General features: G+C 44.6%; 3 protein-coding genes across 3 annotated transcripts; 1 reads left to right on the top strand and 2 right to left on the bottom strand.

Annotated features, from left to right (window-relative positions):
- Positions 1 to 5505: 5505 nt before the first annotated feature.
- Positions 5506 to 37991, top strand: CHRNA5 (cholinergic receptor nicotinic alpha 5 subunit). Its single transcript, XM_063090016.1, has 6 exons — positions 5506 to 5611; positions 27247 to 27398; positions 31770 to 31814; positions 33186 to 33295; positions 34971 to 35015; positions 37967 to 37991. The coding sequence occupies exons 1-6, from the start codon at positions 5506 to 5508 to the stop codon at positions 37989 to 37991; spliced, it is 483 nt and encodes a 160-aa protein (XP_062946086.1).
- A 2985-nt stretch (positions 37992 to 40976) lies between these two features.
- Positions 40977 to 58582, bottom strand: CHRNA3 (cholinergic receptor nicotinic alpha 3 subunit). The gene is made up of 6 exons (XM_063090017.1): positions 58081 to 58582; positions 56174 to 56313; positions 56015 to 56059; positions 54669 to 54778; positions 45934 to 46945; positions 40977 to 41105 (listed from the first exon to the last, which is right to left on the bottom strand). Exons 1-6 carry the CDS (start codon positions 58580 to 58582, stop codon positions 40977 to 40979), a joined length of 1938 nt encoding a protein of 645 aa, XP_062946087.1.
- Positions 58583 to 62721: 4139 nt separating this feature from the next.
- On the bottom strand, positions 62722 to 78913 carry CHRNB4 (cholinergic receptor nicotinic beta 4 subunit). The gene is made up of 6 exons (XM_063091465.1): positions 78859 to 78913; positions 74172 to 74320; positions 68048 to 68092; positions 67850 to 67959; positions 66056 to 67049; positions 62722 to 62862 (listed from the first exon to the last, which is right to left on the bottom strand). The coding sequence occupies exons 1-6, from the start codon at positions 78911 to 78913 to the stop codon at positions 62722 to 62724; spliced, it is 1494 nt and encodes a 497-aa protein (XP_062947535.1).
- Positions 78914 to 144179: the final 65266 nt, after the last annotated feature.

The raw sequence follows: 144179 nt of genomic DNA on the forward strand, positions 1-144179 counted from the left end.
TTTTAACAAGAGCTGGTATTTGTTCAAGATGCATTATAATTCACTCTGTTTTGTAGGAGAATTGACATTTCCTTGCTAACTTGTGGTTTTCTATTGGTAATTGGGTCTGTGGCATTATGGTATACATATGCTATTATTAAATTCTATTGAGACAGCTCAGTCTTATATAGGTGATTTATATATTTGTGATATTTGATTTTATACACGATTTAGTCTAATAAAAAAATGGCCAATTAACTTTCTTTCTTAAAGCTCTTTATATTAAAATATGTTTGTACTTTTACATTTTGATTGAGGCCATGGAAATAGCCCTTGAAAGGGACCTTCTCTTTTTATATCATTCCTTTTGAAGAATTGAATTTTAATATCCTATCAATACTTGCTTTTTCCTTTTAATCTGTAAAAATACATTTAATTTCAGCAGTAAAATTGACAGCATCCATTTTTATCTTTAATTAACTTTTCAGTTTGGCTTTCATCTTAAAGGCTCACAGCGGAATTTATCACCAAGCCATAATGGAAGTGCTGAATGGAAGATTCAGAGAAGCTGCCTAGCTCTGAATTTAGCTCAGTTGACCCCATTATAAAAAAGAAAAGTCAACAACAACATTGATGTAAGAGACAACTCATTAGGCCACACCACTTGCAGATGACAATGTTTATTTTTGATTCCTGCTATTTATTTGGCTTCCTAATTCCCTTTTCATGCACTCTCTTTTAACTCCAAAGCACCAACTGCCCTTTGCTTGAGGGTTTGGTTTAAGTGGGAAACACATCAGAGAATAATTGCCACACAAATAATAACTGCTACCATATATTGAACACTCGGGCACAGTGCTAAGCTCTTTACAAACTTTATCTCCTGTGAGGCAGGTTTTATGGCCCCATTTTAAAGATTAGGAATGGGGTTTGAAGAGAGAGATTAAGTTTCATTTAGCAAATGGTTAAGTCTTTGAAGTCAGATCACCTGGGTTTGAATCTATGCCCACCATTTTCTTTTTTTTAAATTTATTTTTATGAATTAAAAAATTTTTTATTGAGTCAAAATTGATTATACATATTTTGGGGGTTCAATGTTGAGATATGTTGATCAAATCAATATTACTAGCATATATATTATTATAAATCATACTTATTCTTTATGCCCCTTGTCCAATCTCATCCCCCTCCCCCCCTCTGATTACCCTAGATTTTTTCTCTCCTTCTGAAAGAATAATGGATACTCTGTTGATTTGTTGCCCAGATGATCTGTCCAATGCTGAGAGGTGTGATCAGGTCCCCCAATATTATCATAGAGCAGATGCTTCTTCTGTCACTCTGGAATGGGCTTTGTGGAGAGAGACATCCTCTTCTTTTCTTTATCTCTGCTGGTGACTCTCTTTGTGCCAGTGCACTCCAATGGCTGGTGGGCCATCTGTGTGGTGGTTGTGGCATCTAGCTGCTTTTGTGGCAGCCACAGTTATTGTGGTTGCTGTGGTGGGCCACCCACATGGAGGTGATGTTTTTGGCATGCTCCTTGGTGCTGGTGGTGTGCCTGGTTGGGGGGGGTTCTGGTCTCTGGCTCCATGCCTCAGGTCCCCAGGTGGGCCCCAAGGCACTGGCGGTGTGCCTGGTTGCCTGCTCACCATTTTCTAATTCACTAGTTCTGAGAACTTGGGCAAACTAGTTAACATTCACCTATTCATCAACAAACATTTTGAGCGTCTACTGTGTGCCCAATATATCAGTGAATAAAACAGACACAGCCGCTGCCTGCCTGGAGCTAGTTATCTGTAGGGAGAATCAGACACACTACCGCACTAAAGAGGATGGAATCACAAATTGTAATCACAAATTACAAAGTATGGTGAAGGGAGGGAACGGGGCAGGGATAGCGAGTCACAGGCAGAGGGAGTGGAGAATTCAACTTAGAAAGGTTGGTTTGTCTCTCAAGAGGTGACAAATAAGCCCAGTGCTGAAGGAGGAGGAGTGAGGCAAGGCAGAGGAAGAGGACAGGAGGGAAGAATAGGCAGGCAGAGGGGACAGCATGTGTGGAGACCTTTGGGCAGGACTGGGCTGGGTGGGTCTAGGGACTGAAGGGACCGGTGTGGCTGGAATTTAGTGTGCAAAGGGGAGGGGCATGAGGTGGAGTTAGCGAGAGCAGTAGGGTCCTCTCTAAGAATCATGGCAAGGACTTGGGATTTGGTTTCTGTTTCAAGATGGTCACTCAGGCTGTCATCTGCAGAATGTTAGAGGCGGCAGTTGAGAGTCTGGGGCAGGAGTCTAAGCTAGATGAAATGGAAGAGTAGAGTAGTAGGAGTGGAGAGAAGTAGGATGTGGATTCAAGATAAATTCAAGATTAATAGGATTTAAGGTTGAATTATACTTGGTGGGTGAGGGAGAAACTAAGGATGACTTCTAGATTTTTAGCTTGAGTAATTAGCAGGATGGTGGTACCATTGACTGAGGTGGGACGACTCAGATAAAATGAGTCTAAAAGAGGATAAAATGGTTTGGGACATATTAAGTGACATGTCCAAGTGACAATGATGTCAATTACATAGGAGGATATACTGGAGCTGAGAGGTGAGATCAGCACCTGAGTACGAATCTGGTCACTGTCAGCATATGAATGGTATTGAAAGTTGGAGAAATGAATAAGATCACTGAGGGAGGGAGTATACAGAGACAAGAGAATAGGTCCAAGCCTGTGGAATTCCCCATGTGCAGAGCCCGGGTGGAAAGGGAGAAACCTGCCAAGAAAAGTGAGAAGGAGTTGGCCAAAACTAAACAAGGGTAATAAAAGTACTGTCCTTGTAATATTGCTTGAGATTAAATGAGCTAGTATATTAAGAAGCGCTTAACCTGTTACATTCCACATGACTTAGCAGGGTCCATGTGATAATTATGAAATTCTACTTTCTATGGCAAGGTACTAACTGGCTAGCAGGTACTATAAAGATAAGACATAGACTCTAGGCTGAGGAACTCATTATCTGGTAGAGGACATAAGATTTTTAGGGAAATAGACAAAAAGAAGGCAAATGGCATTTGAAGTGGAGCTTGAAGAATGGGTGGATTTGGATATTAAGAGAAGGGGAGGAGGAACAGGATGAGCGAAGACAGCAAAGTGTAATAAAAATCCCACCATCTTCAGAGGAAAATGTGGAGCCTGGGATGCAAAGACTGTATGACAGTCCCTTTGGTTAAGTCTCAGAAAGTTGGTAGACAGATGCTACTTTAGGGGAACTTTGTGGGTGGTGGCTGCAGCGACAGCAGCTGTTTTCATCGTCATTTAATCAGCTAGTGTCTCCTATCAGTGTGGAGATACCTCTTATCAGAATCAAGTGTGGCCACCACATCCAGCAACTATGAATAATTGGCATATCCTTCTAGGAAAAAATCCATCCAAAAAGATGCATACATTATACTCTATGATAATTTGCTTAGGTTTTAAAGTGCCCAATAAATTACACACCTTGCCTTTCACTTAAAAACAATGACAATAGTATTTTTTTGCAGATTATGTAAATAACTGTTGTTCTCATGGTTATTGATATAACACTCTGGGGAGGTCTAGGAGTTCCAATTATGCTTGCCCTGGCTGAGCTAACAACCATTTAATTCTAGTTTTGCCACTGACAGGTACTGTGACCTTCAGCAGTTATTCAACTCCTCTGTTTCAAATCCTTTAGCTGTAAAAGCAGAACAACACTTTAAAGTCATCCAAATACTGTTAGGATGGATTGCATAAGTGTCTGTAAGTTCCCTAAATTCTTCAGAGCAAAATATAAATTTGCGGGCCGGCCCCTTGGCGCACTCGGGAGAGTGCGGCGCTTGGGAGCGCAGTGGCGCTCCCGCCGCGGGTTCGGATCCTATATAGGAATGGCCGGTGCGCTCACTGGCTGAGCGCGGTGCGGGCGACACCAAGCCAAGGGTTGCGATCCCCTTACCGGTCACAAAAAGACAAAAAAAAAAAAAAAATATATATATATATATATATATATATATATATATATATATATATATATATATATATATATATATATATATATATATATAAATTTTCAGTGAAGGGGCAATAAGCACTGTTTTTACTGCTGTGTAGAAGTGTAATTAATGACTAACCTGATTATCATCTTATGCATCCTTTTTCTGTGGCCTTTAAGTCCTGCTTAAGCAGACTGATTTCACTGGATATTGTTTCTATTTTCCTGGTTGTACTTAGACTTAGGAAAAAAGTCTTAACTGAGATTTGCTGTTTAGATGCTTTGCTACTAGGTTTAGCTTTTAACAGATTTACGGAGTCTGGAGCTTGGAGTGGAATTTCTGCTCACAACGAGTCTTAGAGGTGTCAACTGCATAAAGCTTTCTGTGAAGAGTCAGCAGCACGCTCTGCCACTGAAGTTTAAAGAGAATTCGCCTGAATCTCTTCAGCCAACTGAAGCTTTCTAATCAATTATGAACAGAAGGGATGAAGTATAGGCTCTAGAGGGATCTGCGACCGGATGCCAGCAATCAGCTTCAATCTCCATCGGAGCTGCTAAGTGTCTGTGGCAGACGGAGTCACTAATATTTACAAATGTTAATTGATGGCAACACGGAGGGCACTGGCCACGTTTGAGGCAATCACATATCATTTCCGTGAATGGCGTGAATGCGTGTCAGAGCTGAACTTCCCAGTCCTCCAGTTTATCCGCCTCGTTTTAAGTACGAAGAAACAGGCCCAGAGAGGGAGGGTGACTTGCCCAGGATCGCCTCTCTGGTCCAGAATACAGATCTCCCGATGGGGGTCAATTGGACCCTACAACAGCCCCACGAGGCAGGCAGGCTGTGACTGGTGCCTTCCTGGTAAGGAAGAATGTAATGGGCAGTGGGGCCGAGTGGAGAGCACTGCAGCTTGGAACCATGAACAAGATCTCTCCCACCGTTATTTTGTCGCAGCGTCCCGCTGGTTTCTTTCGCAGCTCTGTTCACAGCTCGAATTACTTTACGTTTGCTGGTTTTCTGTGTGTTGGGAGCAGTCTGTCCGTCTGGTTCCCCTCTTGACGCTGAGCACAGAGCAGACATTAATTCATGGTTGTTATGCTAGGTAAGCAGTGACTTGGCCAAGGTCACCAGGTGGTTAGACGAGGGACCTTTCCCTTCCTGGGACGCTGCTCCAAGACTGCACCCCGCAAAAGTCCGGCTTGGAGGCGGGACCAGGGGGAGGGGCGGGGCCAGGTGTGGATAGGCGGGGCTAGAAACCAACGGGGCCGCACCAGAGGCGGAGCCGAGGAAACGACTGGGCGGAGCGGAGGCGGGGCGGAGCGGACGGGGCGGGGCCAGAGAGAAAGAGGCGGGGCTTGGGCGGGCTGGGAGCCTCGAGCATCGGAAGCCCGCCGAAAGACTCGAGGGCGAGGTTTCCCCGGCCGGCGCTGCGGAGCCGATCCGAGCGGCGCGTCCGCTGCGTCTGCCTTCCCTTCGCTCTGACCCACGCTCCGCGCTCCGTCCCCCAGGCGTCCGCCTTCCCGCGCGGGCCGGGCGATGGCGGCGCGGGGGTCCGGGCTCCGTCCGCTCCGCCTCCTCCTCCTGCTTCAGCTGGTCGCGGGCCCCTGGGGTCCCGCCGGCGCAGGGGGCGACGCGCCGGGAGGTGAGCCTGGGCGGCGGAGGGGTGGTCCGGGAGGTCTCTTCATGGAAATGCAGAGATAAGGCCACTTTGGCTTTCGCTGTGGTTGCAGGACCTGCATCACTGGAAACTGTTGGGTTGGCTTGGTATATACTTCCATACAACTTTTTCAGTAAAAAACGCCATCGTTATCTCGCAGGGCTTTCCTTTCGTGGCTTCAGCTGGGCTTCCTCTTTGGTGCTTATTCACGGGGTATGGAGACTCTCTGGGTTTACCGCACGGGACTGAGATTTGATCTTCTACCCCCTGTGCCTTTCTTCTCCTCCATCTCCCTCCCCCGCCCCCAAAGCATTTGAAAATATTTCCTTTCCCCGCAGATGAAATGTGTTTGTTGTAGAACGCTAGGCAGCGACTTTCCCTGGCTTCTGGGCTAATCTGTTTGCATCTTAAGTTCCTCACTGGCTCCTTTAGAGCATGGCTCTTTCCAGTCTACTGTCTTTCAAGGTGTGTTGAACCGGAACAGAAACAACAAAAGAAAATGCTTAATGCTTCTTCAAATTTCACGTGCTTTAGAACGTCTTAGTCTTTTCTCAATACTTTGAAGAAAAATACTACCATTTATGGAGCACCTGTGGTGTGATCTAAACAGAGAACGTAGGAATCCTTTAAGCAAGAGATGAAGTACAGGTTCATTACATCTGTGTTTCCGTTTGTATGAGCGAATTTCTTAAATAGAGGAAAACTAGTTTGGGTATAAGAAGAACTTGTTCTTGCCTTTCCTTCGTTAAGGTTTTTGAACTATGATTCCTGATTTCAGAAGTAATAATTTTGAAGACTAGAATTATTCATCGCAGGATGTATTGCTTATTGTAGACTGTAGAGAAATAAGGTGGATGGTGATTTAAACAAATTAAGAAAATCCTGGGCAGAGAGTTAAGTCTAACAGAAAGAAAGGAATGTGATTTTGGAGCGAGACAAATCTGGATTCAAATATGGCTCTGGAGTATCTAACTTGGACAAGCTTCTCACAGCTGGCTTCCTTCTTTGAAAAATGGAGATAATACTGCTTACCTCTCAGAGTCATTTACAGTATTAATATATAAAATGCCAGGCACAGTGACTGACACTCTAGAACGTGATAGTTCCCTACCCCTTTTGGTGAAACTGGAACTAAATCTGCTTTATCTGTTTTAATATCAAACATTGTAGCCAAGCATTAAATGGTGTACATAGCTGTCTCTGTTCATGCCTGGTGTTTAGTGTTATAACCACCGCTGATTACATCCTTCTTTCTACCTACCCCCACTGTACTTAATGAATATTGCTCTTATAATAGCCATCTCGTTGTATTACATTTATATGTTTTTTCTTTTTGTCCCATGTGAGCTCCTTAAGACATATGATTCCTATCCTGTTTATCTTTGTATTCTCAAGACCGAGCTTGTTGTAGGAGCAAAGTGAGTGTTTGTAGAATGAATGAATGGAGCATCTCTCTGGATATTAGTGTCCTCACCTGTGAGGTGAGAGGTCAGTAGAGGCTCCCCCTTCCAGCTGTAAAATTCTAAGATTCTGTGTGCTCTTAGTAAGTGATCATCTTGAAGAACAAAGTGACATCGAATAGATGATGTAATTGTACATTTGTTCCTAAATGTTAATATGATTTTGTGTACAACTGCCTTTGAAAGTGGGGTGGCTGAGAGTACTGTGTGGCATCAGAAGACCTGCCACTAACTGGCTGTGTTTCCTTGGGCATTATTACTTGACCTTGCTGATTATCTATTTCTTCCTCTAAAATGAGAAGGTATACCAGTCAGCTGCCAAAAATAAATAAATAAATAAAATGAGAAGGTGGTAGTAGATGTTTTTTAGGTCCTTTCAACTATAATTGCTTTTATGTTTACATTTTATTGTTTATATATTCATCTTAGATTCTAAATAATAACTGTTTCTTCTGGTTTTCTGTGAGCCACTATCTAGTCAGCCAGTAGCCATACCTATTTGGCTGATGGAAGGTCATGAAACTGTGGAAAATGGACCAGAAGGCAATTTTATGTATATTAAAATATAATTAACTAGTACATTAAGATAGTACAAGCCTTTTAAATTGACCTAACTGTGATTGGGACAATGATTTATGGAAATTAGATAGTCATTAGTCAGTTATATTTCTTAGCTGTGTGACATTTTTAAGGGTTGAAACTTTATTTTTAGTAAATGTGGTGGCTAAGTGCTTCATTCAGAGGAATATAAAATAACTCACAGAAAATTAGAGCTATGAAAGATTTTTTTTCTTACCTTTAGTCATTTTAATTAACATTTTTAGAAGCTAACAGAAATACACATATAGTGAGTGACTGTCAGCTCTGCTTTTATCTATGTGCATGTCTTTGGATAAACTTTTCACACCATTTAATTTGAAATTAAAAATTATTTTGTTTTCCTAGCAAATACTAAATGTGCTGTATGAGCTAGACTATGAGTACCTGGAAAGTAGGGTTTTATTAGTGTATTCCTTGATACATTGCAGATGTATCTGAGTTTATTAATGTAGCCTATCAGTGGAACTCTGAGAAGGTTTTCAGTCAGTTGTCAGAATAGTTGTTTTTCCCAACCTATAATCTACAAATTAGATCAAGCAAGTAATTTTTTATAATTAGGATATGAGTTTTTAGTTCAGTAATTTAAGTACAGAACATTTTTCTTTTAATAGCGTTATTTTTCTCCTCTAAATATTGGAATTAAATTCATTCGGATGATAGTTCAATATTAAATAAGCATGTCGACAATGAGAGTTAAGTATTGAAACAGTTTTTGAAAGAAGTTTAGAATTTGTTTCTCTAGAAATCTGCTCTCCAGTACAACATAGGTATAGTTTTATTATGACAACACGATATAAAAGATTATTATTAATTACCCTTTTCTGTTCTGTGATGAAGCTTTTTTTACTGTCGTTTTTGGTTTTTGGTGGCTGGCTGGTATGGGGATCCAAACCCTTGATTTTGGTGTTACAAGGCCACATTCTAACCAACTGAGCAAAACACCCAGCCTCTATGGTGAAACTTTAATTTAGATGTTTTCTTCCCATTTTATTGAAACATGATATTGTTTCTCCTACTCTGTTTAATTCAGTGACCTCATGCTCTTTTTCTAAAGTAGATTTATAGAATATAGCTTTTACTTAAAAATAGGACTTAAAAATCAATATTTGAATTCTGACAAGGACAGTATAAACTTTTGAGTTTTGTTTTTAGTTTTCTTTTGTTTTTAAACCATCAACAGTATATATGGAATTGGGCCAAACTCTTTTTCTTCTAGGTCAGAGTTTCTCAACCTCTGAAATTTTGTGCTGGATAATGCTTTGATATGGGGGTGGGGTGTGTCTTGTGCCTTGTGGGATGTTTAGCAGCATCCCTGGCCTCTGTCCTAGTTGTACCCACTGAAAAATGTCCCAGACATTGTCAGATGTACCCTGGAGGAGAAAATTGTTCCCCGTACACCCCACCCTTTTAGAATGGCTGCTCTAGGTCCTGTCGACCAAGGCTTCTCAAACTTTAATGTGCACAGGAATCCCCTGGAATGCAGAAGCTGATTCAGTAGGTCAGAGACAGAGCCTGAGATTCTGCATTTTTTTTTTTTTTTTTTTTTAAAGATGACCGGTAAGGGGATCTTAACCCTTGACTTGGTGTTGTCAGCACCACGCTCAGCCAGTGAGCGAACCAGCCATCCCTGTATGGGATCCAAACCCGGGGCCTTGGTGTTATCAGCACCGCACTCTCCCGAGTGAGCCACGGGTGGGCCCGAGATTCTGCATTTTTAACACGCTCCTGGAAGATGTGGATGTTGCTGGTCAGAGCACCACTCTTTAAGTAGCAAGCTTTATACCAAGTGGGTGAATTCTCAAGGGGATCCAATGGAAGTAATTATGCAAGTAGCGAATTTACAGTGATTTATAGCCCAAACAACATAAGTGAATAGAAAATAAACGAGCATTGTTCTGCTTTCCTAACAAAGCAGCTGCTTTCACTTTTCCATATTTCCTTCCAGTCCTTAGTATTCATTTATAATTGGATGCTCCCAAGAAGGAAATTTACTAGAGTCTCATCAAGGTCATACAGGCTATATAGTGAGCAACTGTTACATGCCATTAAGTGTTTTACTTCATAATACTGTAAATGTACTAGTCATAATTCATATTTATTGCTTGTTAAGAGATTTATGGTGCCAAATTAAGGTAGTGACTCTGCATTTATTTGAACTGATGATGCTCAAACTTTTTTTCTTTAAGTGTAAAGATCGTCTCTTCTCCTTGAGAACTATTGACTGGACCTAAATTTAACACTGCCTAAGGTCGTTTCCTTACTGCAAGTGTCCTGAGAGTCAGGGAAAGATGTTAAATTAAGTTTATTAAAGCATATCAATTACAGTGTAACTTTATCCTATAATTCTGTGATAAAAATCAATATAAAATATAATGAAAATCCTGGAGTGAGTGGAAAAAAAAATCCTCTGCATTTCATCTATAATAGTTAAAATAATGATTGGTAAGCAAACTTGTCACATTGAAAACGTTGGCTATAGTACACATTTCCCCTTATTTATAAGCGGTTGATTATGTTCACTGCTTTATCTTGCTATTGCTTAAAATAGCCCTCCTGGGACTGCTGTGAAGAGGATTTTTTAAAAAAGGAATGTAAGTCACTTTTCGTTAACTTAAAAAAAGATACAAGGAGACTTAGAGGGGAAGATTACTCCAGGAATGCCTTGGTTGTGAATAGGGGATATTTAATATGTATCACTCTTACAAACCATTTAAGATGCATTCTTATTTCATTCTTATGTCCGCCTGGGAAGAAGAAAAGGAGGGCTCTTGGCAGCACCTAGTAAAATTTAAAATGTGTATACCCTTGCCTCAGCAGTTCCACTTCTGAGAGTTAGTGCTGTAGAAATCTTTGCAAACTTATGGAAAATTGATGTGCAAGGCTATTTAATTATAGCATTTTTCCATTATAGCATTATTAGAAATAACAAAAACTGAAAAATATATAAATGCAAATCAATGGTAAAAGCTTAAAGTAGGATACACTCATAATGAAGACCCCTTTGAAGCTTGTGAAGAAAAGAGATGAAGATGGATAGATATCTACTGACATATAGTATTAAATGAAAAAAGCAAGTTTCAGAAATTAAAAAGAGGAAAAAATTTGTTCTTCATGTGTGTGTGTTCATACGTGTAATTAAAAATGTCTTCACAGCAAACTTAAAAATGGTTACCCTTGAAGGAAGGTGGAAGGGGAGATGGAGAAAGCGAATTCCTACCCTTTATGAGCTTTTGGGTTTGAATTTTGACAGTAATCATACTAGCTACTAATATTAGACCAGTGGGTTCTCAAAGCGGGGTGATTTTGCTCAAACTTTTATGCAAGTAGACATTTGGCAGTGTCTGAAGACATTTTTGGTTGACAAATGGAAGGAGATATCTAGTGGGTAGAAGCCAGGGATGTTGCTACAGTGCACAAGACTGCCCCCATAACCATGAATTAGCTCAAAATGTCAATAGTGCCAAGTTGAGAAATCCTGTGTTTGACTCCAGAGCTGCAGCCATGTTCAAATTTGCAGGTTGTCTACTGTCCAATATCAGCGGTGCCATTCTCATTGTGGGTATACTCTGCACAGCCATAGAATTACAATTGTGATATAATGAGGCTGAATAAATGTACAAGTTTGTACCCAGGAAGGCAGGCATCATGTCTTTGTTTTCTGCTCTACCCCCAACACCTGGCACCAAGGTTGGCACAGTAACCAGCTATTCAACATTTGTTGAATTAATTAATAAATTGAATTAGAAATCACATGTTAGGCTCTAGTATACCCAAATTGATCTATTGATGCTAAAGACAAAAAATTATACATGTTGTCTGTTAATTTTTATCTGCAGATTGGCAAAAGACAACTAATATCTACATTTACTTGCAGAACATGTTGGTTGACTTTTTCCCGAACCATTGCTTTTTGATAAGAAAATCGTGATTCTTTACGGAAAAGTGTCAGTAGAGGACACCATCAAGTGTTCCTAGAATTGGTTTTTTAAAATCCTTAGTTATCTTTTTGGCTACATCTTATATTTAATGGAGAAGACTTAAAAAAAATATTTTAAACTACTTAGACACTACCTGACATAATACGATAATATATTTTACTTCTTTTGATCCATACAACAGTGAGGCAGCTAAGCAGAGGTTATCCTTTCTATTAATGCTTTATAATGGAAAAATTAAAACATACACAAAAATGGTCCAGTATAATCAATCGAAGCATTCTTGCCATAGATGTTTAACAATTATTGACATTTTGCCAGCAGATATCCTTATTTTATATAGATGAGAAAATTGTGGCTTATGGAAGTTAACAGCTAATTACTGTTGCCAAGTATTCAAATTAAGGTTTTCAGCTTTGCAGTTCTGTGTCCTTTCCTTTTCACCATACTAAAATTAAGGAGCAAGGTTACATTTCTCTGCAAGTAAATGTGGCTTTCCTAAAAGACTTGACCATGAAATTTTAAAAATGTCATTCTCCCAGTTCTTCAATTTGATACAATTAATGATAACCAGAGTTAAAATTGAATTTGCAAAGCCAAATTGTTAACGATATTATATGCATTTATACCTTTTTTAGGTATTCAACTTAATTTTTTCTTGTACTTTGAACTACAGAAGAATTATCCCATTAATTTTTTTTGTTGTTGTTCTTATCCTATTTTTAGTGTGCTTCACTGCTTGGTTCCCTTCGTTTTTCTGAGATATGTGATTTACATACTATTAGTAGATTGATATTATAATTATTATTATTAGTTTTAAAGAATAGAGACTTGAGGAAAGCTTTCTATTGAACTGTCATTGCACTGTGTTAGGAGTGCCCAATACCACAGACACATTCTTCCTTTGTATTTTTGCAAGGTTCCATTGCCTAGGATTGTCTGGGGACAATATTTGTTGGGATATCAGGAAGCTTTAGGTAGAAATTAGTAGCCCTACAGGCACTGATTACTTTTATTGCAATATTTTTGTGTATTTGCCTAGTGAAGTCTATCAGTTACTATTATTTTACAGTCATTTGTGGAATAGTAAGAATTACCCTGTGTTGGCATTTATATGTACAGTTTTAGTTAATTTTCACAATAACCTTACAAGGTAGGTACTATTTTATACCTACTTCACAGATGAAGAAACTGATATGCAAAGAAGTTGAGTAACTTGCCTCTAGGTCACACAGTAAGCATGAGGGCCTGGATGGAACCCAACCTATTCCTGTTCACATCCCGAGTTCTTAACCAATCTGTATTGCCTCTCTTTATTTTCAAATCTGAGTAAGACAACGTCTTTAATTTCAAGAAGCTGAGTCTAGTGACTCATAATCCTTAAGAGCAAAGTTGTATAGCTCGTGTGACAGTTGCTTCACAACCAATGATAAAATACTGAATCGTAAGAGATAAATGGGAATTGGCAGATGGTACTGATTCCTCTGTTCATGTATTTATTCTTTCAACAAACTGAGCACCTACTATGTACCAATATGTTGTCAGGTGCTGGAGATATAATGATGAATGAAGCACAATATATGCTGCCATTAGTGTATACTGCAGTGGGGAAGATAGATGTTAATCAAATACACCACGATGGCATAATCACAGCCCAGGTAGGGAACATGGTTCTATGCAGAGGAGCCCAATAGAGACTTTGAGGTCAGAGAAGAGTTCTTGAGGAAGTGTTGCCTGAGTGGAGACTTAAGGAATAGTGTGAGATGCCCAGGTGAAGAAGGAGAGAGCATTTCAGACAGTGAAGAGGAGCACCTGCCTTGTAGAAGGAAACAGAGTGTTGTGTTTGAGAGGCTGAACTGTCAGTGTGGCTGGAGCAGAGAGCCACGGGGAGAGCCACACCAGAAGAGGATGGAGGGGACAGACTGGGTAGCACTTTGGCCTCAAGGATTTTGGTCTATCTTAAACAATGGAAAGCTGCAGAGGGTTTTAAGCAAGTGGGTAACATCAGATCTGTGTTTTGAAAAGATCACTTGGGTATCTGTGAAGAAAACTGATGGTGGTGGTGGTAAAGGGGACAAGGGGGTGCTGAGAAGATGGTTGGAGACACGTAACAGTGGCAGACTTGCTCCGGTCCTGCTGAGAGATGCGGATAGCTTGTGCTGGGACAGTGGCAGTGAGGGTAGTAAGAAATAGATGGATTTGAGAAATACTGAGGAGGTAAATTGAACACTTTCCTGATGGATTGGATATAGGGATGAGAAAATATTGTCAGAGATAACTCCCAGGTTTTTAGATTGTGGAACTGATGGAGCATTCTGGCAGAGGACCATTTTGGAGAAGATCATGAATTTGGTTTTATACAGGCTGAGTTTGTGGTGCTTTTAAGATGTCCTTATTTCATATAGATTAGAAAATTGCGAAGTGGAGTTTAACAGGTAATTATTGGTGCCAAGTATTCAAATTAAGGTTTTCAGGGTTTTTTGTGTCCTTTCCTGTTCACCATACTAAAAGTAAGGGGCAAGTTACATTTCGTTGAAAATAGATGTGGTTTTACTGAAAGACTTGAAAGCTAATTTTTTTTTTTTTTTTTTTTAGTGGCAAATGGAAATTCGGATTTGGACTGAGAGGAAAGGTCTGCATTGGAGACACAAATTCCCTAAAAACTATCTCTTTTTTCCTTAAACATATTTTCATTGCAGTACCTTTTGGGATTCTCTGTTATAGTGTAGAATATCTAGGATTTCCATTGCTGAGTGCAATTTTATAAGCCTCCTGAAAAATTTCTAAAAGTGATTGTTGGGTACCTTTTAAAATAAAAAAAATCCTTGCCAAAGAAAAGGCAAAATGTGCTCATGCCAGTAGTTTCTGAAAGATTCTGCTTGGTTGGTATTTCTGAAAGTGTGTCCTGAGAACTGAGTATCCCTGAAGTATATAACAGGGGGTCTGCATTGGAATAATTTTTTTGGCATCATTTTACAAACTTGAAATGTAAGATTAATTATGATTTTTTTTTCGGAAATCCCATTGCATTCTTAAGGAATGTGCATGTAATGATTTAATGTTAACTAACATGTTAATGAGATGGAGTTTAGCTAGGCTTCATAATTTGAGGGTTATTGTTGATATTAGCTAACTTCACTTGTTTTGTTGTTGCTCTTGTGTTGCATTATATATCATTTTATAAAAATGGGTCAGTGACTCAAAAATAGTGATAATAAGCAGTAATGTACAATTCAACATTTTGCCATAAATGTTGTACTCATACTTAGTATAAATCTGTAGATACTGAGACAAATTTATTTGAAAATATGATGGTTTCAGATATACTGCCCAAAAAGGAAAGTAAAACAATATCTGAAAATCAGATTTCACCGTCAGCAATCCATTCCTCAGTACCTCGGGAATTATTTTATTGTGAAGCTTTGTCAAATAATAGCACCCTCCAATTTCCTGTGTCATTTTCAAACAAAGGACAGTGGCCTCTCATGAACCAATAATTTTCTAGAATAAATATAAAATAACACTTTACAGTATAAAATTGATGAATTTTGTTGGTAAAGGTGAAGAGACCAAAATCAAAGGGACATCATTCAGAATAGAATGTATTCTACACAGCAAAAATGGGTTTAAGTCACACGGTTGCTAAAAAGCATATAAAACCAGGCACAGATTATTCTGCTTTAAGTGAAAGCAGAAGACACTATTAAAATGCTTTTATTAAATTGCCATTGTTGGATGTCACATGAAATTAATAGCACACGTGTGGAAGAGCTCTTACTACCACATGTGTTCTGGTATTTTGCTTCATGGTTAGGTGAGACTACTCATGCAAGAGCATGAATTGCCTTTTGGCTTGTGCCTGGCAGCATTTTATTTTTATCACTGAGAACTCCCTGTTATTGAAGAAGAAACTTAATTTTTGTGAGGGTTATTTTGTGGTCTCCGATAGAGACTGGAAAAAACATCCTGACCGCACCAACTACATGGGCAGCAGGGAAGGGCATTGCTGTGCAAGTAAGCGGTGTTGCACTGGAATGCCAGTCCGCTCGCTGTCATTCCTAGAGAACGGGTGGTGGGAACGGTGTGCTTCCTGATCTAGTTACTGAATGTAGAAAAGAGACCAAGATCCAAGAGACATCATTCAGAATAGCGTATATTCTATGCAGCAAAGATGGGTTCCAGGAAGGCTATTGCTGAGAAGCTTGTAAAACCAGGCACAAAGTATTCTGCTTGAAGAGAAAGCAGAAGAGAATGTTAAAATTCTTTTATCAAAATTGCCATTATTGGATGTCACTTGAGATTAACAGCATCATGGTTCAGTGTTGAAGGAGATAATAAAAAGTTGTGAATGAGATCAAGTCACGGGCACCAAGAGCGTCCTTCAGCCTGTTTTATGAAGTACTTTTAAATTTTTCTTTTGTATTTCAGCCTGTGGTATGGGCACCATGTGTACGGCTCTGCTTTTCCACGTTGAGATATCCCGTCTCTCAAGGGGAAAGTGCACACACCAGTTATTAAATTCATGGGGCGTGAGAGAAACGTGCCATTTGTATCAGTCTGTTTCTGTTGCTTATAACATAAATACCTGAAACTGGGTGATTTGTAAGGAAACAAAATTTATTGCTTACAGCTTTGGAGGCTGGGAAGTCCAAAGTCCAGGGAACACATCTGGCAATAGTGACCCAGGGGTCTCACATGGCAGAAATGGCAGAGCGGAGAAAGAGAAAGTCTCACATACTCTCCTTTTAAAGCCATCAGAACTGTACCCCTGACCACCACTATTAATCTATTCACTACAGCATGGTCCTACAATCTGATCACCTCTTTAAGCCTCCACCTTTTAATTACTGTAATAGGATTTCCAACCCTTAACTGTTACAGTGGGAATTAAGCTTCTTATATGTTATGTGAACTTTGGGAGACACAAATCAATCAATCCACGACATTCTGCCCCTGGCCCCCAAAGTTCATGTCCTTCTCACAGGTAAATATGTTCATTCCATCCCCAGTCTTAACTTGTTTCAACTTAAAAGTCCAAAGTTCAAAGTCCCATCTGTGAAATCAATACAAGTTATCTACTTCCAAGATACAATGGTGGGACAAACATAGGGTATGTATTCCCATTCAAAAAGGGAGAAATAGGCCTAAAGAAAGGGATAACAGGTCCCAAACAAGTTTGAAACCCAGCGGGGCAGGCATTAAAGCTCGAAGCTGGTGAATCATGTACCTTGACTCCATGTTCGATGTCCTCTGCATGCTAGTATGAGGGTTGGGTCCCCAAGTCTTTGGGCAGCTCCACTTCTATGGCTTTCCTGGTCTGAGGCCATGCTTCAGCTCTCACAGGCTGGCATTGCATAGTGGTACCTCCACAATTCTGGGGTCTCCATGGTGGTCCTGCTCCCATGGCTCCACTAGGCATGGACTTCATGGGGTTTTTCTGCTGCAACTCCCACCCCACATTTCCTCTTGGCATTGCTCTAGTGAAAACTTTATGTGGTGACTCTGCCCCTGCGACAGATGTCTTCCTGTGACTCCAGGCTTTCCCATACATCCTTTGAAATTGTCGGGGAGGCTCCCAAGCCTTCACAGCTCTGGCATTCCACAAGCCTACAAACTTACCATCTGGATGCCACCCAGGCTTCTGGCTTGTATTTTCCAAAGCTGTGGGTCCAGCTGCACCTGGGGCCAATTTAGCCATGGCTGGAGCAGCCAAAGCAGCTGAGGTGCTGATGTGGAGAGCAGCATACCAAGGTGGCCCTGGGCAGTGAGCCCATGGAGGACTCCTCAGGCCTGATTCTAGAGACCATTCTGTCTCCCCAGGCCTCTGGTCCTGTAATGGAAGACACAGCCTCCAAGATTTCTGAAATGCCTTCAAGGTCTTTTCTTCCTTCTCTTGGCAATCCCTTGTTTTTGCACTATTCTCCTTAACCAACAGTTGTACACCATTGAGTTGTCCTCCTAAAAATGCTTTCTGCTTCTCTACCACATGGCGAGGCTGCACACTTTCCCAATATTTAAGCACTGCTTCCCATTTAATTATAAATTCTGGCTTTATGTCAAGCCTTTGCCACCATAGCTCAGTGTAAGCGGTTACAAGTAGCCATGCAGCTTCCTGAATGCTTTGCTGCTTAGAAATTTCTTCCACCAAATATCCTGGGTAGATCCTTTAAGTTTCACATTTCATAATACTTTTGAGCATGAACAGAATGCAGCCAAGTTTCTTGCCAGTTAATAGCAAGGATGATCTTTGCCCGAGTTTCCAATAAGTCCCTTCTCATTTACATCTGAGACCTCATTAGAATGGTCTTTATAGTCCATATTTCTACGAGCATTCTGGTTGCTACCACATAACTAGTCTCTAAGATGTTCCAAACTTTCCCTCATCTTTTTATCTTCTTCTGAGTACTTCAAACTCCTCCTTAACACCCAGTTCCAGTGCTGCTTCCACATTTTCAGGTTTTTTTTTTTTTTTTTTTTTGACCAGTAAGGGGATTGCAACCCTCGGCACGGTGGTGCGTTATGCACCACGCTCAGCCAGTGAGCGCACTGGCCATCCCTATATAGCATCCGAATCCGTGGCCTCGGTGCTGCCAGCGCTGCACTCTCCCAAGTGAGCCACAGGGCCGGCCCCTCAAGTATTTATTTATTTATTTATTTTTTAAAATTTTATTTTGTCGATATACATTGTAGCTGATTATTGCTCCCCATCACCAAGACCTCCCTCCCTTTTCCCTCCCCCCTCCCCCCAACAATGTCCTTTCTGTTTGCTTGTCATATCAACTTCAAATAATTGTGGTTGTTATATCTTCTTCCCCCCCCCCCCCCCCCGGTTTGTGTGTGTGTGTGTGTGTGTGTGTGTGTGTGTGAATTTATATATTAATTTTTAGCTCCCACCAATAAGTGAGAACATGTGGTATTTCTCTTTCTGTGCCTGACTTGTTTCACTTAATATAATTCTCTCAAGGTCCATCCATGTTGTTGCAAATGGCAGTATTTCATTCGTTTTTATAGCTGAGTAGTATTCCATTGTGTAGATGTACCACATTTTCCGTATCCACTCATCCGATGATGGGCATTTGGGCTGGTTCCAACTCTTGGCTATTGTAAAGAGGGCTGCGATGAACATTGGGAAACAGGTATACCTTCGACTTGATGATTTCCATTCTTCTGGGTATATTCCCAACAGTGGGATAGCTGGGTCGTATGGTAGATCTATCTGCAATTGTTTGAGGAACCTCCATACCATTTTCCATAGAGGCTGCACCATTTTGCAGTCCCACCAACAATGTATGAGAGTTCCTTTTTCTCCGCAGCCTCGCCAGCATTTATCGTTCAGAGTCTTTTGGATTTTAGCCATCCTAACTGGGGTTAGATGGTATCTCAATGTGGTTTTGATCTGCATTTCCCGGATGCTGAGTGATGTTGAGCATTTTTTCATATGTCTGTTGGCCATTTGTATATCTTCCTTAGAGAAATGCCTATTTAGCTCTTTTGCCCATTTTTTAATTGGGTTGCTTGTTTTCTTCTTGTACAGTTGTTTGAGTTCCTTATATATTCTGGATATTAATCCTTTGTCAGATGTATATTTTGCAAATATTTTCTCCCACTTTGTTGGTTGTCTTTTAACTCTGTTAATTGTTTCTTTTGCTGTGCAGAAGCTTTTTAGTTTGATATAATCCCATTTGTTTATTTTTCCTTTGGTTGCCCGTGCTTTTGGGGTCGTATTCATGAAGTTTGTGCCCAGTCCTATTTCCTGAAGTGTTTCTCCTATGTTTTCTTTAAGAAGTTTTATTGTTTCAGGGTGTATATTTAAATCCTTAATCCATTTTGAGTTGATTTGAGTATACGGCGAGAGGTATGGATCAAGTTTCATTCTCCTGCATATGGATATCCAGTTGTCCCAGCACCATTTGCTGAAGAGGCAGTCCCTTCGCCACTGAATAGGCTTGATGCCTTTGTCAAAGATCAGCTGACAGTAAGTGTGTGGGTTGATTTCTGGATTCTCTATTCTATTCCATTGGTCAGTGTGTCTGTTTTTATGCCAGTACCATACTGTTTTGGTTATTATAGCTTTGTAGTATAGCTTAAAGTCAGGTAGTGTTATGCCTCCAGCTTTATTTTTTTTGCTCAGCATTGCTTTGGCTATGCATGGTCTTTTATTGTTCCATATAAATGTCTGGATAGTTTTTTCCATTTCTGAGAAAAATGTCTTTGGAATTTTGATGGGGATTGCATTGAATTTGTATATCACTTTGGGTAGTATGGACATTTTCACTATGTTGATTCTTCCAATCCAAGAGCATGGGATATCTTTCCATCTTCTTGTATCCTCTCTAATTTCTCTCAGCAGTGTTTTGTAGTTCTCATTATAGAGATTTTTCACCTCCTTGGTTAACTCAATTCCTAAGTATTTTATTTTTTTGGTGGCTATTGTCAATGGGCAGGCTTTCTTGATTTCTCTTTCTGCATGTTCACTATTGGAGAAAAGAAATGCTACTGATTTTTGAGTGTTGATTTTGTATCCTGCTACTGTGCTGAAATCATTTATCAATTCTAGCAGTTTTTTTGTAGAGGTTTTAGGCTGTTCGATATATAGGATCATGTCATCTGCAAACAGGGACAGTTTGACTTCATCTTTTCCAATCTGGATGCCCTTTATTTCCTTCTCTTCTCTGATTGCTCTGGCTAGTACTTCCAACACTATGTTGAATAGGAGTGGTGAGAGTGGGCATCCTTGTCTAGTTCCTGTTCTTAAAGGAAAAGCTTTCAGCTTTTCCCCATTCAGGATGATATTGGCTGTGGGTTTGGCATATATGGCTTTAATTATGTTGAGATACTTTCCCTCTGTACCTAACTTATAGAGGGTCTTTGTCATGAATGAGTGCTGAACTTTATCAAATGCTTTTTCAGCATCTATAGAGATGATCATATGGTCCTTGTGTTTGAGTTTATTAATATGGTGTATCACATTTATTGATTTGCGTATGTTGAACCAACCTTGCATCCCTGGGATGAATCCCACTTGATCGTGATGAATAATTTTTCGTATGTGTTGCTGTATTCTGTAGGCTAGTATTTTAGTGAGGATTTTTGCATCTATATTCATCAAGGATATCGGCCTGTAGTTTTCTTTTTTGGTTATATCTTTACCTGGTTTTGGTATCAGGATGATGTTTGCTTCATAGAATGAGTTTGGGAGATTTGCGTCCGTTTCAATCTTTTGGAATAGTTTGTAAAGAATCGGTGTCAATTCCTCTTTGAATGTTTGGTAAAATTCTGCTGTGAATCCATCTGGTCCTGGGCTTTTCTTTGTTGGGAGCCTTCTGATAACAGCTTCAATCTCCTTTATTGTTATTGGTCTGTTCAGATTTTCTACGTCTTCACGGTTCAGTTTTGGGAGCTTGTGTGTGTCCAGAAATTTATCCATTTCCTCCAGATTTTCAAATTTGTTGGCGTATAGTTGTTTATAGTAGTCTCGAATGATTCCTTGTATTTCAGATGAATCAGTTGTAATATCGCCTTTTTCATTTCTAATTTTTGTTATTTGAGTCTTCTCTCTTCTTTTTTTTGTTAGCCATGCTAATGGTTTGTCAATTTTATTTATCTTTTCAAAAAACCAACTTTTTGATTCGTTGATCTTTTGAATTGTTTTTTGGTTTTCAATTTCATTCAGTTCTGCTCTGATCTTAATGATTTCTTTCCTTCTGCTAACTTTAGGTTTGGATTGTTCTTGTTTTTCTAGTTCTTTAAGGTGAAGTGTTAGGTTGTTCACTTGCCATCTTTCTATTCTTCTGAAGTGAGCGTTTAATGCAATAAATTTTCCCCTCAATACTGCTTTTGCAGTATCCCACAGGTTTTGGTATGATGTATCATTGTTTTCATTAGTTTCAATAAATTTTTTGATTTCCTGCTTGATTTCTTCTTGGACCCATATGTCATTAAGTAGAATGCTGTTTAATTTCCATGTGTTTGTATAGTTTCCAGAGGTTCGTTTGTTATTAATTTCTAGTTTTAATCCATTGTGGTCTGAGAAGATACATGGGATAATTCCAATTTTTTTGAATTTATTGAGACTTGATTTGTGACCTAATATGTGATCTATCCTGGAGAATGATCCATGTGCTGATGAGAAGAATGAATATTCTGAGGTTGTTGGGTGGAATGTTCTGTAGATATCTGCCAATTCCAATTGGTCTAGAGTCTTGTTTAGATCTTGTGTTTCTCTACTGATTCTTTGCCTAGATGATCTGTCTAATATTGACAGTGGGGTGTTCAGGTCCCCTGCTATTATGGTATTAGTGTCTATTTCCTTCTTTAGGTCTAATAGAGTTTGTTTTATAAATCTGGCTGCTCCAACATTGGGTGCATACATATTTATGATTGTTATGTCTTCTTGATGGATCAGTCCTTTTATCATTAAGTAGTGTCCCTCATTGTCTCTTTTTATGGTTTTTAGTTTAAAGTCTATTTTGTCAGATATAAGAATAGCTACTCCAGCTCGTTTTTCTTTTCTGTTTGCATGGTAAATCTTTTTCCATCCTTTCACTCTTAGTCTGTGTGAATCTTTATGGGTGAGGTGGGTCTCTTGTAGACAGCATATAGTTGGGTCCTGCTTTTTGATCCAGTCAGCCAGTCTGTGTCTTTTGATTGGGGAATTTAAGCCTTTTACATTAAGAGTTATTATTGAAAGGTGTTGATTTATTCCTAGCATTTTATTGGTTGTTTGGTTGTCTTAAGTGTCTTTTGTTCCTTGCTTTCTGATTTACTGTTTGTTTTCTGTGTTTGTTGGTTCCTTAGGTTGTAGATAGTGTTTTTGTTAGCTTGTTTTCTCTTCATGAATGCCATTTTTATTATACTAGTGGGTTTAGATTTTTCTTGGGTTTTTATGGCAGTGGTAGTTATTTTTCAGGAACCAAACCCAGTACTCCCTTGAGGATTTCTTGTAAGGGTGGTCTTGTGGTAGTGAACTCCTGCAGTTTTTGTTTGTCTGAGAAATATACTATTTGCCCCTCATTTCGGAAGGATAGCCTTGCAGGGTAGAGTATTCTTGGCGGGCAATCTTTGTCTTTTAGTATTTTGAAAATATCATCCCATTCCTTTCTAGCTTTTAGGGTTTGTGATGAAAAGTCTGATGTTAACCTGATTGGGGCTCCCTTATAGGTGATTTGACGCTTCTCTCTTGCAGCTTTTAAGATTCTCTCTTTGTCTCTGAGTTTTGCCAATTTGACTATGACATGTCTTGGAGAAGGCCTTTTTGGGTTGAATACGTTTGGAGATCGTTGAGCTTCCTGGATCTGAAGATCTGTGATTTTTCCTATACCTGGGAAGTTTTCTGCCACTATTTTGTTGAATATGTTTTCAATGGAATCTCCATTTTCCTCCCCTTCTGGAATACCCATGACTCGGATATTTGATCGCTTATGGTTGTCTGATATCTCTCTCAGATTTTCTTCCATGTCCTTGATTCTTTTTTCTTTCTTTTTGTCTGCTTGTGTTATTTCAAACAGCCCATCTTCAAGTTCAGAGGTTCTCTCTTCAACTTCGACAAGCCTGCTGGTTAAACTCTCCGTTGTGTTTTTTATTTCGTTGAATAACTTCTTCAGTTCAGCAAGTTCTGCTACATTTTTTTTCAGGACATTGATTTCCTTGTACATTTCCTCTTTCAGATCCTGTATACTTTTCCTCATTTCATCATGATGTCTAGCTGAGTTTTCTTGTATCTCATTCAGTTTCTTTAGAATTATCACTCGAAATTCCTTGTCAGTCATTTCAAGGGCTTCTTGTTCTATAGGATCTAGAGTTTGAGATTTATTAACTTTTGGTGGTGTACTTTCTTGATTTTTTGTATTTCTGGTATCTTGTTTTTGGTGTTTATTCATTGTGGCCGGGGGTTTCACAGTCCACCGGTTTGAGACTAATGACTAACTAGGATGTTGCTGTGGTTGCCAATTTCGTATGGCTCCCTCCGTGACTGCTCAGTTGGCCTCTAGTGCCTTGTGTGTGTGGTCTTGGGCTTCTCCGGGGAGCCACCTTTCTTGTCAGCTTGGACTCTGCTGGGCTGGTGGGTCACGTACCACAGGGTGTGTGATCTCTGTTGAGCTTTCACTTCCTGTGCAGGACTTCTCCCTGTTCCGTGTGCTCTGGCCCAGGCTGTTAGATCGTGCAGTAGCGACCCCACCGGGTGTGTGGTTTTTGTCGAGTCTCCGCCTCCCTGGCCGCACGTCTCCCCACTCTGTGCGCACTGTGCTGGGCTGGGGCGTGTCTTCTGCACCCCTCGTCTAACAGCTGGGCCTTCAAGACCCTGCTCGGCACCGCCTTACCCAGGAAGTCTACCAGGTTTCTGCTGGGCACAGACGACCGGTCTCTCTGGGTGCCTTTGTAGCACTATGTAGATCTTTCTCGGGTCTTGTTCACCTTTGTATCCCCCCAGTATAAACCGAGTCTAGCGCCCACCTGCAGCCTGGTCTCCGGCAGGTTCAAGTGGACCTGGAAACTCTCCTACCACACTATTCCCAACCAGAAATTCGTTAGGCTTTTTTCCAAACTGGTGGCCGCACAGATGGTATCTGCCTCCCAGTAACAGGGAGTTTACCTGGGGCCGGAGTCCAGGGTATGGTGGAGTGACAGTCGGCCCGCCCGTACTTCCTTGCCCTCCTGAAACTGGCCCGGGACGCCCTCCGCCACCAGCCCCGCCAGAGAACCGCGGAGGGAGTGGGAGCCAAGGCCGGTCCGCAGGCTCCGGAAAGCCTGGCGCCAGGCCAGCAAGTGGGAGGGCTCAGTGATGGCCGAGCAGGGCGGAGCTGCCCGCACCTGGGAAAATGGAGGCAGCACCGGCGGTGAGTGGGCTGGTGGTGCAGGCGGGAGCCGCATGGGCATCCACCCCCCGAACAGAGCTGTGCCAGGGATCACTCACAGTGCTGTGCCAGGTCGGGCGCTCGCTCTGTCTCTGGTTTGTTGCCTTCCGTGTTCTCGGCCGCTGCCGCCTCCGGCTGTTCAGTCGCGGCGCGGCTCGGGCGCTCCCAGGAATCTTCTTTAGTGCCGGCCTGAAACCTCGAATCCTGAATAGGGCAGCTGGCCGCCTTCAGCGCGGCCCCGGCCTCCGGGATCCTGGCTGCATCCACAGCAGCCCTGGCGCCGTGTTCCCTGTTTCGAGACTCACTTTTGCAGCTAAGAAACAGTTCTTTTCCTGCTCCACACTTTAAAGCTGTTGTCTGTAAATGAGGCAGCCTCTCCTGCCGGGGGCAAAGTGGCGGTCACCCCCCACGACCGGTCAGCAGCAGCAGTCCTCCCTTAAGAGATGGCGAGAGGAAGTTCATTCGTTTTTATAGCTGAGTAGTATTCCATTGTGTAGATGTACCACATTTTCCGTATCCACTCATCTGATGATGGGCATTTGGGCTGGTTCCAACTCTTGGCTATTATAAAGAGTGCTGCAATAAACATTGGGGAACAGGTATACCTTCGACTTGATGATTTCCATTCCTCTGGGTATATTCCCAACAGTGGGATGGCTGGGTCGTATGGTATATCTATCTGCAATTGTCTGAGGAATCAAGTATTTTTTAAAAGCAACACCTCACTTCCCTGGTACCAATTTTCTATATTGGTCTGTTTCTGTTGCTTATAACAAAATACTTGAAACTGGGTAATTTATAAAGAAACAATATTTATTGCTTATAGTTTCAGAGGCTGGGAAGTCCAAAGTCCAAGAAACACGTCTAGTGAGGGTCTTCTTTAGCAGTGACTTTCCAGCAATGCAGGGGTCTCACATGGTGAGAAATGTGGCAGGAGCAGAGAGAAACTCTCATGAGCTCTCCTTTTAAAGCCCTCAGAACCACACCCCTGACCACCATTATTATCAACCCACAACACCATTAAACCCAACTTTTCTGATTTCAAATGTCCTCAAGTAGCATAGCTCATTAATATATCTTGAATAGCCAGAACTGATCATTTAAGTGAGAAAATAGGATAATTTTTTGTTTTGAGAATAAGATATCAGTATGAAAAGATAATATTTTAAAAATATGAATGCCCCTTTTATGTTGTTCCTGACATATCCTTTACCCTTTGGCCCATCTTGGTACCTGCTCAAGCTTGGTAATTCTGTGCTCATACTTCAGGGAAGAGATGTAATGTGATAGCAGAAAGTGGAGAGAAGGAGTTCATTTTTGCCTTTTTGAGTTTCAAGAACCTGGGCTATTATGGGGAACAGAATGGGCAATGGAACTGCTAGACTGTTTACCAAAGCAGCTATAGCATTTCACATTCCCACCAGCAATACCTGAGCGTCCCAGTTTCTCCATGTCCTCACCAACACTTTTGATTTTTTAAACAACCTTAAATTTTTGGTATTTCAGAGACTATAAAATCCTTAAAGTAGGATTTAAAGAGGAAAAACGTTTCAATAATGCTATTTTAACTTGAAGCTCTAGTATTTATGGCTTTTAAACATTAAGACTGACTCTCCAGTGTATAATCTTTTAATTGAATCTAGATACCTCCAATTCTGTGCATTTCAACATGAGGAGACTTTTATGGGAGGCATGACACAAACTCTGCAGTATTTATGAATTAAACCAAGTATCTTAAACTGCTCAGGGCAGCAGGACATCAGCCCTTAAGGAGTAGGCTGCTCTATTAATGAAGAAATAGACAGTGAAAGAGAATCAGGGAATGGGTTTCCTCCAGCTAGAGTAACCAGATACTCTTTAATAGCTCCATATAGAAAACACGGTCGATTGTAATAAAAAGAGATTTTGTGAAAATGCTAATTTTCTGTCAAACTATTGCTTTTAAGTTAGAGAAGGACCTTCACTAGGTACTATAATCCCTATGTGTGTACTTGCTGATGAATAACCCAGTGACATTTTTGTTTCAAGGAACTGTTTTTTCTTCATAAAATCATTAGTCTTGAGTAAATGTCATGCTTGAATTTATACATTTCATATTTCCTTAAGTGACCCCAGTCTAGACAACACCAAAACCTCTCATTTCTTCAGAGATGCTTATTTAAGCCCTGTAGAAGTATAAATGTAACTGTGATCCACAAATCTAACCAGTCTTTGGCCATGGTATCTAAAACTTTTTAAATTTTGTCTCCCCCCTCTTTAAGACTTAGGCCCTAAAGTAGTTCTATACAAATGTGTAGTAAACAAAGATATGACAAAGGTAAATAATTCATTCAATATTTATATACTTGTGTATTAAAATTATGCAAATTAAAGCAAGATTATTTTACATTTACAGCTGATAAATGAACTTTCTTCAGTGTATCTGTTTACTAGGTTTGGAATTTTATGACAAGCAACGCCCCCAGTCTTTGCAATGTAAAGCCTTTTGTTACTTAGATTTTAAATCACTCTGTATTGAGTACTGATTGTTAAGAAACTCAGCATATTTCCATAGTGAGTAATCTGATTTAACTAAGAATTTTATCTGAACCAGAATGTTCCTTATTTGATCAGAAATATTTGTATTAATATTTCATTTTAGAAGCTGTATTAATAATAGCCCAAATTATAGTTTGGTTCATTATAATCAATAATGCTGCACTTCTGTTTTAAAGTATAGGTATTTGGTGGGAGAGTAGCCAATAACTAACTTTTAAAAATTTGTTATACAGGATTGTCTGAACCATCCTTTGTTGCAAAACATGAAGATAGTTTGTTTAAGGATTTATTTCAAGACTACGAAAGATGGGTTCGTCCTGTGGAACACCTGAATGACAAAATAAAAATAAAGTTTGGCCTTGCAATATCTCAATTAGTGGACGTGGTAGGTGTGCATATTGTTACATACTCAGCTTCACGCAGGTCTAGTGAGAGCTATCGTGTGCCCAGGCCCTGTGTCAGGCACCGAGGATTGCAAGGGTAAATGAGACACAATCCTTGTCCTCAAGGAACTCACCAGGGAAAAATAATTATTATGCCACAGACATAGTAATACACCGTGTTTATATAATTTTATATAATTGTATGGTTTAGAAATTGTTTTATCTCATTTGGTAATTACAGTAAGTCTATTTATCAATTCAAATAGATTAAAACATCTTATATTGAAGTTTCTCCTTAAGTGTGTTAAAAATATGATCAAAAAGGTTAAGAAAAAGTCCAAGAAGAGAGTCATAGATTCTTAGGACCAAAAAGTATCTCAACAGATCATTGTCTCAGTATCACACTTAAAACATTTCAGAGATTTTTTTTCATGGGACATTTACCAGGGAAAGTAAGTTCCCTTGATAACCTGTTCTTATTATTAAGAGAGCCTATCTATTTAAACTCAAAAACTCATGCTAATTTTTCAATTAGTTTCTTTTTGTTCCAATTATGTCAATCAATAATTATTTCCCTGCTGTGTTCCCAGAACAATCAAGTATTTATATATAAATATATTTTAAATAACATTTATAGGTGTGCCTTTATGTTCTGACTAGAGAAGCAGTGCATGATTTTTGTAGAGAATTTGGAAAGTGCAAAAAAATAAAAATTGGCTGTAATTCTACCACCCAGAGATGGCTAAATGTTAATAATTTGTTATATTTCTTGCCAGTTTTTTTTGTGTGTATGTTACAAAATTGTAATCATATTTTAGATATAATTTTGATTACTGCTTTTTTCCCTACTCTTACATAATGAATATTTTCCTGTGTCATTATGTAATCTTCAAATATAATTTTAATTGCTACATGATATTCCATTTATAATTTATTTAAACATTCTCCTATTGTTGGCAGAAGCTCATTCTCAGTTTTTCATATTATAACTGACAGTGACAAATTCGTACACAAATGTCTGGCTTTCTCCTTTCCTTAAGAAAGGCAAATTAATGAATCAAAGGATATACATTTTTAAAAGTCTGTTGATATATGTCCCCTAATTGCTTCCAGAAAGGTCAGTGAATATATATGGACTGTGTGCTCAGCCCTTTGCTAGGCAATATGGGGAGATTTTAAATATAAATAAGAATAGGAGAGAAGAAAGTAAGTTAAATGGGGCTTGCTCTCAAAGATATTTCTAGTTGAGGCTATTGGCACATAAATGGTACAGAACATTATAGCACTAAATTGTGATGCCATAAAGAGCTGAGAATTTAGATTTTGGTGACTGAGATTATCAAAGAAGGAGGGATAGAGAAGGTGGCACTTGAGCTGGCTTAATAGGAAGTGTAGGGTTTGACGTGGCAGAGGAAAAAATACTAAGAAGGAACAGTATAACTGCAGGTACGTAAGTGATACTGAGCCTATTTGTAGCACCATTTAGATCAGAAGATTAGTGTTGGAAGCCCTGCTACTTAGGAATGAATGGTCTGACCGCCATGGAGGCAAGGTGGAATCCTGCCTTTGCTCCTGCCATTTCTTCTACTTGGAGAGCTTTCCTACTGGCACAGCCATTTATTCTTCAAGGCTAAATTCTTTTATCAGACCCTTTGTGAAATCTTTGCAGACTCCCTAGACAGTGTCTCCTCTGGACAGACTTTTGTACTTTAACACAGTGCCCATTACACGGACTGGTACTCACGTGCTCTGATGTCACATCTGCAGAGCAGGGTGAGCTTTATTCCTTGCGTCTGCCCCAGAGCCTTGCATGGTGTCTGACACAAGAGATGCTGAACGGGTGAGAGATCTGATAGGCCACAGACTTGGTAAAAGCAGTACTTTGGGAAGATCAGTAAAACAGCCAGATACATGGTTTTGTGGAGAGAGACTAGAAGCTTGAGAGGCAAGTTGGAAGATCACATAGAAAGAGGAACAGGACTTGATCACTGAGTGTGGAGGGAGGGGTCAACTTTCAAAGCCTAGATGATTAGAATGGAAGAGTGACAGAAGTTGGAAAGAAAAAATTAGTGGTTATGGGAGTAGGGCAGAGAAGGTGATTAGTTTGATTGTGAATTGAGATGTTCATTCCAAAGAAAATGTTCACTAGCCCTTGGGAAGTCCAGACTAGCCCGGAGGTGAGAGATGAGGCCAAAGACGTCAAGTTGGAATTGCTGGCCTGAGGGTGGGTGTGGAAAACTTAGAATTGATGAGTTTTTAAAGCTGGCAGGGAAAGCAAGAGGCTGATCCTTGAGGAACATTCGTAGAAAGTGGTAGAAGGAAGGGTTAGCCAAGCTGAGAAGTTGAAGAAGTGTTGCTTCTCAAGAGAAGAGCCCAGAAAATGTAATGTCAGTGACAATGGGGGAAAGAGGACTGGAGTCAGGGAAGATGAGGGGCCAAGGGCCCTGGAGATTGAGAATAGGAAATTCACTAAATTTCTTCTAAACTGTTCTATGCTCCTTTTATCGCTAACATCTTTCCCCCTCAACCCTGTAATCATGTTCGGTGGCTCTTCCTTGACCTCTCCTCAGATTCCTAGTTTATTTCCTACACATTCTGCACTCTTTTTTAAAATCTCAGTGTTGGCTTGTTTGGATTTAATTGTTATAATCAGGTTAAAAAAAAAAAACAGTATTATTCTAAAACTTTTCTGCTGTACTTCTGTATAGATAACCTTTCTACATTTATTGTGGTTTCCTTCTGGGCGTCCCACATTTGTCCTCACCCAGTTTTATTTTTGTTGCATCCCCCGTTGTGCTGAGGACATCATAGATGCTTGGGAGATAGTTGAAATCAAGTGATTAATGGGGAACCACCACATCTTTGGGGCCAATTGCAAACTTATGGATTGTCCTTTTATCTGTGTTACTGTTGGAGATACTAAGAATTGACTGGGTCCTAACTCACAGAGAAAAATTTATGTGTGTTCACATTTTTCTAGAGGAAGTTTCCATGATTTTCATTAGATTCTCAAAAATGACCTACTGTCACATACCATCATTGGTACATGTTTACCAGAACTTTCCTAATTGTTAATGCCTCTGTTTAGAACTTTTGCCTAATATGCATATTCTGATACAGGGATCAACAGTTATTCTGAATGGTGTGTGACTGTGGTGTGGAACTGGTGGCGTAAGGTTTAGATTTAGGAGATTTGAGTTTTAAAATCAATTTGACTACTAATTGGTGGTGTGATTTTAGGCAAGTTGCCTCACTGGGCCAGTTTCTATATCTGCAGAATGAAGAGATTACAGTAGATAAAATCTCTAGGGCCTTTCCAACTCTAGTGTTTTAATCAAAGAAAATTGCTCTTTGGGATTGCAGTGTGAGAGGGATGGCCATGCTGTATTCCCCAGCATTCCTTCCCATGGAGGGACCTCATAGAACTGCCTTTGCCCCTAGTGATGGACTTCCTCCTGGTCTCCTCCTTTCTCCTGGGTCATTCACCCATTGTTGGGATGGGATAGGGAATGGGTAACCTCCAGTTACCTGAGGTATTTACACCCCTGTCATTTCCCCCCAACTGCCTCATACTTCTGTGGGTCTCTGGGCTTAGCATTGTGTCCTACACATAGTATTTGTGGTTGGTGATTACGATGATCTTTTACTGGTTCAGTTGACTCCAAATTTCAGTAAAAATTTAATGGAAGAAATGTCACTTTAATTAGGTCTTGAAAATTCAGTAAAAGACTGGCATAGCAAAGATATGACAGCAGGAAGGTATAACTGTCAAGTACCAAGGACTCCTGGTTCTCTAGAAAAGTGGAACTTAAAAGCTTTAGGAAATTGGCATTCAATATTTTTCTCTAAAAAACAGACCTGCAGGGAGATTCAGATTCTTGCCTCAGCAGAGGTAAATGACTACAAGGGATAGTGCCTCAGGAATGCACAGAAATACTGTGTTTCGCTGATTCTGAAATGCACACTTCTCCACATTTGAGCACCTCTGAAATCAAGATGTGTCATAATTAATAGCAGCTTGCACTTCATTGGCGGCTTTTCTTTTCCCTTAATGCTAAGCACATGAAATAATCCTGTGCTTATATCTTGCATTGCATCTTAAATTTGAGGAAATACAGTAGTTGAGACTGTGAACGCTAAATCTAAAAATGCCAATGGTATGCTTTAGGGTAGCTTATCTGAAATACAGAGTATGTTGAAAGGAATAATGTGAAATGAAGCTAGAAAAAAGATCTTTCCTAGAGAACTGGATTGATGAACACCATGTTGGTACTAAACGGAGAGGAGTGTTTGTATAAAAATGTGAAGATTCTTATTTAAATATTTATTGTTTCTGTAATTGAAATAACCTTATTTAAATTTTTATATTACAGGATGAGAAAAATCAGTTAATGACAACAAATGTCTGGTTGAAACAGGTATGTACAAGAGTCAAACAGGCACCCAACCAGTGGAGTGGCACCACTGTTTTTGTTACGGGGCTTGTAGCACAAAGGGCCATGAGTATGTGGTCTTGGTGTATTGGCAGCACGCAGAAAGATGAGGGTAGATGGAGTTCTTGTATTCATTTAGTTAATATTTTTTGAGTGCCAACTATGTGCCAGATACTGTTCTGGGCGCTGGGGAATCAGACAAAGATCTCTGCCCTCCAGGAACTTCATTCTAGTGGTGGGGAGGGCGGGGAAGGAGGGGGAGATAAACAAGTAAGTTGTTTAGTGCCTTAGAGGCTGATAAGCTTGGAGAAGAACACATTGGGAAAGAGGTTAGGGACTCTTGGGGACTACTTATAAATAGGATGGTCAGAGAAAATGTCACTGAGAAGGTACTGTTTGAACAAAGACCTGGGGGAGAGGGAGCAAGTCATGTGGATATTTAGGGAGAAGTGTTCCAGGCAGAGGGACCTGCACGTGCAAAGGCTCCGAGGCTGCGGTGTGCCTAGTGTGTGTGAGGAGCAGCAAGGAGGTCAGTGTGGCTAGAGGTAAGCGAGGGGAGGGGAGCAGGAGATGGGGTCACATACACAACAGGAGTAGTGCCTCACAGGCCACCGCAACACTTGTGGCTTTTGCTCTGAGTGAGATGGGAATGGGCAAGAAAGTAATAAACTATTCTTGTGTATATAGTCCCTTTTTAAAGGATCTTTTTTTCTGGGCCACCATACATATGTCCTCAGCTGCTGTTAAATGCTTGCCTTTGTTTGCTCTTCATCATCCCTAATTATTATACCTACTACCCATTCGCTAACCCCAAACTCCTAAAGGCATGTATGCTTTGCTTGGGGTACAACTCTTAATACAATGACAGAATTGTTACTGCATGGAGGTTGAACAAGGTGTTTAAATATGTGGAATGTGTAATAAATCCAACTCCCCTTTGCATGGACCAGCCCAGCCAAATCAGGTGACAATACACGTGGCAAAGGATGTTTCCCTTGGTGCTCATGGCTTCAGGTCCTGGCTGTGGTCAGTGGTGGGAGCAGAGGTGCTGAGCAGAGCCATGAATGCCTCCAGCTCTGGTCTTCAGCCATATCTCACAAGGACGAGCCACCGCACGAGGGGACAGGGTTATGCTCTAGTGTTCGCTCTGGTCTTCAGCCATATCGCACAAGGACGAGCCACCGCACGAGGGGACAGGGTTATGCTCTAGTGTTCGTAAGAAAGACATGGAGGTGAGTTTTCTCTATTGGAGGTAGAGATGATTTCTTATGTAAAATTTCTGGGTTTGACAAAGAGTATAGTTTTCACTGTTTTCAACTATTTATTGAAATTGAGGCAGATTTCTTTGTTTTACAGGAATGGATAGATGTAAAATTAAAATGGAACCCTGACGACTATGGTGGAATAAAAGTTATACGTGTCCCTTCAGACTCTCTCTGGACCCCAGACATTGTTTTGTTTGACAAGTAAGTTATATTCTAAATATCATTTTATATTCTCAAAAGAAAACACTTGTATCATTATCAGGCACTAGCAGTTTTTTCTCCCTTTTGAAAATTGTTTAGCTATAATGACACGATCTTACATTCTTTTGTTTCATGAACCTGCAAATAGGTTCTGTGGATCCCTTCTCTTTCTTGGTGGTGGTGTTTTCTGATCGTAAAAATGTTCTCTGATTTCTAAAATTTGTAAAAGACTTGGGAAGTACAGAAAGGTGTAAGGAAGTAGGGAAATCACCTATAGTCGATCCCATTATCCCATCACTTAGAGACAACCACTGGTATTAGCTTACACATATAGTGAACTTACTATGTGCCTGGCAATGTGCTAAGTGCCTTACATGCTTTAGTTCAGTCGGTTCTCACAGTGACCTCATGTGCTGGGTAAGATGACATCTATTTTTACAGATAAGGAAACGGAGGCCAAGGGTGGTTAGATCTTGTCCAAGATCACACAGCTCACATGTGGTAGGGTAGGGGTTCACACCAAGCCAGCCTAATAATATCTCCATTTACCCTTTTATTTGCTGGACTGCATATTTGGCAGACATCTGGATTTTTTTTTTTTTTTTTGGTGTGTTTCTTAAATAGTTGAGGTCATATTTTATGTTCAAATGTATAATTTTAATTTTGTTTTAGTACTATATTGTCATTTTCCCACGATGAGGAATGTTGGGTTAATTCTTAACTCATCTTTATAGTCATCCTACCTAGATGTGCTTTGAGGATTTTTTTTTTCTTTTTTTAAACTTGGGGGAGGGAGAGGATAATTCTGGGTACCAGTTCATGTTTTCCTAGAACCACCTGAGGGCAAGTCTGGGAGTCTGTGCTTATCATAAAGCACTTTGTCTTAACTGCAAGAAAGCATTTGGCATGAGAACAGAGCAAACGCCACACAAAGGTATCTTTAATCTTTTGAAACCTTTTACCTCCATGCTCTCAACACATAAGGGGTAAAGAAAGCTTGTAAGGTAACATGATGCAGCTTCCTGGAGCATCATTTTACTCTCAGTAGTTGAAAACATTTTTATATTAAACATGGATATATTACAGAGTATTGTGCAAAAGTCACGTGAAGTTGAAGATAAAGAGCAATATTTCAAAGAAATCTTTTGTTGGTGGTGCAGCTTCCTGCTTGACCTCTCTATATGGGGGGAGTTTGCTTGACGGGAGAAGTTGAGAGGCACTGCCATCTTTCATGGCCACACCCAGCTTGGTGCCAAAGTTCTTTTCCTACCAAAGTAGCAAGTGGCCAGTATTTGTGATGGAGGAGGAAGAATGCTGTGTGGGAAGTTTAGGAATGTGGATTCAGGTTCTGGGTCTGTGCATGCCCACTGTATAAATAGCCTGATTCTGTTTTGTGTGTAAAGTGAGGCCTTTCCAACCACTAAAATCTCGGGGTTTTGCATAATATAGATTTGTCAGTCCTGGAGTAGATGGGAAAGAAAGGGGTTCCATTCCAGTAAAGTTAGATATTTAAGGAAGATGTCCCTAGAGCAGGGTCCCCTATGTGTAGCAAGTATATCTGTAGTAATTTAACAATTATTTCATGCTGTCAGTTATAAGCTTTCTTTTATATGTAAAATGCATACTTGGGCTGTTTAATTTCTGCATCATTACTGTCTGTGTGTGTGTATTTTAGTGCCGATGGTCGATTTGAAGGGACCAGTACGAAAGCAGTCGTCAGGTACAATGGTACCATCACCTGGACCCCACCGGCAAACTACAAAAGTTCCTGTACCATAGACGTCACATTTTTCCCATTTGATCTTCAAAACTGTTCCATGAAATTTGGTTCTTGGACTTATGATGGGTCCCAGGTTGACATAATTCTAGAGGACCAAGATGTAGACAAGAGAGACTTTTTTGATAATGGAGAATGGGAAATCGTGAGTGCAACGGGGAGCAAGGGAAATAGAACTGACAGCTGTTGCTGGTATCCTTATGTCACGTACTCGTTTGTAATTAAGCGTCTGCCCCTCTTTTATACCTTGTTCCTTATTATACCCTGTATTGGGCTCTCGCTTTTAACTGTACTTGTCTTCTATCTTCCTTCAAACGAAGGTGAAAAGATTTGTCTGTGCACTTCCGTACTTGTATCTTTGACTGTCTTCCTTCTGGTTATTGAAGAGATCATACCCTCCTCTTCAAAAGTCATACCGCTGATCGGAGAGTACCTGGTGTTCACCATGATCTTTGTAACACTGTCCATTATGGTCACTGTCTTTGCTATCAACATTCATCATCGTTCTTCCTCCACGCATGACGCGATGGCACCGTGGGTCCGTAAGGTATTTCTTCACAAGCTTCCCAAACTGCTTTGCATGAGAAGTCACGCAGACAGGTACTTCACCCAGAAAGAGGAAACCGAGAGTGGTGGTGGACCAAAACCTTCTAGAAACACATTGGAGGCTGCGCTTGATTCCATTCGCTACATTACAAGACACATCATGAAGGAGAATGATGTCCGTGAGGTCTGTGACATGTTGTATGTACAAATGCAGATCTGTGTCAATTCTAAGTCCAAAAGGAGCCTCAATGACTTTGGCACAGTAAACAGCATGATACTTAAGACTAAGCATGGATTGAGGGCCGGAATTGTTGACACACTTTTCTATGAAAGATCTTTACTAAAATCTGTTTTAGTTAAAACACCTGCAAAACGGGGCATCTGGACAAATCTCTCCTCTCCGTTTCCCCCATCAGCATCTTGGATGACTCCAAAGGAAATTTAGTGTTATGCATTCTAAGGAATAGTAATCCTGTTATATGTTTTTTGGCTCTGACATGATTAACTGTTTTAATTTTATCCTCAGTAACTTGGTTTCTGAATTCTGTGGTAATCTGCAGGCAGAACTGAATTATAATTTATCAAACATTTTATTTTGTAAAGAATGAGCCTAATGTAGGTTTTATAAATATAGCCAAAGCATTTTTCTAGAATAAATCTTTTTGTTGTTTATTTATAAGAGAATGTTAGAGAAATTAAAGGAAGTAAGGTATTCTTACTCTTATTATACATTGAAGTGTTCACATGAAGCTTAGTAATAGGGCTTAGTATGCTTAATTTACTCAAAAACAAAAAGTTGCTTAAAACTTTATTATAGAAAAATAACTCTTACTAGCTCCTTATTGAAGGTTAATATTTAAATGCAAGAATTGACCACGAATACATTTTATTAATGTGATCATACTGCCCTGGGTTTTCTTTCGAAACATAAAATTTCAATCTTGTCACTGCTCTTCTCTATTTTTATTGTGCAATATTTTTAAACCTATAACTATAGTAATATTTTCATAATTGAATTTACTTTAAATGGTCCCATTAAAATTATGTGAATTCTAATTTTTAAAGCTTAAGTGAAAATTTTCCCACAGATATGGGAAGCAGACCGAATGAATCTGATAAAATAAGAGCCTTTCCCCAAAAAGGGACATTTGACGTATACTTTTTAAAAACTTTTAATGCTTATGGATTTGTAAAATTTCTATTTTGCAGTAGGATAATTAAGTGAGTTTATAACATCTGAAGCTATCAATGGTGTCTCAAAAAATACATACATTTGTTAGATTATGATTTAGACTGAGATAGAATTTAATAAATGTCCACAAATTATTGTAGGAGTCAGGGCTTGTACTACTAGGACCAGGAAGTGGGTTTCATTTTCAGGGGAAAACTGAGAAGCAGAGAAGTAGTAGAGTATTTACAATACCCTAAATTCAAAATTATCCCACAACTTGGGGCACAGCTCCTGTAGAGGACCCCGTGTTCCACAGAGGCTCCAGGAGTGAGGGAAGCCTCTGGTCAGAGAACTGGCCTTGTAGAAAGGGAAGCCCTGGTGCTCAGTGGCTGGGCCCAGCCTGCCCTCTCCTTGTGGTAATCTCAGCCTGCTCCTGGCTCAAGCTGGCTCCAAGGTTAGCAGTTCTGTCCTCGTGAGTTTAGATTAAAACGGTCCCTAGGAAATCCAAAAGTAAATAAAGTAGGTGAGGAGAGGGAGAGAAGATTAACAGCTTTCTAATGTGTATTACTCTGAACCAACTTTTAATTTGGCATGAAATTAACCTCAGGCTAGAGTCTTAAAAAACTAAAATAAATAAGTGAACACTACTGGGCAAGAATAAGGAACAGAAATTATATAGTAAGAATAAAGTTTTTTAGTTTATTGTAAAATGTCCAAGTAGTATATATTTTTTTTTTTTTGTCGTTTTTTCGTGACCGGCACTCAGCCAGTGAGTGCACCAGTCAGTCCTATATAGGATCCGAACCCGCGGCGGGAGCGTCGCCGCGCTGCCAGCGCAGCACTCTACCAAGTGCGCCACAGGCTCGGCCCCAAGTAGTATATTTTAATTTTTATTAAAATATACTTAACTAAACTACTTGTAATATATTACAAGTTGACGTGTAAATGAACAAATTTTGTAATGTCTTTTAAAGCTTGAGGAGGCTATATTTGTAAGACCATCAAGGTAGTATCTGTCCCTGAACTGAGTACGGGATCACCTGCTGTATGGAGGCAGCAGTGGGAGGCAGAAACTGATTTGGCCTCTAACTCACTGTATTACATCTTAAAATATGTATACAATTTAAAATCATGTATTTAATGTGTTTGTATTTTTTTTTTTTTTTTTTTGTAACAGGTTGTTGAAGATTGGAAATTCATAGCCCAGGTGCTTGATCGGATATTTCTGTGGAGTTTTCTTCTGGTTTCAATTGTTGGATCTCTTGGGCTTTTTGCTCCTGTTATTTATAAATGGGCAAATATAATAGTACCAGTTCATATTGGAAATGCAAATAACTGAAACTTTCCAAGGGGTTGAAGTATGAATTGTGTTACCAAACACACATATATCTTGTGGTACCTATAAAATTAGGCAAATGTAAATTGCGTTTAAAATTTGATGCTAGTCTTAACAGATTAACAATTGCTAACATTGGTTTATCTTAATAGATCGTCCATTAGAACAGCTGCCTGCATAACTGAAGTAATAACTGATGGAATAACATTTAATCTTCTAAAAAGAGTAGCAAAATATTATCCAAAATGTACCAGTGAAAATCTAATGTTTGTATCTTGGCAAATAATACTAAATTCATAATCAACAGTGAAGTTAATCAGTTCATCTTTTGATGAACTTAACTGTTGTGCTGGAAAATTCCAATTGTATTTGAAGACTGATTTTTAAAGCTTTCTCTGCATTTGGTAAAGGTATATGCAGGTACTTCAAAAAATTCATGGAAAGATTTGTATTATCTTTTAATTCTATTTTTCCACGAGCTTTTTGAAGTACCTTCATACATTTAAAATTCTTTCTGTCCTGTATTCACTGAATAACAGCTAATCTTTAGTTTAATATTATACTGCTATATAAAATAAGCTGACAACTTGATATAACTTATGTGATCCTGCTTTTCTATAGTGAACGTTTTTAATAAATGATAAATGGGAATTGAGAACTCCTTTAAGGCTTACTTTATTCTTTAGATGCTTAAGCTGAATAATTATTATAGTAACTATTTTTATAGCTTACTTTCCATTGTAAAATCACAAATAGACAATTTTGGTGAACATGCAGTAGCGATCCTTAACATCAGTTTCAATCACCTTGTCCACATTTCCCACAATTAGTAGAACCATTTTCCACATAAATTGTGGTAGCATCTCTTTATCTCTGATCTTAGAATAGTCTACTACAATTATATAAATCCTATTTTAAAAAGTGTATGTCTAAATCATTCTGTGAGAAAACCATCTTCCAAGATTAAAGATGGTTTTCTAATTTGGCATAAGCACCTGTAAATGTTCAATTTTCTCTTTTATTCCAGCAATTACAACAATAGAATCTTGGAGTTGTAAAGGCCTTTAGATGCAATCTAATCTTAGCCTATTACTAGTACACTATATATTATTCAATACAGCAGAATGTATCACAGATGAAACAGTTAAATTTCATCTCTAAATGTCCCTGATTCAGCTCTGACCAGGAAGAAAACACCAACAGAAACCTTGTATTCGATTTAAAACTCTTAGCTATTGAGACAACAAATGCTTTCTTTATTTATAGTAAGTAACCCATCTAAGTTCAATTTGCATTTTACTGTAGGCAGGTGTTTAATGCCATTTAATGAGTGAAAGTCTGCTTTGATGAATTTAAATTGCCTGTTAGCTATCTTAACTTGTACATACCCGATACCTCTTATATCCTCGTTATAGTTAAGATTTTTATATATAAATAAATTTTATAGAACTTTTCCTTTTGGCTTATTGAAACATGAATCACAGTGGGCTAAAATTTTGTCAGTTTTATTTTTGCATAGGAAAAACACGACTAGTGAGAAGATTCAAACAGTTTGTGAGTCATCATCTCTGTCAGTGATTATTCAGATTATGAAGTGTAGCGTGAGATGCTCTCTTAATGACAATTACTAGGCACTGATAAAAAAAATAATTTGTCTAAAGCAGTGCTTCTCACCCAGGGGCAATTTTGCCCCTGAGGGGACATTTAACAATGTTTGGAGACATTTTTGGTTGTCACAACAGGCAAGGAAGGTGTGTCATTGTCATCTAGTAGGTGGAGGCCAGGGTGCTGCTAAAGATCCTATAATATATAGTATACACACACACACCCCCACCCCAACATATATTTATCCAGCCCAAAATGCCAATAGCGCTAAGCCTGAGAAACCCTGTTCTAAAGGTTCATGCCATGGTTTGAATGTTTGTGTTCTCTCAAAATTCTTATGTTGAAACCTAACCCCCAATGTGATAGTGTTAGAAGGTGGGGCCTTTGGGAGATGATCAGATGAGAAAGGCAGAGCCTTTATAAATGGGATTAGTGTCCTTATAAAAGAGACCCCAGAGAGCTAGCTAGCCCCTTCAGCCTATGAGGACATAGCTAGAAGGCACCCTGTATGAGGAAGAGGGCTGTCACCAGACACCAAATCTACTTGTGCCTTGATCTTGAACCTCCTAACCTACACATTTGTGAGAAATTTCTATTGTTTATAAACCACCAAGTTTATGGCATTTTGTTATAGCAGCCCAAACAGACCAAGTCCATTAACAGTGAATGTGTAACTAGGCATCATCTTTCACGGTACAATAATTGAGAACTGTACAAGATAAACAGTTGAGGCCCTCTGAAGTGGAAGTGTGGCCCTTTGACTCCTGAAAAAAAGTAAATAAGAAATGCGCACTAAGACATGGTGGTGGTAGTGGGGTATTGTTGAAATAGTATAAAATGTCAAGGAGATTATGGGCTAAGAAACACCATTGGGAGATCTGTGGTAATATTGAACTGAATGGACTTTCATATTTCTGTACAGCAAATTTTTCTATTCAGTTATAGCTCAACCACTAAAAGAAGGGGAACGGTTCTACACGTTCCATAGCACAGCATACTATTTACTGTAGGAGAATTATATTATGACATTACCTTACCAAAAAGGCTAGTTAAATGTTCACTTATCCATTACAAATATTCTTGGCATTTTTCTTGCATGATTCCTTTTTTGACAAAAAAACCACAACAACTGGCAAGTAAATACACATTGAAATGCCAAAAACAAAGCTGATAGCTGATAGCTTGGTAACAGAACGATTGTCACTATCAAGAAACAAGTCCCTCAGGCAAACACACAGTTTTGTGCTTAGGCATCATCCCTGGCCATGAGGGGTTGCAGAAACAATCCTGCTGTCCCTAAAATGCACACCAGGATGAAAACCCACAGAAAAATACGATCAATCACCATGGCGACATACTTCCAATCGTCTTGAATCTGAAAAACAAAAATGAAAAGCATGAAGGGAAAGGCAAATTGAATGCATTATCAATATTCTAATAAATATGGTGCAGTAGTAGAAGCAGCTGATTTGTCTCCAATATGCAAGACAACTTTTTTTTTTTTTGTAATTGATGTAGTCCAAGGAAATCTACCTTTCTCAAGTTTCTCTTTATGCAGTACAGATACAGGTATAAAATATTTGTCATGTTAACTACTGCAAATCAGAAATTTCTTAATGTATACCTAACTTTTTTTTCTAAATCAAATTATGATTTTATAAAGTTAGTAAAACCAGTTACTTGACTTATGTCTCCATAGAAGAATTCTGGGCCTTTGTTAGAATGGCTAATACAATCCTACATCATTTACCATTGTTTCAAAGAACTAGTTCTGATCCAGTTTTAGATACTAATTTCCTCCTGACACATCTCTTCCAAAAATGAAATAAGCCCATCAGGGCAAGCCCATCATCGCTCGCTCCCTCCCACCACCCCCTCCACAATGCCCAACTGACCAAATGTCATCTTCAGTTGTAAGGCCAAAGTATCACGGAATACTGTACAGTTGTAGGACAGGCCAAACATCAGAAATAATTGCTGACAATAAAAGATGGAAGAGCGAGCAAGACTGATCGTATATAATATAACTTCAATTTAGTCTTGAAATAGGAAAAAGAATTGTATGGTGATTATACTTCTAGACAATTCAGAAAGCAAAGAAACCATAATTGAGTTGAGAAAGAAAGAACCCATGAATCAACTGATTTTGAAGCAATAATCACATAATAAAGAGGCAGCATGTAATTGAGTAATTTAATTAAGTGCACTGAAATGGGGCTGGGAGACAAGGATTTTATTTCACCAGTATGAGCTTCAGTAGATGTGTCCTCTTGGTGACACTAAAAGTCATAGATGAATTATAATGCCGTATTTGCCACAGGTTATCTGAACTCCTAAGACTAGTTTGTAAATACCATAGTTTGTAAATATACCATAGATGGTGTGATTCCTATCCACCCCCTACCGGCTAAACCTCCTAAGCCTCTAGGAGCTGGGGGTTTGGGGGGGTGAGGGGCAGTAAGCAGAGACTTGGAGACAAACTTTAATTATAGTCCGAGCTCTGCTCCTTTTTAGTTATGAGAATCTGGGTAAATTACATGACTGCCCCTAGCCTCAGTTTCCTCATCTGTAAAATGGAGAACAGTAATGGAGAATCTTTAAAATAAGAACAGTATCTATCTCAGAGATTGTTTCAGTAGAATCCTTAATGAAAACTACCTATTGATATTAATACAGATTTTTACAAAATGACATATAAATCTCCCTATAACAACAAATCACATGGTTTAGCCTACTGAAGAAAGATGGGACTTGGGTCTTACACATGAATGCAAATAGTGCTGCAAAAAGAGCTCGGTAGATATGAATTTTATATCTAACTCAAAGTCTTTAAAGCACAATGATATTAGCTATTCTCCGGAAACTTTGGAACTAATGATGAGTCATGGGGAGGCAAAATGATGAATTAGTCCAAGCCTGGCTTCCTTGCCCAGCCAAACCCTGGAGATGGCCAGGAGCGAGAGGAGTGTGTGACTGTGCTTTAAAGACTCTTGGAAACCTGGTGGCCTGACAGTGTGTACATGGGGTAGGGGATGGCAGTTCTGGTCAAGGGGGGGTCTTGGTGGCAGGGACGGCCGAGGAAGGCTTGGGGTGGTGCTCTTGTCTCCCCCACCACTTTGCCTCTTCAGCCTGCCCACTCACAGCCAGAGATACAGGTTTGGGGGCAATTTGTGAGCAAAGAAGACCCCGGCTGAAGGGAACGGGAAAGGACAGAAGGTGCCCACTGACTGGTGCAGCCCGAGGCTTCCCTCGACCCCTTCCCACGTCAAGGGCTGAACAATTTCAGTCCAGCAGAAGGGACTTGGAGGGGATTGGAGCCAGGTGGGAGGTAGAAAGATGTCCCTTGAGAGACAAGGTCACCTGGAGGGGAGGCAGCACCTTTCAAGGGTGATCTAGCTCAGTCTGGCCATGTGGCCCCTCAGCCTTGTGGAGCCTGGGTTTTGGCCCTTTCCCCAAACACAATTAAGCAAGGATGGCTGACATCCCCAGGAAAAAGTGAGTTTACAGGCCCAGAATACACCAACTTAGCTATGAAAGAAGATTCATGGAGCAGACAGGTCAAGCATTTAAAATAAACATGATATCTTCAGATAAGAGACTACTGGAAATGTGAGGTAGAAACAAGCAGTTTTATGGAAGAACCGAGTGGAAATAACAGATATAAAATATTGAAATGTTGAGTTAAAGAACTCAAGAGATGGGATAACTGGCAAGGTAGATACAGCCCAGGAAAGAAGCAGTGAGATGGGAGGTGAGACTGAGGAGCTCTCCCAGGGGGCGGCGGGAAGGAAGGAAGGGTGGGGGTGTACAGGAGAAGCTGAGATGGGGGGCTGTGCACAGACATGTGCAGGTCTGTACAACAGGAGCTCAGGGAAGGAATCTTTATAGAAGTCATAAGCTTGAATCTCCCAGAATTAAGGAAAGATGGGAACCTCAGAAAGAAATGGTTTGTCAGAATGCCAAACAGGTTAGGAGAGACCACAACCTAGACACTTGTGTATGATGTCACTAGATTTCTCTACAAATAGAAATTTCAAATCATTTCTAAACAGAATCGATTACTCACAAAGGAACAACATTCAGATTAAAACTCTAGCAATAATGGGCCCACGTTCCCACCTGGTAACACATGACCAGAAGTGAACAATGGCTGCCCCGAGATAGATCCTATGTCACTAGTTTGCCAAAGACCCTACTCCCTACTGCTACGGTCAGACCATTTCACTAATTTACCCATCTTATATTTGTTTCTGACCTCCCTTTCAATAATTCTTTTTTACATGTCTGTCTCCATGTCTTAGACACCTTGTATGGTGTCTAGTAAATAAGTTTTACTCTAACACCTTGTACAGTGTCTAGCAAATGATTTTTGGAATAAAGGCAATTTCTAATAGCCTGACAAAGGCTAGAGTATGGGATCTTGATTTTAACTAAAGTCAATGCTAACTTAAAAGCAATGATTATTTTAAAAGCGGGTAAAGAAGTAGAGGAGTCTGCAAATGTTATCAGTGTTAGATAATTAAGAGATTTTCACTGATCATTTACTTAGTGTCTAACAATTGCTTCAACTGAATTTAAAGGAGTGCTTGACTTTTTGGCTAACTTACTGGGATCAGCTGGAGGTTTTGCATTGTTAGAGTCCCAAGATGTGCTCAGATTGCTCAGATGAGTGGGGGTGAGGGGAAGAGGGCAGCTGTGGCTGTCTCCCTCCTGTCTCATCTACTTTGGCATGCCATTCACTGCTGAATAAAAGAGGCTCCAGACATTCTTCAGCAACGTTAATTATCTACAGTGCATCAGGAGCTGAAATTATCTGGTAATTAGCTCTTAGCCACTAAACAACTTAAGGCAGAGCTGTTTAATTTTAAAGCAGAGCTTATAAAATTACTGAGTGTGATCCGGGTAACCTTGGGGGTATAAAGAGGGTCATACCAGACACATAACATTATTTAGTATAAAAGTCTCCTATTCTTAGTACTTGATATTAGTTCTAGCATAAGATTTTCAAAGAAAATAGAACTAAGTTCACTCAATTTAAAAAAAAAAAGAGCAAAAGAATGTGAAGAGATATTCCACAAAGGAAGATATCCAAATGGCCAATAAGCATATGAAAAAGAGCCCTAATAACTACTCAACAGGGAAATGCTAATTAAAACAGCAGTGAGATACCACTTCACACATGTTGGAAACCTTACAGCATCCACTAAAGTTAAAAATAAAGCTCTGAGGGTGGCGGGTTAGCTCAGATGGTTAGAGCATGGTGCTGATAACATCAAGGTCCAGGGTCCAATGATCCAGCAATTCCACTCCTACATAAAGATCCAACAGAAATGAGCGTATACATTCGCTGAAAGACATGAGCAAGAATGTTTATAGCAGTTTTATTCATACCAGTCCCAAACTGGAAATAACCAAATGTCCAACAATTGTGAAATAAACAGAAGGCAGTAGAGTCATGTTGTGAAATATTACACACCAATAATAAAGAAACAGAAACAAGGATAAACCTCAAAGACATTATGTTCAATGAAAGAATCAGACATGAAACAAAGTTTATACTATGCAATTCCATTTATATGAAGTTCAAGAATGGGTAAAACTAATTGATGTAAAGGAACTCAGGACAGTGGTTACTGAGGGGGAAGAGAGACCATGACTGGGAAGGAGCATTGGGGAACTTTCTGAGGCACTGGAAATATTCCGTATCTTTGTCTGGATCATTATTACATGGGTGTATACATAGTGTAAAAATTCATCAAGCTGTACACTTAGGTGTGCACTTTACTCCATGTAAGTTATACCTCAATGAGAAGACACACACATACACACAATTATGAAGTAAAAATAAAAATGTAACCTCAGCTGATCAAGACTAACTTGGAGACAATCTGGCCTCATGGCTTTTTCCAGCTTATCCCTTAATCCACTCTCTTGGCATCATGTGCTTTAATAGCCTAGAACACTGGCAGCCCAGTGGCTAACTTCAGGGCACCATACGCTCACCAGCTTTATTATCCCATTTTACAGATGAGCAAACAGACCCAGAGAGGTGAGGTAACATATCCAAAGACATACAACTGGTCTGAACACACGCTGCCGACTCCAGAGTCTAATTTCTCACCCCTGACTCTGTGCTAGTCCCACAAGGAACCTTTAAATGTTTGCTGAATGAGTGACCAACGTAATAACAAGCATATCCTTACCTCTTTGGCTTCATTTTGTGCTTTCATATTTTCAGCAATATACTTGACACTTTGGATCGCTTCTTTGACTTCTGGTGACAAAGCAGAGAGAGACAGCACAGCATCAACGGATTCAGAACTGGAGCTTCTCGTGAGGTTGGCACTGAAATTTGAGATTTTTATCCTGCGGTGGTGGCAATAACCACACATCCCATCCTGGCAGGGGTAGCCTTCCTTGCAGCCTTTGGACTCTACACGGCTGAAGCAATTCAGACTTGAGAGCTCAGCACCGTAGGAGGGCCTTGGCTTCTGAGGGTTTCCCTCATTGCTTGCCGGCCTGGTCATGAACATGACCCGAGGGAGCAAGTTCAAGAATATGGTCTTTACCCACATGGGCATCGTGTGGGTGGTCGGGGTTCTGTAGTGCACGTTGAGCACAAAGACGGTGATGACGATGGACAAGGTCACGAAGATCATGGTGAAAAGGAGGTACTCGCCAATCAAGGGGATGACGAGCGAGGTGGATGGGATGGTCTCGGTGATCACCAGGAGAAACACGGTCAAAGACAGGAGGACAGAAATGCAGAGGGTCACCTTCTCGCCGCAGTCGGAGGGCAGGTAGAAGACGAGCACGGTGAGGAAGGAGATGAGCAGGCAGGGGATGATGAGGTTGATGGTGTAGAACAAGGGCAGGCGCCGGATGTACAGTGAGTACGTGATGTCCGGGTAGATCTCCTCACAGCAGTTGTACTTGATGTCATGTTTGTAGCCAGGGGCTTTGATGATGGCCCACTCGCCACTCTCCCAGTAGTCCTTGAGGTTCATGGAGGAGCCGATCAGGACCAGGTCGATTTTCGCTTTGTCGTAGGACCAGGAACCAAACTTCATGGTGCAGTTTTGGTAATCAAACGGGAAGTAGGTCACATCGATTTTGCACGAGCTCTTAAAGATGGCTGGAGGGATCCAAGTCACTTCCCCTGTGTACTTGAGTAAGGCTTTAGTCTTGTCGTCCACCTGGAAATCCCCAACAGCACTGCAAAGACAAAGAAGAGGCGTGGCAACACATGGTCATTACCGCATAGTCACTTAGTCCAGCTTCTCACACTGCCAGCAGGTAAATGGCAAGTAATGATTTGTAAAACTGCAGAATTTGAGAGTTAAAAGGGCCATCAAAGGTCACCTGGCTCACTGCCCCATTTGCCAAGGGGGATCCTGAAGCCCAGACCCCCTTCTCCCCCCAAAAACCTGACATACTCATCACCCCTTGGGGCACGTCACTTGTTTATTCCACAACATACAACTCCCAACTTGGTGTTTACAGACACACTCCCAAATGCCAGAAAAGGATTTTCCCCGCTTTAATTTTCTAAAGAAATGGGATCCAGGTTGCCATCCTGGAGCCAGGTGTTTAGGCAGCCTTTGGGTACATTTGCCACCTGCCGTCCCACGGTTTGGAACTTGTTAAAGTTTCTTCATGCAGTTTCCACCGGGTACCCAATGTGTGTGCGACACCAGCTATGGAGCTGGAAGGCGCTGCACAGACCACCCGTGGGAGCCACTCCCATTATACTGGGCCTTATCGGATGGGTTTGTTTTCAGACCCTACCTCTGGATCTGGATTCCACCATTCCCCACACTCCCTGTTCTTCCCAGCATTGGTTTACAAGGAATAATCCTGTTTTCTGATTCCTTGTCTTAAAAATTCAGCGTAATAGGTTCCTTCACTTTCTGTTTCCCTATCTGTCCCCATTTTCTCCTCATGTTTCTTCTCCCTTCTTTTTAGCTAGTGTAACCTGACTTTCTTTTTGCACAGATACTCAGAATTGTCATATTGATTTGTTGAACAGAAGATCTGCTGATGACAAACTCAATACCCTGTTGAGTCTTGCATTTGACATTCCACATGCAGTGGCCAGAAGAGGTCACCTGAGAGGTCGTCCGACTGGTCCTAATAACATCCCTGCCCAATGAAGGCTCTTGATACTTCTTTGGATCAGCCCTACTGGGTTCCTTAGCATTCTGCATTTGAAGGTTTTCGTGTCCTTCAAAAGGGGACAACTACCATACACCCCTCTGCCTTGTACCAGAAGAGCTGAAAAACAATTACAAAACCCAAACATTTAGGGATATTCTTGTGCTGCTGTTACAGGTTGAGTATCCCTTATCCTAAATGTTTGGGATCAGAAGTATTACAGATTTTGGATTTTTTCAGATTTTGGAATACTTGTAGAAATGTAACCAGTTTAGCATCCCTAATCTGGAAACCTAAAAAAAGTGTGAAATGTTCCAAAGAGCATTTCCTTTAAGCATCATGTCAGTGCTCAAAAAGTTTTAGATTTTGGAGAATCTCAGATTTCGGATTTTCAGATTAGGGATGCTCAACCTATACTGGGTAGGAACCTGTGAAAACAGAAGGGGAACGTCCCAGTGCATGTCTTTCCTCCTTGCTAGCCTCTGGCCCTCCCATTCCCATGTACCTCCATTAAGCAGGACAATCCTAACACATGAAGGCTCAATGCCAAAGCCACTACCCACTTTTATTCCAGTTGGCTAGTTTTCCCCAAAGATGCCCTGCTGAGTTTATACATACTTAGCCCCTACTTCACTCCTACTGTGCCCTGAATTCCCCACAAGATTATTCCCAGTGCCTGGCTCTGGAAAGGGAGAGGTACGAGGGGTGGGGTGAGGGGAGGGATCCACATAGCCCCCAAGTGGACTCAGCCCATGTTCAGCACCTGAGGAGCCCCTGGGAGGGCTCAGCTAAGCAGAAGGTTGAAAAGACCCTTGAGAAGACGGAGGCCTTGAACAAAGTTCCTTACGGCATCCCGAATGAACAAAATGTCAGAGCAGAAAGGAACGTTCAGAGCCCAGCGTCTAGTTCAGGGGTTGGCAAACTGTCACCCAGGGGCCTGCCTCTTTTTCCGTCAATAAACTTTTATTGGAACACAGCCACTCCCATCTGTTGCCTAGTGACTACTGCTACTCCTGAGCTACTAGGGCAGAGCTGAATAGCTGCGAAAGACTCTGACCCACAAAGTCTAAAATGTTTTACCACCTGGTCCTTTACAGAAAAAGTTTGCCAACCCCTGCTCCAGTCCAATCCCTTCATTTTACTGAAGAGAAAATTGAGGATCAGAAGACAGGAATGATTTGCTCAAGGTTGCGTAGAAAGTTTGTGGCAGAGCATTGACCATTTGGAACGGGGGTCCCCAAGTGAGGAGTCACAGAATGTGTGTGTGCACAAAGGACAGGCACCACAGATAAACTTACCTTGGTTGCAGCGCTCATTTCTGCTCGTTTCCAGGTATCCTGGTCACTGAGGCTGCTGCCCACCGAACCCCCTGGCTGTGTCTGCCCAGATCAGAAGGCTTGTTTGCTTTTTGGGGCAGTTTCAACAGTCATGTCTCTGCCACCAAGAGACAGAGAACACAAAGATCCAGCTGGGGACTGAGGCCTGGCACAGCACCAGCCACCTAGAGGGCACTGAGTAAATATTTGTTGACCAAATGAATGACCAAAAAATATATGAAGATCTCACCCCCAGAGGGAGCCCAAGAGATGGCCAGCAGCAAGGACAGCAGAGGTGGGAAGGATCGGAGCCAACTTACTGCCAAACCAAGTGAACTGATTAAAAAAAAGAAAAGGCAGGGTGGGCACAAACGATTAGCTGAAGTATCACTTTAATACAAGGGGTGATTAAGAACGTAAGCGGCCCACCCTGGAGTCCTGAGAGTCGGGGGGCTGTAGGCCTGAGCCCCGCCCCTGCCGCCACACATCCAGGCCAGCAATAGGGCCAGCCCTGACACCCAGGGGTCCTGAGACCGGGGTAGGCCCACCCTGCCTACACCCACAACCAGATCCTAGAATGTACTTATTAACCAGGTGTGTTTCTTTTGGGGTATGCTCATGTCTTTAACCAAATTTCTGCTTGGATTTTTCTAATTCATTTTTTAGAGTTCTTTTTGCAATAAGGATGTTAATCTTTGTTTTTTTTTTTTAAAGTAGAGAGTAGAGTAATGGATACCAGAGGCTGGAGTGCGGGGTACGGGGGAAGACTAGGGGTGAACTAAGGGGAACAAAACTGTGCTATCTACCCTAAGTGAATCATTGAATACATCAGGATATGCATGTATTGAATTAACACACTGTACCCCACAAAATAAATATAAATAAAATTGAATTATAAAAAACAAAAACAAACAAAACAAATACCAAAAAAAAAAAAAAAATGTCAGCAGGTGAGGGTGGTGAGTGGTCTGAGAAAAATCACAATGGTGTAGGTTTTTTAAATCACTCCAAATTGCTGCAGAAAAAGAGGGCAACTAGGATTGCAAAAGAACAAACCTACTGCCCATATCGTCAACAAAGTTAGGTTACAACATGGTGTCCCATGAACCTCAGACTATGAGAGCATGCTGTCAGAGAGCCACACTACCAGGAGCTGTGGGACTGTGCAGGATTAGCTGCTGGGCGGAGGTAGCCGAGGGAAGAGAAAGGAGAGTTTCCTGTTCTAAAAGCTCCAGACAAAGAAATCTCCAAGAAGTGGCTACCTCTCAAAAAAGAGGACCCCACTGTTCATTGAGTCCCCAGCAAGGAGAATGCTGAAACACAGAGGGGCGCCACAGAATTCAATTTGTGGGTGAGAACAAAAAAAGACCATGGGAATCCACTTAGGGTCTGCAGAGAAGTCAGTCTGGGCTGGGCAGGCCCTCAAGGATCTCAGAAATACCTTCCCAAAGTCCCTTCCAGAATGACAGAGATGCACTCAGAGGAAAAGCTGCTCGTGGGTAGGATCCAAACTGAACAGGGTAGGAAAATGTGGATGAGAAGAGAAAGAAGGTTCAGAAACAAGAGAAGTCATGTCCAGAGGTGGCAGCTCTTAGACTGGAGGTGGCTGCACATAGAGGCCAGGCTTCTGTCACATCAAGGTAACTGTATGAGGAGGGAACTCTCAAGCAGGTGAAACAGACCTACCTATCCACTCCCATCCCCTCCAGAGGCTTGTCCTAAAGGTAGAGCAAAGGCCATCTATTTAAACAAAAGTAACAGAACCCCATATGAATCATATTGTAAGAAAAATATAAAAATGAGTAACTCAATAACACACAAGCAGACAAGGGCACACCACAAAAATCAGAGCCACAAAAGCAATGAAACTGGTGATATTACAAATTCAGCTAAAAGAAACTAAGAAATCTTTAGAATGGTGAAAGAGCAGCATAAATCAGAAATAGAAAAATAATTTTGCTAAACAACAGGAAGATTATAAAGAACGGACAGAATTTAGGAAAGAATTAGGAAAAAGGAAATTTTAGAAATAAAGACTAAACTAGAAGAAACATAAGAACAAGCAGACACCATGGAAAGCACAGCAATGGAAACAGAAGACAGACAGGAGAAAAAAATTCTTTTAAATCAAACAGAAACAACAACAACAAAAAGAATTTGAGAGAACGTAATACATAGAGAATATAGACAAAGAAGTTCCAATGTATGTAAAAATGAAGTTCCTGTAGACAAGATCAAAGCAATGGAACAGAACAAATCTTAAAAACTATAATTAAAAAAAAAAACTATCTTGGATTAAAAGGTTTATTATGTACACAGTGCTTAGTAAAACAACTAAAGACAAAGCAAAAAATCCTTTGAGTAGCCAAGCACAAAGAACAATTCACTTATAAGTAAGATCCCAATTTGCCCAGGACAGTCCTGGTATATTTATTAATAGTGTCCCCATTCTCTCTCTTTTTTTTTTTTTTTTTTTTTTTTAAAAGATGACCGGTAAGGGGATCTTAACCCTTCACTTGGTGTTGTCAGCACCACACTCTCCAAAGTGAGCTAACCGGCCATCCGTATATGGGATCCGAACCCGGGGCCTTGGTGTTATCAGCACCGCACTCTACCGAGTGAGCCACGGGCCGGCCCTCCCCATTCTCTCTCTAAAGTCACCTATTTTATAAGAAAAAGAAAATTAGACTGACATCAGATATTGACAGTAGCACTTCCTACCAGAAGATAGTGAGGCAACATTTTTAAGATTTCCATGAAAGAAAAAAAGGAGCCAAGGATTTTACATCCAGCCAAGTGACCTAAAAGTAGTCTTTAAAAAGGCTACAATGAGTTATGAACTTGCGAGAACTTAGGCTATCTTGTGTCCGTGAAAACCGTGAGGATTCCATTAGAGAATGAACTTCAGAAAACAAAATATCATAGGAGTAATTTTGGTATAAGAAGAAAAAAAGGTGTTTCTAGTATGTTAAAATGAAGAGAAACCCTCAACAGAAGGCCAAACCTGGGAAATTTAAGTTCTAATGAGGAGAGAGGAGATGAATCAAATGATTTTCTCTAAATGTTATTTTCAGCTTCAGATTCCATGGAAATTCCTTCCGATATTTGCTCCTCTCTACATCCAATCTGAAGCATTTGGCTATCTCTCATTATTGTTAAAATCATACGTCCTAAAGCACTCCAGCTGCTCACCCAAAACTGCCAGCAAGAAAACAGCTATAAAACCCAAAACATAAGATTAAAAATTTTGCCCATTTTCTTAATTCTAGCTTAGCACAAATTCTCTACAAATTCTGCCCAATTCCCTAAGAGCCTTTGGACCATGAGATTTCTATGACAGCTCACAGGGAAAAGAAAAAATTCTGCAAACCGGTTGAGTTTATCTTGTGTCACAGTTCTTTAAGACCCGTTTACAAATATAAATGCATGGAAGAAACATTTATGAATGCTGTTTTTCCTTGGGAAAACAATAAAACACAGACTGTCTTTGGAGTGATTAAAGACCCCCTTTTGTTTTTGCCAGGGACCAGAAAGTGGGATTCAGCAAAATACATAGCTTCTCCAGTCCTGATACTAATCATAAAACCAACAGTACTAATACTAACAGTAAAACCTATTAGTTTGTACTAATATGGCATAAAACCTAAACACAGAATGCTTTTATTCCTTAAAATCATATTAGATTAATTCTATATGAAGTGTTTTAGTGAAAATGTTTCATGGTTAAAACATAACTCTAGAGATAAAGCACAGCTGCAGAAATGATACTTTTCAATATCTGGAGAACAAAGTAGTACATACTGTAAACTATCAGTTAAAATTTATGTTGGCCTAATAAAAGTGCTTAAATGTGGAAAGTGTTAGTTTTGTCTGGGCTCAGGAAAGAGAGATGGGTTTTAGAGGCACCACAATGGCAGGATCAGACTGGCAGAGGAAAAGCCTTTGAAAGACAGAAAGAGGAGAAACTTCCTGAAATTGGCAAGAAGATGTGCATCTGGGTCCAGAGGAGCCTCAAAGTGGCCCACTGTGAGAGACTGGCCTGCGAGCAGCTTTCTGGACAGCAGGAACCATCCACTTCCCTCTCCAGTCCTAGACTCGCCCTTCTCAAGTACAACTGGGATGCAGAGATCCAGATTGGCTGGGATCACAGGGCCGGAAAGCTCGCCTACTCTGCATGTGTGAATTCTGCTTCACTTACTGGGAGGCCATCAATCCTTTCTGCAAGGCTCAGAGTCTTTTCCCAATGGGAGAAGGCTTGGAGGGGACACTCGTGCAGCAGGGTAACTGCCTGATGGCAGGTTTGCAGGTTTGCTGCTGGGGAGAATGAAGAGGTCTGAGGACAGAGGCAGAGATGGGCTATAGTGCCCAGCTTAGCCCCCGATCACAGCATCAGCCTCCTGCATTCACTGCTCACAGTGGCACCAAAGCCACAATGGACTGCTGAGACCACCCCAGGCCTGCCTCTGCCACGTGCCCACTGAATGAAGTCATCTGTCTACTCTGGGCCTCATTTCTAGTCTGTGAAATGTCCAGGATGGGCTGGATCAGTGGTCCTCAAAGTAGGCTCCCTATCACAGCCCCCAGGACACCTTTGGGAAAACACACATTCCTGGGCCCACCCCACACCCATGGACTCAGTGTTTCTGTGGGGTAGGACCTGGGGACAGGCACAGAGATTTTTTTAGATAATATAATAAATATTAACTTTATTTTTGTTTGATGTTTGGTGGCTGGCTGGTCAAACACAGGGGTCGAACCCTGGACCTTGGTGTCATCAGCACCATGCTCTAACCAACTGAGGTAAAAGACAGTGAGGAACAAAGAAAATATTTTAAATGCAGACACCTGTATTTTTAAAAAGCTCCTTAGAAACTGTGCCAGTCAGCAGGCTGGGAACCCTGGGGTTATGTGACCCAGGCTCACCCAGCTTTGACTTTCTCCAACACCCTCATTCTCTTTCAAAGAAGAGGGTGAGGCAGGAGCCATGAACTCCCATTCCTGTCTGTTGGCACAGAGCTGGCAAAAGATGCTACATTCACAGCCCTCCCCTGCATCTCGCACTGCCCCTACCACACACTGGGGCTGGTCCCCTGATCCTTCCAGCCTTATGTCACAGTCCAGCCAATGAGGTCATTTCAGCTGCCTACAACATACTCTCCTGCCTCCCTGGGCCCTCTCCTGCTCTGTCTCCCCTTTTCCACATTCTATACAACCTTCAAGACCCAATTCATCTGCCACTTCTTCCCTGAAGCTCTTCCTGATGCCCCTCCTCCACCCAAACGGCCCCTTTGAAGCCACGCTGCTCTCTGTGGTTCACTGGCATCTCTAGTACTTGGTATGCAGTAGGAACTCAATAAATACGTGCAGAGGGAAAAAGCGTGAGGAAGGCCAGTCTGCAAGAGCAGTGGGCCGAGGACCCAGAGCCCAGGCTGACGGCCCTGAGGGGTGTGGGCCCCTCAGCAGCTTACTTGTTATACAGCACAATGTCTGGCTTCCAGATCTTCTGCGCAGGCACACGCATGAACTCTGCCCCGTCATAGTGAGAGGGGTCCCACTTCAGCTTGTAGTCATTCCAGATCTGGAGAGAAGAGGGAGGGAGGGAAAAGGAGACAGCAAAAAGACCAGCCTGGTTTTACTCTGCTTGACACCACCCATCCTGGTGACTCCCCACCCTGCTGTGTGTCACTGAGCCACCTCCATGCTGCAAACCCTGCTGGCCCAATTTCTCCCTCGGGTGCAGTGCAGGAGAACACCAGGCTGAGTCTGCAGGCCACCTCCTGCCTCTAGAGGAGCTGCTTTCTCCGTGACTGTGGGGGAGCCCAGCCCCTCATCAATCAAATGGGGACCATTAGTGCTTTCTCTGATGGCTTCTAGTGCCAGGTCCAGCCTCCTGGATTTCGAGCACCAGTCCAGGTCCATGTCTTAAGCTGCTATTTACATCCCACGAAATGGCTCTCCAGGTGCTTTTCCAGGCAAGACCCCCACCAATCCCCAATAAGAGGGTGCTCTCCAATTACATACAGAAGCCTCTTCCACCTCAAAGTTAAGCAGGGCCAGCCTCTGAGAGGTCCTGGGGGAAGAAGCCATCCTGTATTCCATTGAGGCTAAGAAGTGTTTGGGCACAGAGGCTGGGAGGTCTGAGTTCTGAGCACTGAAGGGGAGAGGGGTGAGGCTGTAGCCACAGAGGGAGTGAGTGCTATCGATGAGCACTAGGTGGGGCACTGTGCCTGTCTGGTTTTCCAGCCCCCTGGGGATAAAGGCTGTGTAAGCTGAGAGCTCAGCTGGGCAGGATGGCAGAAGGGTCACCACCAGGCCAATGGGCTATTATGTCTCAGCAGATCTGGACAAAGCCTCCCTGGGGAGGACAAGTGGAAGCCAATTTCATCAGCATCAACCCGAACAAGAAAATTCAGACTCCCTACTCTCACCCTACCATTAACAACAACAGCATCTCATTTTGACTTAAGGATAGGTTTTTGGCAAGAGGAATGGAAGGAGATGGTTTCAGGAACCACCCAAGAGTTGGGGGCGAGGGCTCCAGTCCCCATTCTGTTGTGTGACCATGGAGAAGGTCTCTCTCTCCAGGCTGCAGTATATCCATCTGTGACTCAAGGCGCTGAGCCCTGCAGTCCTTCCAGGGGGACTCTAGAGCAGTGCATGTGACCCCAAGCCCCAGAAAAGACAGACCAGCCAGTGGACCTCAGTCTGTATCCAGAGGAGTGAAGCACCATCTTTGGGCTATTTTTGGTTCATTGACAGCAAATAAAGCAGTCACCACCAGGGTGCAGCAGTGCTTAGGGCCTGAGTCACTCACTTGCTTGAGCCAGAGGTTTGTCTCTATGATCTGGTTTACTTCATCCTGCAAAGAGAGATTAAAATAGACAGGTGAATTACAAAAACAAGGCTGGTTCTGGGAAAGGCTTCTGCAGAAGTCCCATACCCAATGGCCATGGCTCATGGCTCCATCACTCACCACCTTCACAAGCTGAGACATGGACACCTCAAACTGGATGATGACTGGGTCGGACACATTGGCCACAGGCCGGATGATTTCATTGTAATCTTCAAACAGATGCTCAAATAGACGGTGCTCGGCCTCCGAGGTGCTGGCCACTGAGGGAAGCAGTCCTGTTAGCCCCAGGGGAAGTCGGTCCTAATCCCCCCTACCTGGGACATAATCCACCTATATCCTCCCCTCCACCTGCTAGGGTCACTCTGTGGAACCCAGACTTTCAGGCTAGTCCTGCCCCCTCGAGTTACAGAGTGGGAAACTGAGTCTCAAGAAGGAAAGGGATTCTACCAGGTCACATACATTCAGTGAGAAGCAGAGTGGGGACAAGCCTGGGCACTAAAGTTGGACAGATCCAGTGCAAATCCTGACAAACCACTTGTGAACTGTGTGAGCTTAGGCGAGTAGCTTAACCTCTCTGAACCTCAGTTGCTTTGTATGCCAAAATAAAGATTATAAATGTACCTGCTTCAAGAGCTGTTATGAGTGAAGTGCTCAACTCAGTGCTGGCATGTGGTAAAAACTATTAGCTACCCTTACCTGTATTGTTACTACCAGGCAGGGATGTGGTGGACATGCAGTCTGCCTAGACAGCCACCCACTACTTTCATGATGGCAAGATGACCAGTCCACCCCCAGGGCCAGGGCCATCCAGGCAGAGACATTCTGCCTCCCAGCCTGCGGGAGACTGAAGCCCAGGTCTGGGGTTCCCCTTCACCCCACCCAGAGCCCTGTAAGGGTTCGGCCACCAGCCTTCTTAGAAGCCAAGGCACCCACATGGTTGCCATGATCTCACAGTGTGACCCATGTTGCTGCTGATGCTGTCTTCAAATCCTGATCGAAGACCCTTACCTCACTGCAACCCTTGGGCAGCCCCCTTTGTTCATGAGCCACACCCCAGCCCAGGTGAGGCATCTTGGGTCAGCTGTCTGCTGCTGCCCACTTACACATCTGGGAACAATTTGGGGAGAGGGGTGTGGAAATCTTTGGGATAGTATGACCCCACTTCTTCAGGTCTTGGAATGGGATTCTGCCTGCTCCCCCTGTCCCCTTCCCCAGATCCAAAGAAGGGGCCACAGGCAGGAGCCCGTTGAGAGTGTAAGGCTCTCGGAGTAGGGGATGCCAGAAACAGCGCTCTGAGTGCAGAGCCGCAACGCGTTTTCCCAACAGACTATCGGCCCGGGGTCACAAGGACAGCTCCGCCGAGTCCCCCGTCCCTCGGTATTTACCAGCCCTCCCAGACTACCCAAAGAGCCTCTGGCAGCGGGGTCAGTGCCGGCTTCTCCCCTACGGGCTCCTCCAGACACGGGGCGGCAGGCGGGGAGGCGCGCTCCCGGGTTGAGGGTCTCAAACACAGTCAGGGGCGAGGGGACCAGGACGGGGAGGAGAGGCTGGCGCGCCCGCTCCAGTTCCAGATCCGAAACGACTCCCCCCTCCCTCAGGGGGCCTTGGACAAGTCTTGACCCTCTCTGGTCACAGTTGTCCCATCTATACGTAAAACGAGGAGATGGGCGGGATGCAGACGGTGCAAGGGGAGGCCTGGGCGCGCCAGTCCCGCAACCAGTGCGCCGGGCCGGGCGGGGACTCGAATCCGTCTCTCCCGCGCCCAGGACGAAAGGGCCGGGTCTGGGCACCCTCCCCCTCCCCCGCGCCCCCCGCCACGCTCCCAGTGACTCTCAGGGAGGGGCGAGCCGGAGGGGAAGGAAAGGCACCCCCAGCCCAGCTCGCCGCCGGCCCGGAGCGAGTCCACGCGGGCTCCGGGGCTCCGGCAACTGCGCCCCCAGCCCCCGCGCCCCTTCTCTCGGCTTCCCGCGCTGTGCTCCCGGCGGCGGCCCCTTCGGACCCGGCGTCCCCACTCGGGGCGCCTGTACCTGGCAGCAGCAGCGGCAGCAACAGCAACAGCAGTGGCCGCGACGGCGGCGCCCGGGGCGGCAAGAGCGGGTGGGCGTCCATGGCCGGTGTCCCGGCTGGTGCAGACCCCGCGCGGACGGGGCGGGCGCGGCCGGCGCGGCGACAGCCTCTTCCCGAGGCTCCCTGCGCAGACCGCGGACTCGTAGCCGGGCGCGCGCGGGGACACGCGGGGCTCCTCCCGGCGGCGCCGCCGTGGGGTTCCCGGAGCGCTCGGACGCGGCAACCCCCCTCCGGGAAGCGTCGGGAGCCTCGGGCGTGGGCGGGGCGAGCGCGGGAGGGCGCCGCGCCTACGGGAAAGGGCTCCCGAATCCCTCGTGCCGGCTGCCCCGTGTGTAGCCGCACGGACGGCCCGGCGCCCGGCCAGACCGGAGCAGGTCCTGTCACAGCCACCAGGAAGAGGGGACGAATCTCTGTCCCTGGCTTCCGGGGCGTGTGCAGCTCCCGCAGCGGGTTGGGGGCCATTAGGCTACATAGTCGCTGTAGAAGAGGCTCCAACACACCGTCAAAACGAGACCTCTAATATTTGACGCTCTTAAGTATTTATTTGTTGGATATTTTAGGTATGATATTGGCATTTAAAAAAATCCTTATGCTTGGGGGGGTGGAGTCCCTAGAAACAGTGGTGGCCACGGATTGATAATTGTCGAGGCTTGGTAGCTGGAGGTTTGTTGTACTAGTCTGTCTACTTTAGAGTATGTTTGAAATGCTGCTTAATAAAAAGTAAAACAAAAGAAAAATAAAACAATTTAAAATGAGGCTTCGAAATGGCCCCTGCGGAACCCCTCTGCCCGCCTCCATCGGCAACCCTAGGTGCCCCGGGAACGTGCAGTGACCAGGCGGGAAACCCGAGGGCTCCTTGGCCTCTCTGACCACCCAACAGGGATGAGGGAGCATCTGGAGGCTTCCTCGATGTCCCTTTATCACAGGAGGAAGGAGTTTTGTGATAAACTCTCCTCTGGACATTCAGTAAGTGGTGAGTCGCCTTTACCCATATTAAAACCAAACTAAAGGAGACATTTTGCAGGACCCAGAAAATGTAAGAATTGGGACCCACCTCTCAGGCCCCCAATTAAAATATTCTCACTCGTCTGGCAAAAAGTCATTCATTGGGAATATATTGCCAATCACATATTCAGCAAAGGACTTGTATCCACAACACATAAAGAACGCTCAAAACTCCATAGTAAGTACAGATGGATATAAGGAATCTTACTGGACTGATGCAGATGTTCTAAAACTGGATTATGGTGATCAGCTTACTAAAACTCACTGAATTGTACACTTCAAATGGGTGGATTTTATGGTATGTAAATTATACCTCAATAAAGTTGTTTTTAAAATACTCAACGGTAAGAAAACTAACAACCTAATTTTTAAAATGAGCAAAAGAGACACTTCATCAAAGAGTATATACAGAAGACAAAAAAGCACATAAAAAGATGTTCAACATCTCTAGCCTTAGGGAAATACAAATTTAAACCAGGATGATATACCACTTCGCATCCACTAAGATGGCTAAAATAAAAAATGCTGTCAACTGGACCTCCCATGCTTTGTTAGCAGGATTGCAAAATGGTACGGCCACTCCAGCAAACACTTTGACAGTTTCTTGTAAAGTTAAACACACACTTACCGTATAACCCAGCAATCACACTCCTTAGTATTTATCTAGAGAAATGAAAACTTTTGTTTACACACGATCCTATACATGAATGTTTATAGCAGCACTCTTCATAATTGCTGCAAACTAGAAACAGCCTAAATGTGCTTCAACATACATACAATAGAATACAGGAGAACTTCAACATGCATACAATAGAATACAAGAGGACAAAAAGATTGTGGAAAAGTAAAATTAAAAGATTAAAAAATAAATAAATAAACTTTATTTCTTGACCTAAACCCATCAAGTTCAAGAGGATTTTGTAAGTGATGATACCAGCCATTTAGTACATCCCTAAAGAACTGAGGGTCCTGGGAACTTAACCACATCAGTGCAGGCTTTTTTACATTATTAACTGAAGAAAAATGAGTGCCCTTTGAAGATTTTTTAAGATTAAGAAATAAAGTCAGAAGGAGCCAAATCAGGACTGTAATGTGGATGCCTAACGATTTCCCATAGAAACTCGCAAAATTGCCCGGTTGATGAGAGGAATGAGCAGGAGCATTGCCGTGGTGGAGAAAGACTGTCTGGTGAAGCTTTCCTGGCGTTTTTCTGCTAAAGCTTTGGCTAACTTTCTCAAAAGATTCTGATAAGTAGACGTTATCTTTCTTTGGCCTTTCAGAAAGTCAACAGCAAAATGCCTTGAGCATCCCAAAAAACTGTTGCCATGACCTTTGCTCTTGACCGGTCCTCTTTTGCTTTGACTGGACCACTTCCACCTGTTAGTAGTCATGACTTTGACGGTGCTTTGACTTCAGGATCATACTGGTAAAGGCATGTTTCATCTCCTGCTATAATTTTTTGAAGAAATACTTCAGGATCTTGATCCCATTTGTTGAAAATTTCCATTGAAAGCTCTGCTCCTGTCTGCAGCTGACCGGGTCACAGCAGCTTTGGCACCCATCAAGCGGGAAAGTTCACTCTACTGTAGCTTTTCAGTCAGAATTGTGTAAGCTGAACCAATTGAGATGTTTGTGGTGTGGGCTATTGTTTCTGCTGCTAATCTTCAGTCCTCTTCAATTAGGGCATGAACAAGATTCATTTTTCCTTGCAAATTGATGTGGATGGTCTGCTGCTGAGGGGCACATCTTCAACATTCTCTTGTCCCTTCTTAAAACTAGTTATCCATTTGTAAACTGCTGATCTTTTTGAAGCATTGTGTCCATGAACTTTCCAAAAAGCATCATGATTTCACCATTTTTCCACCCAAGCTTCACCATAAACTGATGTTTGTTCTTGCTTCAATTTTAGCAGAATTCATGTTGCTCTGATAGGAGCTCTTTTCAAACCGATGTCTTATCCTTCTCAGTGCTCAAACTAGTTTCTGTTCAGACGTTGTAACAAATTAGTATGATTTTATTGTGGTGCAAAAAAAATTTTAAATCCACGCATAGTTTTTTCATAAGATACATTTTTCCATTAACTTTTCAAAAACCCCTGTACTGCTCAGCAATACAAAGGAGCATACTATTGATACCCTCAACAGCTTGGATGAATTATGCTGAAGGAAAGAAGCCAGTCTCCAAAGGTTATATACTGTGTGATTCCATTTAAATGACATTCCTGAAAAGACTGATATGGTGATGGAGAAAAGATAAGTGGTTTCCAGGATCTAGGAGTGGAGGGAGGTGGGACTATAAAGGAATTGCAGGAGGGAGTTGTTTTGGGTGATGGATCTCTCCTGTATCTTGATTGTGGTGGTTATGCAAATCTATACGTGTGTTAAAATTCATAGGGCTGGCCAGTCAGCTCAGTTGGTTAGAGTGTGGTGTTATAGCACCAACGTCAAGAGTTTGGATCTCTGTACCAGCCAGCTGCCAAAAAAAGAAAAAAAAAAAATTTATAGACCTACAAATTAAAGTCAATTTTATCATATGATAATTTAAAAATAGAATTTTTTAAAAAGTCCTCCTCCATTCCACAAATATTCTGAGTGCCCACTATGTGCCAGGCACTGTGCAAAAGAAAGTATGTGGAAAGAACCAATCAGAACATTTGTGCATCTGTGAGGGTGACAGACCCGAACCCAGCCATGATAAGCAAGCAGAAAGTGACCAGGGCTGTGGAGTCATGCCTTTCAGGTGGGGGAACCAGAGACGGCTGCTTAGAGGAAGGGGCATCTGAGCTTGAAGGAGGAATAGGAGCCATTCTTTCATTCAACACACATTTATTGAGCACCTACTGTGTGCCGAGCTCTGTCCTAGGTCCTGGGGATACTGTGGCAGACATGAAAAACCAAGACCCTGCTCTCATGGAGCTCACACTCTAGTGGGTGAGATGTGATGATAAACGTGTCACCAAATGAGAACCGCGGGGACAGAGGAGTGCTGGAGGAAGGTGGCAGCGTAACACAGTCAGTCATGGGGGATGCTGCTTTAGCGTGGTGATAAGGGAAGGCCTCTCGGAGAAGGTGACATTGTAGCAAAGGATGGATTGGAGCAGAGCCCTGATGGATGCGGCCATGGGAGGAGCTTGGGAAGCACTGAGGGAAGATGATTCAGGTGAAAGTTACAGCAAATAGAGAGGCTCTGAGCTGGAAAGGATCTTGAAGGGTGAGAGGGACTGGACAGGGACAAGTGGAGGGAGATGGGGGTGGGGAGGTAGGCTGGGATACCGGCAAGATGCCTGGCACGCAGTACTTGTTGCTAGAATGCTCGTCTTTATTCCCAGTGCCTGGTGCAGGGAAAGAAGACAGGGCAAAGCCCCCCACCCCATGGGGTTTCCTGGGGTTCCTCCAAGACATTCAGAAAGGACAGTCCAGGATCCCCATCTTTGCCCTCCCATGGCCATGACAGGTTTGATAAGATTGACAGCTGACGGTCACCTCTATTTAGGGCCTCATCAGCCACAACCCAGAAGGAAACAGCAAACTGCCCACCTGGCCACTCACATCATCTCCCCCTGACAACCCTGGGGGCCCTCGGGCATGCTGGGCAGCCTAGGGCGCCTCGGAAGGTGTGTGGGTCTGGAAGAGGGGGGGTAGGAAGAGCCCCACGGTGCCCAGGACGCATACAAACACGAACACCCACAGGAACAGCCGGTCGACCACCATGGCCACGTACTTCCAGTCCTCAATGACCTGCAGGCAGACACAGGGGCTGGTTACAGGCGCCAAGCACTGGGGTCCCTCCTTCCCCCAAGTCTGGCCCTCACCATCTGGCCAGGGACCCCACAGGTTTGGAACCACATTGTGGGGTGGCACACTCTGAGTCCAAGGCTCTTCTCTCAGTTGGGCCACTCTTATCTCTCTGTGTCCTCCAACTCCACCCCTACCTGTCCCCATGGCACTGCAGGGCCACTGGGAATGTGCGCTGTACAGAAAAGTTAGGAACGTGAGGGGGCATTAATACCACATATTGATTTGAAATCCAGATCTGGTTATACATAAAGGGGGATGAAGCCTGAGGACTGCAAAGCCCCTTTCTCTCATTTTCACCCCAAACTCTCTGCTTGAGCTGGTCCTGCCTAATGGAAGATTTGGGGCCCACCTTGCTCAGTGGGGGCAGGGTAATGCAGAACACCTGGAAATCCTGCTGTTTAATTTACTCAATTCTGTTCACAGCAGTATCTGCTATTTCCCATGTTTAAGACCTAACCTCCTTCTGCCGCACCATCTGGGTCTCTCTCCCTCTGCATCTCTGGTCTTCTCAGACCTGGGTGTGGGGTTGGTAGAAACTAGGCTGGCCTCCACAGGTGCCACCACAGATCTGCCTGCCTCCTTTGCACTAGGGGAGATGCCCAGAGAGAGGCCCATTTGCCCAGCACCCTGGGCTCCCTCCCGCCTGCCCAAGTTCACACCCCTGGCCTGTCTGGCTCACGCTGAATACTTTCCCAGGCAGAGAGGGGCCAGAGGAGGACTCAGCAGAGGCTCTGGAGTTGGAAATGCAGGCAGCAGCGGGCAAGCTGACATCAGTGACCCAATTTGTCAGGGCCCCGTCAATGGTGTGTGCCTACCCCCCAGGATAATCCTGTGTCAAGCCGGCCCCCACACCCCCAACCAAACACAACTGGCACCTGTGCCTAAGACACCGCAGGCACAGCATTGCTCTTCACACGGAGAGCTCCTCAGCTTTCTCTCAGCCTTCTTGGGCTTCTTTTTGACAGCCCTAATTTCAAATGGCTTTTTTTTTTTTTTTTGGTGTGTGTGTGCTTCTTCCACTCTTTTTATATTTTTGTGCTATTTATAGTGACCAGTTAATCACTGGGGAGGGAGAAAGTACTGAAGATGAGAAACACGGCATGGTCTGGCTTAGGAGTAGGCATGCTCCAGAAGGGAAGAAAGCCTCTCTTCTCCAACTACACATGAAAAAGTCAATCAGTCAATAAGTCCACCATGTGCTTAGTGCAGGGCAAGGCACAGGGAAGGGCAAGAGACATTAAGGATATCAGAAAGCCCCTGGGTAGTCAGTGGACCTCTCTGATCCTCCCTTTCCCCATTGTAAAATGGGAGCTCTAGCAAAAGCCCCTACACAGGGTTCCTGGAAGGGTTAGCAGCAATGTGTGTCAGCCCCTGGCAGAGCGCTTGATGTGTGGTTGGGGCTTAGTGAACACTGGTGATTCTAATAACAGTGGGTCCTGCCTGGCTCCTTCCCAAGAGGCTTGTAATTAATTGAGCTAGAAATAGCAGGAGGACCATGAGTGCCAAGGGAGTGGTGAGGACTTTAGAGGAGATGGAGTCCAGGGTGGGTGGCAGCATAGCCAGGGCTACAGGAGACCAATGCTTCCCAACCCAAAATGTGCACACGAACCATCAGGATCTGGTTAAAAATGCAAGTTCCTTAGAAATCCTGGCTCAGTTGAAATGGTGTCCCCGAAGCTGTATTTTGAAAAGGTGCCAAGGTGGTTTCCATTTAGCCAGCAGGGCTCCAGGCTGCACATTAATGTTTGAGAGTCAGTGAATTAGGTGATGCTGAGCTACTGAATGGTTTTAAAATCAACAATAGCATGATCAAATTAATTTTACAGAAAACGAAATCTGATAGTCCTATAGAACTGTGCTTCTCAAACACGAATGTGACTAGGAATCTCCTTGGGATCTGGTTAAAATGCAGGTTCTAAGTCAGGAGGACTGGAGTAGAGCCTAAGACTGAAAATCTGACCAGCTCCAGGTGATGCCAATGCTGCTGACCGAAGGACCACACTCGGGGTATAGAAGGGTATAGAAGGAGATCTCCCATCCTATACTCCGTTTGTTAGCAATTCTCCTCTTTCCTCAGCATAGCGTAATTTCGGGACTTTTCCAGCCTGCTTTTTTCTCTCCTTGCACTAATGGAATGCCAGTGCTTTCCCTTGAGAATGCAGCTGGTGAAAAGGAATTGCAGAAAGATAAAAATGAGATGTCCTATTTTTTTTCCATGCAGCTGCAAAGGTGGGGGGTACCATGGGCTCAGAGAATCTGATCTGATAAGGTATTGAAATGAGAACATTCACAAGGGTATGAAACTTGTTTTCCTGTCCAGTACGGAAATGTGTGTGAAAGTTTGTGACTGTTACCATCACATTCCGTGTTCAATTATAAAATTACCCTTAGAAGTGTCATTTGAGGAGTCTTTTGAGACACCCAAACTCTAGCATTCATCGCTTTGTCCTGTGAATGTAAACTTACCTCTTTTTAAAACTTACCCTCTTTTTAAAATATCTGTGATCCCAGAGTCATTTTCCAGCCCATTGAAGCCTCCCACTTGCGTTTCCTCTCTTCTTTTGCCCCAGGGCTTTCTCCAGCACCAAGGGTGCTTGCTCTGGAAAGCTGGAATAACCCAGAAGTGCAGGACAGCTAATGTCCTGGAACTTCACTCAACCTACTCGGGGTGGGAGCTTGTGGGTCAATACCCAGGCTCTCTCCAGGGAGGCGATTCTGAGGCCTGTTCCCATGGGTCCCCAGAAGTTCTCTAACAGGACTGAGCCCGTGGTGCCCCCAGCAGAATCCTCATTAATATCCTATTCTGGCTTTCCTCCTTTCCCCAACTAGCTTTCCCTTCTTCCTCACTGTGCGTCCCAGGATCACCTCTCAAAAAAAACTACCTGCACCCAAGTCCCCATCTCAAGATCTGCTTTTGAGGAACCCAAAACAAACAAAAAAAGATCACCAGTACTTCCTTCTTCTCCCCCAATGCATGAAGCTATGATAAAACTCATTTCATTTTTGGATTCCTTATTAAAATAAAGAATTTGAGAGTCCTTGTCTCATGAATTAACTGGGAAGTGGGAAACCGGTGATATTATCTGAGCCCCTTCCTTTGGGCAGGTGGGCAGGGACTGGGCAAGCTACTTACGCTCTGGTCTTCATTGTCACTCCTCATGTGCTGGGCAATGAAGCTGACACCCTCTAGCGCCTCTTGCACAGTCTGCCGGAACCTCCCAGAGGACCTCAGCCGGAAATCCCGGGGGACACCTGCCGAGTCAGAGCCAGCTGGAGACTTGGGAGCCGCAGAGGCAGGGTTCACAAAGTACATGGAGTTCCCGTAGAGGTTGGAGGGGCTGGCAGGGCCCACGGCAGAGGTGGCGGCAGTGGCCTCTGCCTTGGTCAGGCACGACTGGCTGGGCTGGGGTGCCCTGCCTGGGCTGCTGTCAGGGCCAGGGCGCGTCATGAAGAGGAAGGTGGGCAGCTTGTGCAGGAAGCAGCGTTTGACCCAGGGCGCCATGGTGTGGGTGCTGGGTGAGCGGTGGTGCACGTTGAGCACACAGACGCTGGTGACGATGGAGAAGGTAACCAGCACCATGGTGAACATGAGGTATTTGCCAATGAGTGGCACATCGAGGGAGGTGGGCGGCACAATCTTGGAGATGAGCAGCAGGAAGACTGTGAGCGCCAGCAGCACGGAGATGCACAGGGTCATCTTCTCGCCACAGTCGGAGGGCAGGTAGAAGACGAGGATGGCCAGGGAGGTGATGAGCACGCAGGGGATGATGAGGTTGATGGTGTAGAAGAGCGGCTTGCGCTTGATGATGAAGTCGTAAGTCACGTCCACGTAGCGAGGGTCCAGTGGGTTCACCGTCCTTCGCCCTGGGAGGGCTACTATGTCCCACTCGCCACTGGGAGTAAAGTCATCCATGCTGGCCATGGGAGACTTGAGGACCATGTCAATCTCCGTGTGGTCGTAGGTCCAGGAGCGGAACTTGAGGGTGCAGTTCTGCTGGTCGAAGGGAAAGTGCTTCACCTCGATCTTGCAGGCGCTCTTGTAGATGGCAGGGGGCAGCCACAGGATGCTGCCATTGGAGCGGACCACCACGTTGGTGTAGACAGACACCTCATAGGTCCCATCGGCACTGGGGTCCGGGCAGGGCATGGAGGAGAACATCATGAAACCCACAGACATGAAACCCGGCCCATTCTCAGAACTCACCAAAGAGCCCTTCAGGATTATTTCCTACTAATTACCCTGCCGACCCCCCATGTGCTCACTGAAAGGGGCTGCTTTTCTCGGCAACTGTGTGGTGGAGAGAGCCCTACCATAAAGCATTCTGAAGGCTTCACATGGAATAGCTCATTTAAGCCTCATGATAGTCCAATGAGGTAGGTTTTATTATTATCCCCATTTTACAGATGGGAAAGCCAACGCTCAGAGTAGTTAAATTTCTTCAAGGTCAGAAAACTAGTCAGCAGTACAGCTGAGATTTGAACTCAGGTCTGTCAGTCCCTAGACCATATACTCTTAATCATTTCCTGCTACTGCTGGTATGGTTACAACCCAGGAAGGCTATCCTTATTTCCTCCATCTACCTAAGATATCTTTGTATAGTATGTCAGTGGTACTAACACCCAACACTGACAAAGCAGCTGAGGTTCAAAAACACAGTATGGAAGACAGAAAGAGCACTGGACTGTAAAGGATCAGGATGCTGCCCTGGTCCTCACTGTGCCTGTGTGAGTTAGACAAGGCCCTTCTCTTTCTGGGCCTCCGACTCCCCACACGGAACTGAGGGTACTGGCTCTGCTTGTATTCCTCTTCCAGTCTGATAGCCTGGAAGGCTGAGTGACACACAGAGGGGCCTAGGGTTGCACTTGAGGCTGGGCCTGCTGCCCTGGCCTGGCTCTCACCAGCCATCGGCCAACCCCAGCCACTCACTTATTGTAAAGCACGATGTCAGGCAACCAGATGCGCTTTGCAGGGATCCTCAGGATGTTCACACCCTCGTAGCGGGAGCTGTTCCAGGCCAGGCGGTAGTCAGTCCATTCCTGAGCAGACAGGCAAGGCCCCATCACTTGTAGGTCCATTGCCACCAAAGGGCAGCCCTAGAGGCTGGGGACCCTCCAGGGCACTTACCTGTTTCAGCCAGACATTGGTGGTCATGATCTGTTCTCGCTCATTCTGGGGAGGGAAACAGGGCTATCAGTTCACTGTGAAGGAGCAGCCCTCACCAATGGATCACACTTGATCACGCAAAAGGCTCTGAGCTCTAGGCACATGTGACCAACTGGTGCCCCAACATCTCTTGGATGGGTATTTCACACGCAGCATGTCTGAAATAAAGCTCATGATCTTCCCCCAAACCTGGTCCTCCTTTGGCATCACTGTCTCAGTGAATGGCACCCCTAACCATCCAGCTCCATGAGCCAGAAACCTGGGTGGGAGTTGTCTCTGACATCTTGCTGTCTGATCCATATAAGTTCTATAGATTATGTCTCTTACATGAGTCTCAAATTTGTCTGCTTCTCTCCATCTCCATCTTCTCTCCATCATCTGTTGCCTGGACTATTACAATAGCCTCCTAACTGGTCTTTGTGACCTGCCCTGGCCTGCCTGGCAGCCAGGGTGATCCTTTTAAAATCTCAACTCCTTAGACTATGTCACTCTGTTCAAATCCTCCACTGCCTCCCCATCTTATCCAAAGTAAAAGCCAAATTCTGCCCAGGGCCTATAAGACCCTAAGGATCTGCCCCAAACCCCACCCCATTAGCTCTATAACCTCATATCCCAGCACTCTCCTGTTTGCTCGTTCCCTTTCAGCTGCACTTGTCTCTTTGCTCATATCTTTGCACATTCTATTCCCTTTTCCTGGAAATCCATACAGATGACTTCCTCACTTTCTTCAGGTATCAGAAATGTCACCCCATCAGAAACGTTTTCCCCAACCTTCCTATATAAAATAGCACCTCTGTCGCTCTTGCTCTCTCTCACTCTGCCTTATTTTTCTTATTACACTTATCACCACTGGACACTGTCTGTCTATGTATTGTCTGCCACCTCCTACTAGAATCTAAGAGGCTTGAGGAAAGGAGCCACCTAGAAGAGTATGTGAGACATCTCAGATACTCAATAAATATTTTCTGAATGAATACATATATTCTACCATAATAATCCAGGCCACCGTCATCCACTTTTCCCCTGGACCACTGTAAGACCCTCCTAACTGCTCTATGTCCATTCTGAACACCCCCCCCACACACACACTCATCTCTTTTTCCTGTGCAGCCAGAATGAACTTTCCAAAGTACCTGTCATTCCCCCACCCCCAATCTTATCCCTGTTTAGGTCACTTCTGTGGCTTTTTCACATGTGCAATAAAAATCCAACCCCTTCACAGGGTCTATAGGGCCTTGCAACTTTCTCAGCCTCATTTCACCTCCCTGTGCCCTTTTATTCTGTGCTCCAGGCTCCCTGGCCTTCTTTACTTCTCTGAATGTGTTTTGTGCTCTCAGTCTGCACCATTTCTCCTGCCTCCTCTTCAATATAGTTTGCAGTTTCCTGATCTCAGCTTGGGAGTCACGTCCTCCAGGAACATTTCTTGAACCTTCAATTAGGTAAGCATACTGGAAGGATAAGGTTCAGCTGCCAGTAATAGAGAGCCAGAGCCACACAAGCTTAAATAAAGAAGGATTTGTGTCTCACTCATGTAACAGTTTCGACATATATGGTGGTTTTTCTCTACAAAGTCCTCAGGTACCCAGGTTCCTTCCAGCTTTCTTCTCTACCACACCTAGAGTGTGGCTATCATCTCCATGGTCCAAGATGACTGCTGGAGCTTCAACCGTAACATCCACATTCCAGGCTGTTGGGGGTTGGGGGTAAGGAGAAGGAAGCATGCCAATCGTCTCATTTTGATTAGAGCATTTAGAGCATTTGCATTTAATGTAGTTATTGATCTATTTGAGTTTAAACTTACCATCTGTTTTCTTTTTATGCCCTTTTCTCTCTTTTCTTGACTTGTTTTAGATTATTTTATTATTCCATTTCTCCTCACATTAATATGACTCTTAGCAATGACCCTAGAGATTATAATATACATACTTGACTTTTAGGATCTAACATAAATTATTTTACCACTTCAAGAACAAGGCAAGGATTTTAGAACATTTCAACTCTATCTACCCCCTCCTGACTTTTGAGCTATTATTGTCATGTATGTAATTCTACATATTGATATAGTTAAAAGCTTGGAAGATATTTGTGTTTTATAGTGTCAATATCAATTTAAGTTAACCCATATATTAACCCTTTCTTTGGGGCTTCATTCTTTCTCACATATTTATATGTTTCCATCTGGGATCATTTTCCTTATGGTTAAAGAACACCTTCACTATTTCCTTTAATGTTGCATCTTCTAGTGTTAAATTCTCTCTCTCTCTCTTTCTGTCTAAAAACACCTTTATTTCAACTTCATTTTTGAAGGATATCTTCAGAATCCTTGTCTAATTCTAGGAATGCAGTTTTTTCCTGTAACGGTTTTAAAATGTCATTCAATTTTCTGGCTTCCAATTTCAGCTTTTAGTATTATTGTTGCTCTTGTCTTTTTTTTCTTTTCTTTTTCTGGATACTTTTAAGATTTTTTTCTTTCTATTTGGTTGTCAGTAGTTTGAGTGTGATGTACCTGGGTGTGGTTTTCTTTGTATTTATCGCTCACGGGGTTCACAGAGACTCTTGAATCTGTAGCCTAATGTCTTTGGTCAGTTTTGGAAAATTCTTAGCCAGTATCAGTTCAAAAATTATCTCCATTCCTTCTAAGACTCTAAATACACATGTTAGACCTTTTCTTTTTTTTAAAAAAATAATATACCATACTATTTTCTTTCCTGCATTTTTCATACTTTTTTTCCTCTCTGTGGCTTATATAGATGTTTTCTATTGACCTCTCTTCTAGTTCATTAATCTTCTCTTCTGCTATGACCAATCTGCTATTAGACCCATCCAATGAATTTTTTTCCAATGAGTTTTAAATTAAAGTTTTTGTATGTTTTTATTCTAGAATTTAACTTTGATTCTTTTTTTATAATTACCAGTTCTCTGGAGAAATTCTCCATCATTATAATTTCCTTGAACATATTAATAGTAGTTATTTTCTTTTTAAGAAAATTTGTTTATTTTAAATTGTGGTAAAATACACTTAACATAAAATTTATCATCTTAATCTCAGTTATTTTAAAGTCTATGTCTGATGACTCCAATATGTGGATCACCTGTGTGTCTGTTTCTGTTGTCTTCTTTTGTCTCTTGGTTTTTTCTCATTTTGTTTTGTCTTATGGCATGTCTAGTACATTTTACCTTTTTTTTTTATTGGTCTCCAGAGAGTATTTACTTTGGCTTTCTGTCAGGCAGTTAGAGTAGGGGCAGATCACCTTAATGTAGTTTGAGACTAGATTAAGCTAGGACTAGATCTGAGCTGGTTCAAAATAGGTTTTACTTTTTATGAGGGGGCTGATCTATTTTTTATTCATTTTCACTCCTGGAGGGACCCGCACTCCCACTATGTGTCATTTCAGTCCTGTGAGAGTGCCAACTCTTCAGTGAGGCTCCCAGTCTCTCAGCTACCAGTTTGTGCTCAGTTTCTTAGCCTCTTGGCTCTCTGCTATTTACCAGTAGTCATTGTGGGGAAAAGCACCACAGACTTCCAGGGTCACATCCTAGATCCTGGTCACTCAAGTCCTGGCTGAGATCTCCAATTACCTTCAGATTTTTTTCTTTTTTTGATGCTTTTGTCCAGTTTTTCTAATTGTTCTTGTGGATGGGTTAATCTGCAACAAGCTACTTTGCCATTATCAGAAGTAGAAAACGTTTATCTGTCTTAAAGACATTTTTTTTAAGTTGAGGTATAATTTACATACAGTGAAATGCAAAGATCTTCAGTGTACAGTTTCATCTGTTTTAACAAATGCATTACCTATGTAACCCACCTCCTTCCAAGATATAGGACATTTCTATCATCCAGAAAGTTCTCTTGTACCTTAGTCCTGTCCTTCATTCTCCTTTATTCCCCCAGCAGCTGCTGAATGTGCCTAGGACATTGGTGCGGGACCCTGGTGCTCCCTCCCCACAAAAAAAATAGCTGCTTTGAAAGGCCCACTTGTTTTACCCTGCACAAACTCTTTGCCTGCTCCTTAGAAACTTCCATCTTTAAACTGGTTGTGCCTAATCCTCCCTCCTCAAAAAACAAATACCCCCCCCCAAAAAAAAGAAAGAAAGAAAAATAGAAGGATCTCCCCCCATCTCCAATCTAATATTTGCTTTATACACAAGCTTTCAAGAATACCACAGCTCATGGTTGTACTCGCAGGGGTAGAGGCTGGAGGCTGTGTCCCCTCCTCCTTCTGGTAGTCTCTATCACCCCATAGGGACCATGGAGCAGATCTGGTAGGGGCAACCTGAGCCTAGAAGCATGGCCAGAGCCACTTGCCTGTTCAACCTCACCAGGGTGGCTGCTCACAGCAGCAGCTGGGTTCACTTCACTAAGCGAAATGCCCTTGGCTGGACAATAACACTCAGACAACAGCCTGGGCAAGGCCTGCGTAGAATCCCGCAGAAGGGTGAGGGACAGAGGCTTCCTGTGCTTCCTCCTAGGCAAGGGAGCCAGCCATTAACCTGGCCAAAGCCTCTGGAGGCTGTAGATTTGAGGGCCTGGATTGTGGGGGTCAATTGTGCTAGAGAGAGGCTAGGGGTTAAGAAGGCAGCCACCTGACCAGAGGAGGTTCATCCCCCGTGGTTTCTTCTTCCCCATGGCTGGACACAACACCCTGCACTCTCCCTATGTGAACACTCCCCTCAGAACTGCTTCCAGGAGCAGGGCTCTAAGCCTTTGGGTGGAGACTCAGGAAGGTTTACCATGATCCCTCAGACACCTCCAACTTAGAGACAGCAGAGGGGAGACGGGAAGTTCACCTCAGCCTTCCTCAGTGTCCCCCACCCCTGCCCCACAGCTCTGTATCAAGACCTGACAATCCCACCTGTGAATGCTGCAATCTATTCCTCCCATCCATACCTGCAGCAAGCACCCTCACTTGTTCAGACCCTCACCCACCTGGCTCAACAGGGGTTGCAACTGCCTCTGGTCCTGCCCCTACACCTGGGCCTCTGTACCCATCAGTTCCCCAAACCTGGTTCCCATTTTTCCCAACAAGTAGCGGGTATGTGAGGTCAGCTGTTGAGCAGGCTAGGGGGCATGATAGTGTGGGGCTAAGAGGACAAGGAGGAGAAGCTTTTAGTTATGTAGGAGAACTAGCTGAGCAGAGCCTATAGCAGGTCTGTTGGCTACCTACCCAATGGTCATCCCTCCCCAAGCCCCTTTCTTCTTTTTAAACAAAAACCATGGATTCATTAGATATTTGATACTCATGAACTTCATGGGCCCTCTCCAGCCTCTTTGCCATGTATTGATAAATATAAACCAACTTTGGTAATTCCATTCCTCTGGCCCATGATCAATTAAGGCTTGGGCATGAGTTATAGCCCTGACCAATGAGATGTAAGGGATTGCCTAGAGAACAGGTCTCTGATAACATTTTCCTTCTGCTCAAAAAAGAACCCCCACAAAAGATTTGCCATTTCCTGTAACAGACACTGTCATGTGCGAGTTTTATGTTTAGAGCTATGGCTGCCATCTTATGACCATGAGGGACAAACAAGAGAGTCTTGACTTTATTGACAACAACCTGGAGTGCTGAAGTTGAATTACTGAGCTAACCAACCCTGAAACTATTGGCCTCCTCTCTTGTTCTATGGTATAACACGTGTCCTTATTGTTTTAGCCACTCTTAGTTGGATGTTCTGTTACTTGAAGCCAAGGCATTTAAATCAATAGCAAGATCATGGATTTTCAGGTGGCTCCAAACTGTGGAGCTAGGGTGCACAAAGTGGGCAGGACATCCCAGGCAAAGAGGACAGCATGTGCAAAGGCACAGACAGCAATTTTGAAATGAAAGAATCATAACATACAGGCAAGGTCAGGGCACTCAAAGTTTAAGCAAATTCCTTAATTTATGGAGATGGAAAAGGATCAGATGAACAATCTGGGACCTTGCCCAGAGATCTGGCAATACCAGAAGTCAAACTCAAGTCTCCTGACTCCCATCTCTGCACACGGAATAGCCACTCCTTTTCCCAAGACCTGGCGGGAGCACTGAAAACCCACCCTGCCTCTTCTCCTGAGCCTTGAGCCGCAGCTGCCCTCTGCACCTACCACACTGATGAGCTGGGCCAGGGAGAGCTGCAGCTGAATGGAGATGAGCTGCAAGGAGCTGGTGGCTGGGCGGATCAGGTTGTTGTAGCGGGTTTTGTTCAGAAGGTCGTCCATCAGCTTCTCCTCGGCATTGGCCACACGGCCGTCCCCTGGGAAAACTCACAGTCAGACCTGCTGGGCTATCATCCAGCTGACCCCCACTGCAGCTGATGTCAATGAAGGGGACAGCTGCGAGAACCAGGGAGCACAAGTGCCCTCAGGGCCAGCTGAAGCAGTTAAGGTGCTGGCAGGCCTGCCTCTCCTTGGGGACTTCAAATTAAACACATCCAAGACAGAGCTCAGCTCTCTCCTCCCATGCCGTACCTTTTCCTCCTCCTGTTCCCTCTAGGAATGAATGATATCTCACGCTCTAGATATCTAGTCCAAAAACTGGTCTATTCCTGACTCTTCCCTTGGTTCATCCAAGTGGCCAGCCAGTCCTGTATATTCTACTTTCCAAGTCTCTCAGTCTGTCCTCCCATCTCCACTGCTACAGCTATGGCCCTAGCTCACCACCCCTGCCCTGGGCTATTCCAGTAGCTTCCTTGCTGGTCTCCCCAATCCCCACTCTGCCCCTGCCATCCTTGTATTTAATACAGTGTCAGAGTGGTCTTCCTACAGCGAACTGGATTGGGACCCTTCCCTGCCCACAACCTCTCAGAGCGGTAGGCAGAGTGAAAAGCCAAACATTTTGTTTTGGCATTCAATGCCCTTTGTTCCTGGCACTGGCTTCTCTTCTTCAACCTGATTTTCTCCCCCTTCTCCACCTCTACCCCAGACATGCTTTATTCTGGCCATACCCTACTGCTTGCCTTTCCTCATGTGGCCTTCACTGTCTCACTTCTTGGTCTTTGAGCATGATCTTTTGTCTGCCAGGATTGCCCCCAGCCTACCAGCCATCAAATACCTGAGTGTCTATCTGTGCCAGGCACTGGGCTATGTGCTGGGAATAATGGCAAGAAAACTAGAAATGGTTCCTGCCATCAGAGAGCTTACAGTGCAGGAGAGGAGCACTATTACTCAAATGTAGGTTTTGTGTGCAGGCCTGGGTGCACAATGGTGCTTTCCCTAAGAAGAAAACAGGACTGAGATGGGGGGCATGTTTTCTGGGTTCAGACTTAGACCTACAGAGCATGAGGTCCCCTTGAAATGCTGAATGGAGGCTCCAGCTGGCAATTGGCTCCTGGCCTGGAGCTTAAAGGAGAGGTTTGGCTCAGAGCCACATTCAAGACCCAGCTCAGATGTAGCCTTCTTGTAGGGAGCCTAAGCCAGCCGCCCTGAGCTCCCACAGCCCCAGATCTGCCTCTCTTCACACCCTAGATCTCTTGCCTAGTGGTATTTAGGTCTTTGTCTTGTCTCCCACACATGACTGGGAGTGACTTAAGCTTGTGCACTCTGGTGTTTTCAGGGAGAATGTCACCTATAGGCGGGGGTTGGGGACTCCTTGGAAAGAGGAAGACTATCAGAGGAGGGTCAAAGACACTTGAGCAGGACAGCCCAGGAGCAGAAAAACATGAGAGTGGGCACAGGAAACAGTGTTGGGGCAGGTGAGCAGGTGGGAGGATAAGGAACGATGGAGGCCAAGGAGGTGGGGTGGGCATGCTGACCAGGGGCTGCCTGGCTCACTAGGCACAGGAGGAGTCTGACTGCATCCTCTTCCAAAGAGCCAGTTCACTGCATCTTACCAAAGCCCTTTCTTTTTGGGAGGGGCCAGAGAGCCCAGAGCATGGATTGCCCAATTGAGCAGGTCTGAGGTAAACTCTTGAGTGGGTGCTGGGCTGGACACGCAGCCACAGGGAGCAGCCGCCACCCTGCCTACTCTATGCACTTTCCAACTCGCTGCCTATCTGGAGCAGATGCAATATTTAGTGCCTTGTGAAAGATGCTCCCAGCGCACCTGCTGCCTGCTGCCCCTCCCCCAGACTGCCTGGGGCTCTCCAGAGGGGGGTCCTGTGGATGCTTGGCCTAGATTCTGAGCCCTGCCTCTCGTACCCTTGACCCCCTCTCCCAGAGGCCAGCTGCTTGAATACCCTGGAAGCCAGTCTGTAGCCCCAGGCTATAACTGGGTCCCTCCCACAGCCCTCCTTTAGTGGACCTATTGGGGCTGACCTCTCATTTCACAGAGAGGGGTGTGACTTGCCCAGGCCCATCTGGCAGTTCTGAGGCAGCTCTAGGGTCTGGATCTGTAGCTCCCAGCCCCCAACCCTGCAGTACTGGGGGAGGCTGGATTCCATATCTCTGCAGTCCCAGGAGGCTGGTCCAACTGGGTTCCCAAGGGTCCAGGACAGCTCTGCAGGCTGTGGGAGCTCATATTCCAGCCCTAAGTCCATCCAATGGACCCAGGTTAATCACCTCTGGGTCTGTCCTGCCTCGAAGGCATTCAGCTGACCCCGAAGGACCCTTCCCCATCTTGAGAACCACCTATGGGCTCCAGCGTTACAGGTTCCCAGTACCTTAGACCATTGGCCCAATCTTCTATTTCTCAGCTGGGGAAACAGACCAAAGAGGGGAAGGAATTTACTCAAGCCAGGTCTAGGGGCCTCTTTCAGACAGAGGCTTCCCCTGATCCCTGAGCCTTCTTCAGTGCCCTCATTAACTTTCCCACAAGGAGATTGCCCCTGCAGAGACACAACTGGTGTTGTCCAGAGCGGAGGGTGTGCCCATACCTGCGCCTGTGTTTGCATTTGTGAGTTGGGTATGTGCATGTGTGGGCTGAGGGCCGCTGTGGACTGGAATGCATCCCCCTGCCCCAAGGCTGGGGTTGGGGGGCAGAACAACACATATTTAGGCTTTCCAATCTGCTGCTTAATGCCTGTGAGGCCTGCTGGGTTCAAAAGACAAGAGACAAGCCTTTCATCCCCAGCTGACAGTGGTGGCCCAGACTATGTGGACGCTTCTGGGGCACTGTTGGGGGGTCACATCCCAGCCCATGGGCTCACAGTTAAACAGAGAGGCCACCACTAGGGGTCAGTCATGATCCAACGATTCTGATGAGGAGTGGGCCCCATCAGCGTCTGTCCAGGGTCTTGCCTTCAGAGGCCTTTTCTGGAAGAACTGCTACCCCACAGAAAGGGGTCAATCTGAGAGGAAGCCATAGCTGAAATTCTAAACTGTGTGTGTGTCCAGTTTGAAAAAGCATATCCAATCTAAAAATCTATATTGGAAAAATGGAAAGATATACCATTGTTTTGGAATACAAAATATAGAAAGTATACAGTCAACAGAATCTTCATAGCACATGGGCATCAGAAAGGCAGAGTGATTTTCAACTGGGAGTGTGTGTCCTAACTGAGGAAGGAACACAAGATTTGTGTTTATTAAAAGGCAACTATGGATTCTTTTTTAAAGTTGAGACTTTATCTTTCACAAAGAGCTCACCACATTCTATCAGTGCTTCCAAATACGTGTATGAATCACCTGGATGCTTGTAGTGCAGATTTCCAGGCTTCATCTCCAGAAAATGCAATCCTGGGAGCCTGGGGAGGTGGGGGCAGGATTCTGTACTGGGTGATGCAGGCTGCCCCAGGACCAAACTTAAGAAACAGTGCAACTGGCCCCCACACATCTGAGTCCCCAAGTACTTAGGCAGGGCATATCATCTCCATAGAAAAGGTGGGGAAACGAGGCCCAGAGAAGGGAAAGAAATGGCATGCGGTCACCCAGCAGGTGGTGGCAGAGCCGTGATATACACATCGTGTGTGGACACCATCTTTAATGAGAGCTCCACTTCCCTATCAGAACCTTCTATGTCCCCCCCACCTCTACCTCCAGCACCCCCTGTGGTCAGTCTCTGTCCAAGAAAGGCATAGCCCTGTTCTTCTAGGCTGACTGGGGCTGAGAGGACAAGCTTGAGCCAGAGTGTAGGAGTTAAAAGGGTCCTTGGAACTCAGGTGGGGAGACTGAGGCCCAGAGAAGGCAATCCTTACCACATCTGAACTCTGCCTGGAGAAGGGCTGATTGGGTCTCTTCGACCAAGCTGGCTGTCCAGGCCTGCCAACCCCCAGCTGTGGGTGATCAGAGGTAGGTGCCATAAAATGTTTCCTGAGAGATCCGCCCCAAAGTGCAAAACATTCCAGGCTGGCGAGGTGGGCAAGCCCCTTCCCCTCTCAGCTGAGTTTCCCCATCTCTACTATGAGAGCGATGTTGGAGGAGACCTCTCTCTAAGACTGAGCAGCAGATTTGCTCCCAGGTATCTACACCGCCCCTCCCGGGTTGCCGGCTGCGCTGCGCTCACTCTTCAACAAAGTCACCTCGCAGGCGAGGAAGGAGCCTCGGCCCTGTCGGGACCGGGAGTCGGTGCGTCCCAGCCTCCCTTGGCGCCGGGGCTGAGAGGAGCTGCCTGCAGAACCGGTGCCACCCAGCCCGGCTGCGCAGCCCAAAGGCGCTCTCCACGGAGGGGGGCCCTGGCCTGCGCAGCAGCAAGAGGGGAGAGGCGCCCTCGCCCCAAACCTCGCAGACCCACCCACCCAGGCCCGCCCCCGTTGCCTCGACGAGTGGTCTCAGCCCTGCCCACGCCCCCATCTGGCCGGGACAACCTGGAGCCACACCCCCGGCGCGGGACACCCTCCCTTCCCTCCCACCTGTGGCCAGTCCAGCCCCGCTCGGCCCGATCGAAGAGCCCCTCCCTCCTTCCCCGAAAAGAACTTACCACGTCCGCAAAGGGCGACCAGGGAGAAGAGGACCAGGGGGTGTGCGCTCCTCATGGCGGGCGGGGGCCAGGGTGGCAGCCGCCGCGAGCTCGGCTGTCGGATGACCCGGCCACTGGCGAGCCACGAGCAGGCGAGTAAGCGCTGGTCCCGGTCCCTGAGGTCTGACGGCGCGGTGACGGCGGGCACTAGGACCCCGCGGAAAGCCCGCCGAGCCCCGCGTGGGCAGAGCTGTGAGCCCCGCCCACTCGGGATGGGGCGGGGCCGGCTGTTCCGGATGGGTGACCGAGGCTCGTGGCCAGGTGGCTGGGCTTGGTACTTTTTGACCTACTTCGGCTCCCAGCCTTCTTCGAGGGAGGCCGGCGGGACAGCACCTGCACCCTTTGTACAGTTGGGGAGACTGAGGCCTCGAGAGCGGCAGACGCTTGCGCGGGATCCCTCTACTGTTCGGGGAAGTGGATGTGTCCAGCGGGGAGGTCCCTGGCGCTTGCCTGCTCTCACCCTGAACTCAAGACTCGGGAGGCTTTTCGGAAAACAAATGCTCTCAAGTTCATACCCCTGGGGTTTTGCTGAAAGAAAGAACACTGCAGAGAGTGAGCCAGCGGGCAGGGAGTCTGCTATCTGCAGACGCTTAAGAAAAGTGTATGGAATTTAGAGGGTGAAATAGCTCAGCGTCCCCTTACCCAACCTGGGGACTGGAGCAGGGAGCAGAATTAAAGGGAGAGGGCTGGGCAGAGTGGGCTTGCTGCCTCCTTCCCCTGGAGCCTTACAACCTGCGCCGACCCGAGAAATTCGGGTGAGGCAAGGAAAGAAGCGCGCCCCTCCCCCAGTCAGGGGGTCCTTGATAAGGTTTGGAATCAGTTCCACTCCCTTCGCCATTAGGGGACATCACAGGACAGGTGTCAGCGCCAGGGCAGCCCCATCTCTGGAACTGGCCGGAACTGGTGCCTCAATCCGGGATCCAAAAGGGCATCAGGCAGTTTCCTGTAGCCCATGGCGCTCCCTTTCCCTCTCCCTCCAGACGCCCATTTCCTCCCCAGTTTGGGCCCAACAGGCAAATCCGGAGGAAGGAGGCGGGCAGCGCAAGGTCTAGGGGAGTGATCACCTAAAAAGGGCGGCTTTGATACCTCTCCACGATTCAGCTTGCTTTCGTATTGCTTCCCCCGATGTCTTTTTGCTGTAATCTGACATGTTAACATAGGATCTTCAAACAAACAAACAAACAAAAACTGTTGAAATGGAGCTAATTTCCCCTTCGGGGTGGTTTGGAGAATTTAGGTTTGAGTGCATTCTCTCTTCTGCAAACTGCAGCAAGAATAGGTGAGATATATGAAGTAAATAAAAAAAACATAGATGGGCTGAAAAATAAGAGAATCACCTTCATGAACCAAACACAGAAAAGAAATGCAAAAGTGGTTGGAAACTGAAGCCTGGGGCTTGCTGGGCTTTGGAAGCCAAAGGCAGTGGCAGGTCCTTTGGGATAAAGGGGGACAAAAAGACTCTTGGCTAGAAGCTGGGATCTTGAACCCCAATCCTTGAAAGGATGCTAGGAAAGAAAGCCTCCTGCTGATCGGGGGCTGTAGTCCTGGCTTTATAGGATGTGAATTGTCTCCAATATACCCCAGGAGAGGAGCTTGAAAATGCCATAAAACCTGGAGGCAATTGCAAAACTGTGAGTCAGAGGAGCAAAGGGGGAAGGTAGGAAGAGAGAGAATATAGCGTCCATTCAAAATAGCCAACGCCTGTGCCAGAAAGCAAAGGAAGTGCTCAGAGAATGGAGGGGACATGTCAAAGGACACAGAAGCTAACTTAAAGGGGGGTCCACTGACCAAATCTGGGACAACTTGAGCAGCATTAAAATGATAGTGACGAATTATAACTCACTGAGTAAAATAAGAAATTATGAACCTATATTGAAGTAAACAATTGAAAGTTTGATGAGAAATGGGATGCTTACATAGTTTTAAAGTGCCTCCCCACAAAATACTTGTTAATTATATGGGGGAAAAGTGTTAACTTTACCGAGAAGAAGCCTGGTGGCAGACACCCCCTGTGGTAGATTGAATAATGCCACCCAAAGATGTCCACATCCTAATCCCAGAACCTGTGGGTGTTATTTTATATAGCAAAAACGATTTTGCAGGTGGGATTAAGTTAAGGATTTGGGGATGGGAAGACTGTCCTGGATTATCTGGGTGGGCCCACTGTAGTCATAGGAGTCCTCATAAGAAGGAGGCAGGAGATCAGAGGGGAGGATGAGATGTGGAGAGGCAAGCAGAGATGGGAGCGATGCAGCTACCAGCCAAGGGATGCCAAGGTAGCCTCTAGAAGCTGGAAGAGACGAGGGGATTCTCTCCTGGAACCTCCAAAAGGATCCAGCCCTGCCAATACCTTGATTTTAGCCATATAGGACCAATTTTAAACTTTTGACCTCTAGACTGTATGAGAAAAAAATTAAGTTTTTTTTAAAGCCACTACTTTTGTGGTAATTTATTGTAGCAGAAATAGAATACTAATCTACCACTTTAACCAAGTGATCAAAAAATTAACATTACCAGAAATGGGGTAAATCAAAATTGTGTACCACCTGCTAGGACACAATGGGAAGAACACAGAATCACTTCTCCAATATCCTGCTGAAGATGTATAACTTGAATCTAGTCATGAGGATACATCAGGCAAACCCAGATAAAGAAACGTTCTACAAATAACTGGTTATCTTCAAAAGTGTCAAGGTTATGAAAGTCAGTGAAAGACTGTTTCAGATGGAAGGAGACTAAAGAGATCTCACAACTAAATGCGACATGATTCTGAAATGGATCCTTTTGCTGTACAGGACACTACTGGGACACCTGGCAAAACTTGAGTTGGGCCTGAGGATTAGATGTATCGAGATTAATTTCCTGATATTGATGTCTATATTTTGTCCATATAGGAGAATATCCTTGTTTGTAGGTAATGCACACTAAAGTATTCAGAGGTGATGGGGGCATATCATGTTGGAAATGTATGTCCAAATGCTGCAGGGGGAAACTTGTACTTGTATGGTACAAGTTTCTATGGTACTTGTAACTTTTTTGTAAATTGGAGATTTTAAAGAAAGCAAAACGAGTCTACAACCCAAGATTTGAAAACATATGAAGCAATCGATAGTCAATAAAATAATCAACAAATTCACTCCAGAAAAATAAATTTTTATGGAAATCTGACAAATATTTTTTTAAATAATAGAAAAAGAGGAAAATGGATCCAATTATTTATTCAGGATAGTATAATTTTGATACCACATTGGAGCAAGGATATGCAAGAAAAGTACACTATAGACCAATCTGAATCATGGGTCTTTATCACAGGGAGGTGGCACAGAGCAGTGGTCAGTACATGGCCTCTGGAGCCAGGCCATCTGAATTTGCATTCTGGTGCCACTATTTATCTTCTCTGTGACCTTGGGGAAGTGACTTGACTTCTGTGTGCCTTAATTTTCTCATATATAAAAGAGGAAAATAACCTTTACAATAAGCCTTCTAGGATAAAATGAAATAATTCATGGAAAGCACCTTAATAGTGCCTAGACCATAGAAAATCTAACAAATGTTAGATATTGTTAGCTATTATGAACATAATTTCCAAAATTCTAAATAAAATAATACCAAGTTGAATATAGCAGTTTCCGCAAAATAATAATAATAATAATAATAATAATGCATCATGGCAAGTAGGTTCCAGTTCAACAATACAAGAATAAGCAAACATCATTTACTAATGTAATATACTTCCTTAACAAATGAAATACTCATTCAGTGCAAACTATTAGAAAACTACTTCCTTAAACTAAGAAACCTGTAGTAATGATCATACTTAATGGTAAAACTTTAGAAGCAATTTCCATCAAAGTCAGGAATTAGACCCGGATGCCTTCTATCACTATTTCTATTCAACATTGTACTGAGGTCCTAGGCAATGAGTTAGTTTAAACCATATGAAATTGCCAATTTTTAGGTCACACCCTGTTCAATATCAGCAATTTATATGATTCAACCTATAACAGACAGAAATAGAAGAAATAAAATTTAGAAATTAGAAAGGAAAAATACCCATATTTGTGTACATATGATTGCCTATGTAGAAAATCCAAGAGAATACACAGATAAATTATTAGGACTAGTAAGAAAGTTAGCAAGATTGGCACAGAAAGAGAAATACCACATGTTCTCACTTATTGGTGGGAGCTAAAAATTAATATATAAATTCACACACACACACACACAAAACGGGGGGGGGGGAGAAGATATAACAACCACAATTACTTGAAGTTGATACGACAAGCAAACAGAAAGGACGTTGTTGGAGGGGGGGGAGGGAGAAGGGAGGGAGGTTTTGGTGATGGGGAGCAATAATCAGCCACAATGTATATCGACAAAATAAAATTTAAAAAAAAAAAAAAAAAAGAAAGAAAGCAAGATTGCTGAATTTAAGATCAACTTTAAAAAAACTGTTAGTTTTCCTATACCTCAGTAATAACAAATTATAAAATGTAATAGAAAAAGATCCTATTCATAACAGCAACAAAACCTGAGAATATGTCTAACAAAAATACACGAGACCTTTCATAAAGAATATTGCTATGGTCTGAACATGTCCCCTAAAATTCATGTGTTGAAACTTAATCACCAATGTGATAGTATTAAGAGGTGGGACCTTTAGGAAGTGATTAACTCATGAGGGCAGAGCCTTCATAGATGGTATTAACACCTTATAAAAGGGCTTGGTGGGGTGAGTCGGTTTCTTCTGTCCTTTCCATCAGGTGAGGACACAGTGTTTGTTCCCTTTAGAGGAAGCAGCATTCAAGGTGCCACCTAGAAAGTAGAGATAGGGCCCTTACCAGACACCAAACCTACTGGTGCCTTGATTGTGGACTTCCCAGACTCCAGATCTATGAGAAAATAAATTTCTGTTGTTTATAAATTACTTAGTTTCAGGTGTTTTGTTATAGCTGCACAAACATACTAAAACAAATATAAAAATTACTTCAGGGATTTACAAGAAGAACTGACTAAATGGAAATATATACCATATATTATTATAAATGGGAGGGCTCAATATCATAAACATAACACTTCTCATCAAATTAAGCTATAAATTCCATGCAATTCCCACACAAATCCCAATAGAATTATTCATGGAATTAGACAGGCTGATCCTAAAATTCATGTAGAAGTCAAGGGGCCCAGAACAGTATATAGCACACATGGCTGGTGTCCTGCCCATTTGGCATCACCAACCCCATACATGCCTCCAAGAGCAGCCTCAGTGTATTCATCACGCCTTTTTATTCAGTACTTTTTTTTTCTTTTTTGGCAGCTGGCTGTTATAGGGTTCTGAACCCATGACCTTGGTGTTATAAAGCTGCACTCTAACCAACTGAGCTAACTGGCCAGGCTTTATTCAGTATTTTCTGATGTTTTGACATCTGAGGCCTTGCTGATCCTGGAGAGACTGTCCCTTCCGGGCTAGCCGGTTCCTGGAGATAGTAAAGGACTTGCCTGCAAGTGTACCTTTCATATGCAAACCAACCAATCCAAAGTGCACACCCCCTAACTACCTCCTTTATCTAGCTCTTACACCCTAAGCCACTGCCCATCTACCCTAATCACCCCAGGGCCATGCATAAGACAATTAGGGACAGCCACTATGCCCCAGAGCCCTAGGTAATCCTAAATTTGCTTACACTGTCTTGCCTTGCTTTTCCCTTGAAACCCACAATAAAAGCCCTTGCCCATATTCCCCTGAGCTCCTTCTACCACCTGACCAAACCTGGTGCTTCCCCATGTAGCCCTTTATGGCATGCCCTGCCTCCTGCTTCTAGGCACCTCTGAGTATAAAAAACTTCTTCCTTCATGACAGTCATTTCCATGTCTGTGTCTCATCATATCTGATTAAGGCAAATCCTGAGTGCATTTTAAAGCAGCCAGTGAGAAATGGGAGTTGGTGGATAAATATCCAAGCTTCCTCGCCCCTCAGTTGGAATAACTCTGAAGTGCCCAATGAGACTGAGCTCTGGTTACCCTTTGTGGTCACCTGCTCATTAATGCACCCTCAATCAGATTTCTTTCCTTCCTTTCTCACTTCGACTCTCCCAGCTGTGCTTCCTAGGATCACCTCTTAAAGAAAATTCTTACACCCAAATACTTGTCTTGGGTTCTGCTTCTAGGGAACCCAAATGAATATACATTTTTAAAGGAGAAGAATGACATAGGAGGTGGTGAGTAATATAATGCCATAGAAATTAAGACATTGAAGTGTTGTCGAGGAGATGAGAAAAGGAAGCACTGGAAGAGAATGGGAGCCCAGCAAGACATCCATGACACATAGAAACGTGAAATAAGACAGAGGTAGCCTTATATATCTTTGTGGAAAGGATGGACTATTCTACAAAGGCTGTTAGGACAATTGATTATCCATATGAAAAGTAAATACAATTAGATCCCTAGTTCACATCATTCCAAAAATAAAATCCAGGTTGACTAAAGATCTAGTTGTGAAAAGCAAAAATTTAAAAACCTTTTGAAGGAAATACAGGAGGATATCATTATGACTGGGGCCATATCTTAGGTCAGGGCGGTATAACTGAGTACTATAGACTGGGTGCTTAAACAACAAACATTTATTTCTCATAGTTCTGGAGGCTGGAAGTCTGAGCAGCATGGTTGGCTCTTAGTGAGGGCCCTCCTCCTGGTTCACAGAGGGCTGTTGTATCTTCACGTGGTGAAGAGCAAAGAAAGAGAGGAAGCAACCTCTTATAGAAGTGATGTCAGGGGTAGGGTCCAGGGGGTCTGATGTCAGCCTCAACCCACCCCGTCCTCTTACCAGGTTCTTGAATACACCACAGGAAAGAATTCAAGGGCAGAGTCACAGTAGAAAGTGAGAAATAGTTTAATAAAACAGATAAGAAATACAGGTTCCAAAGAGAGAGTGTGGCCTAGCTCCAGAGACTGAGCAGGGCCCACAGCAAGTTTAACACAAAAGCAAGAAATACATACTTAAAGCTCAGTACAGAGTGCAGGCTGGCTCAAGAGAATGGGCAGCTGTTTGCTGAAAGTAAGTTTTATACAAAAAGAAAGAAATACACGTAACACAGGCAGAGTATGGGCTGCTCCAGGAGAGTGAGCAACAGCCCTACCTTCTCCTGGGATTCAGCTTTTATAGTTTTGCTATCTAATGAATATTCAAGTAAGGGGATGGTTCTCCATTATGTAACAGTCTTGCACATGCTCACTTGGTCTCTTCTTGGAGGATGTTTATTGGTCAAATCCTGTCACATGCACCAGACATATTCAAGAATGTTCTGTGCTCTCTAGCACCTCTGGTGGAAGGTCATTCAGCAACCAGGGTTATATAACCCTTCTCTACAGAGCATGACCAGCCACTGGATTTCCATAAGCCCCTTGTGGTCTCATTTTTCCATCGCTGTTGCTGAAAATAGGTCTAACTGGCAACGGTAACTTTCGTCTAGGGGAGGACCAGAAGGAGGGGTCTGAAACCTCGGGGAATGGCTTGTCACCAGAGGTGTGTCCTGTAACCTAAGCCCAGGACAGGGCTGAGCACCTCCTATATCAGAAGGGCTCCACCCTCATGACCTAATCACCTTCCAAAGACCCCGTCTCCTAATGTCATCACCTTGGAGGTTAGGATTTCTTTTTTTTTTTTTTTGTCTTTTTCGTGACCAGCACTCAGCCAGTGAGCGCACCGGCCATTCCTATAGAGGATCCGAACCCGCGGCGGGAGCGTCGCTGCACTCCCAGGGCCACACTCTCCCGAATGTGCCACGGGCTCGGCCCAGAGGTTAGGATTTCAACATATGAATTTGGTGTGTAGGGGGGTTGTGGGGACATTCAGTCCATAAGAGGTAGAAAGTAATTTCTTAAACAAAATACTAAACACATAAGCTCAAAAGAAAAATGATAGATTTGACTTCACTGAACTATTTAAATTATTCAACCAAACATACCACAAACTAAATTTAAAGAGAAACCATAGATTGGGAGAAGATATTTGCAGTTCATGTAATCAACAAAGGATTCATATCCAGAATATTTAAGGAATTCCTGTAAGACATTAATATTTTTGAAAGTCAACCAACCAAAAAGAAAAGTGAGCAAATGACACGAACGTGTAACCTATACAAAAGGAAACTTGAATGACCTGCAAATGCAGGAAAAGATGTTTAATCTCAACAGCAACAAAGGGAATACAAATAGAAATGACTGTAAGATACTAGTTCATATTATTTCGAAAACCCTGTAATAGCAAGTGCTAGCAAGGAAGTGGAACAACAGGGATGCTCAGAAACTGCTGCTGGGGATGAAAATTGGCACTAGCAGTTTGGAGAGAACCTTGGCACTGTGCCGTGGAGTCAAAGATGCTTGTGTCCAATGCTCAGCCCTTCCACTTCTTTATGTGTACATAGAGGGACTCACACATTTACACAATGATGCTCATAGCTGTGTAGCTGTGTAGTAGTGAAAAATTGGAAACAACTGTGTCCATCAACAGGCACATGGAGGAATGAATTGCAGAATATTCACACAATAGAATATGACTGAGAGCAGGGGCCGGCAAACTATGGCCCATCCGCCAAATCTGGCCCATGGCCTGTTTTCGTACAACCCAGAAGCTACAAACAATGGTTTCTACATTATTAAAGAGCTATAAAAACAATGACAACAACAACAACAAAAGACAAAGAATATGCAACAGAGACCACACGTGGCCTGCAAAGCATAAAATATTTACCATCTGGCTTTTTAAACAAAAAGTTTGCTGACATGATCTACAGTCATGCGTATTAATGTAAATAAATCTTTTTTAAAAAATAGTGTTAAGCAAAAAAAGTGAGTTTTGAATATGTACAAATCACATACAATATATTACATATATGGACATATACATATGAGCTAACATTTAAAAATGTATTTAAAGATACCCTCATAAGTAGCAGAACTATAAAAATATCAAAGGAGTGATAAACTCTCAATTCAGAGTAGTGGTTACATCTGGAGACAGGAAGAGGAAAGAGGTTCTGGGGGGTTTATTTTTATCTAAAATGCTTTATTTCATAAAATAAGAAAAGAAGATCTTAAGCAAATAGGACTAAACATAAGTTCTGATAACACTCAGTAGTGGTACCCAGGTGTCTGTCAGATGATTTCCTACAGATTTATGTATGTTTGAATATTTTGTAGTAAAAAATATTTTTTTTAAAAAGGAGCAGCTTTTGGTGAGCGTGCCCAGGAGCACGAGGACTGTGGAGGTGGGTGGGCCCTTCCCTGCTGTGTGCTGGTCCCTCAGCTGGCCTGGCCCAGCTGAGCAGTTGTCCAAAGGCTACACAGACCCACTGAATGTGGCTCGGGGCTCTGGCCACGACTGCTGTGTGCTCTTTGTGCAGTCGCTTTGGCAGTGGGTGAGTCTGGCTGGCTCAGCAGCAGCGGTGCTTGCTGGAGAGGACCCAGGAGTGGCCTGTGATCTACCACAACCTACTGCAGGAATCAGGGCCCGACTTCTCCATCTGTGAGTGAGGCAGTGGATCTCATGGTCTCCAAGGACTCATCCAGCGCTGTGTTCCTGGGTCCAGGCTTGGTCTGGATGCCTATGGCAGATGCACTGGGCTCCAGCCTCTCTAATCAAGGTAATTGGGGCTCAGCAGAAGTCAGTCTCCAAATTGCTGGCTTTTCACCTCCATCCTGAACTAACTTTCTCTGGTTTCCCTACCAGTGCTGGTGCCCCTTGAGGAGGAGCCCCAGAGAGGAAGAGTTGGCCAAAAGAGCAACTTAACATGAGATTTGGAAGCAGAAGTGAAGAGGCAGCCATCCTTGTCCGAGGGCTGCCATGATCATATGCCACGACATATATAGCGGCACCAGTGTTTTCCAGCTTGTGCCCACTCTTTTCTGTGTTCAGCTCTTCTCCTCAACTGCTGACTCACGCTGGCTCCAGACTCACCAGCAGGCACATGGTGGCGGACCCACAGATGTGGGAGCTCCAGGGAGGCACAGCTGTCCAGAGACCCCTCCAGGAGCTTGCCCTTGGCGGTCCCACTTAGGCAGTTGGATATGTTTCTCAGATTGGCCGATTGGTGACCCCATCTCTGATCCTCTAGCTCCCTTCCCGCACCTCCACTTCCCAGCCCCTCCAACAACTGTGTGAGGTCTATCTAATTTGCATAATAAATCCCTTAGCCCATAACTCAGGTGGTTTGCGTCTTCCCTGGCTGAACCCTGACACTTCCTTCTAGGTGAGTTTCATGGCAAGTGCTCTGCTGGGCCCTGGGAATGTGAATGAAAGAGGATCCTACCTGCCCTGGTACTTCACTCTGTCCCTCAGCAGCTCCAGAGTGAGACTTGCTTCATTCTGCCTCCTGGCAGAATTGTTTGTTAAAAAGGTCATGTCTGCCCCCCACTAGTCTGAAAGGGCTCTAGGGACAGAGCAGGGTCTTTGATCCGCATCTCTTAGGACACATGGAGAGGAAGCCACAATGTACCAGGCACCTACCAGGTGCTAGATACTTCATTAAATCTCATGTTATCCTCGTAAGAAGTTACTGCCCTCGCCTTACGGTGGAGAAAACTCACCAGGAGAGAGGTCAGTAGAGCTGGGGCTTGAACCCAGGACTACTAAGCACCAAAGCTCATAGCCCATTCACTTGCCCACTTGCACACAGCTAGGGCAGAAGACGTAGCAGCGATTTCTGTCCAAAACTGGCCTCTGTTGAGTCCATGGCGCTTGCTCCTGGCCCTGTGGCTCTCTGCTCCTCCCCTTCTCCTTCCTGCACCTGCTCCTCTCGCTCCTTGGCACAGTTGGGCTCACTAACTGCTCATTGGCCTCTGGGGCACACAGCAGCTGAGGCCGCACGGCCGGCAGCATTGGAGGTTCTGTTGGTGGGGGCTGGAGGTGGCTCTGCAGCTGGGGCTCAGGGACGGGGTCAGGGCTGACTCAGACCCTAGACCTGAGGAGTGCAGCCACACAACCTGAGGGGCTTGACCCAACAAACAGCTGGTCCCCACCCCTCAGGCCGGCCTCACCCTGAGCATTTACCAGTCCTCACCATCTGGGGTAGTGCCACCCCGTGCCTGCTGCTAGCCTAACACCTCATCTGGCCTCAGAGAATCCTCCCCTGTCACACAGCAGGTTGGAGCATTTTCTCCATGATCCTTCCAGCCCCAGACTCTGTGGTTTTCCCTCTGCAGGTGGTAGTTAAGGCTGTGAGGTAGAGAGATGAGGGTTCCCATCCTGGCTCTGTCACTTTGGAGCCAGGTGACTTTGGACTGGTTGCTTTCTCCTTTTCCTCATCCATAGGGCTGTCCTGATGATTGAACAAGACAATGTGGGTAAAGCTTGTAGCCAGTGATTTGGCACTAGTGCTCAGAAGTGATGGGAGCATTGGGAGCAGTTGTTGTGGTCGGGGGTAGGGGAGGCACAGAATTTTTGGTTTGATTGACTCAGGCTCAAATCCAAGTTTGACCACTTAGCAGCTGTGATGGGCAAGTTACCTCACCTTTCTGAGCATTGGTTTTTCCATCAGTAATAAAAAGGTGGTAATTGCACTACCCTACCCTGCCCCCATAGGGTTGGTCTGAGGCTTAAGTGGGATAATGAATGTGAAAGGCTCTGCAGATAGCACATTACCCTTTTTTCTCCTGTCTCCTTTATAGCAGGTGGGCATTCAGTAGGTGCTAAATAGTCCCACGATCCTTTTACAGTGCAATCCTGACCATTGCCGCTTCAGTCACCAAGGGTCATAACTAACAACGTGGACTTGTGCCTGAGAGTTCTGAGGCAGACAGGAAATTAAGCTTTTCCAAGCCCTGGCTTTAAGTCTAAAGTGTCCACCCTACCTTGTCCTGAATTACCTCCTTCACACTTCCTGCTGGTCAGAGGCATCTGGGCTTTCAGGACTCACCTCCACGAAGCCTGCCGTGATTCCTCCCATTCTTTATGGTCTCAGCTCTTGAAGGTCCTTCTTATTCAGTATTTTATTTGGCATGTCTTGCCCCACCAGCTCTCCAGGTGTCCCTTGGCATCCAGGGAAATCCTGGAAGTTCCAGTGGAAAAGCAGAGCTGGGTGTCTCTGAGGCCTCTGTTGTCCCTCCTGATGCTGAGACTCTAGCCAGATCCTGTTTTTCCAACAGTGCTATGAGCAGGGCAGCAGGGCAGGCCAGGTACTGGGCGTTTTTCTTCCCCTGTGTGACCATGACCACTGTGGAGATGCTCAGGTCTCCCAACTACAAGGAGGGCAGTTAGCTGCCTGCTTCCAGCAGCTAGCATCTCCAGGCTTCCTCTCAGCTTTTAAGTAGAGGCCACACTCTTCCCAGGCAGCCCCAGTCAATGACTGAGCTAAGCAATGACTGAGTATGACAATGACTGACCATTTTTGCCCAACCCAGGACTCCAGAGCCCCCGATGGGTTAGTCAAGACCTTGTCAGATCTGCATGGCAGTCTAAGATTTCCCCTGACCAATCCAGCTTCCTCCCCCTCTAATCTTATTTTATCTTACCCCTTCCCCCAAACCCTCTTTCATTCCTAACTGCTTCTCAGCTTCTTCTGTCCAGAGGACTCCACATCTCTAGCACAGTGCTGTGAAGAAATGGGCTAAAAGGGGCTCCAGGATGAGATGCTGTGTAGAGGAAGCCTGGAGGCTTTAGAGACTCCACAATCTCATGGACTAAAAAGGGACCCGAAAACCTGTCTACTCCAATTTCCCCTTTCACTTGTTCATGTAGCATGGAGACCCACCTCTGTGCCAGGCCTGTAGGCAAATGGTCAGGCTCCCTCAGGGGGTTCGGAATCTTGCCAAGGATTTGATGTAAATGATAACTGTTCATGTGTGCCCAGGTGTCCCTGGGTTGTCTGACTCGCACCCAGGTGTCCTGGGTTATTGGACTTAAGTATAAAGGACAAGTGGCTCTGACCCACAGTGCCCCCTGTCCCCAGGGATGCCCTGGGGTGGGGGTGGGGCATGGGGAGGTGGTGGTGGTAGTGGTGGTGGTGGTGGTGGCGGCGGCGGCAGCTGCTGCAGGCTTTTGCTGCAAGCTGTTGCTGCCAGGGTCCCCGAGACACTCCAGGAGGCCACCGCCGCTGCTGCTGGAGGCTGCTGTAAGCTGCTGCTGCTGCTCCTAAGGAAGAGGAGGACTGAGCTCACATTGGAATGAACCTGTCAACTCTGTCAATGGCTCCTGGGATCTTTCCCAATTACCTAGCTCACAAACTGCACATGAGGGGGTCTGTGACCCAGTCTGTACAATGGGCTTGAAGGATCTGAGCCCTAGCCCGACACAGGCCCTATGCTTGGATGGATGAAGCCAGGATCCCTGCTCTGGGTGGACTTGTGGGGGAGAGATAAGTAGACTAATGCTCTGTGCCAGGGTTTTGGCACACTGCTAAGGAAGCCTAATTCTCTAAGGGAATTGGGGTAACGTTACCAGGTGCTCAGCTTAAGGGGCTGATGATATTAAAATCTGCCCTGGCAGGGCCTGATTTCCTTTTGTTTCCTTCGTCAGAAGCCCTTACAATGGAGACACCTTAAATAGTAACAGTGACAGCAAAGAACATTTATTCACTGCTTCCCATCTGCTGGGCACTATGCATCAGGTAAAGCCTTGATTAGAAGAGACTGTGTACCTTAGTCATAGTCAGGTTTTGGGGTTTACAATCTACCACTTACCAGCTATGTGACCTTTAGACAAGCTCCTTAACCTCTCTGTGCCTCATTTTTCACCTAAGTAGGAAAATCTAGAATATCTTCCTTACATTTGCTATGAAAAATAAGCAAGATAATACTTATGAAATAGTGATAGGGTCCAACACATAATGAGTACTTAGTAAATATCAGCAAGTTTATTATTCTTATTATCTCAAAGACCTATGAAGAGTATTAACTATCTTTATATATTTTTTTTTCAGGTGTAGAAACTGAAGCTAAGAGAGATTTAAACACTATCTAAGGTAAATCAGCTAACAGAAATAGGCATGGGGATGTTGAATTCAGGCAGGCTGATTCTGGAGTTCAGGCTCAACCCCTAGACAGACTGTCTTTAGCTATATCACTCATCTAAGGGCCTGGTGAAAAGCTTTTTTTGAAAGAAATGTTTTATTGAGATATAATATACATACAGGAAAATTCACAAAAAATAAATGTTCAGCTCAATGAATTTTCGCAAGCTAAGCACACCTGTGTAACCAGCACCCAGCTCAAGACACAGAACATTGCAAGCACCCCAAAAGACCCCTGTACCCCCTCCTAGTCACCACCTCCCAAATGGAGCCACTATTTTGGCTTCTAATGCTACAGATTAGTTGCACCTGTGTTTAAAATATTTTTTTCAACTTTATGGAGGTAAAATTGAAGTACAATACAATGCAAATATTTAAAATGTACAATTTGATCGGTTTTGATGTTTGTATACACTCATGACACCAAAATTCAGAGAGCAAACGTGTCCGTAATCCCCAAAAGTTTCCTTGTGGCCCTTTGTAATTCATCATTTCCTCCTTCCCTGTCCCAGGCAACCACTGATCTGCTTTCTGTCTGTACAGTTTACAATTTCTAGAATTTTATATAAATGGAATTATACAGTACATATTTCTTTTTCATCTTATTTTTTCTTTGCCTCAGTACAGTGATTTTAAGATTCATCCTTGTTGTTGCATTTCTCATTAGTTCTCTTTCTTTTGATGCTGAATAGTATTCCATTGGGTAGCTACATCACAGTTTACCGACTTAATGGGAATTTGGGTTGTTTCCAATCTTCCATTATTACAAATAAAGCTGTGAATTCCCATGAATAAGCATTTGTATTGAAATATGTTTTTGTTTCTCTTGGGTATATATCCATGAATGAAATGGGTAGGTCATATGGTAGGTGTAGGTTTAATTTTTTTAAGAGACTTCCAAATGGTTTTCCTAAGTGGTTGTATTATTTTACGTTCCCACCAACAGTGTTTGAGCATTTCAGTTGTTCCACCTCCTCACCAGCACTTGGTATGGTCAGCTTTGGAAAATGTTAGCCATTCTAGCGGATGTGTAGTTGTATCTCACTGTAGTTGTAATTTGCATTTCCCAGAAGACTAGGGATATTGAGCATTTTTCATGTGCTTATTGGCCATTCATGTATCTTCTCCTCTGGAGTGTCTATTCCAATCTTTTGTCCATTTTCCTACTAGGTTGTATATCTTCTTGAGTCATAAGAGTTCTTTATATGTCCTAGATACAAGTCCTTTGTCTGATATATATGTTACAAATATTTTCTTCAAGAATGTGGCTTGTCTTTTCATTTTCTTCATGGTGACTTTCAAAAAGCAACTGTTTTTTATTTTGATGACATCCAATTTATTAATTTTTCTTTTCTTTTTATTTTGTGTTGAAACATTGATTGTACGTATTTGTGGGGTACAGAGTTGAATATTAATACATGTATACAGTGTGTGATGATCAAATCAGGGTAATTAACATATTCATCATTATAAAACTTAATCATTTCTTTGTGATTAGGACATTTGATCTCCTCTCTTCTAGCCAATTGATAACATGCAGTAAATTGTTAATTATAGATGCCTAGCTTGTCTGTACACCCATAGAACTTATTTTTCCTATCTTGCTGTTTTGTGTCTGTTAACTAACCTCTCAATACGTCCCCTCCCCTATTAAATTTTTCCTTTATAGATGCCTATTCCCATAATGCTGGAAGGGTTTTAATAAAGCTTCATGAGACTCTATGCCAGAGCACATTCTTTCTCCTGTGTTACCCTGGGACCTCACTGAGACCACAACTATAAGCAGGAAGAGGGTGTGGCACTTCTGACTTGGGGGACACTTCTGATTTGGGGGACACATATATCATTATTCCTAGCAGTAACTGCCTCTGGTTTATTCCTATATCACTTGTGCCTTCACTCAGTTCTGAAATGCAGAAGACACTCAATAAACATTTAAAGGAATGAATAAATAATTGAATGAATGAAACAACCCCATGGTCTAAGTACTGTTACTCCCTTTTTTTATAAATGAGGCAACCAAGGCTCAGAGACTGCCCAATTAGGAAGCAGCAACATTGGGGTGCAAACTCAGTCATCTTGGTTCCCAGACCAATGATTCCTCTACTGCATCAAGAAAGTTGTGGCAATGAAGTACAGATTTTATTCCATTTTCCTTCCAATTAATGGTTCTTATGTGCTTCCTGCATGCCAGGAGGAATCAAGATCAGATGAAGCTGTTAATGTCCTTTTGAGAGTACAATCAACCACAAGATCTGAGGGGAGAAAAAAGCCTTTCTCCAAGGGCCATGACCTGAATCAATTCTTGGTCATCTAAAGCAGTGGCCCCCAAATAAAGATTCCCAGGACCCTCCTTTGGAAATTCTAATTCATCCATTTGAAGGTGAAGCCTGGGGATCTATATTTTAACCACCACTTTGGGCTGGTCTGGTGCACAACAGGAACAGTCCAACAGGAAAGCTCCAGACAGATCCTCATTAGGAAGGAGAGTAAGCCTGTCTTTATTCCTTCATTTGCAAACATTTATTGAGCACTTACTATGTCCCAGTCACTGTTCTAAGTCCTAGGGATACAGAGTGAACAAAACAAAGTCCTTATTCTCATTTATTCTATGGGTGGTGGGGGTGCAACAGGGGAGGACAGTGACCAAGTAAAGAAATGATGTACAGGACAACCTCTGATGGTGGGGTGGTTCTGAAGGAAACAGGACACAGTGACGTGATACAGAGTGGTAGGGAAGGGGACTCCCACTCTCTGAGGAGGTGACATTTGAGCTAGGGCCCAAATTACCAGAGGGAGTCAGCTAGATAAAGATCTGGGGGCAGAGTATTCCAGGCAGAGGGAAGAGGGGATGGCAAAGTTCGATGGAGGACAGACTTAGCACATGCAGCTGGCGGAGTGTGGCCAAGGGGGAGAACAGTCATAAATGTGGTTAGACAGAGAGATTGAGGCAGAGACCCCATCACCGAAGGTCTTGGAATCCAGCAAAAGGCTCAGATGTTCTTCCATAGGGTTTTAAGTGGGGGAGTGACGTGACATGACTGTTTTAACTGGCTTGCTCTGGCTGCTGCATGAAGATGAGAGTCTAGGGGTCCAAAGTGGAACCAGGGGACCCATTAGGAGGCTCAGAGGAACCTAAGCTAGAGATGATGGGTGGTAAAGGGGGAGACGGAGAGGAATAGACAAGTTAGAAATGCAGCTGACAGGAGGCTTTGTGGAGGGTTGGACGTTGCAGGTGTGGTGGTGCAGGGTGGTGGGGATGAGGACAGGGAGGAACCGAGGATGACTCCTGGGTTTGGTCTTGAATAACTGGGTATGTGATAAACCACTTACTGCAGTGGGAGAACTGGGGAGTGTACTGGATTGGGTAGTGTCCCCCAAATTCATGTCCACTGACAAACACTCTCTTCTTGACCAAACTTCAGACAGGCTTCTCTGGGACCTCTTGTCAACTAGGCCTTGACTTTGACCTGTAAAAACTGGAGATTCTCAGTGCAAATGGTTTTGTCTATTCCCCATCCCCCCACACTCTAAAAGACTTTTTTTTTTTTACACAACTTCCTGCTAAAACACTAAAGACCTGAACAAACACTAATACAGTTTCTAATAGCTCAAGGCCACATTCCCAGGATGACCCTAGGCCCCCTTAAACGGTCTGCCTGAGAGAGCTAAAGGCTGCCAGGAGATTTACTGTTTCTTCCATCCAAAAGCTGGTCATAGACACACAGGACCCCGGACCACCGCCACCCCTTAGAGCAGTTACTTTAAAAAGCTTGCAGTTGTAAATCCTTTCTCTTCCCCCTTTGAGATGAAGATCTTCCACCACCCAGAACTGTCTCCTGAAGGACCTGTAAGCCTCTCTCTGAAATGCAAACATTCAGGGGGATAACTCTCAGAGGGCACCTTGCTCTACCTACCTCTGTCATAAACATAAGCACTAACTAAACCCAGTGTCTGCTTGAGCTCCTTCTGCCCTCTCCCCAACTTGTCCTCCCTCCCGCCCCCCTCATTCTCTCTTTAGAAGTCACCTCCGCACAAGTTGAAGTTGAGTTCATTTCACTCTGGATAGACCCTCTTTCCTGTTGCAATGGTTATGACTGAATAAAGTCTACCCTTACCACTTTAACTAGTGTCTGGCTTTATCTCTGACACAACACAGAACTTGTAAATGTGATCTTTTTTGGAATGGGATCTTCGTAGACATAATCTCATTAAGATGAGATCACACTAAATTAGAGTGGGCCTTAATCGAATGACTAGCGTCCTTATAAGAAGAGGGAAGTAGAGAGAGACAGACACACAGAGAAAATGGCATGTGATGACGGAGGTAGGGATTGAAGTTATTCTGCTACAAACCGAGGAATGCCACCGGCAACCACCAGAAGCGAGGAGAGAGGCATGGAACAGATCTCAGGACCTCAGGAAGGAATCAAAATGCTCCCAACAGCTTGATTTTGAACTTCTAGCCTCCAGAATTGGTAGAGTATAAAATTCTATTGCTTTAAGCCACCCAGTTTGTGGTACTTTGTTACTACAGCCCTAGGACACTAAGAGGGAGAAACATGTCTTGTTGGCCACCATATCGACAGCACTTAGCACAGTGTCAAACGCATAGCAGGTACTCAATAAATATTTATTGAATGAACTAATTAGTGACCTGTTCCTTCTCATTCTGGACTGAAGCAAACATAATATCCTCCTGCCTTGGAGAAACATTTGTGGCATTGTGTAATTTATAATATTATCCTGCCTAGTAAACTCTCCTAGGTTTTTTTCACGGCTGACCAGTGAGGGTATCCGAACCCTTGACCGTGGTGTTATCAACACTGAGCTCTAGCCAGGCCTGCTCTTTCTCCTGGGCACTTGACAAACATCAGCTATCTTCCCACTGAGTCTAGGAGGTGGGTGTAGTTATTGCCATTTGACAGGTGAGGCTCATGGAAGGGCCCCATGTCACAGCCCTTGTAAGGAGCAGTGCTGCAACTGGAACTGACCTCATGCTTGTCCCTCACTTCACACAGCTGTCAACACAGAATATAGGCTGGTTCCTGATGAACCTGGTGTCTGAGAGGAGCTTTGTTCTTTCATTTTTCAGCTTTGCCCTGACCTGGGTCCAGGCCCTGCTCCTGAGGTCAGGTGTATCCCAGGAGAGAGAGTGCCAGGTTGGGTCCTTGTCTCAGCTGTTGCTGTGAGTGCTTCCTGGGATCTGGCACTTCACCTCCCTTGCTCCTTTAAAGCATTTCTCACACGTTAAAGTGCCCACGAACCACCCTGGGATTTGGTTAAAATGCAGATTCCGACTCAGCAGGACCGGAGAGGCGTCCAAGTTTCTAATTTCTAACAAGCTCCCAAGTGATGCTCATGCTGCGGTCCACCTGCCACACTTTATGGAGGGCAGTGGAGGGGGGAGTGGGGTGGGCCAGGCAGAGAACAGGGAAATAGAGGAGGCCGAGGTTGGGTAGCTGTGCTGTGGCATCTTTGGGGAAAGCAGCTCATCCTTACTTCTTTTATCTCTTTTAGGCTCTCCTTGTCTCTCTCTTCTACTCTTATAAATTGTCATTAGTAACCTTTCTCAATACCCCCCTCCCCCAGTCAACAGTTTAAAGAAAGAACAACAGGACATCTGCATTCTTGTTTTCCCAGGTGAGCCCACCCAATGAGGACCTCAGGGTGCTGGCAGGCAAGCTCCCTCCCTCTCCCTGCAGCTCCAGTGGACTCTTAATGCAGGTGTGTATGCTGGGGTGGGGGCCAGGGTGTGGTGGATATGCAGCTGCTCCCCAACATGCCCATTGCTGGGGAGCAGGAGCTGATGGCAGGTGGGGAAAGGTGAGGAGAGGTCTTTCCTGCTTCCTAGATCTTCTGGTCTGGCCCACAGGGCACAGGAGTTAATGATAATGGAGAGTTAGCCTCTTTCTAATGGGCCTTTTAGGGCCTGTGGGCAGCCAGTAGGACGGGCAGGGAGGTGGGAGGAACTTGGGCTTCCCAGCAGAGCCAGGAAATGACTGGATGCTCCTCGTTGACCTTGGCTCACTGTGAACTCTAATGTCATTGGATGGGAAGTTATCATCAAGTTAATTAATAAATTCCAATCGAGCTCCTAAAGGAATTGTTTGGGGGAAGGGTGGTAGTGAACTTGATAAATTCATTCTAAACATCACTGGTAAGTGGGAGCAAAAAATCAAGTAAATACTGAAAGAAAAAAACCAAAGAATAATGTAGGGGGCTATGATATTTACAAAAGATACACCAATGTAATGTAATAGAAAGCCCAGAAGTCCCAAGTAGACTTTATTGAGAATATGACAAATATGACATTTCAAAATGGGTAGGAAATGAATAAATATGGCTGAAATATTAATGATTTTCTCTTTCTCCAAACCACATAATAACATACATTTCAAATGGTATAAAGACTTAAATGTAAAAAAGGATACCAAAAAGATAATAGAGGAAAATATTTACATAATGTCAATGTGGGGGAGGCCATTCTAAGTTTTACATGGAAATCAGAAATCATAAAGGAAAGATTGAAAATGTGACTGCAAAGTTTTGTACATCAAAAAATATTATAAACAAAATTAATAAGTCAATGATAAGTCAGGAGAGTTCAACATACATCTGACAAAGCATTAATATCAGTATAAAGCAATAGAAAAAAGACATCTTCCCAATAGAAATGGGCACAGGGCATGGACATGTAATTTAAAAATAAGTAGAAATGACCAGTAAATAGATGAAACCATTTGTAACCATAAGAGTAATAAAAGAAATGCGACTAAAACCGTAAAAGACCTCTTTTTGCCTGCTGAACTGGCAGAGATCAGAAAGATATTGCAAAATGACAGCCAGACAGGGCAGAGTTTGAGTAAACAGACACTCGTATACTGCTGGGCTGTAAATTGGTACAACTGTTCTGTAGGGCCGAAGCCCTGCAAACTTTCCATCTGTTTGCACCAGAATTCCATTTCTAGAAATGGACCCTAAAGAAATAATCAGATGTGCAAAATGAATGCATCAATACGTATGCATCGCAAGTGGTACTCAGACATGGAAAACGGAAACTGCATAAATATGCATCCGCGTATCCAAACCCTCTCCTCCAGCTCACCAGTCGCCCAAGTCCTCTATTCAAGTTTTAAGGACACGAGCACCTGTGATTCAGTCTAAGGCGCCCCAGCCTAGCGTGTCTCTGGTGGGAGCCTCACTGCGCCCCCTTGTGGAACTCAGGGCAGGGCCGCTTTAGCTCTTCCCAGTGGAGCGGGATGTCCCACCCAGGACCAGAGAAGGGAGACAGCAGCTGAGGATTTAACTTGTGCTTTATTTCTTGGTGTCCAGCAGGAATAAAAAGCATTTCTGTCTCCCTAGGGACCTGATTTTGTTTCTGAGACCTGGCTTCTTACTGCTTTTGGTCCTCAAAGCCCCATGTGGTTACCAAGGTAACCTCTTCAAACTTGTTATGCTTGCTCTGGCCACACGTTCTTTGCAGATACTGTTCCCTTTACCCAAAACGCTCCTGCTCGCTCTCCTGCAGGATGACTTCCACGCTGGGATGTCCCTATCACAGGAAGCCTTTCTCTGGCCTCAGTTCCTATAGCCTCCTCTGTGCTGAGTATTCTTTTAAAACTTTACATTAATTCATGAGACAGCGTGGTTTCTGTCTTTCTAAAGACTCTCAGTGCCATGTGGCAGGACTGTGTCAGTTGTAGCCCCAGTATAAACACGGTGCATGACAAAAAGCAGCGCCTCAACACAGCCATCCCACGGCTCTAGGAAATTCTCTTGTATTATTTCTTTGATAACTCCTTCCCCTTTGTTTTTCTCTGTCCTCTTTCCAGAATGCCAACTGGTTGGACATTGAACTTCTTAAATCATTCCTCTAAGTATTTCATCTCTCCTCTCATATGTATTTTTTTCTTTTGGACATTTTATTCTACATTCTGGAGATTCTGCCAACTTTACTTTCTAAGCCATCTATTAACAGTTTTATTTTGGCAATATTTTATTTTTAAAAGTTATTTCTTTTATATTTGTACACTCATGTTCACAGCAGCATTATTTACAATAGGCAACAGGTGGAAACAACCCAAGTGTTCAGTGATGGATGAATGGATAAAGGAAATATGGTGTATACATACAATGAAATATTACTTAGACTTACAAAGGAAGGAAATTCCGACACGAGCTACAACATGGATGAACCTTGGAAACATGATGCTAAGTGAAATAAGCCAGTCACAAAAGGACAAACACTGAATGATTTTACTCATTTGAGGTACTTAGAGGAGTCAAATTCATAGAGAGAGACAGTAGAATGGGGCTGAGAGCTAGAAGGAATGGCAAGTTATTGTTTAATGTGGTACAGAGTTTCAGTTTTGCAAGATGAAAAAGTTCTGCAGATGGAAGGTGATGGTGATTTTTGAATAATGTGAATGTACTTAATGCCACTGACCTGTACATTTAAAAATGGTTAAAATGGTAAAGTTTATATGATGTATATTTTACCACAATTTAAAAACAGATATTTCTTTTTCTCTAATTATTCCTTTTCTCCTGTGTGTGTGGGTGCTTGTGTGTGTGCTTTTTTAAGATGCAGTATTTTCTTGAGCTTTCCTGAGGACACAAACTTTGGGGTTTTTTAAAATCTTTTATTCTCTGAACTTTCCCTGAGGACTTCTTTTGCTTTTCTCAAATTAATGGGGCTACCTGGCATCCTTTTGTATTTAAACAGGCTGACTTAGAGTTGTGTGCATGTGGGCAGAGTTTAGAGTGAATAGGTGTGGAACCAGGGGACCCCTAAATGCTGCAATGAGGCGGCTTACTCAAGAGTACTGACAGCCACGCCAGCAGCACCCACTCTCACCTGGCAGTGTATTCCATTCTCTTTAGAGAGAACCTCTGAGTTTTTTTCCCTGGGATAAGTGGCTGGCTACATCCATGATTTGGGGAAGGGGCATAAATTGTCCACACCTGGATTTTCATTTACTCTGCCTGTTCCAGTCCCACTTCTCACTTTGTCCTCTGTGATACCTGACCTTGAACCTAGAAGGTCCTTGAGGTTCCACAGGCAGATGGGTCAGCCCTCTTGGGCTCCATTCCCTCTGCAAATTTTCTGGGCTTCTGCTGCCTCTAATCTATCCCAAAGTTCACCTCCTTTCCATCTTCTAGAACTGTGTTTAAATCACTTGTCTGCTAATGACCCACTTCAGTCCTCTTTGTTGTGGGCTTAGACTTTTTTTTTTTTAATCACTGACCCATCACTTGAATGGAAGGAGAGGATACAAATGTATTTTCTGTCCCCACCTTGAATCAGACCCTGCTTGTCTTGAGACCTTACCCACCATTTGTCCAGTTGTCACGGGTGGGATTGATGCCAGTCTCAGTTTTTAGCCCTTGAATACTCAATCACCAGGCCACTCTATGAGGACACTCTCTGCAGATCCTGGCTACGCACACATATACACACGCCACAGCTGTTTGGCTGACAGCTTCTCTGGGGCTCTTCATACCCAGATGAGGTCCCCACCTCCTGCTCTCCTGCTTCTCACCTGGGACTCCACCTGTTGCCCCTCTCTAACCTCTATCCTGCCTTCATTTCCACAGCCACTGCCCTAACCCAGCCTCACTCTCCTGCCTAGGATTATCATGGCCCTGCCACCTCTAGCCCCTCCTTCCCTAACACACACTACTACAGCCAGAGTGACCTTCCAAAAGCAGAGATCTGAGCATGGTGCTTCCCTGCTTGAACTCTTCAGTCATCCTTTAGAGCCAGCAGAATCAAATCTGCCATTCTTAGCATGACATTCAAAGCCTTTTGTGAGCTGAGCTCTGCCTGTGCCTCCAACCTCACCTCTCTGTAGTTTCTCATTGAGCCACGCTCTCTTAGAAGCCTCCAGGCCTTTGCTCATGCTGACTCCTCTGCCTGGAATGCCCTTTTCCCCTTTCTATTCCTAGGTGGTTCAAATCCATGTGGAACCCTTATGCCCTGCTCTTGTTGTTTCTTTGCATGTGGAAGGACATTCAACAGCATAAGACTCCTGGACTCTCATGTCCTCACCCCCCCCCACCCCCACCGTCCAGGAGCAGAGCTCCAGCCTAGTGCAGAAAGCCTTTCGTGACTGCCCAGGCTGGGGTAGGTCCCTCCTATGTCCTTCCCAATTTCCTACATACTTATCACACTGTGCAGTCTTTTGATTTTTAATGGCTACATGACTGCTTCTGAAGGGAGGAACCTAGCTGAAGTTCTGGAAGTTCCTAGCATCTGGCATAGAATATCCCTGGTGGTTGCAAAGTTTCCTAGAATGCCTCAGCCCCCTACTCCAATAAGGGACAGAGCCTGAAGAGAGCCAGGTCCAAACAAGCTCATGCTATGCGGCTCCTTTTGGCACAGCCCACGTTCACAGCCTGTGGGCAGGCCAGGAATCTGAGCTCCCTCCCAGCTCAGCCACCCAAGCCATGCCATTCACTGTGGAGTGAATGGCACCAGGCCACTGGGACTTTCTCCCTCTCTCCCCAACTTGATCATGGGCCAAAGATGGCTGGTTAGCAGGGTTCCCTCATACCAGCCTCCTCTCTCATGTGGGCCTCTGTCCCCAAGGTTCCAGATGCCTCTAGAGTCATATCATCAGAGGAGGAGTTTCCCTAGTGCCCCATAACTGACCTAGTCCTAGAGACCATATGAATTGTCCCACATTCCATTTGCATTCCATCTCCACCTCTGTGTCTTTTTCAGAGAATGGTCTTTGTGACCTCATCTGTGATCCCTGGAAGTACAAACAAACCTCATAGAAAGGTACAGGGAACTCATCTATGTGGAAGTTTAAAAAGAAAACAACCTAAAAATACATACCAAGATATATATTGAGCAGCATCTCCCTGCATTTTGGTGATCCATGTCTGAAATAAGTCAACCATAGGGGTGGGAAGGGACCTGTGAGAAATTAACAACAAAAGAATACTCAATGCACCAAGTGTGGTGTGATGCTGTCCTACAGGTAAGTTGGATGGTCCCCACTCCACTCCCCAGAGATATGGATGAGGTCTGAGGCCTAAGCCAAGCTGGCCTGGGAGGGAGAGAGCGGAGGAAGAGCAGATGGAGATGGTCTGCCCTGTCCCCCAGGGAGCTGATGTATAAGCTGCTACAGAAGTGTTTCAGAAAGTGTGCGCTGAGGAACACTAACTTGTAAGCTTCCCCCAATTGAAGCACGTTCCATAGCCAAATAGGTTTGGGAATTTAGCATACCCGATCCTGCTCTTGGAGGGTCCCATTGTGCATTGGCATGTTAAGGGCTCTGAGAAGTCCTGCAGTGAAGAAACTTGTATAATTTTAATCAATCCAATGCTTCCCGAACACCTTTCACCACATTTTTTAAAAACACTTGCTAACATCCTGTGAAAATATTTTGAGAAATGCTCTTGTCCTCTAGAGCCTTTCTGCTCAAAATTTGGTTTCTGGACCTGTAGCATCAGCATCACCTGAGAGCTTGTTAGAAATGCAGAATCATAGATCCCACACCAGACATACAGGTCCAGAATTTGGGGGGTAGGGCCTAGAAGTCTGCATATTTAGTAAGCTCTCCAGGTGATTCTTATGCATGCTGAGGTTTTATAAGCACTGCTTTAGGGTAGTGATTTTCAAAATGTGGTCCACAAAACTCTGGAGATCCCCAAAACCTTTTTAGGGGATCTACAAGGTAAAAATTATTTTCATAATATGCTATGGTGTTTGCCTTTTGCACTGACAATGCAAATACAACGGGAAGTAAAACTGCTAGTGCCCTAACCCACATCAAGGTGGTGGCACAAAACCCTCCTGGTGGCCATCACACACTGAGCAGTAAATAAAATGCCAGTTTCACTCATGACTGCCCTTGATGAAGCAAAAAAAAATTATTAATTTTGTTAAATCTCAAACCCTGAGATCACATCTTTTTAATAATCCACGTGAAGAAATGGGAACTAGACACAAAGCCCTTCTGCTTCATAGCAAAATATGAGGAATGGCTTGAGGAAAAACATTTGTGCAATCACTTGAGTTATGAGCTGAACTAGTTGCATTTTTCATGAAATACCATTTGTATCTGCTACCACGAGCTTAATATCTTTCCAATACTTAGACTTTTGGGATGCGATCCACAGTGATATTAACAAATATGATTTAAAAAATATTATATGGTAAAATGTGTCAACATTTGAAAGATCTGGATAACTCAGAGAAACTGTATTTTCCAAATGACCAATACATGGTGTTACAAAATCATGCATTGGTAAAAGATCCATTCAAGTGCAAGATAGACCATTGGATTTTAATGTAAAAGAATATGAAGATTTCATTGACATGGTTTCCAATTCCATGTTGCAACTAACCTTTAAGAAGTACGACTTACTGAGTTTTGGTGTAGTGTTTAAGAAAAACATCTACAATGATCTGAAAAAGCTATCAAAGCGTTCCTTCTCTGCCCCACATGGCTATTAACTGTCTCTGAGCTTCCTTTTCTGGGCTCTGTAAAATAGGACTAAATGCAGAGGGGCAACAGGTGAGGGGCACAGTCTGCTCTCTGGAGTCAGCAGATAAATGCAAGGTGTCTGGGGCACCCAGAGCTCCACATACTTAATACTTATCAGCGTCCACTGCAGCTGACACAAAGACGCACTTAGCAAGGGGTATGTGCTGCTCTGGGGAGAAAATGAGGATAATTGAAATTAACTTGGCTCCTGCCATTTTTTCCCCTCATTTCCTAATCACTGGGAAATCTGCTGCTAGCTGAGCAGGAGGGCCCGAGGGCCAATGCCCCAGGGAGTCCAGGGCTCAATTAAGCTTCAGCAAATTGGATTTCTGGCGGTGAGGCCATGAGGCTAGGGCCGGCATTGAGGCATGAGCTGCCAGACGGTATTAGGCCAAGGGCTGGCCAGATGGGCCTGGCAGCTAATTCAATCTGGCTTCCCAGAAACAAGACCTGGAAGGCTGGATCTGTGGGCCTGGAGAGCTGTGAATCTGGCTGGGAGGGCAGGGCCTTATTTGGCTTTGGGCCCTCCCCGTGGCCCACCCCAGGGGGTCCTGTGCCTCGTACCTGGCCTCTGCCGGTTGTGTGCTAACAATCCTGATGGCCAGTGATGGGTGGCAGTTTAGAGCCAGAGGAAAAGCCCAGCCTGGGCATCTGGGGTCCAGGACTGTGGTCTCCACACAGGTATCAGCTTGCTCTAGGAGTGAACTTGCGTGAGTTTCTCTCTCTCTTCAGCACTATTATTCTTGCTTCTATGAGCTGTCATAGTCGATTAGAAAAATAAAAAAACAAAGTCAGGAAACTCAGAATGGGAGAGAAGCTGAAAGAAACAGAGAAAGAAGGAGAGAGCCAGGAGGAGATAAAGATGCAGTGAGATAGAGGCAGAGAGGCAGCGAGTGAGTCAGAAAGAGACACAGAGAGAAATAACAGAGAGACAGAGAGAGCAAGGCAGAGAGGAAGATACAGGCAGGCTTAGAGAGAGAAAGGAGACTGAGGCTGAATTTTCACTATGGGCATTCTAAGGGTAGAAGGGAAGAGAGACTAAGACACACGCACACGAGAGAGGGACAGAGAGAGGGGCCCTGGCAGGTAGACACATAGAGAAGGCAGACAGAGATGTTTGGAAAAGTGGAGGCGGGTCAGAGACCCGGGAAAGGGCTGAAGTGGACTCCCTGGAGGAGGTGAAGTTTGAGGAGGTGAGATTTGGGTCCGGAAGGCTGGGAGGGATTCAGCCACAGCTGGAGAATGGGAAGGTCATCAGTATTCCTAGTGGGCAGCTGGAGGAAAGGCCCTAAGGCAGGAAGACAGCACAAACCTTTACTTTTATCTTCAACTTTATTACCTATTAGTGACTGGCAACCTCCAGAACATTTTTTAAGACCCGTTATTTTTTCTTAATCAAGAATAGTTCCTAACCTGGGCTTAAAAAACCTGTTCCCAAATAGTCAGAGAAAGCCCCACATTTCCTCATTCATAGAAAAGAGGGGGTGGTGGGTTTTTCTCCGTGCTTCTCCTCCTTGCTTTCTCCAACCCAGGACATAGAATTCCAGGTTTTGAATGACTCCAGCAGCCTGAGCCAGCTGGCTATCAGCCCCAGCTGAAGCTGCCACCAATCTTCCCAGTCTTAACACAGAGTCCCCACACCTGGCCCCTTCCGGGGCTTCAGACCACCACTTCAGCTATCGGAGCTGCAATGGACAGGCCAGGACCAGCACAGCGATCCTGTGGTCCTAATTGACCAGGTCCAGCCAGAGTTGGTCCTGATTGGTATTAATCCTCCCTTATTTCCTGCCCAGCCCCTTCTCCCAGAAGTCCCATGGGGTGAGTCCCTGTGTCCTGCTGTATCCCACTCTCTGATACCCAAAACTTGTTATGAATGATCCATTCAGGCCTTCTCTCCCTGGGGCTAGGCTCATAAGGCTGAGAGAGACTGAGCTCACATCAGGGGTCTCTGGCAGGCCATCCTTCCACTCCCACCCCCTCTAGGGACCAGTTTCCAATTCTCCTGCCCCACTCCAGCCCATACTGCTGCCCCAGGTGTTCCTTACCTGCACCCAATCAGGCACGTCTCTCCACTGTGCAGGAATTCCTAGGGGGCAGAGACACAGAGTTCCAGAGCCTCCACTTTCCTACTGGGAATGGTGAAGCCAGAGAGCAAATGGACAGACTTGAGCAGTGGTTCTCAACCTGGAATGCACACTGGAATCATCTGGAAGCTTTAAAATCCCCCCATGCCAGAATCCCAACCCCAGAAAGTCTGCCATAGTTGGTCCAGGATACAGCCTGGATATCAGGATTGATAAAAGCTCCCAGGGGATCGTAATGTACACCAAGGTTAAGAATCAATGTCCTGGAGTCATGGCTGCTCTAGCCAGGGAGAGTCCACCCTATACCTCACTTGACAGGGGCTCAGAGACAGCCAGGCACTGGCCCGGGGGTAACACAGCTGGAAGTGGCAGAGTGGTGCCAGCCAGAGTTCCTCCATCACCTCACTCAGCTGCTCTCCAGCCCCGGGGACAGCTGCTCTTATCTTTGCCCTTGTCCACTTTGGACTCCAGAATCCCAGGGGTTGAGTTCTGTATCCACTTGTTACCAAAAACATGCTCCTCTCTGACCCTCAGTCTCTTCGACTCTAAGTTGGACACAATAGTACCCACCTCAAAGGGACGAGGTGACAATTAAATGACTTAATATATGTTAAGGGCTTATCATGGTACCTAGCACTTAGTAAATCCTCCATAGATGTCATTTGTTACTATTGCTGTTGCTGTTATTATTACCACTAAGAGTAAACAAACAGCAGGATCTAGTTGGCAATTTGGGGGGTGGTGCAACTGAATGACACATGTTGTGGGTTGAATGGTGGCCCCCCAAAAGATATGTCTACTTTCTAACCCCTAGAATCTGTGAATGTGATGTTATTTGGAAAAAGAGTCTTTGTAGATATAATCAAGGATCTCAAGATGAGATCATCCTAGATTACCTGGGACCATAAATCCAATAAGAATCCTTACAAGAGACAGAAAAGGAAAAGACACAGAAAAGACCATGGGAAGACAGATGCAGAGACTGGAGTGATAGATGTAGCCACAAGCCAAGGAATGTCTGGAGCCCCCAGAAGCTGGAAGAGGCAAAGAAGCATTCTCCCATAGAACCTTCTAGGGAACACGACTCTGCCAACACCTTTATTTCAGACTTTTGGCCTTCAGAACTGTGAGCAAATTTCTGTTATTTTAAGCTACCCAGTTTGTTTTAATTCCTTACAGCAGCCACAGGAAAGTACACCATCTTTAGAGCTAAGTATCGCTGGCTGAAGAATCCCTGGACTAGGACAGTGGACCCAAAGCCACACAGTGAGGAAGTGGAGGGACAGTGGCTCAGCACTGCCCTGCATTTATGCTACAGGGGGCTCAGGCCTGAGGATCTTCTGGGTGCCAAGCACTGGAGTAGGCGTCCCTTCACTCTGGGGGTCTCAGCAAGTTCCTTCCCTTCTCTGGGCCTCATCTGACTCTGTTCTTGGCATCATGCATGTCTCTGTGTCTCAGGGAGAAAAAACCCCCATCTGGTCAATTCCTCTGAGGCCAGGCCTAGCAAAGCCAGTAGCAGCCTCTGGGGGGAAGTGGATGCTCAGCCTGCCCCTCCCTGCACTGCCCAGGACTTCAGAGCACAGACCTCCAGAGCTAATGCTAATGGAAATGAAAAAATTAGACCTCTTGCTCTGTGGCCTCCTCTCCCCAAATGGACTTGAGGGCAATGAGCTCAAATGAGCTCTAAATATTGTCTGGGGTATTTTCAAAGCTTCCCTGCTGTCAGCTGATGGGGCACCATTATGAAGCATGTCCTGGGCAACAGGCAGGCCTACGGGGCTCCATGGGGGACTTTGTGTCCAGGGGTTCTGGATGGTGACCTGTAGCAGAGTAGTGACACCTTCAGGGCCAGCTGAGAGGAGAGGGGTGTCATGCCCTGAGGGGGCTACTCACCCAAACCTCCTCATTCCCACTTTCACCATGAGGTGGGGGTGGGGGTGGCAGCTGCTTGAGTGACATGAAGGACAGCTTTGTGAGCATGAACACTCCAGCTAAATGGAAATTTGAGTTCATTGAGTCCACTAACCTCATCACACAGCTGGGAAACTGAGGTCCAGAGAGGAGAGGGACCAAGGTAGTACCTTGATCAGTGGCTGAGCTGAGACCAGAACCCAGGCTCCCTGTCCCCTCTGGGAAGTGTACGTTTGCATAGCATACTGGGGAAAAAGCCGTGCCCTGCTGGGGAGCTGGGGCATGTGGTGTGTGGGGGTGGGGCAGCTCCACGGCCAGCTCGGCTCCACCCTGGGTGGAAGCCAAGGGCAGTTAGACCCGGTGCCTCCTGGAGAGCTCAGTGCACAAGGGAAGGGCAACACGAGAGGCGAGAGGCGGGCGCAGCTCAGCACCCACGCCCTGTGCGAGGAGGAGGTGGAGGAGGAGCAGGAAGGGTGGGCGAGGGGAGGTTGCAGGTGCGTGGAGTCAGGGACAGTTCTGGGAGGACTGTCCTGCGGTGGCTGGACAAGCTCTGTTCCCTTGTGGGGACTTTGACTTCCAGCCCTTGAGGAGCCATTCTGGGCTCTTGCCAGGCCTCACACTACACCTGACACTCACTTCCAGGAGGACTCCTGGAGAGTGAATATGTCTGCCTGTTTACTGTCGCTCTCCTGCAGGCTCTGGAGGCGTCCAGAGGCCTCCGCCCCTCCTGGAGCCCCCTCTGGCACCCTGCCCCCTGCCAGACGACTGACTTACTGTGCACAGGACATGGATCAGGGTACTGTGGGGAGTCCAGCAAGAGGATTAAAAAAGAAATACTTAACCATTTCAATGAGTTGAGACTGTGAACCTGTGGGAAATTGCCTGATATTAAAGACTTTACAGAAAGCGGTTGAATGTATGCTAGTTTCCATGGCCCAAGTCATTTTCTAATAAAGGTGAAAACACAGCAAGCAGATGGGGAGAGGAAGGAGGAGGCAGGCTTGCAGGAGCTTTCAGGGAGGGGAGGGACAGTGTCTGATGGCAAGGGGAGAGGAGTGGGGCTGGGAAGGACAGTGCTTTTGAACTCAGGAACCACCGAGCATTCAGTGGTGCCCCACTGAGTAAACTGGCTGTCACAGACCCCTTCCCCGTGGCTTGGTCTGTGCCCCCTCCCCTATTCCTAGATGTTCTTTCAGGAGCAACTTCTTTTATCATTTTGTTTTGTTTTGTTTCTCAGCACATTTTCTTTGAATGGATTCTTGGTCAGCCCTGACTTAGACGGGGCAGGTTCCCAGCGCAGGTCTGGGAGGGAGGGAAGCAGGAGAGAAGAGAAGCAGCAAAACAAATTCCCGATCTTTCCTCAATATGGGTTTTAGGTATTTGTGTCAAGTTGATTTTTTTTTTTTTTCTAATTGTAACATGCACATAGCAAAAAATTTACCATTTTAACCGTTTAAAAATATACCATTCAGTGATCTTAAGTACATTCACAACACTGTGCAACCATCACCACTATCTAGTTCCAGAACTTTTTCATCACTCAAAAAGACCCCCCCAACCCCCGTGGCCGTGGAGCAGCCACTCCCCACTCCCCTTTTCCCCTTTCCCTGGGCACTGGCTGCCACTCATCTGCTTTCTGTCTGTGGATTTGCCTGTAAGTCAAGAAGATGTTTTGCTCTTTGTGTTCTACTTAAAATGCAAAGAACCATAGGAAAACCCACAATTTACATTTTCGATTTCACTCATTTCAGCTACACCCACCCTCCACAGTTTAGAACTTATTTAATCCCTTTGTGTAGTGGGGAAAACACTAGCCCGTTAGTTAGGAGACCCAGGTTCTAGCTCCTTCTGTCAGAAGCTAGGTGACTTCGTGCAGGTCCCTGACTCTCTTTGGGCCTCAACAGTCCCATCTTGAGGCGTGGGAGGTGAACTCAGCTAATAACCTCCAGGGCCCTCTGCAGCTCTGACCCCCTAGTGTGGTGGCGGAAGCCCACTGAGCTGGCAGAGCACAGGGGGGGGTGGGACCTGGGTGGCTGGTGGCAGGAGGAAGCTAGGATTGGGGGGTCAGGGGCAGCACTGGTGAAGGCTCAGACTTGGCCTCCCTTGCCCGCCCTGGGTCAGCCTTGGGCAGATTAGCTTCCTGGCTGGTCCATAACCCCAGCTGGACTCTGCAGGTTGGATGTGTCAGGCCCAGTTGTTGTAAGGCCTGCTCAGGGATGAGCCTCCTGGTGGCCTCTGGGCAGACTGAGGCAGGACAGGGCAGGGTGGGCCTGGCGGGCTGTGGAGTGAAACACAAGGTCCTCATCAGAGGCTCCCTGGGCTCTGCATGTCCCATGCTCATGGGATTTGGGCTCTGGGATCTTTCCAGGAATGGGGCCCAGCACTGCCCATGTAAACCGGTGTGGCAAGGAAGAAAATTCTAACAAAATGTTTGTGGTCACCTGACTCTTCCCCTTCTGGAAAGGGAGGGTACCTTGTTTGTGGACATTATTGTGCAGTGAAGGGAGAAAGATGCAGAGTTGGAGAAGCTAAGGCAGGACAAATTGGCCCATTTGATCAAAGATGGAGGGGACGGAAGGTCCTGGGAGGGGAGGTGGGGAGGGCCTGGAAAAGTGGGGGGCTTCCCAGGTGGGTGGAGAAGGGGAGGGTGGAGTACGGAAGGACAGAGTTTGGGGTTTGGGAGAGAGCAAGAGAAAAGAGAAGCAGATATTTGGGCAACTACTGGAAGGACTGAGCTTGTGGAGAGAAATGTTGGGAAGAGATTTCGGGGATGTTCTGCCATGTGATGTGAACCCCTCCTCCACATCCCCAGGAAACCACGCTGACAGTTTATGTTACAATTCAGTGCTTTTGCACTCAGATTGGTGTCTTTTTTTTCTTTTTAAATAATTCATTGGCTTGCCTCCATTTGAATTACTCAGAGACAGGCATCTTTAGCAGGTGTTATCAGTGTTCCATTAGCTAAATATTGGGCTTCCTGTTTGTGGGTTGTATTAACCACTCTGTAAGCCCTCTGCAGTGGGAGGCACCTCTTTGGCCAGACATCATCTGTTTGGCCTGAAGCTCTGTGTCCTCTCCCCCAGCCCTGGGGTCTCCTGAATGGGTGGTCCCATTCTGAGGGTAATAACTGAAATTGTGTCTTGACCTGCTAGCTGCAGCAGCTGGCTGTCAGCAGGGACTCTCAGCTCACCCCTCCCGGCCCTCAGTGTACTGCATGGCCTCCACTGGCTGGGCTCCTGCATCCTTCAAGGCTCCCGTGCACTCTCTAGAGCGTGGCTGTGATGCCCCTGCCCTGCCTTCCTGCAGGCACTGGTCTACCATGTCACTTGACCACTTGGACTTAGCCAGGATTTTAGCCAGGGAAAGTGCTATGGGGTAGAAATACTTGGTACAAAAAGTCCTTCCATGGTGAATTTTCCAGCGAGGTGCAGCAACCCTGGGAGAGTCTGTGACTGTGTGTCTACTCCCCATCTCTGGCCCCTGCCAGTGGTGGCCTCCTGGGGAGCTGATCGGCACAGCCCTCAGAGTGAGGGAGCTATGGTTCTTGGCTGGGTTCCTGCCCAGCCTCAGACTCTGGGTACCTGCTTCTCCTTCTCCATGGCCTCCCGGTGGCCTCTGACCCTTTTGTGAAATGAGGGCAGTAAAGTCTTCCTCTGTGGGCTGCTGGGAAGTCAGAGAGAATGGATAGAAAAGGCTGAACATAAACCCCAGCACTAGTAGGCACTCTCCATAGGACCTTGAATCCCAGTCCAGAACTTAATTAAATGCAACATTTGAGTTTCTGAAACTCAAGGTCCTCTTTGCTGGGTGACTAGGTGTGTCCCATGTGAGGTCAGGGGTTTGGGGTGCAGAGAGACATTTTGTCCTTGGTCATCCTTCCTCCTGAATTGCCACTGAGACATCCATCTTCGCCAACCATCATTTCTGTTCTGTGGCAGGCCCAGGATCTAGACACACCATGCTGCTGCTGGTGGTGGCAGGAAATGCTGGGCAAGAAGGTCAGGGGCTCTCCCTGCCTCTCACCTCCCTCCTTCCACTCTGCCATACCCTCCCCCGTCCCCCCACCGGTGAAGTCGGTGAAGTCCGGAGCTACTGCTGGCTGGAATGAGGGGGAAGGACACGGAAGGAGAGAAAAACATGAATTAAAGTGTCAAAACTTGCTCCCGTCACAATTACCTCTGTGTCTGCATATAAATGTTTCACTGGGCTGTCCTGCTGCCTCTGCACAGCAGCGGGGCCATGGGAGAAGGGAAGACATTTAGAAAGTGATGAGTTCTCAGTGGGGAGGGAGAGAGAAAGAAGCTCTCAGGGCCCGTGGATGGTGTACTTCCCACTCCCAGGGGGGACATGAGTGTGGCCCCCTTCCTAATTACTTTGCCTGTGTTAAAGCCAATTAGCTGAAAGCGGTAATGGGATTTCACAGTGGGGCTCCCTGGCCATATGGCTCAGAGCCTCCCTGGGTGCATGGGGATGGCATTTGGGGAGTGCAGGGAGTGACAGATGGGTTTGGTGACATTCAGGATATCATGCAGGCCTGCTCAGCCCTGGGCCTGGGGCCCTGATTCATGATGGGCATTGGGAGGGCAGAGGCTAGGGAGAGAGGACAAATGTGAATTAGTGATCACAGGACTGTGTTCTGCCAGCTGGCTTTGGACCTACTCAAGGGCCCTTTAAATAAAAGAGAGAACAGATGTGTTTCCAGAGTGTTCTCCCAGCTGGGGCTGCCTTGTACATGGAGGAGGATGAGGAACTTCATTGGAAGAGTCAGGAGATGCCGAGTGGAAGCTGCCCTGTCACTTTCTTGGGCAAGTCACTTCTCTTTTCTGAGCCTCAAGTTGCTGTCTGTGAACTGGGGATAAAACCATCTCTCTCCTGTTTGGCTTACATGAGATCATCTGTGTAAATTCACCCAGCCAGTGCATGGTACAGCAGACACGCTTAATATCTGTTAGCAGGCCACTGTCCTCCCCACTGCTCTGGGCAAAATGAAAAACATACTGAAATAGACACACTGGCAAAGGGCAGTGGCAGGAAGGAGGAAACAATTACTCACCCCTCCCCCCTCAGGGGGTGCCCTGCAGGAGGCTGGAATGAGTGGGACCTCAGGAGGCAGAGAAGGAAGGGAGGTAGGCCCAGTGTCCAGAGCAGGGCAAGCAAAGGCCCTGAGACAGGAAAGTGCATCTAGTTCTGGGAATGTGGCTCCTCGTGCATTGGAAATGAGAATAGAATGACAAGTCATGGGTCTTGGGTGTCCTTAAAGAACATAGACTTTATTCTGTAGGCTATGGGAGACATGGAAGATTTTTGACGAGGTGAATAGCAGGATATGATCTGTGTGCTAGAAGCCCAGATCTGGTGACACCGTGGAAAGAAGATTGGAGGGAGCGAGACTGGAGGCAGAAAGGCCAATTCAGGTGAGAGGTGATGGGGAGAGGAGGAGGAGAGAGTCAGGTGATGTTGTGAAGATAAATCAATGGGTCTTGGCAAACAATGGCCATGGCAGATGGGGGTGGGAGGTGGCCTAGAATGACGCCCAAACAGCTGGTTAGGAAGTCTGAGGGCTGGAAGGGCTGTTGCAGATACTGTGTATGGGAGAGAGAGAGCAGCAGTCCTGAGCAAGGTGATGAGTTTGCATCTGGACGTGGTGAGTTTGAGGCGGCAGTGGGCCACCCAGGCAATTACCAGCAAGATATGTGAATCCCAGGTATATGGTATAGTCATGTGTTTGAGGTTTCCCATGCTCCTGAGCTCGGGGTACTGTTGAAAGGGCACCCACTCCTCGGTGTTGGCAGCAGAGGTGCAGTGGCAGCCCAGGCTGAGTGTCATGTGATCTGGCTCAACTGCCACCCTTACTTCCCTTGTTCTGTGCCCTGTGGGCCCAGCACGGAGCATCTCTGAATTGTGGGACCCAGCTCTTCTGCCTCCTCTGCCTCCTCCGCCACACCGCAGGAAGGGCAGGTGTCCCTTTTGGGGGCCAGGGCACTGTGGCTCTGCTCCCCCTAGACTGTATCCTCACCCCACTGGGATCTCTGTGCTGGCTGCAGAGATTGTCCCTCAGGGTGGTTACCTGGGGCTTGGCCTCCACACACTGTGATTTAAGGGAAAAAATGTCCTGCTCTTTCAAACCTCAATTTTCTTCTCATTTCCATTAAAACAAACAAACAAACAAACAAACAAACTGGGAGGGCAGGGGCAGTACTGGAGGTCTGAGGCATGGGCTGCCATGTGCTGGGGCATCCCCATCACTACCCCCCACAGCTTGTCTCTCACCTTAAAAAAAAATATTTGAAGATAAATTTAATCTCCTTTATTGAACTCAGTGATTAAAAATGGAACTGGATTTTTGATTCTCAGACTCCCTGGCTAAAGTGAGCTGTGTGAAGACAGCACTCGGCAGGCATCAGATGGCTCACGAGGCCTGTCAAGGAGGTTTATTTAGGCTTTCACCAGTGTTATTAGAAGAAACAAGCTGTTCTCTGGGAAAAGATGAAAGTCAACATTTGTAACGTGGGATTTCATTGAGAAGAATATCTGTGAAATTGCCACTAGCTGGACAACTGATTCAGAGAATGATTAGATGTTCTAACCACACACACACTCGTTCTCTCCTTAGATTTTATTATCCTCATTCAGCAATCATCCTTGATTCGACAAGCTCAAGCTCTTACCAAGCATCTCCTTGTGTGTCAAACATTGTGCCAAGCTTTGAGGACATGGATATGAAGCAGGATTACATGTGGATGAGTCTAAACTTTGGAGTCCTTCAGGGAACTGAGCATAATCCCATCCCTTTGCCACCGAGGCCCAAGTCAGTCAGGGCATGGCATAGCCCCTGCCACAATGACTGCTTCTGAAATGAGTACTTTACCTTCACTGTTGTAATCAGAGTGAAACCCAGGACTTTTGTTCAATGGTCAAAGGAAAAAGTGCTTTCTTCTTCTGCATGCAGCAGAGGGTAGATGTGAGAGCTGGAACAGCTGCAGTCCTTTTGCAGCTATGAGGAAAGCTGGACAGAAAAGGAAACAAGTACAGAGAAGAGAGAAGAGCCATGGGAATGCAAATTCTTCTCTCTTTGGGATCCTTCTGGGACTGTTTTTCTGGTTTTGTTTTTGGAACCAGAGAAGGGTTGTGTTGACAAAAGCACGCAGGAGGAGGGCCACGTAATGCAGCCCCCAGACCACAGAAGATAGTTTGAGGAAGGCTTTGGAAGGTGTGGAATTGCTGAGCTAGCACCACCATTAGCTAGATCACAAGAGGCAGGGGACCCAGCTGACGTCTGGGCTCTTGGTAGAAGAGTAGAAATCAGGGCCTTTAGAGAAAACATCTGCACCTCGGCCTGCAGACAGGCTTTCTGCTATGATGAACTTCCTCATTTTTGCGTACAGAGCAGACTTGACATTTATATAGATTAATTCCAGCATGATATTTTGACCAAAGGAACTATTAACTCCTCCCCTCCTGGGAGAAATATTGCTTATGAGGCCTGACCGGCAGGTGACCCCATTAAACTGTTCTGGTCCCTTCTCTGGCCCAACATCTGGCTGGAAATAGATGGCTTCTCCGTGACACTGAGGAGTTATGGCCAACAGGAAGTGCAGTCCTGCTCTCCTGGCCTCATTTTTCACCCTGGCTGGTTTTGCTGGAGATGCAGTTGAAGCTACATCTCGATTTGCTGGGCAGTGACAGGCTCTGCACCCAGGCAGTTAGCTAAAACCTCCACTCAGGGTTTGGAAGCCAAACTCAAGATTTACAAAAGGAGAGTTTTATTTTGTTGACAATTGCTTTATGAGTCACCTAATAAAATGCTTTCCCTTTGTATAGAGCTATGGACTTTCACTCTGTTGCTTCATCTGATCCTTGCTAGAGTCCTGCACGGGGACAGGCATGTGTCACGATCCTCTTTTCATTCCTAGGATATCAGAGAGGTCGAGTGAGTTGCCCCTGTTGCACAGCTGTGTCAGTGGTCAAGTCAATGCCTCCAGCCTCCTTTCTACTACATCACACTGCTTCTTTCATGCAAATTAAGAGGGAAGCAAAAGAATCCACTGAACTTAGAGTTTAACAACTTGTGTCACCTGTCTCTTCCACTCCCAGAAAAATTGAAGGCGCCCTCCCCATGCCACCTCGGCCCCCCACAGATGGCTCTATCCTCCTGCAGATCACTTTGTGTTCTCAGTGAGCCTGTCTCCCCATAAGACTGAGGGCTGGTCAGGGGCAGGGTGGTAATGCAATCACATCTGGGCAGCATGATGTGGAGCAATGTTCCTTCATGGGACACCATTGACAATTGGGACTGGATAATTCTTCACTTCACAGACATTTAAATGACACTGCGGGACGTTTAGCATTCTTGGACTCTGCCTCTAAGCCAGTAGTGCCTCCCTATTTTAACACTCCCCCCTCCCTCACAAAACACCCCCCAGACATTTTCAAATCTCCTGGAGTGGTGGTGGAGAGTAGGTGGAGAAGGGGTGGGTGGTTCCCTTATTACAGAACACAGGTTTTGGAATAAGATGGCTAAAGATTCCAACCTTGCCTCTGATCTCCCTAGCAGTGAACTTGGAGGCCCGGCTTCCCTATCTGGAAAATTTACCACAGAGTGTAATCATAAAGATGAAATTAGCTAATGGACCCAAAGCACAAAGCTCTATGCCTACATGATATATTTATATTAAGTAACTAATAAAAATAAGAAAATGAAGTCCTGTCTCTTTAAGATTTTGTCCTACTGTGTGCACAGTAGGTGTTCAATAAGTGTGACTTCCTTCCTCTGCATTCTCCGCATCTACCTCCACAACTACATCAACAATGATAAACATTTATTGGCTACTTATTATGTATCAGGCAATGAGCAAAGAACTTGACACATTACCCGCATTTAATTCCCACAACAACCTTTGGAGGTAGGTACAATTATTGTCCGCATCTTACAAATGAGGGAACTGAGAGCCATAGAGCAGAGGTTGACCAACTGCGACCTGTGGGCCAAATCCTGCCACTGCCTGTTTTTATTGGAACATGGACACACTCATTCATTTATGTGTTACCTATAGCTGCTGCTTTCATGTTGAGCAGTTGCCTGCAGCAGAGACCAAAAATGGCCTAGTAAGCCTAAAACATTTACTATCTGGCCCTATATAGAAAATGTTTACTGAATTCGGCTCTAGAAGGTTAATTTAGTTGCTCAAGGTTACAAAACTAGTGAGTGGTAGAGCCAGGACCCCAAATCAGTTCAGTATGATTCCAAGCTCAGTCTTTTAGATGATACACACTCTGACTGGAGGGTGTAGATTTTCTTAAGTGGGTGTTAGACAGTGAAATTGTAAAACATATTTTAAAATAGGTTGTGCGATGTATTTGGTTTTTTGTTGTTGTGTTGGTGGTAACATGTACATAACATAAAATTTACCATTTAACCTTTTTTAAGTGTACAATTCAGTGGTGTTAAGTACATTCACAATGTTGTGCAGCCATCACCACTGTCCATATCCAGAGCTTATTCATCATCCCAAACAGAAACTCTGTACCCACTAAACAGTAACTCCTCATTCCCTCTCCCCCTGGCCCTGGTAACTTCTATTCAATTTCTGTCTCTATGAGATGCCTATTCTAGGTACCTCATGTAAGTGGAATCACACAATATTTGTCTTTTTGTGTCTGGCTTATTTCACTTAGCATAAAGTCTTCAAGGCTCATCCATATTGTAGGATGTGTCAGAATTTCATTCCATTTTAAGGCTGAATAATATTCCATTGTATGTACTGTATATATATTTTTTTCTTTTAAAAAATTTTTATTGAATCATAATTGGTTATACACATTTTGGGGGTTCAACGTTGACATATGTTGAACAAATCAATATTACTTTCATATATATTGTTACAAATCATACTTAATCTTTCTGCCCCTTGCCCAGTCTCTCCCTATCCCCTCTCCCTCCCCTCTACCCCCTCTAATTACCCTAGATTTCTTCTCTCCTTCTGAAAGAGTAATGGTTACTCTGTGATTTGTGGCCTAAAGGGCACTCTCTTTTTTGTACTGTATTTGTTTTGAATAGATAATGCATTCATGGAGTATAAAATCCAAAAGATGTGAAAGGACATAGAGTAAAAAGTAAAACTTTCCTCTATTCCTGCTCCCTCCAGGCCCCCCTACCCTCCCAAGAGACAACCCCTGTTACTGGATTCTTGTGCATCTTTCTGAGAGAATCTATGCATATTTAGCACATACAATTATATAGTACTTGTAAATATATTTTCATACAAATATTAGTAAACCAGGAATATTGTTCCTGCATCTTCCTGGTATTCTTAACAATATGTCTTGGAGATTGTTTCATATCATTATATTTAAGTCTGCCTCATTTTTTTAGACAACTGCATACAATTTCACTGTATGAATGTCTCATAATTTATTTATCTAGTCCCTATTAATGAACATTTAGGTTATTTTTGACCTTTTTCAGTTATCAACAGTGCTGCAGTGAATGTCCTTGTCATATTTTTAGAATGGGTTTTTAAATCCAATATACTAGAAAATGCAGGGATGCATCTTTTCCACCCACCCCATTTCTGACATTATTAGGGGAGGTTGTGCTATCCAGAGAACCATATTTGGCTCAGAGATTCAGGAGTGCCCAGATCCTACCCTGGTTTAACTGTTTCCTCTTCACCATGTGGCCCCATGAGAGAAAAAAAGGCAAAGATCATTTCATTCTTAGAGGGGCCAAAACCCTAAGACCATGCTCTTTGGAGAACACCCCCTCCCCTATCCCAGGGCTTCTCAATCTCAGCACTATTGACATTTTGGACTAGACAATCCATTGTTGTGGGGGGCTATCCTGTGCATTGCAAGATATTTAGTAGCACCCCTGGCCTCTACGCACCTTCCCTTTGGTTGTGAAAATGTCTTCTGGTTGAGACCTGCTTCTCTAAACCAGCATAGACCTCAGAATTTCACCACCCAGGCTGGCACAGGGGCAAGAGATTAAGGCACCAGGAGGGCTCTGGACCAGAATAGGAATGAAAGTGAGACAGCCAGGCTTAGCTGACCAGTTCAGCCTGTCCTGCAAAGGGAGGCCCGTGGAGTCCTGAGCACCCACAAGTGCCATGCCCAAGTGCAGCACCTTTTCATAGTAGTGGCCTTGCCCACTGGTAAACGTCGTCCCGTGGCACCTTGGAATCTAACCAACCTAATAGTGACTTCTTATAGGAAGGATAGGGTGGGAAGCTGAGGGAGATCGTGAGGCTATCCTCACACACGCACAGAGCAGACTTTGATTAGTTAATCCAGGATTCTGGCTACCTGAGAGTTAGTATGAATCATCACATTTTCAAGGTTTAGAACACAGGAGCCAAAAACTTAGAAGGAACCTCAAAGGTCATCAAGTGATACCCCTATCCTCCCAAGTCTGTGAGTTGCCTGGAGACTGCTTTACCTATCCCTGAGTGGTCACTGCCTGGCCACCGTCCGCATAGTTAGCTGTTGTGGACTGAAGAGAGGAAGGCGACGTGCAGCAGGCTTCTCCCCATCAGCTTCCTGCCTCCTGCCCTAGTTTGCCTTTCTGGGCCTCCGGCCCTTCCTCCTGGAGCCCCAAGGGTCTTGGCTCAGGGCCACTCTTAATGAGACGCTGTGGAAAGGGTCCCTGACCTAGTTCTCTGTGCCTTGCTATTTGCTGCTGCTAACCAACACCACTCAGCATGCTTGGGAAGTGGGAAAGTGAGTCAGTAAGTCACAAAGATGCAATGTAGGACCATGTAGTGGTGTGACAAGAAAGTAGAGAGCCATGGTGTCCCAGTGTTGACAGCCTGGGAGGTCACCCTTGTTCCTGAGACCATATGATATGAGTGAGAGATCAGGACTTGTGGCATTACGAAAGGTTTTCTGGAGCCACTGTGTGAGAGGCCATTTGGGATAGTAAGTATTAACATTATGGGCCATATTAGCTACCTTCTATATCCCAGTCACTGTTCCACAATCTTTATATGAACTGCTTCATTCGATCCTCACAATCACCCTTTGTGGACTAGCTACTATTATTATCTAACTTTACAGTTGAAGAAATATAGGTTCAGAGTGGTTGTGTAACTTGCCTAAGGTCACACAGCTAGTAGATAACAGAGCCAGGATTTGAATCCTAACAATCTGAGGCTAGGGCCTTGACCACTACACTTAACTGCCTAGCTAAAGTATTGGAATATGTCCTAGTTGATGGAGACACAAGATGGAATGTTTGAAATCAGTTATGATTTAGATCCATGTTGATGGATGATTTCTGTAATCTTAGTCCAACCCCCTACTCAATGCAATAATTGTCTCCACAGTTTCCCCCCAATAGGACTTTAGCCCTTTGCTGAGTATCCCCAGGAATGGAGAACTCCCCACCTCATTTTTATAAAGCTCTAAGATTATTTATTGCTGCATAACAAGCCATCCCAAAACTTTGCAGCTAAAACGACACTTTATACTTTCTCACAATTCTATGCGTTGACTGGACAGTTCTGCTCCTGGTTGGGGTCATTCATGTGATTGCATTCATGTGAATGGCTGGTGTATCTTGGTTCTCTCTTCTCCAAGTGGCTCCTCTCTCATGAGGTGTCCTACCCTCCAGTGCCTCTGAGGGTGGCCTCTCTCTAACAGGATGGCCTGGACTTACTTCTGGTATGGCAACTGGGTTCCAAGAGGACCTTGTGTGCTCTGCTGGTATCACACTTGCTAATGTTCCACTGGCCAGAGCAAGTTACTTGACCAAGCCCAGAGTGGGAGGGACCACACAAGGCCTTGAGTACTGAGAGAGGTGGTTTGCAGGGGTCGCCAGTGGAACAGTTGACCCCAGGTGGCTTCCATCGGAATTGGGACAGCAGATATGGACTCTTTTCCCTGTCAGGGTCTGAGGACAAGGCTGCTAGAGTTGGCATTTCTTTCCCACACTTCTCCTGGATCGGGCCATATTTGAGTCCTTTATTTGCCTGTATTTCCTTAGTTTAGTTAACCTGAACCACGGGTAATAAGTAATCTACACTCTTTTCCTTTGGATGGTTGGTCTTTCCTTTCCCCCAGTTGGCTTGTAGGATTTATATGCTTTTTTGCATTCATCTGGCCTGTTGATGCTGGACATCATGAGGGAGGAATGCGACACTCAACCCTCAGGTGAATGTCACAAATAGAGGCCAATGGAGGGTGGGGGCTCCCAAGAGAAGCCTCACTAAATGTGGGGTAAAGGTCACAATGTCAGGGCTGAGGCCTTCTAATAAAGCCCCTGGTTGTCACAGTGGTGGCTGAGGGCTGGACTGAGATCAGAATTGTGAAATGTGGCTGAAGTGTGCACTGCAGCTCCAGATGAGAGAGGTCAGGTTCTAGGGTGACAATAAAATCTCCCAAGGCACAGCAAGCCAAGCAAGTTTCTACTTTCTTGGTGTTACCCCATGACCCATAAGGACCACAGCTTTTGAAAGGGGTGGGGTGACAAAGATCACATAATAAACAGTTAAAAACAAAAGAACCAGCTCATAGGGTTTGGCAACAGTTGAAACTATTTACCTTAGCAGGGGACTGGGCTTGTTGCCTCCTATGGGGTGGAGGGTGTTCTGGGGCAAGGTCTGGGTGGGGATAGGGGAGAAGCCTCCCACAAAATCGACTTTCAGGGAACTGGACCCTTTTTTGAGAGGACCGAATTTGGATTAGGCATTCACATTCACTTCTACCCTCTGCAGTCTTTCACAGAAGCTAAATCATTTCTTAAAACCAGTGTTATTCCCACTCCTTCCAAAAGGAGATTTATCATGTAAACTGGGCACCAGCATTTGAATCCTGTGATGACTCACTTAGTCCTGGGAAAGCTCCTGCCTTTAACCCTCATCTTCCTCATGCCTGGTGCCAGGAAGGGTACCCACAGACCCCCTCCCAGGCCTGGAAGTGTCCCCCCCACACTGTCACTCTCTCCTACCCCTCACCTGCTGACCTCCTGAGTGATGGGGAGGGTTTGGCCCAGAACTTTTTGGGGAGGAAGCCAGGATCTGCTCCCTAAGCCAATCCCTGGGAAGGGATTTCTTTCTTCATTCAATCATTCATTCATCCAGCTAGTACATACTTAGTGCTTCTCACGTGCCAGGCAGTCTGCTATGCACTCTATGTCTCACTAAAACCTCACAGCAGCTCTGTGAGCTCTGCTCATGGGGACTATTATTAGTCCCCAGTTGTTGATGAGGAAACCAAGGCCCAAAGGGGTTAAGTACCTTGCCTTAGACCACATGGTTAGTGAGTGGCATTGCTGTACTGGGACCTAGAGTCTGAATCCAGCCAAGTGACTTCTAATGCCAAGCTCATACACACTCAGAGCAGAAGAAACCACACTGCAGTAAATACCAAGGGCTTCCTGGGGATGGTGTGTGGCCTTAGGCCAGGAAGGACCAGGTGGGGAGAAGGTCACTGACTGCTTGTCTAGAATCAGCTTCAGATCTTTGGCATCAGCAAGGCAGAAACCCAGTGGTGGTAGGAGGCTCGTTGGTGACCCTGGATGGGCTCTGCTGATGGAGATTTGATTCCGCCATTAGTTTTTGAGCTCTTGCCATGTGCCAGGTGCAGGCCCTGCCCCAGGCATTCCCCCTGGCACCAGCTGCCACCATGTGCTGTGTCCGACTCTCTGCTTTAGTGGCTTTTGAAGCTCATGTTCCCCTTTACCTGGATGTTCATCTTCAAGGATCCTGGAACCCCAGGTCAAGCCAGCTTCAGAGTCCCCAAGCTTCTATGTCCCTGCAGCCTGAGCAGCTGAGCTGGTGCCAATCAGGGTCTTCACCCCTCCCCCTGCTCCCTGTCTAAGCTGGGGATGGCTTCTGTTCACCTGGGTGTCCCCTGAGCTGAGCTCAGCTCCAGCTGTGGTGACCAACAGATCAGGAATCAGCTGAGTGCTGGCCCTGGAGAGCCTTGAATAATTCATCAAACCCCTTCTCTTCCTGTGGATGAGCCTGCTGGGGCCATTGGGGGGTGAGGGGGAGAAGGGTGTTGGATAATGAAGAGGAATCAGCATGTCCCCTGCCCCAGGAAGAATGCGAGGATCCAACGGCCTTTCCCATCCCCGATGTGCATAGGGGTCCCCAAGGGCTTGGGGCCTGGAAGTCTACAGGGCTGGGTGATGCAATAAATGGTGAACTGAGGCAGGCTTAGAGTAACTGTAAAACCAGTACATCCCCCAAAAGAGGGCAAAAGACATCTAGCTTCCAAATATTTATTCAGACTTTGGAAAATTCAGGAGGGAAAGCTATTGTCAGCATACATATAAATGTTGTGTGGTATGGCTTACGGTTTTGTTTTTATTTTGAATTCCCCCCTGGGGAGAAGCACCAAAACATCTGCAGTGTTTAGAGCACTAAAGTCAAAGTCCAGCCTGGAGATCCGGTTACAACCACATAACCACAGAAGGGCAGAGTGGGGAAGGCCTGCAGAGGGGACTCCCTGCACCCCACCCCTTCCCACAACTGTACAGGCTGGGAAATCCAGGCCAATCCAGGCACCCCTTTTGATTCTGTGAAGAAAGTTCCACAGTAGGAGAAGGAGGGGGAGGGGAGGGGATGAGGAGGAGGAGAGGGCCAGGCCCACAGAACTTCCTGCCCCTCCTGGTGCTTGCGCCCATTCCCCGGGCCTGGCTCATCCTTCTCAGGTGCTGTGCACTGAATCCCTCATGACAGGATTAGTGCCCTTATAAGAAGAGACACAGGAAAGCTTGCTTCCTCCCTCTCTTTCCCTGCCACGTGAGAATACAGCAAGAAGGCCTCCATATGAGGAAACCAGGAAAAAAGTCCTTACCCAAACCCAACCGTGCTGGCTTCCTGATCTCAGACCTCCCAGCCTCCAGAGCTGTGAGAAATAAATGTCTGCTGTTTAAGCCACCCAGTCTATGGCAATTTGTTATAGCAGCCTGAGCTAAGACACCAGGCCACCTATGTGACTTGACTGCCTGCTTTCTCTGCTGTCCAGAACGTGGGGGCCTTGGTTCCCTGCCATCTCTCTGACCACTCACGCCTTCCCTGTGTCCTTCCTCCCCACAGTCTGCAGCCCCTGCTTCTCCTCAGTCCACTGTCCTCAGCCATCTCTTCCTCCTCTTTCTCCTGACACCCTCTGGAATGAGCTCATTCCCTCCTTTGGTGCCAATTACTATCTATGGCAGTGGGTCTTGACCTTGGCCAGACCCCCAGAGACTCTTAGTAATCGGTCTGGGGTGCAGCCTGGGCATCAAGCATTCTGGAAGCTCCCCAGGGCATTCTAATATAGACCACCATGCAGTAAAGTGTTAGCTCTGCAGGCTTGGGTCACTCAAACTCTACATGTTCCAAGAAAAGGACTGACCCTTGACCAGCTCTGGGAAGATAACCTCTGAGCCCTTGGAAAATCCTGCCTGCTAAGTGTGTTTTTGTGTGCATGAGACCTTGGGCCTTACTGTATCAATCTGACCCTTCTAGGGGCTGGAGACTGAGTAGCTGAGGTCAGTCTCCCAGGAACTTCATGCCTACATGACTGATCTCCAGGAAAATCCTGGACACCAACTTGGGTGAGCTTCCCTGGTTGACAACACTTAGCACATGTAGTCACGCATCATTGCTGGGAGAATTAACCTTTGTCTGTGCAACTCCACTGGGAAAGGGTAACTGGAATCTGGTGCCTGGTTTCTCCTGGACTTTGTCCCATGTTCCTTTTCCCTTCACTGATTTTAATCTGTATCTTTTCATGGTAATAAACCCTAACCATGAATGTAATAGCTTTTCTAGGTCCTTTGAGTCTTTCTAACAAATGGAGTCTGAGGCTGGTCTCAGAGACCCGTGACACAACCCCCAAGCCCAGGAACACTGAACTACAGTATAAACATTGCTGGGACCCACTCCAGAGACTCTGATCCAGTGGGCCAAGGGTGGGCCTGGGAACTTGTGTGGTTAATAAGTTCCCCCAGGGCTTGTGATAGGTAGCCAGGATTAGTGTGCTGATGACTTCTAATCAGAGTCTCAAGCTCTATTCTGCCCACTGGATGGGCCAGCTCAGATGGCCCATAGGGCCCTCATACTTGACATGCCCACCTGCCTCCCCCATATCCTGCTCTGCCTCCCACTGCAGTGAATGCAGGCTGTCATGGCTGCCTCTTCCTCTCTCTACTCTCTAAAAGCCAATCTGTCTCCAAGTCCAACAATTTCTAGTCTCATACCTTCACCTTCCCTTTATCTTTGCTTCATACCCTAGTTCCATTCACTGCAGCCAAATTAGGTTCTGTGCCTGGCCTTTCCTTCTGTGGAGACATTCAGTGGCTGCCTATGTCCATGTGGTCCAAACCTTGATGGTGTTCATGGTCTTTCTTGGACTTTCTAGCCTCCCTTTTTACCAGGACACATAACAGAATTATTTCTTTTAGCCTTGAACAGGAGGCCTCCCTCCATCCACGATGTCCTTTGCCACCCCATATACCCAGGGCTCCCTGTATGTTCCCCTCTCAGGCCACTCACCACCCTGTGTGCCAATTGCTCATTTGCCTGCCTGACCCCCCTCTCTGTCTTGGGTTATCCAGGGCCTGCCATCTTTATACAAGTCCCTCGAAAACTGTTCAGCAAATGAATGGAAGTCTTGTTCATCTGAGTCCCCAGGTCCCAGCGTGGTGCTTGGCCCACAGTTGAATCAAATAAAGGAGAGATAAATGAATGGGTTCTGCCCATCTCCAATTCCTCCTCCCTCCCTTCTTCTCCCCTCCTTCCTGTCATTCCCCTTTATCACTGAGCATCCTTTATTGGTAACACTCCACGATTCAGCCACCCAAGGGCACTTCTGCAGAAGGTCCCAGCTGCTTCCTGGTTGGTCTTTTTATCTCTAGCCCTGCAGATAAAGAACTGGCAGCTTGCAGAGGGCAATTGAGGGAGACTCTAAATTGAACAGTGACAAGTATCTATACAGAACTGAACTTTCATGTGATCCTCTCCAAGCCCAGAGATGATGGCGGCATCCTCCCCAATTTGCTGATGAGAAAACTGAGGTTCAGAGAGGTCGAGTGATTTGCCATAGTCACACAGCAGCTTGGTAGCACAGCCACAATGCGAGCACAGACCTTGATGGAGTTTGGATGTGTTGTCCCCTCCAAAACTCATGTGGAAATCTGGTCCCCAATGTGGCAGTGTTGGAAACTGATTGAGTCATGGAGGCGGATCCCTCATGAATGGATTAATGCTCTCCCTAGGTGGGAGGAGTAATGAGTGAGTTCTCGCTCTATTAGTTCCCACGAGAGCTCATTTAAAAAGACCTGGGCACCTCCTCTCTCGCTCTCTCTCTTGCTTCCTCTCACCATGTGATCTGCTTGTACCCACCGGCTGCTGCCACTTTCTGCCATGAGTAGAAGCAGCCTGAGGCCCGTGCCAGATGCAGCTGTCCCAGAATCGTAAGCCAAATAAACCTCTCTTCTTTATAAATTACCCAGTTTCAGGTAATTCTGCTTTAGCAACAGAAATGGGCTAAGACAGACCTCCGCCCCCAGTCTTTGTGCTCTCCCTTTCAGTCGATACCAGAGACTTTGGAGGCCACAAAAGGATCTTGGTCTTTGGGTAGTTCAGGCCACGTTCACCTCACCAGGCTTTTCTTCCTAAACTGCCACCTTCTGCTCTGATTGAGCTCCAGCACCAGGTGAAAGGAACACAGTCTTGTCACTGTGTAAAGGCAGAGACAAGCTCAGAACATAGAAAGGAAATCAAACTGTCCTTGGAGAAGGCAGGCCCGATGGGAGGCAGCCCACCTGGCTGGGGGGGAGCCCCTGGACCACCTCCCACACGCCAGCTCCCTCACCAGCAGCTGGAGCCTCTCCAGTACTGCATATCTCCATCTCCCTGAAGACCTTCCTCTGCCTGATAAAGGTCCAGCTCTTGGCCCTCATTCAAGGCCTTCTCTGATCTTACTGTGACTATAGGTCGGACACATTCTAGATCTACAGGATATGGTCCATGGGGCTAAAACCTACACAACATCCTGAATGTTTGCTAGAAGAACTGTGGAGTTTGGGTTGGGCCATCTCCTTGGGAATAGCTGAACCAGAAAATACAAACTATACCAGCTGCCCTGGGGAGGAGTTGTCAGCAGGGTGTCGTGTGCAGCACATATCTCAGGGACCCCAGGCTCTAGTTCTGTCTCCCCCACTGTCTGCCTGCCTTCCCTTCTCTTGGCCTCAGTTTCTCCTTCTGCCAAATAAGAGGGTTTGAGCAGATCATTTCTTCAAGTACAAGTGAGGAACATTTCCCATCTCTCTTAGACACTGCTCTATTAGTTACGGTGGCTCAGCATCATTGCTTTTCAGTCCGAGGCTTTACCTTGGAGAGGCCATCCCTGGAGCTTTCACTGTAAAAATTGGCATTTATCATTTAGTTTTGAATAATTGTCTCCAAAGGTCACCAAGTCCATCTCCCCACCTTTGGGTCTGTCAGTTCCAAATCTTTCTCTCCAAATATGGCCATTTCCTGCCTCTCTGGGGAATCTTTGCTCTGGCCAGACTAGGATCTTCATTGTCCCCAACACCCCTTTATGATCCAGCTTCTGAGATCTTTCTACCCCCCTCCTCTGCCTGTCCAGATCCCCCCTGTCCTTCAAAGACACCTCATGGATGCCTTCCCTGACCATGGCCTCCAGGAATGAGTTCTGTCCTGTGATCTCCCACAGTGTTCATTATCTGTCTCACTTTATTCATTCGTTTATTCATTCACATATCCACTCAAGTTATTGAGGACCTGTGGTGTGCTGGTATTGTAGGGCATCCAGAGCCATACAGACAAGGCCCCACACTGAAGGAGCATCCAGTCTAGTTGAGGTAATGCAACATGGATGCAACCCTCATGGAAAGTTGGTTGTAAAAACTGCCCAGAGGGAGTTTGCACATAGGGCCACTGTGGACAGAGAATCTTCTTTCTGCAGACACAGTATTTAAGCCAGGTCCTTGAAGGATAGATATAATTTGGTGTCTTAGTCAGCTTGTGTTGCCATAACAAAATATCACAGACTGGGTGGCTTTTATTTCTCACAGTTCTTAAAGCTGGAAAGTCTAAGATCAAGATGCCAGCAGGGTCAGTGTCTGGTAAGGGCTTTCTCCGTGGGTTGCAGACAGCCACCTTCTCATTCTGTACTCACATGGCCTTTCCTCAGTACATGTGCTTTCTTACAAGACCACCAAACCTTTTAAATTAGGAACCCACCCTTATGACCTGACTTAACCTTAATTATCTCCTAAAAGCCCTGTTTCCAAAAACAGTCACATAGGGGGTTAGGGCTTCAACATACGACTTTTGAGAAGACACAATGCAGTCTATAGCATATGGCCTTGGGGAGAGAGAGGAAGAAAACGTCCAGAGGAAGGTCACAGTGTAAGCAACAGTATGGAGGCGGGAAAGCCCAGCTTCTGTACAGGAACAATCAATCCAGTTTGGCAGGGGCCAATGGGTGGTATGATGGAGTGATGAGAGGTGGGGCCTCATCAGGAAGGGCCTCGGTGGCCAGGCTGAGGTTGGAGATATTTCCTGCAGCATGGAAGGTGCCACGAGGTGGTGGGGAGGGTAATGCAGTGAAAAGGACATTTGAGGGGATGGATCTGGCATCACTTATGGCTGGGGGTAAGGACTGAGCTTGGCTGGAGGCAGGAAACAAGCCAGGAAATAGGACACAGGCCAAGAGTCAGGCTTAGGCTGTTCACAGAGGTTGTTTCCACACTGAGTTCCAATGTGGATCATGGCACGGGGAGCGGATGATTTGGAAAATTAAAAACACTCCCTCCTATTACCATGCCATTTTCCAGCTGAGCTCATAACTGGAGTCCTAGAAGTGGAAGAGTTGGCTGCCCCATCCCCTGTCCCTAGGGGCCATGACTCAGAGTGAACCATCGTACACTGCAGCCAGAGGGGCACTGTAGGCAGGGGCCCAAGCAGGACTGCATCTGCCCACTCCCAGGAGCCTAATTTCTGCCTGGCCTGGGGCAAATGCCCTCAGCCTTGGGTTCAAATCTCTACAGGAGGGTTTGGACCAGAAGATCCATGAGGGCTCTCCCAGCTCTGGGCTTCTTAGTTTCAGGGATTTTTTTTTTTTTTTTTTTTTTTTAAAGATGACCGGTAAGGGGATCTTAACCCTTGACTTGGTGTTGTGAGCACCACGCTCAGCCAGTGAGCGCACCGGCCATCCGTATATGGGATCCGAACCCGGGGCCTTGGTGTTCTCAGCACCGCACTCTCCCGAGTGAGCCACGGGCCGGCCCAGTTTCAGGGATTTTAAAATATTTTTTTTCAGATAGATAGTGGACAGGCTTTGCTTGCTTACCTTTAAGAACTGGCTAGAAGGATTCATAGAACTCAGTGAAAGCTGTTATACTCACAGTTATGGCTTATTACAGGGAAAGATAAAGATTAAAAGCAGCCAGGCGAAGAAGCACATAGGACGGAGTCCAGGAAGGCACCAGACATGGAGCTGCCATTGCCCTCTCCCCACGCAGTCAGAGTGCATTACTCTCCAGGCATCCAGGTGTGACAAGATACACGGAGTATTCCTAACCACGCAAGCTCCCCAAGCCTCAGTGCTCAGAGTTTTTATGGGGACTTCATCACATAGGCACACTTGATTGTTCACATGCTGATCTCAGTTTCCAGTCTCCAGTCCTTCCAAAAGCCCCCACCCTAAATCACATTATTAGACTATCCATCATGACCCAAGGCCCCCAGGCAAACAGAGATCCTCCTATCAGGCATCACATATTGGGGATCACCTCCCAGGAGCTGAGGAGAAAGGCCAGACCTCTTTATGGGCAAGGTTAAAGTTTTTAACTATATAATATGCAATTGTTCTGTTATCCATTCCATTTTGTCTTCAAAATAACCCTAATTTGGGGGTTGGAATGTTATTATTCTTCTCATTTTATGGATGAGAAAACTGAGATCTCAAAAGGGAAGACATTTGGGCAAGATTGCACAGTTGACCCTTGACTCACGGGGCAACACTCCTTCCACTCTCTGGGAACCCTGAGTCCTCAGAAGAAGATGGAAGTGAGGTGTGTGTGTGTGTGTAAATGTGTATGTGCAGTATGTGTATGTATGTCTGTGTGCGTGTTAGTGTATATGTCTGTGTGTCTGTATGTACGTATGTATATATGTGTGTGTACACACTCAGGGGGAGGATTAGAGAGAGAAAATCTCAATGATCTTTCTCTTGCCGGTAGAAGAAAAAACTTGTGACTGAGCATAAAGAGGCATAAAGCATGGCATAGTGAGGCAGAGAAATCTCTTATTAAAAACAAGTGACCAAGGATTAATTAGTTCATCTGTAAAGAAATACAGAACGTTAGCAGCAGAATGAAACCTGAAGATGATTTCATCTAGAACGCTGATCATTTTTGTGAGAGAACTGTTGATCGCATACGTTAATTGCCAAAGCTCATATGACCTACCCTATGCAACAGAATTGGGGGGAAACCAGCTTTCTTCAATTCACTATGCTGCAAGTGGCATTCAACTCTTTCTCAACCAACCAAGACTCCACAAACCTATCTCCAGCTTTCCTGAAGATAAGGGAAATCATGATGAGATTTTATGATACATTGTGCCTGTTGCTGAGCCCATCTCCTCTGATTGAAGAGACCGAAAGTGAAACTTGCACATTTCAGCCCCACCTGACAAAAGTCACAAGATAAGCAAATAATTATCATTTAAAACTAGAATCCTATAATTTATTCATGAATGCCACACATTCTATATTAGATCTTTCATTTTAATTTGATAGTATTCTTTGAAACGAATTTGTAAGATATGAATTATTTGGAAAATGCTCCTAGGCTAATAGAAGAAAATATTTCAGCTCCATGAAGCATCACATTATGCAATATGGTGAAGTGTGCAGGCTCTGAAACAGACCACACAGGTTCTAATCCTGGCTCCACCATCTTGGGCAAGTTACTTGGCCTCTCTGTGCCTCAATTTCCCCTCCAAAAAGTAAGGATGACATTAATAGTGTCTCTTCCATAGAATTGTTTTGAAGATTAAATAATATATGTAAAGCACTGTGAAGAGCAGTAAGTGCTATATAAGTGTTTGCTATTGTTATTTCACCATTTCAGACTGCAAATGTCTACCTTGTTACCCAGATAACCGGCATCCCTGAGCTGATGACACAATGAAAAGCTTTCAGATTTCTTAATTTTCTATCAACTTTGTGAGGACCACACGAAGAAGAGTGACTGAAGCAGGCATGAAAAGGAAATTTGGTTTAAGATTGGATGGTTTGGGTTCATAGGCTCTTGTCTTCCCAGAATTTCCTAAATTCCATCGATATAAACATTTTTATTTATATTTATTTATTTATTTATTTATGTTTGTTTTTTGTTTGTGACCGGTAAGGGGATCGGAACCCTTGGCTTGGTGTTGTCCTCACCGCGCTCAGCCAGTGAGCACACCGGCCATCCCTATATAGGATCCGAACCTGCGGCCTTGGAGTTCCTAGCGCCGCTGCGCTCCCAGCGCCGCACTCTCCCGAGTGAGCCACGGGTTCGGCCCAATATAAACATTTTTAATATTAATCCAGCCAAAAAGGACAATAGATCTCACAAGACCTTGAGTTATACATAAAAATAAGAGGGTGACATAAAATATGGAAAACTATACAGCATGAAACATAAGCAACTATCAGTACCAACAACATGGCTAAATCTCACAGGACTATGCTGAGTGAAAGAATCCAGCCACAAAAGAGCACATACTGTATGATTCTATTTATATGAAGTTTAAGAACAGGCAAAACTAATCTATGGTGGTGGTGGTTAGTATAATGGTTATCTTTGAGGGGGATAGTGACTGAGAGGGGGCATGAGTGAGCCTTCTGGGGTGATGGCAACTTTCTATACCTTAAGCTGCGTGGTGGTTACCTGGGTGTGTACATACGAAAGAAGTATGGAGCTGTACACTTAAGGTATATGCACCTTACTGTATATAAGATATTGTCTTAGTCCATTTGTGCTGCTATAACAAAATACCTGAGATTAGGTAATTTATGAAGAACAGAAATTTATTTCTCATAGTTCTGGAGGCTGGGAAGTCCAAAATCAAGGCACTGGCAAGTTTGGTGTCTGGTGAGGGCCTGGTCTCTGCTTCTAGGATGATGCCTTGAATGCTGTGTCCTCTGGAGGGGATGATCACTGTGTCCCCAAGTAGCAGAAGGAACAGAAGGGCAAAAAGGAGGTAGCTAGTTCCCTCAAGCCTTTCTAAAAGGTCTCAAATCCCATTCATGAGGGCTCTGCCCTTGTGACTTAATCACCTCCTAAAGGCCTCACCTCTTAATATATCACACTGGGGTTTAAGTTCCAACATGAATTTTGGAGGGAAGACAAACATGCAAACCACAGAGATAAACTCTCCTAAAAAAGAGAAAAGAAAAAAAAAATCTTGCCTCTAAACATGATATTTTAAGATTTAATATATTTAAAGCCCAATTTTCCTCTTGTTTACATACATTTTTGTTACCATGAAGGTCATTCTTAGCTAAGAAAAGTTTCAGTAACTTAAAACATTTCTCACATTATCTACTTTGTTCAGATAAAACCAAATTTCTAACTTAGATTTTAGGTTAAGACTGAAACCCATAGCCATTTATAGCGATGTGTGAATGACATACGGAGATGTATTAACTAGGAGAACCTAACTATAAAACTAAATTTAAGGGCACAATTCTCTACTGATGATTCCATCAGACAAATCCATTACTTGGATATCAATGAATCAACTGAAAATGGAAGTGAGAAGAGTTGGAGCCCTTTTGCAAGGGATGGATGTTTATGAGGCTATTAAGTGAAGAGGGTTCAGAAACAAGGGGATAAATGACATGCCAATTTGGGGTTGAATGGAGTAATGGGATGATCTTGGAAATATAAGAATCTTGCTTAATGGGACTTGTCTATTTGCAATTCAATAAACCAATATATTTAAATTTAAAGAGATAAAGGACATGAGCACTCAGAACAAAATTACAGGAATAAATTTAGTAAGGAGGACTCTGAGAGGCACCAAAGTTGAGATAAGGGTCACTGTTCCCCGTCTGACATGTTGTTCTTGAGTCACGGGGTCGGTAACCCAGGGAACAGAGTCTTCCGGCTGGAAGCCAGAACCAGCCATCGGGATGGGTTCAGAGAGACTCTGTTCAGACTCAAGAAGCTAAAGCAGATGCTGCTTGGTCTGAAATATCCTGATTGCAAGGGCATCTTCGAAAACAGTGGAGCTCAATGAGGAAAAGAGAACGTTGTATGTTTAAAGACAGAGGGGGAAAAAGAGAGAGAGACAATGGGGAAAGAGAATGTTGCATGTTTAAAGAGAAAAAGAAAGAAAGAACGAATGGAAATAAGGGAGAAAAAGTGACCCGAGGGCAGGGTGGCCATGTGTCTCGGTTTGCCAGGTGCAGATAAGGTTACTCCTGTGGTCCTGGAGCAATCATTGACACTGCCCCCTTTCGCTCTCCGAAGTGTCTGGATTTGGATGATAAATCACATGGTCACCCTCCCAAAGTGAGGACAGTAGCCAGAGGACACATGTGCCGTTTTCAGATGGGTGTGGACTGATCGCAGCCGCGCTCCCCACCGCGATCGCTGCCAGGCTGAGCGGCAGCTGCACCGCCGCCTCGCCGGTCCCCGCCAGCCGCGGAACTCCGGGAAGGCTGGAGGGGGACGCTCAGCTCCCGCGTTGCTCTAGTGCCACCTGCAGGTTGTTTGGGGGAAATGCCTCTCCCCTCCTCTCCCTCCACCACTTTCTGGACAGCCTTGGACTTGGCCAAAAGACATTCGGAGCAGGTGAAGCTTTGAGTGTGGGATGGCCTGGAACAGGCAGTGAAGCCCAGGTTATGGAATCAGACCTGCCCAGCCCTAACAAAGCCCAGCTCCTCCTCTTCCTATCCATCCCTGTCCTGCCTAATTTTATACACGGGAAACTGAGGCCTAATTCAGTTACTTCATTGGGTGGGATTGTGAAGCCTACAGCAGGAGCCTCCCTGGTGCCATTCTCCCCGTCTCTGTCTCTCCCTGTCCTTCACAAATACATTAGGGTAGGGGGGAAGCAACAGAACTTAAACGTACAAAGCTCCTACTATGTGCTGGGCACAGAGTGGGAACCTTACCTATACTATCTCCAACCTCATAAAAGGTGGGAAGTGGGTGATTATACAACTGGGAGACAGGATTAGAGTGGGCTAGTTATTTGCTCACAGTCCTCCAACAGGAATTTGAACCCAGGGGTCTTGGACTCTAAAGCTGGTGCTCTTTTTGGATCTCTGGCTTGACCAACAGTTGCTCTTTGCAAAGTGCAAAGATCCCCATGAAAATCTAATATTGATCCATAAAAGGCTGTATTGCAAATAAAAACACGGGATGTTTTTCCTTTGGGCTAGAATTTTCTCAGCTCTGTGTAATATGGGAAATCTAGCAGAATGAATGAAGCATGGCTATGAATGCAGTTCATCTCATAAAATCTGTCAGAACACAAGCCGTGGGTCCTGGGTAGTGAAAACAAGAATTCATTGTGCTGGACATTTTCTAAGATAATTTTCTAAGATAATCATTATGTGGGACATTTTCTTTATAAATTGACTAGAGGCCCCAGTGCCCTCAGATTCCTTCCCACCCCCGGGCAGTTTCCCCACCTGTCGTTATCCTGTTGCCTGGCATTCTATCCATCAAACTGTTTTTGGATTTATGCCTTGATAAAATAAAAATCACAATGGGAGTCATTTACACCTCAGTTTGAATTGTCTCAGATTCTCTTTTTTCTTAGACCTTTTAGTGGAAGTTGGTTATGAGAGAGGATGGGGAGGGAGAGAAGGGACAGGGGAGAGAAGGGACTAGCTCTTAGAGCTAGTACAGTCAGCCGTCCATATCTGCTGGTTCCAGCCAACTGCAGAGGGAACATATTCAGAAAACAACAACAAAAAACAATAAAAAACAATACACTATACTGGCCAGCCTCTGAAAACAAACAAACAAATAAATAAAAATGATATAGTATAACAACTATTTACATAGCATTTGTATTTTATTACATATTATGTAATCTAGAGACGATTTAAAGTAGATAGGAGGATGTTAGTAGGTTATATGCAAATATTCTGCCATTTTATATAAGGGACTTGAGCATCAGAGGATTTTGGTATCCATGAACATCCGGGAACCAATCTTCAGAGGATACCAAAGGAAGGTTATACTGTTTCTTTCCAACTCCCTGGCACAGCGTGAATGCGGATCCAATGGAGCGCTCCACACATATTCCCTTGTATTCCCTTTGCTGCCAATACCAACTCCCAAGGCAGAGGAGCTCTGGGAGAGCCGGACTGAAGGGCTTGGAGGTAATAGAAAACAGCCTGGCTTTGGATTTTAGGACAACTTCTGTTACAGACTCGCTGTGTAAACTTGGGCAAGTCAACTTACCTCTCTGAACTTTGATGACGTCTGTAAAAGGCTGGCCTGAAGTAGATCAGTGATTTTCTTTAGTTTTTGTAATTGTTTTTTGTTTTAACATTATATTTAATTCTCCCCCTCAGCTTTATTTTATATATAATTTTACGTATAATTGGTGAATAAAAGTTGTATTTATTTACAGTCTACAATGTGATGTTTTGATGTATGTATACATTGTGACATGCTTAAATCAAGCTAATTGACATATCCATCACCTCACATACTTATTCTTTCATGGCAAGAACATTTAAGGTCTATTCTCTTAGCAATTTTCAAGTATACAATACATGTTTTTTAATTCTACAATATGTTTATTAATTATAGTCATAGTGCTGTACAATAGATCTCCAGAACTTACAACATTATGTTTAATTCCGATTAAAGTAACACATATACAGAGTTAAAAATAAAATGGCAACAAAAGGCTTATATCAAAAAGCATTTCCTCTGCCCCTCCCGTTCTTGCCTTTAGTTCTAATTCTCAGAGGCTAAACTCACTTTAAACTCATTTTGCTGCTTCTTCTGGTGTTTATAACCTTATTTCTAAATAATATGCTTATGCTGCTATTTCTTGATTTGTTTTCTTCAGTGTATATCGACATCCTGGCACATCATAGTTTAGGATTTATCTCCCTTATATGGTCTTATCAATTTCCTAACCTCCATTCTACCAGTTTAGTTGGCTCACAATCTTGTAAAGTTGGTAGTATTTACATTCTTGTAGCTGTCTAAATATTGTTCCCTACTAACCCAAGTACTGCACTGAAATTGCTTCCTTTCTTTAATTACTTTTTTCCCGTAGAGTTAATAATTGTCTCAGGGCTTTTTCCTTTACTCGCTTAGCTTTTTTTGTACTTATTACCATTTTTGTCATATGCTCCAACTGATCTATCAAATGCCTAGCAATACCTATCCAAACACTAGGATATATCAGACAATCTATCAGCCCCATTATTTTCCTGGGGCCCTCCCTCCTTCCCCTTCCATCCTCCTGCTGAAGACTGGACTGGTACTCTCAGCCTGAGGCATGGCTGGCATCTGAGCTTTCTCTGCACCATCTTATGAATTTTCCTGAATTTCTCTTCTGTGTGGATCTCCTGTTCCCTGGCCCCATATCTTCTTTTTTCTTGGTTTACCCTCTCGTTTTGTTGAACCACACCTTCGAGTAGCTTTCTGAGAAAGAGCACATGGGAGCCTAACTTTCAGAGTTATTGTATATTTGAAAATGTCATTCTATACGCCCCTCCCAATAGTTTGGCCAAATATAATGCTCTAATTTAAATGTCATTTCTCCTCGCATTTAGAAGTATTGTTCTATTGTGTTCTAGCTACCCAGTGTTGTTGTGAAGAAGCCTGTGTCGTACTGAGTCTTGATTCTTTATATCCGAGGAGGGTCTTTAAAAAGTTCATGGAATTATCTTTTAATTTTTCTTTTTTGAATTATCTTTTAATTCCATTTTTGACAAGCTTTCTGAATTACCCTTGTATGACCTGTTTTTTTTTTTTTTTATCTGAAGGACTTTAGGACTTCCTCTTTATCCTTGGTTTTCTAAAATTTCCCAATGATGTGCCTTGTCTTTCTTCATTCATTGTGCTGGTCACTTGGTAGACTCTTTTGAAAATTGTGTTCTTCTATTGTGGGAAGCCACCAGCAGGTTCATGTGAGCTGGGTGATCCATTCCTCTCTTCCAAGGACAAAGGTATCATTTACGAATTGATGGGGGAAATAAGGGGCCTGAGGTGAATGAACACTCACTGAGCTCAGGTCCCAGAGCTAGGCTCTGCCATGGGGACAACAGACATGGTGAGACCCAGTTCCATGGGTGGAGCTCAGGACACACGTGGTCCAGAAGGCCTCCAGTCCCAGGCTACATTTACATGCACCTGGCATTGACTGAGCCCCTGGGAGGACTTAGGGGAAGGTGCAGCTCCAGAGGGGGTGGGTAACAGGTAGGTAAATAACTATGGGATGAGGAGTAGCCTTGGGGAGAGGGGCAAAGGCAAGGCCATGACAGGCTCTGGTCTGTGTGTTGGGGGAAATGGGGAGAACATTGTAGTTTTGTTTGCCCCCGTTTTTCTGGCCACTGCACCTCCTTTGGGTGAACAGTATTTTCCTTCTGATATGGATGGCATGTTTGTGTGTCCCCCCCCACCTCTCATATGTTAAAGCCCTACCCCCTGTGTAGCTGCATTTGGAGATGGGGCCTATCAGGAAGTAATTAAGGTTAAATAAGGTCAGAAGAGTGCGGCCCTGATCCAATAGGATTAGTGTCCTTATAAGAGCTTACTCAATCTCTCTGCACGCACACAAAGAGGTCATATAAGCACACAACACTATGGTGGCCACCTACAAGTCAAGAGAAGAGGCCTCAGAATGAAGCCCACCTTGATGGCACCTTAATCTCAGACTTTGCAACCTCCAGAACTGTGCAAAGTGTTCTTTAAGCCACAGTCCATGGTATTTTGTTATAGCACATTGCACTGACTGATACACCTCCTCACCCTACTCCAGCCATATGATACTAGAAGGCTGGCAGTTTTAACATCCCAGCTACCCAGCCAAGGGGTAAACAGCCAACCCAGACCAGGCCAAGCACATGGGTTTTTCTGAATAGGAACTAAAAGTGGGATTTTTCTGAATAGGAACTAAAAGTGGGAACCTATCCTTTCTTGGGGCCAAAGCCAGGAAGATGAGAGCCTAGAGCTGCCAACAGCCTGATTCCAAGCTCACAGGAAAAGTTGCTCTGAGAGCACGAAGCTGATCTGCAGACTGAGGCAGAGGCGGAGACAAGAGAAGGAGCCTACAAATACTGTTGGTGAGCCTGGGTCCAGGTATTCCTGAGGCTCAGCTGTTCTGTGCCCTGCGTGTGGCTTACTCACTGAGCTAATGGGCTTCCCTTCTTGCCTACACTAACTCAAGTTAACTTTTTGTCACTCATACCAAAAGAGCCCTGACTGCAATGACAGGACACGGCAGGGCAGAGTGGGCTAAGGCAGAGGGACTGGTGTGGTTGGACTCGGCTGTGACAAGGACACAGGTGTGCTTGGCCTCCATGGGTCTTCCACCAGCCCCGACTGTGAGCAAGGCTAGTCTCATAAGCTCAGGGAGTCAGAGTGAGAGATCTAGCCAGCAGTGCCATGCTCAGAGCCATCTTTCCATGGGCAAAACCCCGCCATCAAAGAGCTTTGCCAGCGGAGGCAGTTTTAGCCACATCTTGGGCTCATTCAGGGTCTTCAAACCAAGCTTCCCCACTCTGGTGCTAGAAAGCCATGGGCAGCCTGGTCAGAAGCCTAGACCCCAAGGTGGGCTCCCTGCCAGCCTGGCCAGAGTTCCAAGGGCAGGACCCAGGGGTGGCTGGAGGAGCCCAGCTGGGCAGCCTTGACATGCATGCCACTCTGAATTCATCTCTTGCAACTTTTCATCCCTCAAGCCTGGGCACATGGTAGGGCACAAGTTGGAAAGGCAGTGCCCATGCCAAGTCCCTCATCAGAACTGGTCATTTCACCAAGCTTCCTCCTTCATTAAAACTGGATGGAACAAGGGACACTTTCCTAATGGACAGGTCTTATTGGCCTGTCTCATGCTCCAAATGAAGCTCCCTCCCTTGGATAGAAACGTGCTGTTTGTGCTGTTCGAGGGGAGCCCTTTTGACCAGGCCTCCAGGCAAAGCTAGTTCCCCTGCCAAAAAGACTCTAGAGTCACACTTGAGGGTGGCAGGCCTCATCTGAAGATTTCTTGCTGAAAATTATCAGTTTCCTGCACCAGGTATAGCCTGACAGTTTAATTCACATTAAACCCAGAAGGAGTCTCCTGCTTCCATCCTGACTGCTCAGAAATTGGGCTGTGGAGAGGTTTAGTTTGGTGGAAATTGAGCACTCAGACACTGTGCAGATTGGCCCAGTAGAAAAAGCAAGTACACACGTAGGGCACTAGTCAAGGCAGGTTGTGCACACACACACGCACACACACACATCCACACACATGAGAAAATCTAGAAGTAAACTATTTTCATTTTAGCTGCCATGTAGATTTTACATCATTTCCAAAAAAATTAAATTTGATTTAGTTTTGTTTTAATTTTGAATTACTTAAGCGAATGAGAGGACAGATAATAAATTTTGCAGTGTCTTGGGCCTCTAAAGATCTTAATTAGCTCTGCTTTCCCTTGCTCTCTCCCTCTCTCTTTCCCATCCTCACCAAGGTTCCTGCTCTCTCCACCTCCCCTCAGGCCCAGTGGGTGACGGAAGCCTTCCCTGGCTGTGCCAGCACCTCATGGATGCCTCCTTCTCTCCTGCATTCAACCATGACAAGCCCAGCACAGTCTGCTTCTATCCGTCCCCATTTCCACTTCTAGATCACCATCGGCTCTCACACAGACTTCCCTAGTAATCTCCACTTTGACCTCTTCCACCTACTCATTCTGGTATTGCAACCATATTCATCTTTTAAAACTCAATATAATTGTCACCCTCTTGCTAAATCCTTCAATGGCCTTGACTCCCCCTTGGCCTGCAGGATCTGGCCCCTGCCTGCCTCTGCAGCTTCCTCTTGCTTTACTCTTCTTCTCTCACTATCTCACTCACCTCCGATCGTTGAGGGTATCCCTCCCTCCTGCCTCAGGACCTTTGCACGTGCTGTTTTCTCTACCAGAAGCACTTCTCCTAGATAGATAGTGAACTCCTTCTCAAATATCCCCATGTGGGGTATTGACTATCACTCCACCGATTTAGGTCCCCCACTATATGCTCTCACATCTCCTTATACTATTTCACCTAAATAAAAATTTGATCATGTGATTTATGGCCATCTCCCCTACTGGACTACAAGTTCCGTGACCTCAAAGGCTGGGTTGGTTTTGTTCACCACAGTCACCCCGATGCTTAGCACTGGGTCTGGCACAAACTAGGGGACATTTGGACCAAGTACATAGGCTGTGTGGGCTTGTGTCACCCATGTAAGTGTGAATAAAACTTTTGCTGTCACTAAGGAGAAAGTGTAGAATAAAAACAGAGAAACAATGTCTACTTCACCTGTATTACCTGAGTGTCTACTGGGTGTGTCCAGTCTGGCAGCATATGTTGGGTGGCATCAGAGAAGGAGGGCCTTGTTTTCCCTGCATATGAGAAGAAAAGGATAAGGAATATGAACAGTCAGCAGTAGAATCATGTAATGTCTGCCTTGATCCACTCCACGTCAAGGCCCCTGGGGCTCAGGTAGAGGGAGGGCCTTGCAGAGGACTGGTGGTAAGTCAGTCCCTCCCTGGCCTGGATGCTTCCTCTGCAGGTATGGAAAGCTGAATTCCCCACCCTCAAGTTCAGCCAGCTGGGAGATTCTAACTTGAGCCTGTGTCAACTGTGGTATTTAGTGTGTAAAAGATGAATTCCTTATTTGCCTGCTTGGACCCATGGCAAGGGGAGGTACCAGGTCCGAGGAGGATGACCTTTCCAGTGAAGATATGCAGATAACTTTTAGGATAAGTATGTCCCAAATATTGCATGGGACATACTTACACAAAAAAATTATTTGTTTCTTTCTGAAATTCTAATTTAAATGGGCAACCTGCATGTTTCTTTGCTAAATCTGGCAACCCTAAGCCTGGGGCTCGTTCCACTTCACTATGGTGCTGTTGGTCCACCTTCCTTACACCATTCTAGGCACTCTGGGTACAAATAGGAATAAGACAGGACCCTGCCCTCAAGGAACTCACAGTCTAGGGTAAGAGACAGCAATGTGAACAGGCATCTCCAAAGCAATGCAAAGTCTATTTCTGAGAATTTGGGGGCTCTTGCTGGAATAGAGACAGCTTTAGAAGTTAGAAGTGATTACAGATCACGAAACAGAATAGGAAGTACAGAAACAAACCTGAATTTTTATAAGAATACATATTATCATGTGATAAAGATGGCATTTACAATCACTGAGGAAAGGTTATTTAATAAGTTATATTTGAACAATTAATTAACTACCTGAAAAAAAAAATCAAGTTAGAATCCTTACTGCTTTAAACCTCTACCAAACATTAATTCCAGTTGTTGTTTAGATATTAACAAATAAAACCATAAATATACTAACAAACTAAAAGAAAACAAAAATAAACATATGCTCTTGGGGATGATAAAAGACTTCCAAGAGTGATACTCAGTACAGAAGCTATAAAGGACATTTGTTATATCTGTTGGAAATCTGTTTTCTCAAATGTCTTCTGTCTTTTTATTTGTTTTTCTGGTGTTTTGCAACATATAGAAGTTTTGATTTTTATGTAACGAAATATATCTGTGTGGATAGTCCCAGGATATAAAAGTACATATCAACTAACAGGAAAAAGACAAGCTCATTAAAAGAAACATGGATCAAGAAAATGAACTGGCAAATCAGAAGAGAAGAAATACAAATGGCAAATGAACACATTAAATAATATTCAATTTTACTAGAAATAATTTTTTAAAAGCAAGCTCAGTGTTAATGAGGGTTTGGAAAAATGAGCCTTTCAAACATTGCTGTGTGAATGTAAATTGGGGCAATTTTTCTAGAGTGTAATTTGGCAATATGTGCCGAACATCTTAAATCTGACCAGTAACTTTTAGTAATTTAAAATAAGAAAATAATGTCTATCACCTATGACTTAACTATAGGATATTTGTTGCAATGTAGTTGATAATACTTTTAACTGAAAACAATATAAATGTCCACAAACAAGGTCTTAGTTGACAGTGCTAAGCAACATTTCCATTCTGATCCACCACGTGCAGAACAGCCCCAGCTTGAAGCTATCGGGTCTTCCTGCCCTTACAGAGCTCATAGCATTCCCCAATTTCCTACATTCCTCAGATTTGTTATAAGGTACAAACAGTATGCATTAGTGTGAAAACAAAACAAAACAAAGCAGTATACCTTATAAAAATAAGTATTTATTTCATTCTAAACATTAAATGCAAAGTTTTCTTTTCTGGAGGATGTAAGCCAGTGAGCTAGAAGTGAACTTATAATAGAATGGTTCTCTAAAAATAGCTACTTCCAAGTGGCTTGAGAACATTTTATTCTCCTGAAAGAATTAAATATACCCTCCTGCCATGCCCCCCACACAAAAGTCTCCCACATCTACCACCAATCTTGTTGCTTACCCAGGGCTTTCCTTGGAAGTGTCAAAATAAAATATGCTTCTTCTTAACCTTGAGGTTGTTAAAAACCCACACGGGACTCTGTGTGGCCTGGGGTTGTCCTGAGCCTATGTCAGACAGGAAAGGCAGGCTCTGGGGACTGATCTTAGGTCAAATGTCACAGCCAACTTCTATTGATGCCACCTTTCAGACA

This window comes from Cynocephalus volans, chromosome 3 (genome assembly GCF_027409185.1).
Source record: "Cynocephalus volans isolate mCynVol1 chromosome 3, mCynVol1.pri, whole genome shotgun sequence".
In the NCBI taxonomy this organism is placed as follows: domain Eukaryota; kingdom Metazoa; phylum Chordata; class Mammalia; order Dermoptera; family Cynocephalidae; genus Cynocephalus; species Cynocephalus volans.

Excerpts from the sequence above, each read along its gene's own strand:
- CHRNA5 (XM_063090016.1), top strand. The coding sequence starts at position 5,506 with ATGGCGGCGCGGGGGTCCGGGCTCCGTCCGCTCCGCCTCCTCCTCCTG. Across the intron at positions 5,612-27,246 it reads AGGGGGCGACGCGCCGGGAG|GATTGTCTGAACCATCCTTT; the intron begins GTGAGCCTGGGC and ends TTTGTTATACAG. Across the intron at positions 27,399-31,769 it reads TATCTCAATTAGTGGACGTG|GATGAGAAAAATCAGTTAAT; the intron begins GTAGGTGTGCAT and ends TTTATATTACAG.
- CHRNB4 (XM_063091465.1), bottom strand. The coding sequence starts at position 78,913 with ATGAGGAGCGCACACCCCCTGGTCCTCTTCTCCCTGGTCGCCCTTTGC. Across the intron at positions 74,321-78,858 it reads GGTCGCCCTTTGCGGACGTG|GGGACGGCCGTGTGGCCAAT; the intron begins GTAAGTTCTTTT and ends GAGTTTTCCCAG. Across the intron at positions 67,050-67,849 it reads GACATCGTGCTTTACAATAA|TGCCGATGGGACCTATGAGG; the intron begins GTGAGTGGCTGG and ends CCCGGACCCCAG.
- CHRNA3 (XM_063090017.1), bottom strand. The coding sequence starts at position 58,582 with ATGGCCCCCAACCCGCTGCGGGAGCTGCACACGCCCCGGAAGCCAGGG. Across the intron at positions 56,060-56,173 it reads TGTCTCAGCTTGTGAAGGTG|GATGAAGTAAACCAGATCAT; the intron begins GTGAGTGATGGA and ends CTCTCTTTGCAG. Across the intron at positions 46,946-54,668 it reads GACATTGTGCTGTATAACAA|TGCTGTTGGGGATTTCCAGG; the intron begins GTAAGCTGCTGA and ends TTGTCTTTGCAG.